General features: G+C 39.6%; 9 protein-coding genes across 15 annotated transcripts in view; 3 read left to right on the plus strand and 6 right to left on the minus strand.

Moving 5' to 3' along the window:
- The window catches only part of dgkzb (diacylglycerol kinase, zeta b), a 40877-nt gene extending 28967 nt beyond the window's left edge, over window positions 1-11910 (plus strand). For all 3 annotated transcript variants that reach the window (XM_083546181.1, XM_083546182.1, XM_083546180.1), the window contains 15 exons: window positions 110-183; window positions 1637-1748; window positions 2044-2243; window positions 2529-2629; window positions 3297-3376; window positions 4528-4594; window positions 4682-4722; window positions 4825-5015; window positions 7676-7783; window positions 8260-8297; window positions 8466-8515; window positions 9615-9735; window positions 9832-9868; window positions 10104-10203; window positions 10286-11910. In XM_083546181.1, the coding sequence (XP_083402307.1) occupies window positions 110-183; window positions 1637-1748; window positions 2044-2243; window positions 2529-2629; window positions 3297-3376; window positions 4528-4594; window positions 4682-4722; window positions 4825-5015; window positions 7676-7783; window positions 8260-8297; window positions 8466-8515; window positions 9615-9735; window positions 9832-9868; window positions 10104-10203; window positions 10286-10402 (1437 nt within the window). In that variant the 3' untranslated portion in view covers window positions 10403-11910. The remainder of the gene's footprint in view (window positions 1-109; window positions 184-1636; window positions 1749-2043; window positions 2244-2528; window positions 2630-3296; window positions 3377-4527; window positions 4595-4681; window positions 4723-4824; window positions 5016-7675; window positions 7784-8259; window positions 8298-8465; window positions 8516-9614; window positions 9736-9831; window positions 9869-10103; window positions 10204-10285) is intronic.
- Window positions 11911-32447: 20537 nt separating this feature from the next.
- mdkb (midkine b) lies at window positions 32448-39271 on the plus strand. The gene is made up of 4 exons (XM_083545776.1): window positions 32448-32622; window positions 37789-37865; window positions 37945-38112; window positions 38189-39271. Exons 2-4 carry the CDS (start codon window positions 37790-37792, stop codon window positions 38377-38379), a joined length of 435 nt encoding a protein of 144 aa, XP_083401902.1. The 5' UTR covers window positions 32448-32622; window position 37789; the 3' UTR covers window positions 38380-39271.
- A 2506-nt stretch (window positions 39272-41777) lies between these two features.
- On the minus strand, window positions 41778-57658 carry ambra1b (autophagy/beclin-1 regulator 1b). Of its 4 annotated transcripts, none has more exons than XM_083547392.1 (19): window positions 57588-57658; window positions 55036-55273; window positions 54791-54849; window positions 54508-54691; window positions 52114-52286; window positions 51955-52021; window positions 50378-51750; window positions 49772-49858; window positions 49508-49687; window positions 48779-48859; window positions 48548-48648; window positions 48321-48431; window positions 47875-48063; window positions 47581-47735; window positions 47345-47484; window positions 46185-46277; window positions 45879-46078; window positions 45440-45571; window positions 41778-44901 (listed from the first exon to the last, which is right to left on the minus strand). In XM_083547392.1, the coding sequence occupies exons 2-19, from the start codon at window positions 55165-55167 to the stop codon at window positions 44372-44374; spliced, it is 3987 nt and encodes a 1328-aa protein (XP_083403518.1). In that variant the 5' UTR covers window positions 55168-55273; window positions 57588-57658; the 3' UTR covers window positions 41778-44371. The 4 variants fall into 4 exon arrangements, with proteins under 4 accessions (XP_083403518.1, XP_083403519.1, XP_083403517.1 ...); XM_083547393.1 differs by having other exon boundaries at window positions 49772-49855; window positions 57325-57634; XM_083547391.1 differs by having other exon boundaries at window positions 57325-57634.
- A 1354-nt stretch (window positions 57659-59012) lies between these two features.
- On the minus strand, window positions 59013-64696 carry glcea (glucuronic acid epimerase a). Of its 2 annotated transcripts, none has more exons than XM_083545752.1 (4): window positions 64665-64696; window positions 63666-64235; window positions 62352-62591; window positions 59013-61278 (listed from the first exon to the last, which is right to left on the minus strand). In XM_083545752.1, the coding sequence occupies exons 2-4, from the start codon at window positions 64153-64155 to the stop codon at window positions 60254-60256; spliced, it is 1755 nt and encodes a 584-aa protein (XP_083401878.1). In that variant the 5' UTR covers window positions 64156-64235; window positions 64665-64696; the 3' UTR covers window positions 59013-60253. The 2 variants fall into 2 exon arrangements, with proteins under 2 accessions (XP_083401878.1, XP_083401879.1); XM_083545753.1 differs by having other exon boundaries at window positions 64552-64676.
- A 1173-nt stretch (window positions 64697-65869) lies between these two features.
- Window positions 65870-85908, minus strand: nox5 (NADPH oxidase, EF-hand calcium binding domain 5). The gene is made up of 16 exons (XM_083547404.1): window positions 85770-85908; window positions 81146-81296; window positions 80576-80786; window positions 80240-80477; window positions 80007-80160; window positions 79534-79709; window positions 74609-74791; window positions 74204-74336; window positions 73900-74042; window positions 73559-73732; window positions 73373-73417; window positions 71523-71647; window positions 71254-71338; window positions 71068-71167; window positions 66617-66783; window positions 65870-66422 (listed from the first exon to the last, which is right to left on the minus strand). Exons 1-16 carry the CDS (start codon window positions 85887-85889, stop codon window positions 66291-66293), a joined length of 2337 nt encoding a protein of 778 aa, XP_083403530.1. The 5' UTR covers window positions 85890-85908; the 3' UTR covers window positions 65870-66290.
- A 2402-nt stretch (window positions 85909-88310) lies between these two features.
- Window positions 88311-100936, minus strand: hal (histidine ammonia-lyase). Its single transcript, XM_083545726.1, has 20 exons — window positions 100627-100936; window positions 100463-100523; window positions 100268-100295; window positions 99680-99754; window positions 99424-99496; window positions 99236-99302; window positions 99075-99112; window positions 98863-98988; window positions 98534-98673; window positions 98350-98397; window positions 97869-98016; window positions 92695-92790; window positions 92532-92590; window positions 92362-92442; window positions 92191-92256; window positions 91936-92101; window positions 91068-91202; window positions 89811-89919; window positions 89623-89692; window positions 88311-88735 (listed from the first exon to the last, which is right to left on the minus strand). Exons 1-20 carry the CDS (start codon window positions 100871-100873, stop codon window positions 88604-88606), a joined length of 1965 nt encoding a protein of 654 aa, XP_083401852.1. The 5' UTR covers window positions 100874-100936; the 3' UTR covers window positions 88311-88603.
- Window positions 100937-105532: 4596 nt separating this feature from the next.
- On the plus strand, window positions 105533-109318 carry ucmab (upper zone of growth plate and cartilage matrix associated b). Its single transcript, XM_083546552.1, has 5 exons — window positions 105533-105685; window positions 105843-105911; window positions 106068-106163; window positions 107749-107847; window positions 108287-109318. The coding sequence occupies exons 1-5, from the start codon at window positions 105628-105630 to the stop codon at window positions 108382-108384; spliced, it is 420 nt and encodes a 139-aa protein (XP_083402678.1). The 5' UTR covers window positions 105533-105627; the 3' UTR covers window positions 108385-109318.
- A 43-nt stretch (window positions 109319-109361) lies between these two features.
- On the minus strand, window positions 109362-125823 carry camk1db (calcium/calmodulin-dependent protein kinase 1Db). Its single transcript, XM_083546498.1, has 12 exons — window positions 125746-125823; window positions 125491-125715; window positions 119840-119971; window positions 115295-115369; window positions 114857-114995; window positions 114633-114762; window positions 114358-114433; window positions 114159-114271; window positions 113928-114006; window positions 111756-111843; window positions 111509-111671; window positions 109362-110503 (listed from the first exon to the last, which is right to left on the minus strand). Exons 2-12 carry the CDS (start codon window positions 125583-125585, stop codon window positions 110412-110414), a joined length of 1182 nt encoding a protein of 393 aa, XP_083402624.1. The 5' UTR covers window positions 125586-125715; window positions 125746-125823; the 3' UTR covers window positions 109362-110411.
- A 3305-nt stretch (window positions 125824-129128) lies between these two features.
- dhtkd1 (dehydrogenase E1 and transketolase domain containing 1) overlaps window positions 129129-143138 on the minus strand; it is a 20122-nt gene continuing 6112 nt past the window's right edge. The window contains exons 5-17 of the mRNA XM_083545741.1: window positions 142259-142528; window positions 138540-138711; window positions 135474-135672; window positions 135079-135391; window positions 134809-134893; window positions 132700-132839; window positions 132409-132559; window positions 132112-132218; window positions 131840-132004; window positions 131638-131720; window positions 131361-131530; window positions 130428-130513; window positions 129129-130313 (exon numbers count right to left, since the gene is read on the minus strand). Of these exons, the coding sequence (XP_083401867.1) occupies window positions 130212-130313; window positions 130428-130513; window positions 131361-131530; window positions 131638-131720; window positions 131840-132004; window positions 132112-132218; window positions 132409-132559; window positions 132700-132839; window positions 134809-134893; window positions 135079-135391; window positions 135474-135672; window positions 138540-138711; window positions 142259-142528 (2043 nt within the window). The 3' untranslated portion in view covers window positions 129129-130211. The remainder of the gene's footprint in view (window positions 130314-130427; window positions 130514-131360; window positions 131531-131637; window positions 131721-131839; window positions 132005-132111; window positions 132219-132408; window positions 132560-132699; window positions 132840-134808; window positions 134894-135078; window positions 135392-135473; window positions 135673-138539; window positions 138712-142258; window positions 142529-143138) is intronic.

Below are 143138 nucleotides of genomic sequence, written 5' to 3' on the forward strand. Positions count from 1 at the left end.
AGTTTTTGTGCTCGGTATTTAATGTTAGATAGCATTATATCAGCATAAATATAATGTTTAAACATCTGTATTTCTCTGTTTTATTTGTGACTTTTGTGGACATATCCAGTGTGATGGCACAGACCTCACTTGTAAAGTTCAGGAGATGAAGCTACAGTGTTTGCTCTTCCTCAACATACCCAGGTAACATCTCCACATTCTGTATTTTGCTTTGACTAGTAAACAACATGTAGCATGGTTTGTTTTGTAGTTTATATACAGTATCTCACAAAAATGAGTACACCCCTCACAGCTGTATTTCGCTTAACCATGCAAAGCCACATGTTCTATTCATCATGTTCATGTTTTCGTCTGCTCGATAGGTCCATACAAATTTGTGTATCTTGTATTTAAGCAGTTAAAATTTGGTAATTTGTGTACAATTCTCTCATACTGACCACTGGATGTTCAACATGGCACCTCATGGCAAAGACTCTCTAAAGATTTGAGAATTACAATTGTTGCTCTCTTACAAAGATGGCCGAGGCTATAAGAAGATCGGTAACGCCCTGAGTTACAGTACAATGGCCAGGGTCATACAGAGGTTTTCCAGGACGGGTTCCACTCGAAACAGGCCTTGCATGGGTCCATCAAAGAAGTTGAGTCTTTGTGCTGTGCATCAGGTACAGAGAACTGGCTTCAAAAAACAGACGCATTAATGCTGCAGCATTGCTTTTGAGGTTGCAGAAGTGGAAGGTCCCCTTGTCAGTGCTCAGACCAAACGCCGCACACTGCAACTAATAGGTTTGCATGGCAGTCGTCATAGAAGGAAGCCTCTTCTGAAACTGGTTTACAATAAAACCCCAAACAGTTTGCTGAAGACAACCTGTCCAAGAGCTCAAATGGCTCTTGGCTCAGATGGTGTCCAGCATGTGTGGTGACGCACTGGTGAGGAGTACCAAGAAAATTGTGTCTTGCCTACTGTCAAGCATGGTGGTGGTAGCATCATGGTCTGGGGCTGCATGAGCGCTGCACATACTGGGGACTTCATTGAGTTCATTGAGGGAAACTTGGATTTCAACATGTACTGTGACATTCTGAAGCAGAACATGATGCCTTTTATTCAGAACCTGGGACGAACGGCAGTTTCTCAACATAATAATAACCCCAAACACACCACCAAGAGGACAACTGCCTTGCTGAAGAAGCTGAAGGTGAAGGTGATGAAGTGGCCAAGTATGTCTTCAGAGCAGAAGGTAGAGAAGCGGCAATGTCTCTAACATCCAGCAGCTCCGTGATGTCATTATGGAGGAGTGGAAGAGGATCCCAGCAACAACCTGTGCAGCTCTGGTGAATTCCATGCTCAGGAGGATTAAGGCAGAACTAGATAACAATGGCGCACAGTTTTGTTGCCATTTATTTTTACAATAATGACAGTATGTTGAGTTATTTTTAGAGGACTGTAAATCTATACTACAATACAAGCTGCACACCAACTACTCTAAAATATATCCAAGTAAAATTTTTATAGTATTGTCCCTTAAGAAGATCTACAAAAATAGTGGCTGAAATGTGAGTGGTGTACTCTCTTTTGTGAGATATTGTACATCTAATGCTGTGGGGAGTATAAAATGTTGATTGTTGTTGTGTTTTTAAGATATTGTGCAGGTACAACGCCATGGGGCAACCCTAGTGACCACCATGACTTTGAGCCTCAAAGGCATGATGACGGCTACATAGAGGTTATTGGATTCACCATGACGTCTTTGGTAAATGAATCAATGTATCCCTAAAATGAATGTCTAATATATTTATGATGAGTTAATTGTATTATGTGATATTTGGAATAAAATATTGTTCAAGAATGACAACAAATCATTATTGGTTGCAGACTTCAGTTTATGCTCAAGTTTTTGATCTAGTAAAACGCAGAAAATAATATAAATCTAAGTTTAATACCCTTTTTAATTCTACAAGCGCACTGCAAAAGAAAATGCCGAAGCAAAAACAACTGGATATCTTCGGCCTGCTTTTTAAGACTTTGTATTGTGGATGGTCTCGTAGGCCACGCTGCAGGTAGGAGGCCACGGCGAAAGGCTGCATCAGTGTCAGGAGGTGACTCTCACCACCTTCAAGCCGATTCCTGTGCAGGTCGATGGGGAGCCGTGCAAACTGGCTCCATCTGTTATCCACATAACTCTCAGGAACCAGGCCAACATGCTGCAGAAGACCAAGAGGAGAATCTCCCTCCCACAGCTCAATGAGTGAGTCACACACAAACACCAGCCTTCTCCTTTATTATTTCAATTGTTGAAGGGGGAAACCAGAGATGTTTTCAAAATTTCCTTACAAATGGATTTTTATATTATTGTTGAAGTGCTGAATTGAGATATGAGACTTACTGTTAAAATTGTTTTGTATTTTATATCGTTAATGTACACAATAAACGAATATGATAATAATTTCTATATACTGTACAAATAAAGCTAAGAATTAAAATTGTGTGTGTGTGTGTGTGTGTGTGTGTGTGTGTGTGTGTGTGTTGTTAGTCAGCAGCCCATCTCTGAGCAGCTGCATATCCAAGTGAGCCGAATCAGCATGCGTGACTATGAGGCTTTACACTATGACAAAGATCAGCTCAAAAAAGCCTGTGAGTGAAACCTTTGTTTTTTAAGCACTGCATGTTTACTAAGAGATACTGTACACACAATTCACCGACCAGGCATAACATTATGACATTATAACATTGTGAGTGGTGAAGTGAATAACACTGATTATCTCTTCATCATGGCACCTGTTAGTGGGTGGGATATTATTAGGCAGCAAGTGAACATGTTGTCCTCATAGTTGGTGTGTTAGAAGCAGGAAAAAAGGGCAAGCGTAAGGATTTGAGTGAGTTTGACGAGGACCAAATTGCGATGGATAGATGACCGGATCAGAGCATCTCCAAAACTGCAGCTCTTGTGGGGTTTCCTGGTGGTCAGTATGTATTAAAAGTGGTCCAAGGTAGGAACAGTGGTGAACTGGTGACAGGGTCATGGACGACCGAGGCTCATTGATGCACGTGAGGAGCGAAAGTTGGTCCGTGTGATCCGATCCAACAGACGAGCTCTTGTAGCTCACATTGCTGAAGAAGTTAATGCTGTAAATGCTTGATGGGTCAGAACCAATATTAGGCAGGTGGTCCGAATGTTATGCCTGGTCTGTGTATTTATGATGCTTCCTTGCATGCATACAGTCAATCTTTTTAACAGAAGACACTACTATTTCTTTTTTATTGAGAAGGCATTCACATCAGACCTTTCTTATTTCCTCAGCTATTCCTCTGGGAATCATTACTATCCAAGCAGACAGCGATTTGGAGACGTGTCGTCTCCACATCGAGAGGATTCACGAGGTACACTTGGATCCTGAAATGTCTGCTGTCTGTCTGCTCTTTCAACAGGTTTTACAGGTGCAAAGCTACCAAAGGTGCAAACAATACACTAGTTGCCTTTTTTTCAGTAAAGAGGAAATGTGTTAAAAAGGACGTAAGTTGAGCCTTAAATGTTAATCCAATTTTCGTTGATTACTTACAAACTCTATTAAAGCAGTGTTGGAACAGATTGTTCCTACACTTATATTTGGACAATATTATGATTGGACACTATTATACTGCAGGAAGTAGTACATTGCTCTCATAATGGCAAGAAAAAGGCAGACAATTATAAGACATAAGTAAGTCTTTTTTGTTTGAGAAATTCAAAGAAAGCCAAGGTGTCAGTGAGTAAAGTGGAAACTGGACAAAACTCTGACAAGTAGAGGTTTGGCAGACCCAAAACCACAACAGAATCATAAGATGATTTTCTGAGAATCAACAGCTTGCGTGATAGTCAGCACAGCTTAACACTGTTGAAAATAATAAATCATAAATTTTGAAATCTTTGGTTCATCACACAGAGATTTTGTATGCTGTCAAGTAGGCGAAAGGATGTTTTATTTTTGTGTGTGACACCAACTGTCAAACATTGAGAAGGAAGTACGATGGTTTGGGGCTCTTTTGCTGGATCCAGGACCCTCTGATATATGCCTCGCTGGTCAGGGAGTCATAATAATGATCCAAAACACTTCCAGGCTGTGTCAGAACTATCTTAGATAAAAAGAACAAGACGACTGAATGGCCAGCACAGTCTCCAGACTTTACCCCCATCAAGATGGTTTCAGATGAACTTGTGAGAAAGGTGAAAGCAAAGCAACCTACAAGCGCAATTCATTCATGGGAACTTCTGCAAAAGCGTTGGGAAGAACTTTATACAACAGAAATCAAATATTGTTTGGAAAGACTTCCATGAGTGTGTTTATCTGTTAGATTAACCTCCACTCTTCTAGGAAGAGGTGACACCTCTATATTTTGGTGTATGCTTGTGGAAATTTGTGCTCATTCAACCACAAGGATGTAAGTAAAGTCAGTTACTGATGTAGGACGGGAAGGTCTGGGGTGCAGTCAGGTGTCCAAATACTTTTATTCATAAAGTGTGTGTATACAATTTATTATAATTTTTTTTACAGGATGAGGAGAATTCGGACCATACAGCGACCATACCCAAGCTCTCACCAAAATGGTGCTTTCTAGACTGTAAGTGAAATTATGTGCTAGAAAATCAGCAGTTGCCTTCAAATTTATTTATTTATTTTTTGATGCCCTCTGCATTTTCTTTCATAGCCACAACTGCAGATCGATTCTACAGAATAGACCGTGCTCAGGTATGTTGATGTTGAGGGTTCGGAAATATTTACAGTATGTAGATATGTTTGAATTTTGCCCTTTCACCCAACATATTTCTTTTATATGTTGTTGTGTTCCAGGAGCATCTGAACTATGTGACCGAGATCTCGCAGAATGAGCTTTTTATCCTGGACCCTGAGCTGATCACTAAGGAAACGGTGGGCACATCTACTGGAATGCCAGAAATGGTAGACACACTGGGAGAGAACTCGAATAGCTCTGACCAGATTGCCTTCCCAGCATGCCCTGCCACATCTTCACCATTTTATAGGTAACATTTTGTTGTTTTGCTTGTGAGTGCATCTCCATTGCTGTATTATAAGTACCTGAAATAAGGTACCCTAGAACTTAAGAACTTGAGGACTATTCTGAAAAAAAAAGAAAAGAAATTCAATTATGGTGCCTGTTTTTTTAACCATATGCGTAACACATACCTTTTGAGGCATATCTTGGTAATTATCTCAAAAAAGGATGCAAACCTACTGTTAGTTTCAGCATGGTGGAGGATTTCATTTGCCCTTTGAACTAAAAAATGATAATTCTTAAACCACTATTTTGACTATTTTGTGTTTTAAATACAGATAAAAATAAATGTACAGTATGTACATATTATATACTTTTTTCTGAACCGACTTTTATCGAAGTGGACGGAATCATGACAAGCTACAAAATACCAGTTAATTATAGTGTAAAACCTTCAGATTGAAAAAAAAAAGGAATTTCAGCACAAAAATGGCCTAAAGCGTACATCCAAATCAACTAATGAACCAGATTTGTTGAACGACTGAGTCAGAGCCCAGAGCTGAATCCAATTAAAGTGGGTTGTGCACAATTTAAAGGAGCCAAATGTTTTGAGCAAGAAATAGTGGGAAGTACAGAGTATTTTACTCGCACTGAATGTAAACTCAAACACTATGCACTATTCTTTGAACCAAGACAAAAGTGAAAAGCAAAAAAACTGTTGATTTGTGAGGTTTCATTTCGTAAAACACAAATGAAATTGTACGCCTCAACACTGCATTAACCATCACAAGAGCCTCTTCGACATGGCAGAATGAAACAAAGATCGAAGAAAACGACGTAGTAAAGCAATCTTTAAAAAATGTTTTTTCAATTAACAAGTAATATTACAACATCATGTCACAAAGTAAAGGAACCATTAGTGTTCAATGGACCAAATATTCAGAGCTGACTGTTTGATAAAATAATGGTGATTGGTAACACTCGTTGTCTATTAAAATATAGTGAAGTAAAAAGTAAATATTCTGAATTCTAAATGTAGTAGAGAGTAAAAGTTGCTTATGTCTTTAATATGCGGTAAAACTAGAAAGTAGGCAAAAATGACTTAAGTACAGTAAAGTACTTATACTGAAATACTTTACACTACTGTTTCCAAGTCAATATGTCCACACTGATGGACTCTAACTGTTGACTAATTTGGTGTAATAACAAAGTAATCGTTTAGGGCAGTGGTCCCCAACCCCCGGGTCAATTGGTACCGGGCCGCACAGAAAGAATACATACCGTATTTTTCGGACTATAAGCCGCTACTTCATTCCCACGTTTCGAACCCCGCGGCTTAAACAATGAAGCGGCTTATTTATGAATTTTTTTCCAGGTTTCACAAACTTCAAGCCAAAAAACTGAACCCCATAACATTAGACCAATGAAATTTCCGAACGGAAACGAAAAAACGCACCTCACCTGTGTTCTGAGCTGCACGGCATCGGGAGAAAAAACTTTCTCCCGAACTTTTTTTTTTAAACGCACGATGATGCCAAAAGATAAACTCCCGAGAGAAATAGTTGTGAAAGGAAGGAGGAAGACAGTGAACAATGACTTTCTTGGTAGGCTACTGTTTAGATACAAGCCGTTGTAACGCGTTGAGTCTGGGTGAAGGGAGAGCTCGCTAACTCCAGTTACAACAGAAATCATATAAGCACAGACAGGTTTCCAAAACTTGTGCTTAGTTTATTTTTCTTGGCGACAGAGTTACGGGTTAGTCAAAGAAACTTAGAAATGAGCATCAGAAAATAATAAGGACATATTCCTCGGTCTTGAACACACGCAGTAATACCGGAAAAATGCAGCAACAGGCAATTCCCAAAATACCGCTATGCTCTTAAAGGAAGCGCAACATATTTCACCCGTTACACCGTGTAACAGACACTGTCTTTCGTTAAAGTTGGTGTAAAGTACATTAGTTTTAAAGATTATAGACAGGTGCGGCTTATTTATGTTCAAAATAAAAATCTTTGTCAAATTCAGTGGGTGCGGCTTATATATGGGTGCGCTTTATAGTCCGGAAATTACGGTAACTTACATTATTTCTGTTTTATTTATTATCTGATTCTGAATGGTTTTATTTTGGAAAATTACCAGGTTCTCTCCACCACATCTGTCTATGACTCACCCTTAATGCATGTCATGATGCCTCGGTCACATGTCTTACCTCCATTCGCTACCTTCTTAAAGGGGCTGCTCTGGCCGCTAACACATAATACATTACCGCTAAATTCAAACCCCCAAGCGAGCAAAATGAACAAAAAACAACACAGTGGATTCACGTTTATTATTATATTTATATTTATTTTGTTGCATTTATCCGCCACACCTTAAAGGCCGGTCCGTGAAAATAGTTTCCGACATTAAACCGGTCCGTGGCGCAAAAAAGGTTGGGAACTGTTGGGGACCCCCCCCCCCCCCCCCAAAAAAAAAAAAAAAAAAAAAAAAAAAAAACATTTATAAAAAATGTAATTTGCTTTTCAACTTCATTTTTATACATCGTTATGTCACGTTGAGGATGGAAAAAAATTTAGCTTTTTATTTTAAATCATTAAAACCTGCCAGTTCATGAGTATGTTGAATTTTAACCTTCATTGTACAGCACAGCATTCATTAAAGTCTGTTTTTGACATGTTTTATTTGCAGAGTGAATGAAGATCCATCTGCAGCTCTAAAACCTCACACGTCCTGCGATGTCGCCGGTGCAGAGGAACAGGCTGATGTGCTGGAATCCACACACAAAGACATTTGCAAGTGAGAGTTTGGCATAAAAGGGTGTAAATTACTAGTCTGTGTAGCGACTGAAAAATGGTCAGTTTTGCAGTTTGTAAAAAGCGAGCTGCTCTTGGTTGCTTCCCAAAGAGGAATTTAATCTTGTACCACAACTCCATGACTTAAGAGCTACTTTCAGAGCTAAAATTGCAGTGTGTAATTCGCTGACTTGAAAAAGTTAGAACGTTCTCAAACATAAATGCTGAGGGGAAAAAAGGTTTGTGCTGAAATGAATGGTACTTCTGCTTCTTATGTAGTCTTATGTGCATTTTAATGGAAATAGTTGAGATTGTAGTTGCTTGCTATTACAAATAATTGATACACACACACACACACACACACACACACACACACACACACACACACACACACACTGTATGCTAAATAGCCTTCAAACAGTAACAGTATTTTACATCATTTGTTCACTGGTGATTTTTTTCTCTTCCTTGTACTCACAGATCAGATATGAAAAAGTCCAGAAATGAAAATGATAAAGGTAAATCACACCTTTTTGGACATCCAGGTTTAGACATGTGGCACACACTTTTTTTTAACAAAAAAATTTTTGGTGTAGGTTTTGATAATGAAAACATTGCTATTAATTATTTTACAACTGGTGATAAATAATCTTTTTTTTTTTTTTTTTTTTTTTTTTTAAATACAGAGACTATGAAAATGCTAATCACAAGTGTGAAGTCACATGATTTCAAAAAGGTGAGGAAACCTTTTATATGCATGGGTTTTATTTCTGATGATGAATGTGACACATTGACCAACTGGTATAAATAATGAGATATAAATGAATGAATTAATAATTATGATTTTCCACTTCCAATCTGTTACTGTTCCAAATACAGTTTTGAACTACAGTAATAAAGCTTCGAATACAATTCCAATCTGCTACAGTTCTAAATCTAATTCAAGTCTCATAAAGATTCAAATCCAATTTAAATCCTTTACAGTTCCAAATCCCAATTAATCACAGCTCCAAATCACATTATTGTAAAATCTAAACCCAGGTTCAGTCTGTTTACAGTTTCAAATTCAATACCAGACTTTTACAATCCCAAATCCAATTTCAACTGGTTTCAATTCCAAATCCAATTCCAATCTCTTTCGCTTATAATTCCAATTCCAATCTAAGTTCCATTCCATTTAAATCTTATTCCAAAACTCTTTGGTGCACAATCATTTTGCACAGGGACATAACAGTACATGCACATTGGTATTCTTGTGCATCTCTCAGTCAGCTTTAATAACAAAAGGTTTACAAGATATTTACACGAAATAAAATACATAGACTTCCTAATTAAAATGTTGAAACATAATGAAAAGTAAAAATAAATCAATAATATTGCACATTATATAAATACAAAACATTGCACTTAATTGACTATGCATAAATAATATTGCACATAACTGTGAGTGGTATTGACTCAATACTCAAACAAACTACAGCAGTATAAATCAGCACAATAAGAAACAAAGCTACTGTTAGTTTCAGCTGGTGTATGGTTCATTTTCCATCAATCCCCCCTGAACTCACTATTATGTCTGCTTTAAAACATTCAATGTTTTACAGATATAAAATATACAAATATACAGTAGGTACATATTATGTACTTTAAATCTTTCTCAGTCTTTTAAATGGTTTTGCTTTTCTCATAGTCTATTTTATTAGTCTCAGTTTCATAGTCTAATTTATTATTGATGTTTACTCAGCACCCGAAAAAGCTATTGGATTAGTGCCATCGCTATTTTTCTTGGTTTCATCCAAATCATCTCCAATGATTTATTTATTTATTTTTTGCAGCTTGTAGAGTTACACAAAGAAGGAGCCAATCTCGCAGTATCTGATGCACTGGGCTGTACTCTGCTGCACTATGCTGTAGATAATGGCAACAAGGAAATGGTCAGATACATCCTAGATAATGGTACAGTAACAAAACAGTTATTTAGCCGTCACTAGTGCTGACTCGCATTTCTTTCTTTGTGATGTGATTTTTATTTATTTTTATTTTTATAACCAGCTCCTGGTAGTATCCTGGATGTTTCAGAAAGAGATACGTGAGTAAATCTGCAAGAGAACAGTGGAATGATTACATTCATTCATTTGAACTATAATTAGAGGGTACATATAGAACCTCTACTAAACCTTTTTTTATCCAATTTGTTTCATAATCCATGTTACCGAGCGATGATTCAATATTTATGCAGTTATGATATATATATCATGCAATGTTGCATTGGAGTACAGCAACTGTAAAAAAGTGTTGGATCTGTGTGTGTGCACGCAATCTAGAGGTAAGACAGCACTACACAAAGCAGCAGCATTATCCCAGAGGACGATCTGTGGCTACTTGGTGGACGCAGGAGCTTCCCTCGCAAAGACCGACCTACAGGTGAGTGCATACCAGCAAACCAACCACCTTCAGCTCTTCTCACAGACTTAAAAGGTTCAATCGAACTCTGTGCTCTATTCAGGGTGATACTGCAAAGGCCCATGCTGAGAGAGCTCAAGACTGGAAGCTGGCTGAGTATTTGGAAAACCAACAGCATCACCAGATGATTCAGAGGGACGACCATGAGACGGCGGTATAGCCAACCACGCGTACTGTTCTTATAATCCACTGAGAAAATGCACACGCTTTTTTTTTTTTTCTTTAACGACACCAGGCCAGCATGCCGGTCTAAATGAAAACGGTTCATTTCTTTCTTGACTTTATAGCCAAAACGAAATGGAAAAAAAAAACGTTATGTCCTGTTGTAGCTGCATGAATTTGCTTTTCTTGTACTATGGGTAATTTTATAGATAATTAACAGAATTATTTTTTTTTTTTACGACAGGGTTAGATGAACTAAACTAAATCTGACTGTGGCTTTAGCCTTTTATTAAGCAAACCACTTAAACCTCAAAACAGACCATTGTGGACTTTTTTGTTGCTGTATTTAAAGGATCTATTTTACTTTTAACTAGATATTTACTGGCCAGATAATTACAGGGCCTGTATAAACTTTGGAAACACCTAGTTTTTTAAGGTTTTTAGGAGACACATAATTTTATATATATATCAAATTTTACACGTTAAACTTTTTTTATTATTAAATAATCCCTTTACACACACACATAGCTTCAGAAAAGTTTCTTTTCCCAAACGTTCAGCTGAAACCTGCCTCTTATAAAATTTGCCAAAGGTCTTATTGACTAGATGAAGATTTCTTTCTGACCTTGTGATCCAGTTCATCCCAGAGCAGTTGAATAGGATTCAGGAAGTATGCTTCGGATCATTGTATGGTGAAGTTGGTTCCAGTTAGGCACAGCCCAGACAGAATTGCATGGTGTTGTAGTAGGGGACGGTAGCCATGTTGTTTCAGTATGTTTGACTGTGGGGGTGGGGCAGTCTGCTAACATTTTCTCTCCTGTCATATTCGGATTCCTTAGTGCACAGAACTTTCTTTCAAATTCTTGCGTTTTGTTACGTCTCAAAAACGATAAACGACTAGGTGTTTCCAAACTTTAGACAGGCACTATAGGTACTTATGCTAGTCTAGTTTTTACCTAGTTGCATTAACGCTTTATTAATATTAAACTTGCTTTTGTCATTCAGACTGAATCGCCATCTGCATTTAAAATCTCTTCCCTGCCTATTAGGTGTTTCTGCATTTTTTTGGTAAACACTTGTATATTGATCCAAAAGCATATTCGCATGATTCTGTATATTGTTTTAAATAACAGCGTTAAGGTGCTGCTTCATTTATTTTTTTCGGATATTCTTGGAATCTTACACTGAACTACTTTCAGCCGATTTCGATTTCTGTAGATGATGAACACTGCACTGATTGTTTTAAGGACCTTTATAGTAATGTGATGCTCTTTCAAGGAATACTATATTTGGGTCATTAGGTCATGATGCTTTTTAGGAATAAGTTGGCACGTATTATTACATTTGGAATTATTCGATGAGGAGGTCTTTGATTTAAATCATTTATATGTGATTTTACGGACTGGTAATTGCACCAGGAACGTTTCAGATGCTTGCCTTTGCTTTATTGCCACAGTGGACACACTGAATGCTGCATTGTTGCATTAAAACATGGTGTAGGGATTTCTATGAAGAAAAAAAAAACATGGGTGGGTAACTACATGTTTACACATCATGAGTTAAGACATTGCATCCTTCGGTTAGTGTGTTTTGTGCTTACATGGTTGTTAGTGGCATATCCTCAGGTACTGAATGGTTTGTTTTATATTTTGAATGCAGTCTGCCATCATTGCCTTAGCATATTATTATTATTATTATTATTATTATTATTATTATTACCTTTTTAATGTATTGTCATGAATTATGAGTTAAACCGCATTGTCAATGCTCTGTACCGAGTTGCTGTGCAATTCACTGTTAAACATTGTGTGTACATATCTATCAGACATTTTAAAAATGTGAGTAACGATGCCATTCCGAAATCCTCTCTCAGCATTTGTACTACTTTATGACATGAAATTAAATCATAGGCCATGGTTTAATCTAATACTAATACAAAATATACTTTGTTAGATTATAGATTTTAGTATTTACTGTATATTTGCTGCTTTGTTATTGTCTACCTGTATAAAATAAATAAAGTTTGAAATATCTTTTCCTTTTTTATTCTATTATGTCATCCTAATAATGTAAAGACTTCATGCAGTTCATGGAAAAGCAGGTCCTGTCTGTATCTAAGAGAGAGTATAATAAGTGCTGGTAGGTGGATTGACCTTTTCCACTAGATCATTACTACTCAAATCAGTTCTTGTTTCCTATGTGTGTGTTCTACCAAACAGTCCAAACATCTCATTTTATTGTGCTGAAAGTAGAATTTCATACTAGATAGATAGATAGATAGATAGATAGATAGATAGATAGATAGATAGATAGATAGATAGATAGATAGATAGATAGATAGATAGATAGATAGATAGATAAAAAAAGATGGATGTTTTTTGTGCTTAAGAATGAATGGATGGATGGATGCTTGGATGGATGGATGGATGGATGGATGGATGGATAGAGAGGCAGACCTTGTTTTCTACCTCTGATTCATAAGACATACAAACTATTATGGGATAGAGACATAGAGACATAGAGAGATGCAGGTGAAGCTGAACCAGGACAAGAACAGAAAGACCTACATGTTATTATGCATAAAGCATGACATAAAGAGAAAGATAGAAAAAAAAGAAAGAAAGACTTGAGGATGAAGCCGAGGTTTTCAGTCTCTGTACTCAAAGGCTTGTTTACTTTCATCCTTCAATACAATGTACTTGTCCTGGTTCAGCAAATATTTTAGTATATCTCCTCAAGGTACAATACTGTAGGAATGAATCTTGGATATATTTTAGAGTAGTCAGTGTGCAGCTTGTATACAGCACAGATTTACAGTCCTCTGAAAAATACCTTAACATACAGCCATTAATGGCTCAAATAGCTGGCAACAAAAGTGAGAATGTAACCGACCTCAGACCCAGGGGTATATCTGGGCTGGCAACAAAGTTCATACAGGCACAGTATCACACACACTGTGCATCTGTGAAATAAAGGAAGAAACAGCGAGACTGATGAATGTCATTCCCTTGGCGCATCAGGAAACTTCTAAAATCGTGCCATTTTTTTCAAATGAATTTGACAATTTTCCATTCAAGGGATTTAAAAAAAATTGAAAACACTTCACACTTCCTTTTAGCCTTCCTAGAGTCATATAAACAGACAGCATGTACAAACAGTATATTTATTTACCTGTGAAATAATTAAAAACATGTTCACAGAAAAAAAAACATTAATCTCTATATGTTTCACAGGAAGGCTAATGCGCCATCTGCAGGTGTGGAGGAGAACTGACATAATTCTATTGGAATTCGTAATAAAAAACAAATTGGAGGGGAAGTCTGTTTTGAACTTATGAAATAAACATTGTTTTCTTTACCATTTACAAGTACACCCTAAGTGTACATGTCAAAATTGTGTTCAAAGTGTCAATATTTTTTGTCAATATTTTGTTGTCTAGCACCGCTTTAATCCTCCTGTGCATGGAATTCACCAGAGCTGTGCAGGTTGTTGCTGGGATCCTCTTCCACTCCTCTATAATGACATCATGGAGCTGCTGGATGTTAGACACATTGTGCTTCTTTACATTTTGCTTGAGGATTCTTATAGATGATCAATAGGGTTCAGGTCTGGAGACATACTTGGCAACTCCATCACTTTAATCTTCAGCAAGGCAGTTGTCATCTTGGCGGTGTGTTTGGTGTCGTTAGTATGTTGGAGAACTGTTGTTCAGACTAGTTTCTGAACGGAGGGCATCATGTTCTACTTCAAAATGTCACAGTATATGTTGAAATCTATATTTTCCTCAATTAATCGAGTCCAGGACCAGCAGCATTTATGCAGCCCCAGACCATGCTGCTACCACCACCATGCTTGACTGTAGACAAGACATAATTTTCTTGATACTTCTCACCAGGGCGTCACCACACATGTTGGACGCCATCTAAACCAAACAAGTTTATCTGGTAATTCATGCTCTTGCACAGGTTGTCTTCAGCAAACTGTTTGAGGGCTTTCTTTTGAGCCAGCTTCAGAAGAGGCTTTTTTTTTTAAATATAAGGTCATGCAAACCAACGTTTTATGGTCTGAGCTCTGACAAACGACCCTTCCGCTTTTGCAATCTCAAAAGCAATGCTGCAGCACTCATGGATCTGTTTCTTGAAGCCAGCTTTTGCACCTGACGCACAGCACGAAGAATAAACTTCTTTGATGGACCCTTGCAAGGCCTGTTTAGAGTTTGACACATCTTGGAAAACCTCTGTATGACCCTGGTAAATGTACTGTAACTCAGTATCAGGGTTTTACTGATCTTCTTATAGTCTAGGCCATGTTTGTGGAGAGCAACCAGAGGTTGCAAAAGTACACACATCCTTTACTTAAGTAGAAGTACAGATACCTCATGTTTTAAAATACTTGGGTAAAAGTTGAAGTACTGATTATACTTTTTTACTCAAGTGAAAGTAAAGAAGTTTTGGCTCTGAAATGTACTTAAGTAAAAAGTAGTTATTACTTCTACCTGTTTTAGCTGTTAACTGGACCTCACATCATATTAGATAGATAGATAGATAGATAGATAGATAGATAGATAGATAGATAGATAGATAGATAGATAGATAGATAGATAGATAGATAGATAGATGGATAGATGGATGGATGGATGGATGGATGTGCATGATAGCCTAGTGGGTTAATGTCAGGGTCCCCACGAGGATGAGTTTGAGAGTTTGATTCCTGGTCGAGCTGGTTGTTGTGTTGGTAAATAAAACTTCTGGACCTTGTCCACTCTGAAAACATTTTAATTCTGTGTTGGATTAGATTCTTGATTTCCTGGTCTTTAATGAAAGATAACTCCACCAAAAAAAAAAAGGCACTTCTGTGGTAGCTCAGTGGGTTACGGCTTGTGCCTGAACATGGTCCTTAATATAGTCCACGCTGGTGATAAGGATTCAAAGCCAGTCCTACATGCCTTCTTTCTTACTGCGCTGGCATGAAATAAAGTACCCTCTAAAAAGCACACATGCTTTTCAGCAGTGGTCGCTCAGTGGTTTAAGGCTTGTGCCTCATCTAAACATGCTTCCCAGTCTGATCTCTTCCATGGTTCAGTGGGTTAAGGCTGGTGCCTTGCTGAAGTCCTAGACTTAACACTCGACACACACTCATTACTCATCTCAGCCCATTCCACCATTATTCATTTATTATTATTTATACTCTACCGTACTACACTGTTTACATGCTGTTTTTTGCACCTTTACTGTTTCTTATTACACTATACTGTTATTATACTATACTGTTTACATGCTGTCTTTCGCACCTCTACACTACATTGTGTCTGTTTATATTCACTCCCGGGTATAGTTTTTACAGATTCCTCATACAGTACTGTATATTCAGAGTATACAGTAGGTGTACTAGTTGGCGCTATCTCAGGTTTTGTGTCTTGTCTTGTGTTGTCTTGTGTTTTCTGTCTGCACTGTCTGTCTGTACTGTTTTTTGTCTGCACTGTTTGCATTAGGTTGCACTCGATGCACTTTATGTAGCTTGTTGTTGTTTAGTGTAGCACCATTGTTCCGGAGGAACGGTGTCTCGTTTTTACTGTGTAATGTGTACCACTGTGTAGAGTAGAAATGACAATAAAAGCCTCTTGACTTGACTTGATGGTGAGGATCAGGGTTTGAATCCTGCTTTCTTCCTGCCATTTACAATGTGGGTTCAACTTGTGCTACTTACATCTGTATTCGCTTCCTACATCTTTCTTTAGCGTTAAATTCTTGCGTCGATGGTTTGAAAAGAAAGATAGACCGGCTTTAATCAAGCTTCCCATCCTGTTTTTTTTCTGATGGCTTAGTGGGTTAAGGCTGGTACTTTGCTAATGTTGGTGGTCAGGGTTCAAACCTGGCTTTCTGTCTGCTAGTCATGAGGTAGGTTAAATTCCTGATTCCTACATCTTCATATTCTTGTTTTAATGGGTTAAAAAGAAAGATAGACCTGCTCTAAACAAGCTTTCCAGCTTGTCCTTCCTGATGGTTCAGTGGGTTAATGCTGGTACAATGCGAATAGTGTGACTCAGGGTTTGAATCCTGCTTTGTCCCTGCTAGTCATGATATAGGTTTACTTCCTACGTCTGTATTTAGCATTATATTCTTGTGTTGATTGTTTGAAAGAAAAGATAGACCTGCTCTAAACAATCGTCGCAGCCGGTCCTGCCCGATGGTTTAGTGGGTTAAGACTGGTATTTCGCTGTTGGTGGGGTTTAGGGTTCGAATCCTGCTTTCTGTGTTTCTGTCTGGTCTAAATTTCTTGTTTTGAAGAATAAAACGAAGGATAAACCCCCCAAAAAAAGAAGGTGTGTTGTGGGAGTTGATGGCTTTGTTATAAAAGCCTTGCCTCTGAGCTCAGAGGTTGCTGGTTCAAATCTGGCTTGTGCCCATACTGGCTAAGCTGTGTGGAAAGCAGTCTGTGGTGAGCAATGGAGTGGTTGACTGTGAACAAAGGCTGTGAAGACCTGCTGCTTCATAGCCTCAGAAAAAGTGAGGGTGATAGGTTTTTGGCAGAATTTTTCCCTATATATGCAAAACTAAGTCGACACTTTTTTGGACGTTTTTGCTTCATAACCCCGTGTTGTCAGCTTCTCAGATACTGGGGGGGGCAGATGCCCGGATATTGCCCCCCTGCTTCAGGATACACCCTCCGAAACCATCCACATCCAACGCAGCCATTCCGGACACCTTCCACACTCTTAACTTCAAGCCCTGGCCAGGGTTTGAACCGGCAACCTCTCAACCCAGAGGCAAAGCTCATGAAGATTATGGACCTTTGAAGAAGTAGATGCCGAACTCGCAAACATCCCGAACCATCTAGAGACGTACCAGTGCCAATTGGATCCCGTACATGTGTGGTTTTGACATTGGACCTCCTGGAGTGTTTAAAGGCTCTGGTGTGGAGAAGCTGATGCTGTATCTGTAATGATCACAAATGTTGAGCTCATAAAACTAGGAGCGACTAACCATATAGACTGTACAAGACTGTAGAAAGAACATTACTTATAATCTTATACTTCAGTACTCATGTTAGTTCTCACTCTCCAGTGTTCAGTATTGTTGAAAGATTTATGATTAAACTCTTGATGTCACCCTAATGAGGATGGGTTCCCCTTTTGAGTCTGGTTCCTCTCAAGGGTTCTTCCTCATTACATCTAAGGGAGTTTTTCCTTTCCACAGTCACCACGGCTGCTCATCAGGGATAAATGCACACCATTCACCTTGACTGTTGATTTCTGTAAAGCTGCTTTGAGCCAATGTCTGTTGTGAAAAGCGCTATAGAAATAAACTTGACTTGATTTGACTTGACTTGATATGTAAGCATGGCTTAGTGGGTTAAGGCTGGTACTTTGCTAATGTTGGTGGTCAGGGTTCAAAACTGGCTTTCTGTCTGCGAGTCATGAGGTGGGTTAAATTCCTGATTCCTACATCTTCATATTCTTGTTTTGATGGGTTAAAAAGAAAGATAGACCTGCTCTAAACAAGCTTTCCAGCTTGTCCTTCCTGATGGTTCAGTGGGTTAATGCTGGTACGTTGCGAATAGTGTGACTCAGGATTTGAATCCTGCTTTTTCCTTGCTAGTCACCATATAGGTTTACTTCCTACGTCTGTCTTTAGCATTATATTCTTGTGTTGATTGTTTGAAAGAAAAGATAGACCTGCTCTAAACAATTGCCGCAGCCGGTCCTGCCCGATGGTTCAGTGGGTTAAGACTGGTATTTCGCTGTTGGTGGGGTTCAGGGTTCGAATCCTGCTTTCTGTGTTTCTGTCTGGTCTAAATTTCTTGTTTTGAAGAATAAAACGAAGGATAAACCAATTAAAAAAAGAATGTGTGTTGTGGGACTTGATGGCTTTGTGATAAAAGCCTTGCCTCTAAGCTCAGAGGTTGCTGGTTCGAATCTGGCTTGTGCCAATACTGCCTAAGCTGTGTGGAAAACAGTCTGTGGTGAGCAAGGGAGTGGTTGACTGTGAACAAAGGCTGTGAAGACCTGCTGCTTCATAGCCTCAGAAAAAGTGAGGGTGATAGGTTTTTGGCAGAATTTTTCCCTATATATGCAAAACTAAGTCAACACTTTTTTGGACGTTTTTGCTTCATAACCCCCTGTTTTCAGCTTCTCAGATACTGGGGGGGGCAGATGCCCGGATATTGCCCCCCTGCTTCAGGATACACCCTCCGAAACCATCCACATCCAACCTTCAACGCAGCCATTCCGGACACCTTCCACACTCTTAACTTCGAGCCCTGGCCGGGGTTTGAACCGGCAACCTCTCAACCCAGAGGCAAAGCTCATGAAGATTATGGACCTTTGAAGAAGTAGATGCCGAACTCGCAAACATCCCGAACCATCTAGAGACGTACCAGTGCCAATTGGATCCCGTACATGTGTGGTTTTGACATTGGACCTCCTGGAGTGTTTAAAGGCTCTGGTGTGGAGAAGCTGATGCTGTATCTGTAATGATCACAAATGTTGAGCTCATAAAACTAGGAGCTACTAACCATATAGACTGTACAAGACTGTAGAAAGAACATTACTTATAATCTTATACTTCAGTACTCATGTTAGTTCTCACTCTCCAGTGTTCAGTATTGTTGAAAGATTTATGATCAAACTCTTGATGTCACCCAAATGAGGATGGGTTCCCCTTTTAAATCTGGTTCCTCTCAAGGGTTCTTCCTCATTACATCTAAGGGAGTTTTTCCTTTCCACAGTCACCACGGCTGCTCATCAGGGATAAATGCACACCATTCACCTTGACTGTTGATTTCTGTAAAGCTGCTTTGAGCCAATGTCTGTTGTGAAAAGCGCTATAGAAATAAACTTGACTTGATTTGACTTGATATGTAAGCATGGCTTAGTGGGTTAAGGCTGGTACTTTGCTAATGTTGGTGGTCAGGGTTCAAACCTGGCTTTCTGTCTGCGAGTCATGAGGTGGGTTAAATTCCTGATTCCTACATCTTCATATTCTTGTTTTGATGGGTTAAAAAGAAAGATAGACCTGCTCTAAACAAGCGTTCCAGCTTGTCCTTCCTGATGGTTCAGTGGGTTAATGCTGGTACGTTGCGAATAGTGTGACTCAGGGTTTGAATCCTGCTTTGTCCCTGCTAGTCACGATATAGGTTTACTTCCTACGTCTGTCTTTAGCTTTATATTCTTGTGTTGATTGTTTGAAAGAAAAGATAGACCTGCTCTAAACAATTGCCGCAGCCGGTCCTGCCCGATGGTTCAGTGGGTTAAGACTGGTATTTCGCTGTTGGTGGGGTTCAGGGTTCGAATCCTGCTTTCTGTGTTTCTGTCTGGTCTAAATTTCTTGTTTTGAAGAATAAAACGAAGGATAAACCCCCAAAAAAAAGAAGGTGTGTTGTGGGACTTGATGGCTTTGTGATAAAAGCCTTGCCTCTAAGCTCAGAGGTTGCTGGTTCGAATCTGGCTTGTGCCCATACTGCCTAAGCTGTGTGGAACGCAGTCTGTGGTGAGCAAGGGAGTGGTTGACTGTGAACAAAGGCTGTGAAGACCTGCTGCTTCATAGCCTCAGAAAAAGTGAGGGTGATAGGTTTTTGGCAGAATTTTTCCCTATATATGCAAAACTAAGTCGACACTTTTTTGGACGTTTTTGCTTCATAACCCCCTGTTTTCAGCTTCTCAGATACTGGGGGGGGCAGATGCCCGGATATTGCCCCCCTGCTTCAGGATACACCCTCAGAAACCATCCACATCCAACCTTCAACGCAGCCATTCCGGACACCTTCCACACTTTTAACTTCGAGCCCTGGCCGGGGTTTGAACCGGCAACCTCCCAACCCAGAGGCAAAGCTCTTCCAATTGAGCCACAGGATCTCCTGCAAGAACCTGATTTTTAGGACCTTTTATAGTTCTTTATTAAAACTTTTTAAACAATTTAAAGGAAAGCTAAGCAGTAGGAATCGAACCGGGTGAGTCAGACAGCAGAGACCGTATCACTAACCACTACACTACCATAGAGGTGGCAAACAAGGCTTTGCTTATTGGACTCTTGGTTTTCTATAGTTAAGAGACCACTGTTTTATCTTAGATCATGATGGTAGAGGGTCAAAGTCAAAGTCTATGAGAAGTGACTCAGGTACAAGAACCACATCTCCAACAGTTGCACCACTGATATACCATGATTTGCCAGCAACCAATTTTAATGACCTTTCATTGTTCTGTTTTTAAAAACTTCTTATAATGTTCAATATGAAACTAGAGGTAAGAATCGAACCAGGAAAGTCTTTAATCATAGATCACTAATGGCATTACTTCAAAACTTAAAACTTTGCTAGACATGTAAATAAGCAGGAAAGACAGAGACAAAGACAAAGAGACACAGACACAGCTTTAGAAAGAGTGAGAAACAAATAGAGAGACAGCAAGAGAGAGAGAGACATATACAGTGAGACAGAGACATTTACTAAAAGAGACCCAGAGACAATTAGACAGAGAAAATAGAGAGACAAAGATAGCAAGATATAGCCACTTCCTGTTGGAAGTGTCTATCCCGAGCGACACTTAATGATCTCATTTACTAAATGAGCAGTAGTGAGTTAAGGGCTTGCTCAGGTGCCCAAAACTGGCAGCTTGGAAGTGTTAAACATGTATCATATTTACAGCATGTGATATATATGTACTTATAAAGCACTAAATGGTTTGGCTCCCATGTATCTCTACAGTCTTTTAACACGCTACAATCCGCCACGCTCGCTGAGATCTCAAAACTCTGGGCTTCTAGTAGTTCCTAGAATACCAAAGTCCACTAAAGGCAGTAGATCATGTTCACATTTAGCTCCTACACTCTGGAATAGTCTTCCTGACAGTGTTCGGGGCTCAGACACACTGTCCCAGTTTAAGTCCAGATTAAAAACATATCTTTTTAGCAAAGCCTACACATAACATACGTCTCACATCATAACCTTGTGCTCCAGAACATCTGATTACATGCACATTATCAACTTGTGCTGTTAATATCATGAACAGCAGCTACGCTAATTCCTCTCCACTGCTTCTCTTTCTCTCCCCATCCCGAGGCATCCTGAGGTTGGCCAGCTCCAGTCACGTCCCACCTCATGAAGATTATGGACCTTTGAAGAAGTAGATGCCGAACTCGCAAACATGCCGAACCATCTAGAGACGTACCAGTGCCAATTGAATCCCACTTCATGTGTGGTTTTGACATTGGACCTCCTGGAGTGTTTAAAGGCTCTGGTGTGGAGAAGCTGATGCTGTATCTGTAATGATCACAAATGTTGAGCTCATAAAACTAGGAGCTACTAACCATATAGACTGTACAAGACTGTAGAAAGAACATTACTTATAATCTTATACTTCAGTACTCATGTTAGTTCTCACTCTCCAGTGTTCAGTATTGTTGAAAGATTTATGATCAAACTCTTGATGTCACCCAAATGAGGATGGGTTCCCCTTTTAAATCTGGTTCCTCTCAAGGGTTCTTCCTCATTACATCTAAGGGAGTTTTTCCTTTCCACAGTCACCACGGCTGCTCATCAGGGATAAATGCACACCATTCACCTTGACTGTTGATTTCTGTAAAGCTGCTTTGAGCCAATGTCTGTTGTGAAAAGCGCTATAGAAATAAACTTGACTTGATTTGACTTGATATGTAAGCATGGCTTAGTGGGTTAAGGCTGGTACTTTGCTAATGTTGGTGGTCAGGGTTTAAACCTGGCTTTCTGTCTGCGAGTCATGAGGTGGGTTAAATTCCTGATTCCTACATCTTCATATTCTTGTTTTGATGGGTTAAAAAGAAAGATAGACCTGCTCTAAACAAGCGTTCCAGCTTGTCCTTCCTGATGGTTCAGTGGGTTAATGCTGGTACGTTGCGAATAGTGTGACTCAGGGTTTGAATCCTGCTTTGTCCCTGCTAGTCACGATATAGGTTTACTTCCTACGTCTGTCTTTAGCATTATATTCTTGTGTTGATTGTTTGAAAGAAAAGATAGACCTGCTCTAAACAATTGCCGCAGCCGGTCCTGCCCGATGGTTCAGTGGGTTAAGACTGGTATTTCGCTGTTGGTGGGGTTCAGGGTTCGAATCCTGCTTTCTGTGTTTCTGTCTGGTCTAAATTTCTTGTTTTGAAGAATAAAACGAAGCATAAACCCCCAAAAAAAAAGAAGGTGTGTTGTGGGACTTGATGGCTTTGTGATAAAAGCCTTGCCTCTAAGCTCAGAGGTTGCTGGTTCGAATCTGGCTTGTGCCCATACTGCCTAAGCTGTGTGGAAAACAGTCTGTGGTGAGCAAGGGAGTGGTTGACTGTGAACAAAGGCTGTGAAGACCTGCTGCTTCATAGCCTCAGAAAAAGTGAGGGTGATAGGTTTTTGGCAGAATTTTTCCCTATATATGCAAAACTAAGTCGACACTTTTTTGGACGTTTTTGCTTCATAACCCCCTGTTTTCAGCTTCTCAGATACTGGGGGGGGCAGATGCCCGGATATTGCCCCCCTGCTTCGGGATACACCCTCCGAAACCATCCACATCCAACCATCCACATCCAACCTTCAACGCAGCCATTCCGGACACCTTCCACACTTTTAACTTCGAGCCCTGGCCGGGGTTTGAACCAGCAACCTCCCAACCCAGAGGCAAAGCTCTTCCAATTGAGCCACAGGATCTCCTGCAAGAACCTGATTTTTAGGACCTTTTATAGTTCTTTATTAAAACTTTTTAAACAATTTAAAGGAAAGCTAAGCAGTAGGAATCGAACCGGGTGAGTCAGACAGCAGAGACCGTATCACTAACCACTACACTACCATAGAGGTGGCAAACAAGGCTTTGCTTATTGGACTCTTGGTTTTCTATAGTTAAGAGACCACTGTTTTAACTTAGATCATGATGGTAGAGGGTCAAAGTCAAAGTCTATGAGAAGTGACTCAGGTACAAGAACCACATCTCCAACAGTTGCACCACTGATATACCATGATTTGCCAGCAACCAATTTTAATGACCTTTCATTGTTCTGTTTTTAAAAACTTCTTATAATGTTCAATATGAAACTAGAGGTAAGAATCGAACCAGGAAAGTCTTTAATCATAGATCACTAATGGCATTACTTCAAAACTTAAAACTTTGCTAGACATGTAAATAAGCAGGAAAGACAGAGACAAAGACAAAGAGACACAGACACAGCTTTAGAAAGAGTGAGAAACAAATAGAGAGACAGCAAGAGAGAGAGAGACATATACAGTGAGACAGAGACATTTACTAAAAGAGACCCAGAGACAATTAGACAGAGAAAATAGAGAGACAAAGATAGCAAGATATAGCCACTTCCTGTTGGAAGTGTCTATCCCGAGCGACACTTAATGATCTCATTTACTAAATGAGCAGTAGTGAGTTAAGGGCTTGCTCAGGTGCCCAAAACTGGCAGCTTGGAAGTGTTAAACATGTATCATATTTACAGCATGTGATATATATGTACTTATAAAGCACTAAATGGTTTGGCTCCCATGTATCTCTACAGTCTTTTAACACGCTACAATCCGCCACGCTCGCTGAGATCTCAAAACTCTGGGCTTCTAGTAGTTCCTAGAATACCAAAGTCCACTAAAGGCAGTAGATCATGTTCACATTTAGCTCCTACACTCTGGAATAGTCTTCCTGACAGTGTTCGGGGCTCAGACACACTGTCCCAGTTTAAGTCCAGATTAAAAACATATCTTTTTAGCAAAGCCTACACATAACATACGTCTCACATCATAACCTTGTGCTCCAGAACATCTGATTACATGCACATTATCAACTTGTGCTGTTAATATCATGAACAGCAGCTACGCTAATTCCTCTCCACTGCTTCTCTTTCTCTCCCCATCCCGAGGCATCCTGAGGTTGGCCAGCTCCAGTCACGTCCCACCTCATGAAGATTATGGACCTTTGAAGAAGTAGATGCCGAACTCGCAAACATGCCGAACCATCTAGAGACGTACCAGTGCCAATTGAATCCCACTTCATGTGTGGTTTTGACATTGGACCTCCTGGAGTGTTTAAAGGCTCTGGTGTGGAGAAGCTGATGCTGTATCTGTAATGATCACAAATGTTGAGCTCATAAAACTAGGAGCTACTAACCATATAGACTGTACAAGACTGTAGAAAGAACATTACTTATAATCTTATACCTCAGTACTCATGTTAGTTCTCACTCTCCAGTGTTCAGTATTGTTGAAAGATTTATGATCAAACTCTTGATGTCACCCTAATGAGGATGGGTTCCCCTTTTGAGTCTGGTTCCTCTCAAGGGTTCTTCCTCATTACATCTAAGGGAGTTTTTCCTTTCCACAGTCACCACGGCTGCTCATCAGGGATAAAAAGAAAGATAGACCTGCTCTAAACAAGCTTTCCAGCTTGTCCTTCCTGATGGTTCAGTGGGTTAATGCTGGTATGTTGCGAATAGTGTGACTCAGGGTTTGAATCCTGCTTTGTCCCTGCTAGTCACGATATAGGTTTACTTCCTACGTCTGTCTTTAGCATTATATTCTTGTGTTGATTGTTTGAAAGAAAAGATAGACCTGCTCTAAACAATTGCCGCAGCCGGTCCTGCCCGATGGTTCAGTGGGTTAAGACTGGTATTTCGCTGTTGGTGGGGTTCAGGGTTCGAATCCTGCTTTCTGTGTTTCTGTCTGGTCTAAAATTTCTTGTTTTGAAGAATAAAACGAAGGATTAAACCCCCCAAAAAAAGAAGGTGTGTTGTGGGACTTGATGGCTTTGTGATAAAAGCCTTGCCTCTGAGCTCAGAGATTGTTGGTTCGAATCTGGCTTGTGCCCATACTGCCTTAGCTGTGTGGAAAGCAGTCTGTGGTGAGCAAGGGAGTGGTTGGCTGTGAAGACCTGCTGCTTCATAGCCTCAGAAAAAGTGAGGATGATAGGTTTTTGGCAGAATTTTTCCCTATATATGCAAAACTAAGTCGACACTTTTTTGGACGTTTTTGCTTCATAACCCCATGTTGTCAGCTTCTCAGATACTGGGGGGGGCAGATGCCCGGATATTGCCCCCCTGCTTCAGGATACACCCTCCGAAACCATCCACATCCAACCTTCAACGCAGCCATTCCGGACACCTTCCACACTCTTAACTTCGAGCCCTGGCCGGGGTTTGAACCGGCAACCTCTCAACCCAGAGGCAAAGCTCATGAAGATTATGGACCTTTGAAGAAGTAGATGCCGAACTCGCAAACATCCCAAACCATCTAGAGACGTACCAGTGCCAATTGGATCCCGTACATGTGTGGTTTTGACATTGGACCTCCTGGAGTGTTTAAAGGCTCTGGTGTGGAGAAGCTGATGCTGTATCTGTAATGATCACAAATGTTGAGCTCATAAAACTAGGAGCTACTAACCATATAGACTGTACAAGACTGTAGAAAGAACATTACTTATAATCTTATACTTCAGTACTCATGTTAGTTCTCACTCTCCAGTGTTCAGTATTGTTGAAAGATTTATGATCAAACTCTTGATGTCACCCAAATGAGGATGGGTTCCCCTTTTAAATCTGGTTCCTCTCAAGGGTTCTTCCTCATTACATCTAAGGGAGTTTTTCCTTTCCACAGTCACCACGGCTGCTCATCAGGGATAAATGCACACCATTCACCTTGACTGTTGATTTCTGTAAAGCTGCTTTGAGCCAATGTCTGTTGTGAAAAGCGCTATAGAAATAAACTTGACTTGATTTGACTTGATATGTAAGCATGGCTTAGTGGGTTAAGGCTGGTACTTTGCTAATGTTGGTGGTCAGGGTTCAAACCTGGCTTTCTGTCTGCGAGTCATGAGGTGGGTTAAATTCCTGATTCCTACATCTTCATATTCTTGTTTTGATGGGTTAAAAAGAAAGATAGACCTGCTCTAAACAAGCGTTCCAGCTTGTCCTTCCTGATGGTTCAGTGGGTTAATGCTGGTACGTTGCGAATAGTGTGATTCAGGGTTTGAATCCTGCTTTGTCCCTGCTAGTCACGATATAGGTTTACTTCCTACGTCTGTCTTTAGCATTATATTCTTGTGTTGATTGTTTGAAAGAAAAGATAGACCTGCTCTAAACAATTGCCGCAGCCGGTCCTGCCCGATGGTTCAGTGGGTTAAGACTGGTATTTCGCTGTTGGTGGGGTTCAGGGTTCGAATCCTGCTTTCTGTGTTTCTGTCTGGTCTAAATTTCTTGTTTTGATAATAAAACGAAGGATAAACCCCCCAAAAAAAGAAGGTGTGTTGTGGGACTTGATGGCTTTGTGATAAAAGCCTTGCCTCTGAGCTCAGAGGTTGCTGGTTCGAATCTGGCTTGTGCCCATACTGCCTAAGCTGTGAGGAAAACAGTCTGTGGTGAGCAAGGGAGTGGTTGACTGTGAACAAAGGCTGTGAAGACCTGCTGCTTCATAGCCTCAGAAAAAGTGAGGGTGATAGGTTTTTGGCAGAATTTTTCCCTATATATGCAAAACTAAGTCGACACTTTTTTGGACGTTTTTGCTTCATAACCTCCTGTTTTCAGCTTCTCAGATACTGGGGGGGGCAGATGCCCGGATATTGCCCCCCTGCTTCAGGATACACCCTCCGAAACCTTCCACATCCAACCTTCAACGCAGCCATTCCGGACACCTTCCACACTTTTAACTTCGAGCCCTGGCCGGGGTTTGAACCGGCAACCTCCCAACCCAGAGGCAAAGCTCTTCCAATTGAGCCACAGGATCTCCTGCAAGAACCTGATTTTTAGGACCTTTTATAGTTCTTTATTAAAACTTTTTAAACAATTTAAAGGAAAGCTTAGCAGTAGGAATCGAACCGGGTGAGTCAGACAGCAGAGACCGTATCACTAACCACTACACTACCATAGAGGTGGCAAACAAGGCTTTGCTTATTGGACTCTTGGTTTTCTATAGTTAAGAGACCACTGTTTTATCTTAGATCATGATCGTAGAGGGTCAAAGTCAAAGTCTATGAGAAGTGACTCAGGTACAAGAACCACATCTCCAACAGTTGCACCACTGATATACCATGATTTGCCAGCAACCAATTTTAATGACCTTTCATTGTTCTGTTTTTAAAAACTTCTTATAATGTTCAATATGAAACTAGAGGTAAGAATCGAACCAGGAAAGTCTTTCATCATAGATCACTAATGGCATTACTTCAAAACTTAAAACTTTGCTAGACATGTAAATAAGCAGGAAAGACAGAGACAAAGACAAAGAGACACAGACACAGCTTTAGAAAGAGTGAGAAACAAATAGAGAGACAGCAAGAGAGAGAGAGACATATACAGTGAGACAGAGACATTTACTAAAAGAGACCCAGAGACAATTAGACAGAGAAAATAGAGAGACAAAGATAGCAAGATATAGCCACTTCCTGTTGGAAGTGTCTATCCCGAGCGACACTTAATGATCTCATTTACTAAATGAGCAGTAGTGAGTTAAGGGCTTGCTCAGGTGCCCAAAACTGGCAGCTTGGAAGTGTTAAACATGTATCATATTTACAGCATGTGATATATATGTACTTATAAAGCACTAAATGGTTTGGCTCCCATGTATCTCTACAGTCTTTTAACACGCTACAATCCGCCACGCTCGCTGAGATCTCAAAACTCTGGGCTTCTAGTAGTTCCTAGAATACCAAAGTCCACTAAAGGCAGTAGATCATGTTCACATTTAGCTCCTACACTCTGGAATAGTCTTCCTGACAGTGTTCGGGGCTCAGACACACTGTCCCAGTTTAAGTCCAGATTAAAAACATATCTTTTTAGCAAAGCCTACACATAACATACGTCTCACATCATAACCTTGTGCTCCAGAACATCTGATTACATGCACATTATCAACTTGTGCTGTTAATATCATGAACAGCAGCTACGCTAATTCCTCTCCACTGCTTCTCTTTCTCTCCCCATCCCGAGGCATCCTGAGGTTGGCCAGCTCCAGTCACGTCCCACCTCATGAAGATTATGGACCTTTGAAGAAGTAGATGCCGAACTCGCAAACATGCCGAACCATCTAGAGACGTACCAGTGCCAATTGAATCCCACTTCATGTGTGGTTTTGACATTGGACCTCCTGGAGTGTTTAAAGGCTCTGGTGTGGAGAAGCTGATGCTGTATCTGTAATGATCACAAATGTTGAGCTCATAAAACTAGGAGCTACTAACCATATAGACTGTACAAGACTGTAGAAAGAACATTACTTATAATCTTATACCTCAGTACTCATGTTAGTTCTCACTCTCCAGTGTTCAGTATTGTTGAAAGATTTATGATCAAACTCCTGATGTCACCCAAATGAGGATGGGTTCCCCTTTTGAGTCTGGTTCCTCTCAAAGGTTCTTCCTCATTACATCTAAGGGAGTTTTTCCTTTCCACAGTTGCCACGGCTGCTCATCAGGGATAAATGCACACCATTCACCTTGACTGTTGATTTCTGTAAAGCTGCTTTGAGACAATGGCTGTTGTGAAAAGCGCTATAGAAATAAACTTGACTTGATTTGACTTGATATGTAAGCATGGCTTAGTGGGTTAGGGCTGGTACTTTGCTAATGTTGGTGGTCAGGGTTCAAACCTGGCTTTCTGTCTGCTAGTCATGAGGTAGGTTAAATTCCTGATTCCTACATCTTCATATTCTTGTTTTGATGGGTTAAAAAGAAAGATAGACCTGCTCTAAACAAGCTTTCCAGCTTGTCCTTCCTGATGGTTCAGTGGGTTAATGCTGGTACGTTGCGAATAGTGTGACTCAGGGTTTGAATCCTGCTTTGTCCCTGCTAGTCACAATATAGGTTTACTTCCTACGTCTGTCTTTAGCATTATATTCTTGTGTTGATTGTTTGAAAGAAAAGATAGACCTGCTCTAAACAATCGTCGCAGCCGGTCCTGCCCGATGGTTTAGTGGGTTAAGACTGGTATTTCGCTGTTGGTGGGGTTCAGGGTTCGAATCCTGCTTTCTGTGTTTCTGTCTGGTCAAAATTTCTTGTTTTGAAGAATAAAACGAAGGATAAACCCCCCAAAAAAAGAAGGTGTGTTGTGGGACTTGATGGCTTTGTGATAAAAGCCTTGCCTTTGAGCTCAGAGGTTGCTGGTTCGAATCTGGCTTGTGCCCATACTGGCTAAGCTGTGTGGAACGCAGTCTGTGGTGAGCAATGGAGTGGTTGACTGTGAACAAAGGCTGTGAAGACCTGCTGCTTCATAGCCTCAGAAAAAGTGAGGGTGATAGGTTTTTGGCAGAATTTTTCCCCTATATATGCAAAACTAAGTCGACAGTTTTTCGGACATTTTTGCTTCATAACCCCCTGTTGTCAGCTTCTCAGATACTGGGGGGGGGCCAGATGCCCGGATATTGCCCCCCTGCTTCAGGATACACCCTCCGAAACCATCCACATCCAACCTTCAACGCAGCCATTCCGGACACCTTCCACACCCTTAACTTCGAGCCCTGGCCGGGGTTTGAACCGGCAACCTCTCAACCCAGAGGCAAAGCTCTTCCAATTGAGCCACAGGATCTCCTGCAAGAACCTGATTTTTAGGACCTTTTATAGTTCTTTATTAAAACTTTTTAAACAATTTAAAGGAAAGCTAAGCGGTCGGAATCGAACCGGGAGAGTCAGATAGCAGAGACCGTATCACTAACCACTACACTACCATAGAGGTGGCGAACAAGGCTTTGGTTATTGGACTCTTGGTTTTCTATAGTTAAGAGACCACTGTTTTAACTTAGATCATGATGGTAGAGGGTCAAAGTCAAAGTCTATGAGAAGTGACTCAGGTACAAGAACCACATCTCCAACAGTTGCACCACTGATATACCATGATTTGCCAGCAACCAATTTTAATGACCTTTCATTGTTCTGTTTTTAAAAACTTCTTATAATGTTCAATATGAAACTAAAGGGTAAGAATCGAACCAGGAAAGTCTTTCATCATAGATCACTAATGGCATTACTTCAAAACTTAAAACTTTGCTAGACATGTAAATAAGCAGGAAAGACAGAGACAAAGACAAAGAGACACAGACACAGCTTTAGAAAGAGTGAGAAACAAATAGAGAGACAGCAAGAGAGAGAGAGACATATACAGTGAGACAGAGACATTTACTAAAAGAGACCCAGAGACAATTAGACAGAGAAAATAGAGAGACAAAGATAGCAAGATATAGCCACTTCCTGTTGGAAGTGTCTATCCCGAGCGACACTTAATGATCTCATTTACTAAATGAGCAGTAGTGAGTTAAGGGCTTGCTCAGGTGCCCAAAACTGGCAGCTTGGAGGTGTTAAACATGTATCATATTTACAGCATGTGATATATATGTACTTATAAAGCACTAAATGGATTGGCTCCCATGTATCTCTACAGTCTTGTAACACGCTACAATCCGCCACGCTCCCTGAGATCTCAAAACTCTGGGCTTCTAGTAGTTCCTAGAACATCCCAAACCATCTAAAAACGTACCAGTGCCAATTGGATCCCGTACATGTGTGGTTTTGACATTGGACCTCCTGGAGTGTTTAAAGGCTCTGGCATGGAGAAGCTGATGCTGTATCTGTAATGATCACAAAAGTTGAGCTCATAAAACTAGGAGCTACTAACCATATAGACTGTACAAGACTGTAGAAAGAACATTACTTATAATCTTATACTTCAGTACTCATGTTAGTTCTCACTCTCCAGTGTTCAGTATTGTTGAAAGATTTATGATCAAACTCTTGATGTCACCCAAATGAGGATGGGTTCCCCTTTTGAGTCTGGTTCCTCTCAAGGGTTCTTCCTCATTACATCTAAGGGAGTTTTTCCTTTCCACAGTCGCCACGGCTGCTCATCAGGGATAAATGCACACCATTCACCTTGACTGTTGATTTCTGTAAAGCTGCTTTGAGACAATGTCTGTTGTGAAAAGCGCTATAGAAATAAACTTGACTTGATTTGACTTGACTTGATATGTAAGCATATGTACAGTGATTAAATATAAAGGCTATATCAGTGCAGAGACGTGTGGACATAATTAAGAGCCTTTGCTATGTTTCCACACAGACAGTTAATGAGGTGATACCGGAGAGACTGCACCTCTTCAAGTCAAGTCAGGAAGCTTTCATATAGAAAATTATAGACATTTTACAGATTTGAATGATGTATTGTTTTTATCGGTACGATCAATAAAGACAGTAATTTTGTGTCGCCATTATGAGGGAAAACCCCACAAAACGCCACCTAGAGGATTAATTGTGTAAAACATGGCGGATTTTGGTGTTTGATTTAATACTTGGCGCATATTTAATTTAATTGTGGCTTTGCATGGTTAAGTGACATACAGCTGTTATCACTTGGGGTTTATTCACTTTCATTTCTATTGTATCATCCCTTGACAAGATATATTAAAAAGGTTGCTGAAATGTAAGGGGTGCACTCACTTTCATGAGATTCTGTACATGTTACTATGCATAAAGCATTACATAGAAAGAAAGATAGAAAAAAAGAAACAAAGAGTAGGAGTTGAGAGTGAAGCTGAGGTTGTGTGTCTCGGTACTCCGAAGCTTGTTTTTTATCCTTCAACACTGTCCTGGTAAGACATGCATATTTTATGTAGTTTACATATAATCGATGAACAGAATAAGCATTACTTGTTTTTTTATCTCTGGTTTTACATTTAATGTGCATTGATGGATGGATGGATGGATGGATGGATGGATGGATGGATGGATGGATGGATGGATGGATGGATAGATAGATAGATAGATAGATAGATAGATAGATAGATAGATAGATAGATAGATAGATAGATAGATGAAAGAAAGAAAGAAAGAAAGAAAGAAAGAAAGAAAGAAAGAAAGAAAGAAAGAAAGAAAGAAAGAATGAAGCTGAGGTTGTGTGTCTCTGACATGTTAATGTGCATGCATCATGATAGATAGATAGATAGATAGATAGATAGATAGATAGATAGATAGATAGATAGATAGATAGATAGATAGATAGATAGATAGATAGATAGATAGATAGATAGATAGATAGATAGATAGATAGATAGATCACGTCACATGTCTCTGTACTCAGGAGGCTGGATGTAAAGGCGCTGCAGCGACCAGCTCAAACTAGATTTTCAAAACAAAGAGTAGCGGAGGAGGAGCTGCACTTGCCAAAGGAAAGCAGGAGAGTTTACACACACACACACACACACACACGCGCAAGCTCTCTGGTGGTGAAGGACCTCTCCCACAGCAACAAGGCAAGTAGCATTATTCTTTCACTATCATATGTGTATTTCTAATGCAGTGGAATATGCATGTGTATAGCAGTAATAGTGTGTGATAGTGTGTCTATATATAAATATGGAGTTTACTCTGATGCAGACACACCTTAATATAATATATATATATATATATATTATATATATTATATATATATATATCATATATATTTATATTATATATATGAATTTTTAGAATTTTACAAGGAAAATCTTATTAAATATTAAATAGTCATCTGAATAGGCTTGTGATGATGCTGTGCTCTTAATGATTCATTTCTGTGAGTGAAAATTATTACTGGAGAGAAATGGACAGATCATTGATTGGGTAATAAAGCCCTCGCAGTGGGCATTTAAACCTGACACTCTTATCAGCTGTCCTGCTTGATGCCACCATACAGGCTTTTTTTTTTAACTGTTCAGAAGGTGAACCGAGGCACCAGTGCTTGCTGTATTATTTCACTGGCTAATGGAGACGTTGCCCTCCGGAGTGCCAGTGCAGTTTTGGGTGCCAGCTTCACTGACCCACTTTTCGAAGTCATTACAAACAGGTTTGCTTGCCTGGGCTTTTTTTCCCCCTTCAGTTATGATTGTACAACATTACAGATGATGGATAGAAAACAAACCCACAACACACCAAATGAAGTTTTTTTTTTAATTATGCATCATATAAGCAAATGTTTGTGGACACCTGTAACGATTCATTTCTGCGGCTGAAATTTATTAATGGAAAGGAACTGTAATGCTTTTTTTCTGTTCATGCATCAATCTATCAATCCATCCATTTATTGTTATCACAGCTGTATAGTCTTTGTGTGCCATAGCATTTTAATTATAATTTACCTTCACTGAAACTTAAGAGTCCAAAACTTGTTCCAGCATGTCAGTGTTCCGTGCCCGGAATGAGCTCCATGAAGATATGGTTTGCCAAGATTGGTGGTGACACAATTAATGATCTTGTGATTGAAAATCGAGACTAAAGACTTCCCAGACGAGTGTAGTAAATTGCAAAGAGAGCACAAAATCTAGAATGCGATGTTCAATAAGGACATATATATGTAATATTCGGGTGTCCACAAACATTTGGCCCTACCGTGTAACAGATTGGACCGTTTCCCAGATTTGATATGCATTTTAAATCCTAAATTAGATGAGGCTGGTTTACATTGGATATAATTGAGTTACATTCAGGCTGGTGTTCAACACTGATGGGGGCTAGAAACAATCAAATCCAATCTGGCAACCTGCGAATCCCAAAGCCTCAGGCCCACAGTTCTCCGCAGGCGGCTAGCGTCCCGTCATTCCACCAAAGAGCTGTTTTTGTCCTCCGATGCAAATAAGCTTACATTCAGAGTGCTTGCCGAGAGACACTGCATGGGATCTGTGCTCTGGCTCTATTGGAAGGAAGGGGAAAAAAAAAAAGAAGAGGGGAAGAAAAACAGGCGAGAGCCGGCTTTTGTTTCGAGGCACTGAATTGGGCTGCTCTCCCTCAATCTGGCATGGAGGCCTTTAAGAGCACCCCTCTGTTTCCCACAAAAAAAAAAAAGCTCCCTTACATTTATGAAGCCGGGGGAAAATGGCAGTGAAAGAAGGGCTGCATTAATGGAGGGATGGGGTAATGAAAAGGACAAGTGATTTTTGTGCTTTCCGGGAGGAGAGAGGAGAAAAATATAGAAAGGCACTTAAATAGACTCATGCACACTGGAGGCTTGGTATGATGTTATTAGCTACTGGCACTCTAAGTTGGATGCTTTGTTAAAAAAAAGAAAAAAAAAAAGAAACATTCACCATGAGGTCTATTTATTGCAATGGCTTGCTTGAATTCCTTTATTTTCTTGCTTTTGCATGTTTAACGTGAAAGGCCCTTGGATTTCCTCAATGATGGATGTGTACATTGAGAGTGTTTTTCTTGTCATGCCAAATGGATCAGTGCTTTGTGGTCCCTGTCTTGATTAGTGCTTTATTAGCTGTGTGGTCATCATTAATCTTCTTAAAGAAAAAAAAAAAAAGAAAGACTCACACAAAACACAGATTTTTCATATTTTATTGTCTTCAAACAGTCGTTTTTCCTCTAAGATGCTTACAAATAAGATGACCGTAGGGTGAAAAAAGATCTCGGAAAATGCAAAGAGACATTTACAGCATTAATCTCTATTATCTAAGTTATATTTTGCATTTCTTCTCAGAAGAACGATAAACCGCATAATGCAAACATATCATATCGTTTTTCCTCGCAGGTACTGAAAGTCTGACCTTCAATCACTGTTATTCACTAATGTGTCCAGAAGCTCATTTCGAGCTCAATCCCTGCTGAAACCGTATCTCCTCCATCTTCACGTTCATTTACACAGCACGTTTACCACTTTGCCAAATAGGCAAATAATGCTAATGATGTAGATGCTAATGATCGCACAAAACTTTCCACTAGCCTCACCAGCTTTACCTCTTTTTGTTGGGTTGTTTAATATGGAAAGAATGTTACAGAGGAAAATTAAACCAGTAATTTAGAATTACTCTTAATATAGAGCAGATGTTGCTGGCAAATGGGGACGCTATCACTACATCAGCCGTTCAGGAGTGGTTGGAACTAAACGAACAGAAACTGACTATCAATGAAGCAGGATAGTATCAATTTCACTACAGGGCTTCTTTCGGCTCGGAAATAGCCGCGGTTTTCATTCCAGTTTTAGAAAATAGAAAATAAAATATTCACTGAGCTGAAACATACCGTTAAATATTTATAGGCCAATATTCAGAACATAAACCGTGAAATATACGTTCACTGTATCCTGGAAACATATGGTAATTCGTAATACTTTCACCGCAGTGCTAATAAATCATTTTCTCAATGTTATACAGTATTTTATTAGCCTTCCTTATGAGCCAAAGAAGCAGTATTCCAAGCTTTTTCGACTTGTAGCCAATTCTGCTGTCTGGGTCTCCCTTATAGCATGAAGCGTGCCATTTGAGAGTGTGAAAGCTTACACAAAGACAGCACTGGATATTTCTAAAAGAAATGTTGCAGTACCATATTTTCTAGAGAAAAACACCTTGAAACCGTGTATCCATATAACAAGTCAAGCAAGATGGATCAACCTACTGAAGAAAATACTCAGAAAAATAGCATATTGACTCAGCTAGCAATTATCCTGAGCTAGTAACGATTTGTCAGTGGTCTTCAGCATTATGCCCATGGGGACCTGCTAGCATTCATGGAGTGTGTGAGTCACCCATCAAGCACATTCTATAAATAGCCTTAGTTTTACTCCTTAATTTCCTTACATTTATTTTTTTATGTCATTTTTTTAAAAGTGAACTTTGTAAGCATTTCATATCGTATAGTATAGAATAGTATATATATATATATATTTATTTATTTATATGTTCATACATTTTTAAGAAAGTAAGTATAGTATAAAGAAAAGTAAATAAATAAAAAGCTAGGATATTAAGATATTTTATATACATTATATAATATTAACGCATTAATAAGTTATGGCAAATTCGTTTCAAAGGCACAAATTTAGTTTATTGTGCATTTAATGCAGCGAGCATTTCCGTTTGTCCATTTAAAAAATATATATAAATAAATAAATGTATGAGGTGAAATTAAAACATTCAACGCAACACATTTATTATTCTATACTCAGATATAAAAAAATAAAAAATATTAAAGTGAATTACATTCTTTTTTAATCACTACATTTGATCAACACATTTGTTTTACTGATGGGAAAAGTCTAAAATCAGCACCAAAATCCTCCATGATGAACACATCCGGCAATTAAAACCGTCCGTGTGGAAACGTAGCAAATGTTTCGCTCGGTGTCCTGATGATTGACATAATTGAAAACACATAATTGCTTTAAAACATTTACAATAATTTTGTTTTTATGCTCTATTGTGTTAAGTTTGTTTTAACTAATAATAAACATACATTTGCATAAAACATTCACATTTGTCTATGTTGATTAGAATATTAAAATCTTGAAAAGTATTAATTTGTGGTACATTTTGAACAGATAAAAATGCGCGATTAAGTTGCGATTAATCACAAGTTAACTCATGACAACCATGCGATTAATCACGATTAAACATTTTAATCGATTGACAGCCCTAATATACTTTATATAACATATATGTGTGTTTGTATATGTATATGTATGTGACATATATATGAGTGTGTGTGTGTGTGTGTGTGTGTGTGTGTGTGTGTGTGTGTGTGTGTGTGTGTGTGTGTGTGTGTGTGTATATATATATATATATGGGACAGGGAGCCCTCGGTCACAAAAGGTTGGAGACCCCTGGCACAGATCTTCCACAGTTATCTGTTCATGAGCATATGTACAGTATAAGTACATATTATAACTGCAAACTAAAGAATTTTCATAATTCTGGGTCAGTCAAAAAACAGCAAATCCCCACAGCAAAGAAGGAACTCATTGCTGCTTTGTGCCTGTTTTCATGTCTGAACGAATAACAAGAAAACAAAGCTTCAGCTCTAATAAAATACAGTGTCTAATAATTTAAAATCGGTTTGTCTATTACACATTCACTGTCCCACTCCCACAGCAAAACATTCCAACAAGAGAACAGATTCATGCCACAAATCATTTAAACTTACTATGGAAAAGTAATGGCAGTCGATATCGTCGTCCAGAGATTTCTTACTGCGCAACCACATTATAACATTTTACAATACTATTAAAAGTAATATGTAATTGTATTTAATGGTTTATTCTGAAGACTAATTGTCAGTAAAAACTTTTAGCCAGTCCTAATAAAGGTGGCAAAAATTGGTCAGGGTACAAAAAGACACTTTATTTTAACTAGGTGCTAGATGTGTACTCGAATAAGATACAGATGTTGTTTTCCACACACCAATAATTCCCATTGGAGAGAATTTGCTGCCTTTAGATATTTGAGTTGTGCTTTGGGGTAACTTAGTGATTAAGGCTCTGGGTTACTGATCGGACGGTCGAGCCCTGGTATCGCCAAGCTGCCACACATGGGGCCCTTGAGCAAGGCCCTCAAATAAAGCAATGAAGTTGTAAAAAAAAAAGGGAAAGCTCAGTAACTTGTGATGCATCTTTATGACTGTGTACAAGCAGATTGATTTAACCTGTTGCCATTTTCTGTGCACAGGATGAGGGGTATATTCTCAGTATCGATCATGCTGCTTGTGGCTTTGGCCCTTGCTGTGGAAGCCGTAAAGACGAAAGGTGAGCATTTAATCACATTAATGTTAATAATACGTGTATGTTATACGTAATATATTTGTTAATATGTATTTTCCCGCAGAGAAAGCGAAGGAAGTGAAAGCAGACGTCGATTGCTCTGAGTGGCAATATGGGAAATGTGTGCCCAGCAGCGGTGACTGTGGCGCGGGTGTCCGCGAGGCCACGTGCAACGAGCAGACCAAGAAACATAAGTGCAAAGTGCCATGCAACTGGAAGAAGGACTTTGGAGGTACATGCTTTCGGAAATGCTTCCAGTACTAACAGTTTTCTAATACAATCCACTGACCTTTTTTTTTTCCATGTAGCCGATTGCAAGTACAAATTCGGCCGCTGGGGGGAGTGTGAGGCAGGCACTCGAAGCAGGTCTGGAGTACTGAGGAAAATTCTGTTCAACGCTGACTGCCAGGAGACCATCAAGGTGAACAAACCTTGCAGTCCAAAAACACCCAAACCCAAGGGCGGCGAAAAGAAAGCAAAGAAAGGAAAGGAAAATTAAGTCATCGAGAGTGTGTATGTGTGTGTGCGTGTATGCGTGTGTCTTTCCTCCAACATATAAGTGGAATGGCGCTTAATCTGCAATGAGGGGGGATAAATTGTAACCCTATCTATATTTGATTGTCTTTTGTTGATACAGTTGTGATCGTTTCCTTTGTCATATTTTGAAATCATTTTTTGTAGGAAGCTGATAACTGTAATTCACATGACATTTATTGAAAAAAAGATTATTTACTAAAGAAGCATGGATATTTTCTTTTTTGGCCTCTTGATCTTTGATCAAAATACTGCAGCTGTAGATTTTACGAAACAATTTTAACACCCAGCGATCAACATGGATCCTTACTTGTATTATGTCAGTTAAAAGAAACCCCTTGAATTTGTAATACGCTTGCAATGGTAAGACGAACCGCTCAGCTACGCTTATAAATGTTTCTAGATTTGTAATCAGTGTACAATCAGCATCACTAACAGATACTTCTTCAGGTCTGTGAATAAATTAGGTTTTTTTTTTCTCTCTCCAATGCTATTCTTTTTTGCATTCTCCCCCCCGCCCCCCCCCCCCCCCCTCACCCACTCACCACTAACATCCACAAGAGGTTTTGGGGACACTTTTATTTTATTTTTAAACTAATAGTATCAGTTTTTGACTTTGGAAATTGACACCAAACTCCTGACTTTACTCTGAGGAGCTACAGATGAAGAAGAACGTTCATGGTTGCAATATAACTTTTACCGCAAGTAGACAACCAGCTCAAAACTGCAAACACAAAAAAGATTTTGTGTTGTTTTTTTTCTCCTTATATAAGCAACACGAGTGGAATGATCGGAATCCTATGTGAAAATAAGCAAACTTATTAGTCAATATCAATAAAAGGTACTTTGAGCTTCAACATTCGGAGTCAATTCATTGTTTCATGTTTATTCGAAGCACAATACTTTTTTTATTACTTTATTTGATCGGCGATTCATACGATTAATTACATGCCGACTGAGTGCTCCCCAGAGTTTCATCCTGTGATGTCATACAACATCGTGGACACTTGGAGAAAGAGCTTTAACTAAATCTGCATGAAGAACATTTCAAGTTCTTTTTGATGCTTAGGTTGGACCTCTGGATTTCAGACCATAGATTTTCCAAATCCAGAGGTGGAGAAAGCCACTGCAAGACACTTGATCAAAGTCAGTCAGGTTTTGATCATCTATGTTTGTGTTGTATCCTGAAATATACTTGTGCATCTCAGAATTCAAGTCATCAAACTTTGCAAAAGCTGATGAGCAAAAAAACCCGATTTTTTTTCAGGTGAATGCAGTTTTTTTAACACCAAATTCTTGCGTAAGATTTTCTTTCTTTGACCCGCAACCCAAGTCCACCCATTTCAGTGTTTCAGTGTTTCAGCATTTTGCCCACAGCAATCGTTTCTTTCGAACAACCACTTCCACCAAGGTCCTGCTTTTTACCTGGAGTAAATTAGTTGTTCGATTATTATTATGAACAAACAAACTTAATTCTTGAAGAGGTTTTCCATGTGATCTACGATGCCCGTGGTGGCTTTTCTAATCAGGGAAGAATCACACAGCATGGCGCATATGTTCTTCTACAGTTTAATGCAGATAACAGAAAAGTATATATATATATATATATACACACTGGAAAAACCCTAACCTAAAGCTGTTTCCTGTTTGGGTAAGAAAACATAATAGCCGTAGATGTGTGAGCCCAGATAAAGACTTCCTGTATACCTTATATACACACATCAGACAGACCCTATAGACACCGAACAGACAACAAAGAAACGTGTTTAGAGAACTAGTGTGAGAACCATCTCAACACTAACATTAGATAATTATGATTAGTTTTTTTACTGCATGGTTGGAAGTTCGAGCCTCAGCACTGCCATGCTGCCACTGTTAGGCCTTTAGCAAATCCCATAACCCTCTCTGCTCCAGTGGCGCTGCATCGTGGGCCAACCTCTGACCCTAGCGCCCTAACAAGCTGGGATAAGCAAAGAAATAATCACTGTGCTGTAATATAGAAATAAAATCAAAGCATCTTACTTTCTATAAAATGAAAACTGTAATGCTTGGATTCTTCTTTGCTGATCTCATCGTTCTCCTAAGTGTGGGTGGGCACAGTACGCTATTAAGGGAACGCTGTTTGTTAGATAACAGATACTGTTTCTCCATAGATTTGAGCGAAAAAAAACCAAACATAATAATGTATTTGTGATGTTCATACACTATATGGACATAAGGATTAGTTCTTTGGATGCAGAAGCATTACATTTTCCATTCACTCCAACTACAAGACCCAAAATTGTTCCAACGAAGCCCCTGTGCACGACTTGAGCTCCATCAAGATCTGCTTGCCAAAGGTTGAAGGGAAATGTCTGCTCCAGAGCTCTGCTCTCAACACTGCTGAAGATCTTCGGGATGAATCGGAACGCGAACATCAGCACAAATCTCTACAAAATCTAGTGGATTGTTATTGCAGCGAATCGTCGACTAAACGCAAAATGAGATGTTCAAAAAGCACATACAAATATTATAGTCCACAAACCTGTCAAAATCTGGTTTTCCACCGTCATCCTAAAGCTTCTCCATGTCAGATTTACCCCACTTATGCCTCATTAGGGTACATGGAAGGTATTTATCAAGGCCCTTCTTTGTTCTGGCGCTCAGGTATTAGAAAACCACTCCACAGAAAACCTGAATTTGGTGTTGAAATGATAATTTAAGCTCCATCACTCTTTTCATACCAAACTATTTTGAAAAGATTTTCTAGAGACTCCTAGTGAACCAGTATCAGGGTGAACTCCGCGATAGAGTCATCAACATGCATCTACAAATCGATAAGTGTGTTGTAAAGCTCTAGTGGGTGAACGTGAACAAAATCTAGGGGAAAGAAGAGAGGAGGTTGTATCAAGAAAAAGACAGAATCTGGAATGTTTAACAAACATGTGGGGGTTATTTTTGCCCATAGAGGGCATGTTATTATAATGATATGACAGCGTGACAGTTTCAGGGCCTTAAATACCTCAAAATGAAACCGGCACTTTAACGTTAATCAAAATAGCGGATCATATGGTGCTTTTTTTTTATATATATATATATATATATTACAGGATTTCTTCAGTTTGTCTCGAAGCTGATTTCCTTACTTTGTGCAAGCTTCCTGTCGGACTGCAAAACAAGCAAAAACAAAAACAGGAACATTGTGCCTCCATGTTTAAGCCAAATAATTTGCATTTAGTGAGCACAGGTGTGCATCCAGGCTTTTTTCCACAGCTTAGATTACATTTAGATAATGCTGACTTAATGAACCAGAACTCTGTGTGTGTGTGTGTGTGTGTGTGTGTGTGTGTGAAGGTCAGAAAATATTGAATAAATTCAACACGATTCACACTTTTCAATATTCCCATTTTATTAAACCTCTTTTAACCGACGTAACACTGGATCTTTGGCGTCCAACAGCACTTTTTGTTCAACGAACACCTAACCCCTATTTAACTAATCACTTTACTTCACACTTCTTTACTTGATAAAAGATGCTTCTCACATAAGCGGATAAGGGGATTTTTGCACATCCCTGCTTTGCCCATACCTTTGATTTCTTCAGCACTGACCCAGCAGTGAGATCACCAAAAAAACTGGCACAGAGTCACTAATGTACGTTTTTATCCGTCACCTTACACTCTGGTAGCTTCTTGAATTTCATATGCTTCAGTTCACCAAAGCGTCTTAAGACAACCTAAAATGCTAATAAAATACTAGAGAGATGTGTTTCTCAGACGTCTACTGCATCGTAATGGACGTGGGCGGGCAAAAAACAACAACAACAAAAAAAAAAAAAAAGAAGAAGGCAATGGGGGAAAAGATTAAAAAACAAACAAAACCAGGCATCTATGAGCAAAATCAGACCACCGGATATACAGTGACATCAAAGAAAAGCAGATGTCATTCTCTCCCTTATCATAACCATGGCCCTTTTTTTTTTTTTCCCTCTCCCATAAATTGCCTCATTTACATTTTTATATCAGTAACAGTGTTCTGGGGAAAACAAAAAATACATTTCATTTTCAATCCGATTCGAAAATCGGTGTCTTCGAGGACTAACCAGGGTTAATCGTACAAAGTGTAAAATAATAATAATAATAATAATAATAATCATAAAAAAAAAAAAATACATAAACAGCACCAGAGGTGAGATTTTAGTTCGTGTTTGAAACGACGGCAATCGAAACCACGCCGAGCGCGAAATGGATACCATTATTTTTTGTCAAGAATTCGCTCCTTTTTTTGTTCTACATGAAAAGCAGTCCGACACTTGAGCGAGTCTCGAAATGACTCGGTAGAAAGAAGAAAACGAGAAGGTGCTTCAGCAGTTGGTTTGTCGAAAAACAAGGGATAAATATTATATCAGACAGCTAAAAGCGGGGAGATTCTGCAAAGGGGGGCAAATTTGACCCCGGATTGTTAAAAGAGACGCCGTTTTCGCCACCGAATAAAAACAAACTAGGTTCTGTGCTTTTGCGTTTTTATTATTTTTTTTGCCTCAAGCACTGAAGAGCCTAGAAAAAGCCCACATGAAGGTTCTTTCATTACGCCTGCGAGTCGTCGAGCACGACACCTGCGTGAAGCAGGGATGGATGACTGGGAAGTACTCGGAGCTTCAGGAACAGACAGCAAACTTATCTAGCTTTAAAAACAAAAAAAAACAAAAAAAAAAACAGCACGCTTAGCTTTTCAAGTCATTTTCTCGAATTGGAAATGCTACACTTACCGATGAGACGACCTCATGCACAGTAGTACACGCACGCACGCGCAAGCACATGCCCTCTGTTCCGTGATTAAGCAGCGTATATACCTTTCAATGCGAGTTCGATTTGCTGGTTCGAGGCGGTTCCTTTTTTTATTTTCTTTAAAAACCGCCTGCCAGCTGCTTACAGATATCCTACTGTAGGTAATTCAAGTAATATTCTTCAGCGTGGCTTGTTTTCGATGTTTGAGATATGTCTCGACAGTCGTTCCCCATATCGAAAGACTGCAGAGAAACCAAGGTGTTTAGTGCAATCAGACACTAGCTGCCAGCATGAGCATGCTGTGACTGGTAGCTTCGAAATGAACCGGTAGCATCCTCGGCTGAACACAGGTGAGCACGAGCAGCATGTTTCATTAAAAGGGGGTGGGGGGCTCTGACTGATCTCTGAGTGATGAAACTTTTTGTTGTTGTAAAAATTACATTTTTCAGGTAACAAATAAAATGCGTTTGCCAATATGCCGATGATTGAAACCTAAACGTCATTTAAAAAAAAAAAAAAAAAAAAAAAAAAAAAAGGTTTTAAAGTGCACCTGGGCTACTTCACGCTTACGTTTGGGTGGAATCTACTGCTGCGATTTTAATCATCTTCTGCAAACCAAAAAAAACTGTGAACAAATAGTGAATCTGATTCCTCCTGGATTAACAGACAGCAGTGAAATGTTCTCCAGGTCCTTAAACTACATTAAAATCCATCGGGCCTATTAAAGCAAGCACGTATTTCTGCAGCCATGCCTGGAACTTGACCGGTGACGACGATGGCTCCTAAAGGAGAGGTAAACCGAACTGCATTAGAGTTCTGTACCGCAGTACGAGGACGACTCAAGTAGAAGCCCTTTCTGGTGATGGAATGCTCGAAAGTCTGAGACACGTTTCGAAGGAAGCAAAACTACTACAAGTGCAAAGACCAAGTGCAACAGCGATGGCTTTCCATGAAGACATTCCCCGTGAAATATGCTCTGTAGAGAGGCTGCTGTCTCCTCCGAAGAGAGACGGAGTGGAAATTTGGCACTCTTACTTCTGCACATAAGGCCAAAGCAGAAGGAGACAAAACTCAGGCACACAGGTCCACCTCAGGGGCTCAATTCTGTCAGGTTCTGACAAAAGAACCTTTCACGTCTTGCCAAATCCAACCTGCTCTGCCGGCGTACGTGTAGGACAGTGGGAGGAAGCACTATCTGCTGTACAGGTCGTCTGGATAACTTCTGCTGCTACTCTCATTGTTGTTGCTGTTGTTGTTGTTACTGATGCTGGCCGAGTACCCACTCCTAGAGGTTGGATCGGGCTCTTCGTTCGGACCGTCCTCCACCAGGACCTCCACAGCCGGGGCCTCGAACACTACCGCACTAGGGCCTGAAGAGTGAACAGCAGATGACCTAAAGGGGATTTCTGATAAAGGAGTGCTGCCACGAGACACAGAAGGTGCAGGATTGTCTGAAGTGTTGGAGGGGAGTGTGTTTGGTCTGGTGTTGAGGCTGTTTTCTCCTGAAGGTGTCGGGTTACTCGCCTGCGCTGCTCCTGCCGGTGTCTGTGAGCCGCGGTGAATGCGGTGGCTCACCACTATGTTGTTGCCGAAGCCTCCCATAGAGGCCATGGTGGTGCTGCGCTCTCTCTGGACCACCGCCGTCATCCCGCCTTCAGCCATCAGACGCCGGATCCGCGAAAGAGCGTCTTCACCTGGTCCAGGATCCGACTGGGACTCAGCTGAAATGCCAAAAGAGGAAATATAGTGTTTCAGTACTGCTTTACATTTATATTTATTTTTAAAGTTCAGTACTTTAGCACTGTCCATTTTACATGGAGTGCTTTGTTTGCATTTAAATTTTTTTTGTTTTTATGAATAATGAGTTATCGGCAAGAACGACCCAACTGTAAAATCCGCTATCGGTCGACCTCTACTCCAAACGATCCCCCCCACCTCCAGTCAATCAGTTTGACTCTATTCAATCATGGGCATCTGTGAACTCATGTATGCATAAGATGGTAAATCAAGGCTTCTGGTGATGAGGCTTGAACAGCAGTTTAAAAAAAATTAAATAAACATGGTAGGCTGCCTTCACATGTCTCAAAGCGAGCATGTTCGGCTTTCACCTTCTGTGATTAGTCGAACTATGCGAGATCACTTGCGGGTGAACAACTTGGGTTGAGGGGGGGAGGGGGGGGATGGGTTGGGAGAAGAATAATAAGATATAGAAAATATATAAATACAAGATAGAACAAACGCATATAGGCATAAAGGTACCGTGGTTGGTGTTGGATGAGTCAGTGTGAGTACTGGGATCGTGGGAAGCAGCTCCATGAGCCAGTGTGTCTGCTGGCTCACTGTGTGGGAGTGTCTCTGCACTGGCAGTCTGCACTTCACTACTCTCTGCCACTGAGAGAAAGACGCTACATTACATCTTGCATTGCATCGAAGCCTGAGACAAACACTAATTCTATGATATAAGCGTCTTAAAATGTTTACGATGATCCAACATAATTGTAAAGTCATCTATAGACCGTGTCACTGCTGCTGCGTACTTCATTATTTCTTCGTTAAAAGGAATACAACAAAACAAGACTATAAACATTCCAAGATTCTAAAAGGTGCTGTTCAGACAACACATTGAACAAGGAGACATTTATATTTCATGAATGTAAAATTGAGATGATGAAGCAGTGGGTATGCGCATGTCTCTTACGGTGCTGTGGTGTGTGTGCGGTCCGAAACGCGCTTGTCGAGGGCAGCTCTCTCTCAGTCTGCGTCTCTGCGTTCTGCAGACGCACCACGGGTGTCTGCGTGCCCTGAGAGGTCACTGATGGGGCGGGTTGACGAGGTTGCAGCCCTATAGCGCTCATAAGTCCCATGTCTCGGTCCAGCCGCCAGCCAGACCTGCTTGTCCTTCAGAAAATGATCATATTGATGCAAATACAAACTCATTATACAAATCGGTAAAGGTTTGACGATTCATATCAAAAGTAAGGCTTTTATACGGCTTTCCACTTACCGTTCCACTCCGCGTGTCCGACTGCTACTGCTGGCGGTGAATAAGGGATCTGAGGTCTGATCGGTGCTGCTGTCTGCCTCGTTGCGGTAATCGCTAAAAAAAATAAAAGGTCGTGTTGAATGCAATACGCTTAAACCGCAAACTGTATAACGGTTCTTTCTTTCACAGACTTAAATATGCAGACTTTCTGTAATTGTTTTGATCGTATTGAACATCTGAAATAATGATCCTAACGTGTTACGTTACAATCTGTGATGCATGTCAGAATCATGTTTTCCATGTGTTTAGGTGCACGGTTAGGGGGTTCTGTACAGTGGCGGCAAAGGCTGCCTCGAGACGCAACAACCAATCACAGCTGTGCAGATCGAGTCTAGCACCGATCTTTTGGCAGTGCTGAGAGTCTGCTCCAACACAACTTTTGGCCATGTCGACACGAATACGTTTTCAGTTCGACGAAAATGTAGTTACAATCCAAAGTGGATACATTTGAAAGGTGCCTCAGTGTGCACAGTGAAAACGGAGGCTTTAGAAAATAACAGCTCGACGTTTCATAGAGGCGGTAAGTTAATGAACGCTGAGGGAAATGACGCAGGACAAATCGTCTTGCGTTTTCAGACGTTACGGTGTGGATGACCGACTTCTGGGAAACGTTTTAAAAAATGTGGACGCAAATCTTTTTTTTTTGGACGAAAACACCGTTTTAAAACGTATCCGGATTAGTGTGGACGTGGACTCGGTTTAATGAAAAATATTTTTTACAAATACTTAAATTTTATATTTCGGAAAACCGAATAGGGCGATAGCAGGGAAATCCAAATATTTTTCAATACTCCATACTAATCCAAGCCTAGAAATCACATGAATGAAAGTCCATACTTTTTCATACTTTTCCAAAATGCATAGGAACCCTGTACATTGTAGAATCAATTAATCATAAAAAACAAAAAATAAACAAACAGGATTTAACAATGAATTAATGTCAACTTTCAGGCTTGTTCTGAATAAAGCAACTCCAATGTCCTAAAGACACACAGTTTCCTGCCCATAATCATGACAGCAACCTGATATACAGTGCCTGCATCAGAGACGGCATAGGAGCAGCTAGAAGATAATCAATCTTCCTTTCCCTTGAAGTCACTTCAAAACATCCAGACACTTACACAGGTCTGCAGATGACCAAGTCTCCTTTGCTGGTCCCGTAGGCCAGACCCATGCCAGGCTCGGGCAGCCATCGTGCGGAGTTAATGCTCACGTGTCTGCGCTGGTCTGGAGCCATGGGGTACACCACATTATACACCATCTACCCAAAACAGAAGCGATAATTATATAACTCAGAGCATGCAAATAAAAATGTACAGTTCACACAATTGGTTTCGGTACTCATATAGACCCGCACCCTTATGGAAGTTTCTCCTCCGTGTGGCTGCTGCAGACGGAACACTTGTGCCACCATGTGGTCGGTGGTAGGATGAAGCAGGATCCTTCGCGAGGCCAGGCCCACCATGACGTAGCAACCCATTGGAGACAAGCTCACAGAGATAGCATTGGGTCCTGAGTATATCGCAATGAACCAATCAGAAACATCAGACCTGATTTACTTTCCAAAATAATTTTTTTTTTAGCAGTATTGTCACCATCGCCCTGAACAAAAAAAAAATCTGCATACATGACATTTCAGATGCTCACTTACCGAATCGCTTGGTATAGAGCATCTCTCCCAAATTGTGAGGAGCAAGAGAGTAGACAGCAAGGATGCCCTCGTCTGGAAAGCCCCGCTGGCTGCTTGGTATAAAGACCGCCAGAAGCTGTCCGTCCGCCGATATATCGCAGCTAGCATCGTTATAGATCTTACAGTGTGGAACCAGCACGTTCACAGAAGCTTGAGAAGTCAGGAGGCCAGCGAAATAAAATGTTTCATGTCAGAAAAACAAAATCGCTTGCGGTGCAACGAATCACGAAACTCACGGATCGTTATTCGCATTAGCAAAAGTGGGGAGACGAAAATAAAATGAAAATGTTCATATCTAAGCAATAACATTATGCTTCACCCAACAAGATCTTCATACTGGTGCTGGTTTCAGAGCAGCATTTATACGCTCTGCTTCCACCTTTTGATTTACTAGGGATAAAAATTACCGTTGCTGATCTCAGGCAGATCAAACTTGGTGAAATCCCACCACTGCAGTCTGTAGGTAGTGTTGGCGATGTTACTGGCGACCGCAGACTGTCCATCACCGATTGAAGCACCTGGAATAAATAAATAAATAAATAAATAAATTATATAAAAAATACACAAAATTCACTTTGTTTATTCTTTTGCCACATTTGTTTGCAAAAACTTGTGTCTTGTAGAAAATATGTACCTGCTAATACTCTGTTAATTGAGGAGTGGGTTGCCAGGCCTGACTGACCTCTCTCATGGAAAATACCAGCATAAGGAAGATACTCCGGCAAGAGGAACCTTCTTTTATGTGGGAGGGGGGAAAAAAAACGATTTAGAGAAAAACTTTTTATTTCCTCTAAAAACTCAACGAGTAAATAGACGAGGCTGCTAAAGAAAGAAAAGAGACCAAACCCAGTGCATATTTACTGACCGCGGCACAAAGCGACCGAGGGAGGGGGCAGACATTCGTGCATTGCGGGGCATTCTGTGCCTTGTGCGGTCTCCAGGCTCCCTGCAAATAGAGAAAAGTAAATGATTTAAAAGTGTACATCGGATACAAATTGGAGTTTTTAACATATTTGCATCGGTGAGAATCGATTTATTTGTAAATGCACTTATAAAGTGACCAATAATTCGTGACCAATATATTATATGTAGATAGCACCACTGCTGCTACGTAAATATGATGTATCGCGACAACGCAAAGACTGAGGCGTGTCCTGAGAGTCACGCAGAATACAATATTGACATGCCAGAGGTAAGGCTGCATCTTCCTTTAGACACAACAGGAAAAGAACGTCTGGTGTTATCTAATCTTTTTTGCCCTACAATGACCTGTTTGTGAAAGGGCCATTAGGAGTCATTTAAGTAAATCTGTCTGATCCAAAGAAATAAAAGCAAAAAGCTATTTGTTCCATATTGAATTGCATAGCATCATATTGAATCGTATCTTACCGGTAGCTGCTTTAAATGTATTTCTAATGTAACATAACGTAAAGCAATATTATAACAATTTCAATAAGAAAACAAATAATCCCCATTTTTTGTTTCATTTTAAATGACAAATTGCTCAGTCACAATTTGCGTTCACCAAATGGAGGGTGTGGCCATGATCGCGTCGATATTAATCGCGGCCAGCAAAGCTGACAGTTACACTTACTCTATATCCTCGTAGTCGGCGTCACTGCCCTCTGCAGGTGTGGCGGAATGATTGCCGGCCTGGTTGTCGGAGGACGTGGATAAAGTGCGCAGTCGGTTCTGTAAGGAGCGCTGACGAATGCTTTCTCTTCTAGACAGATACTGAATCATCCTCTGGGCGTAATATGCCGCTGGAGACAACCTGCCGAACACAAGGCGGTATGTGAAGTGAAAAAGTAGTTGATTTTAAGTCACCAGAGCTTAAACCACACAAATATGCCCATACCTGGCAGGATCTGGGTAGATTGGATGATCGCGGGAACCGGACATGTCGTACCGGGAGAAAGGAAAGAGTGATGACTCCAGAAGCCTTCTGAAAAATTAGAAAGTATATAACAAATCTTGATTTTTCCCTACACGTTTTTTTTAATACTGAACATTCAACTAACGAGTAGTAAAAGAAACAATTAAACGTCCTCTTATGACTTATAAATCCCAGTAATAAATACAAGTTATAAGATTACACCCCACCCAGGAGTCTAGGGTCAAGGTTATGTTTAGCTGCATTAACTGGTACTAACTGGTACCGAAATTTAACCGAACCATAGCTTAAAAACAGGTACGTACCAAACTGTGAATTTTTTGTACTGTTACACCCATATTAAGGGATTGGAAATGTAAGGCAATTAACAACATCAGAATGAAACTAGTTCATACGACATCATACAATGTTTAGAAGGAGAAGTACTGAAGTTTTAATATAATAATAATAATAATAAAATAAGTACATGTAAGATTTCAGTGAATTAAAAAAAAAAAAAAAAAAAAAAAAAGATTAATCTTTGGAAATGACATTTGGAGGATAAAACTCATGCATGCTATGATAACAAACCTTCTGAGGGAGTCTTCGTCAGTGTTATCCACAGGCACGTCTGGGTTTAAGGCTTCTTGTGCTGCTTCAGTGGAGGGAGTGGCTGTGGCCTGCTGATAGACTCTCTCCCATTGGCCTGTGTCCTGATTATATACCAGGCCCATAGGCTGTTGGCTCTGCATAGGCTGTTGGCCTTCTTCTGTAGTATGCGCTTCTTCTAGCGAACTCTGTGCAGGCATCTGCCAGTGAGGCCCATCTTGAGTTGAGGCAGAGGAAGCTTGGCTTGAACGCTCCCACCGCTGGGTGTCATGGTTAAAAGTGAGCAGATTGTGGCAAGAGCGGCAGCGGTTAGGCTGGTTGTGGGGTACGCCGGAACTGCTGGTGCTGTCCGCGGTATATGCGGGGTTTCGATGCGAAGGCCCTGCTCTTTCTGAGTCTACGTTGCTGGAGAGCATGTCCTGCATGGGACCCTGTGTGCCTGCTTCCCGGCTAGAGCCTGCCCTCTCCAGGTCCTGCATGCGCTCATATTCCATGAAGTAGCGGCTAAGGTTGCACTGGAGGACGTTGCGGATGGAGGCTGGGTTGTTCCGTTGAGAACTGTCATAAAAGGGGTGGTGACCACTATTGGTTCCGTCGCTGACTCTGCCTTGCCTGGGGTCAGTGCCAGACAGTCCGAGGCCACGGCCCTCGGTGGCCGATGTATATATGGGTGAAGAGGAAGAGGATGAAGAACTGTCCGTATACCTGTGCAAAGAATGTAGGCCCACAGAAGAGGAGCTGGTTCTGGGAGGGGGTATGATCCCCCTTCCCACAAAGCCCACTGCCGCCTCACCCAGAGTAGCTCCAGTACCGGTGCCCAGCAAGCTATTGGACCATTCGCCACCTGGCAACCGAGCTGAGGGCTCTGTAGTGCCACCCAAAGCCATGCTAGCTCTGAGAGATGACAGGCTTCGGTGCACCGAGCTCCCTGTAGTGCCGCTATGCACGCTGCTGAAAGCTGAGGGCCTGTCTGAGGAAGGACGTGATGGGTTGGGAGGCTGCGAGTGTACGTGAGGCTGAGAGTGGGCGGAGTCTGTAGACTGCAGAGCAGTAGGGTTCTGAACATTTCGAGACGTGGCAGCACAGCGACTGCACAGGCAACCAAGCCCCAGGTGCTGAGTGCAGTTCTGCTGAGGAGGTCGATCTCCTAACTCACTCCGCCCTGGATACTGAAACAGAGGCATGCTGGAAGGAGGGTCGCGGGGTTCCGTTCCTCCAGAGGAGCGAGACGACAGAATGTGCAGGAAGTTGTGCAAAATCGGAGTGCGGCGAACAGGAGGGGAGCGTAGAACAGAGCGCTGGCGGAACAAGGCCATTTCCATGCTGTCCATGGGAACATCGGCGTCTTCCTCGTTCTACAAAATAAAGTTTGGGGGACGTCGAGAGCAGAAATATTTGTGTTTACTATGTTTGCACTGATTACAGAAATACACTGTAGAACATGAAAACCAGACTGGTGCTTGTGCATGGGAGAAAGAGAGCTCAGACAAAAACATTATGGACTCAACTGTGAACAGTACAAAAAGCAAATCAAATCAGGAAAATGTAAGTGTTTGCACCTGTTGGTTGGTCGGGTTCACGATAGCCGTCAGAAGATTATGGCCAAGAGGATCAAATCGTACAAGCCTGCAATGAGATATATATGTGTACAAATGATTAACAAAGGACAAATTACAAGTTGAAGCTTAACCTGGAGGATCCTAAAGTAATCATCCTACCTGACACGCTCGGTCTCGCTTCCGGTCTTGACTACAGCGAAGGGCTCGGGCCGACTCCAGTCCCAGAAGTGCAACTCGTTGTTGGTAGCAATAAGTAGCAGCTGGGCGGTGGGGTGGAAGGCCAGGGACGCGATGGCTATGTTCCCTTCTGTGAACCAGCTCTCACTCCCGCCCTGCATAACCAGGACAATTATATTTCTGTGGAAGTTTAGAATTTTTCTGCCTACCTACTCCTATTTAGAGTTGCAAAGGGGTGGAAAATTGGGAACTTCATCTTGGGAATTTTGGAAATATTCCAAGTTACAAACTTGCTAAGAATTTATGGGAATTATTTAAAGATCTGGGGAAAGTCATAAAACTGTATCAAACATAAATATAAACCTTTTGCTTGGTCATAAGCTGACATGCATGCAAACCAATACACACATACAGGTGAAACTATATTAAATAGATTCATCACACACAGAGTGTTTATTTCTTTTCATCTTGATTATTATGGCTTACAGCTAATAAAAGCCCAAAAATCAGTATCTCAGAAAATTTTAATATTACTTAAGACCAAAAAAAAAAAAAAAAAAAAAAAAAAAAAAAAAAAAAAAGATTTAACACAAATGTTGGACTACTAAAAACATGAACATATACAAACTCAATAGTCGGTCGGGGCTCCCTTTGCATGAATTACTGCAGCGGCAAGCAAGGCGATCGCTCTGTGACGTGTTATGGAAACCCAGGTTGCTCTGATAGCGGCCTTCAGCTCTTTTACGTTGTTGGGTCTGGTGTCTCATATCTTCCTCTTTACAATACCCCATAGATTCTCCATGTGGTTTAAGTCGGGTGAGTTCACTGGCCAATCAAGCAGAGATACCATGGTCCTTAAACCAGGCATTAGTACTTTTGGCAGTGTAGGCTGGTGCCAAGTCCTGTTGGAAATTAAATAAGCATCTCCATAAAGCTGGTCAGCAGATGGAAGCATGAAGTGCTTTAAAACTTCCTGGTAGACGGCTGTGCTGAACTTGGACTTGATAAAACACAGTGAACCAATACCAGCAGATGACATGACTCCCCAATCCACCACTGACTGTGCAAACTTTACACTGGACCTCAAGCAACTTGGATTCTCTGCCTCTCCTCTCTTCTTCCAGACTCTGGGACCTTGATTTCCAAAATTTCCTTTTCTTTCATCTGAAAAGACGACTTTGGCAACAATCCATTCTGCCTCATCCAGTCCTTTTTGTCCTTTGCCCAAAAAAGACACCTCTGACATTGTCTCTGGTTCAGGAGTGGCTTGACACAAGGAATGCGTGCGTCAGTTGTAGCCCATGCATACGTCTGTGCATGGTGGCTCTTGAAGCCCCTACTCCAGCTGCAGTCCACTCTTTGTGAAACTCTTGAATGGGCTTCGTTTCACCTTTTTCTACCACATCTTTTCCTTCCATTCAACTTTCCATTAATGTGTTTGAATACAGCACTCTGTGAACAGCAGCTTCTTTAGAGATGACCTCCATGTGCAGGGTGTCAATAATCATCTTCTGAACTGTCAAGTCATCAGTCTTCCCCTATGATTGTGTAGCCTGAACCAGACTGACACACCATTTAAAGGCTCAGGAAACCTTTGTGTGATTACAGTGTGACACCACCGAGTCTCCAATATTGAACTTTTTCCACGATATTAAAATTTTCTGAGATACTGAATTTTGTGTTTTCATTAGCTGTAAGCAATAATCATTAAAAATTCAAAGAAATAAACAATTGAAATATATCAGTTTGTGTGTGCTGAATCTATATAATATACGAGTTTCACGTTTTGTATTGAATTACTAAAATAAATCAACTTTTTAATGATATTCTAATTTATTAACATAATTAATTTTTTTATGACATTTATATATTTTATTATTTCTTAAATTTAAATATAATGTTGCAAAGTTTTAAACTTAAATGTATGTAATATTTATGTAATTTATGTAAATGTTATGAAGGAATGCACAGTGCATTTAGAGGGCGTGGCCTCAGCAGCCCTGCAGTACGTGTGCTGTGTGCATGTGATTGATAAATGTGCAGGTCAGAAATTCACCTGAAATTGCATCGAAACTGTTTGTTTTAAACGAGATAACCCATTAATTCCATTAATACCCATATATTCCTATTAATTCCCATTGAAAGTTTCCAGTCTTGAAAATTCCTGGGGACAAAATTAACATAAGTGACTGAACTAATCATCTAACTAACAGTCCATACAGGGTTGAAGTGAGTGTGCTGGAGCTGGGAAACAATGGGTTGGGGTCCTGTGCTCTAAACAGGAGAGTGGCTGCCAGTTTCTTCCCTTTAATCTGTAGTCCTTCTCGATATTTACTATTTGATTTCTTTTTCGCACAAAAAAGTGTAGGTACGTACATGCAGGTCCCAAATGCGCACTTCTCCATCAAGGCACCCTGAAGCCACCAAGCCTGGAATTGTTGGATGGAAAGTCAAACACCATGGGGTTCGGCGGTGACCCACTAAAGAGTGCAGGCACTTTCCCGTTTTCACGTCGGTGATGTAAATGTTATGGTTGACATGAGTGGAAGCCATAAGATTCCTAAAAGAGGAAAATCATTACGAGAGGTATTGAGTATTTTTTCCTAGTCACTTTATCAATAGAACCCAGAACCCATACCCTGAGTACTCTACTACCTACCTGTCTGGGCTGAAGGCCAGCAAAAAGGTTGAGCGAGGATTATCGGGCAGTTCCACTTTCTGCAGAAACACAGTCAGAATCTACTCAAACCAGTACGATGTAACATTTTTTGGCAACACGTAAGTGCATTTCTTCGCCTTTTTTATTTTGGTTAAATTTGGTGTACGTTAATTAACGCAACACTATTGCATCTATCGATCGTGGGTTGAAAAGACTGAAAGGTGCTCCTGATGTATAACCAATACCTGACTCTGCAGTTTCATCCATCGTGTCCTGTCCTCCACGAGCTGCTGCAGGAGCCGCTGGGATCCCAAAATTCGAGCTCCGCGCTCTCGTCCCGACAGGACCAGCACCGCATTCCTGTTCTGCACAGCCATCTTTCAGTCTCGGTCTCTTGCACTCTCTCTATAGCAGACTGAGGGCAGCTCAGGCCTTCCTCATGCACGGATCAGTTGTTAATAAGCCGCATATAGGCCATGCATACTACAAAGAGAGGAGGGATTTTTAAACATATAATGACCAGTAAAATGCAATCCAACTCGAACTTCAAAAATAAAAGACATTCATTTTAATAAAATCCTAACAAACGACACCTGAACCTTATTTCATCTTTCATCAAATGCCATTCACCTAGAGGATTTAAACCACTTTTCCATTAAATATGAAATTCTGTTCGGTGTGTTAATTGTCTTGTTCTATTTCCCCGCTGCAAACTGCATAGAAAGTAAAGTTTCACAAGAAAACCAAGTTCTAAAACCAAAATAACACCTGACCATCAAAACAAATTGCGTGACTTTTCCTAGACAGTTCAGATGCTTCACAGTTAATGCAGAAACAACATTTGAGGCCCGAAACCCTGACAACATTCCAGCATGACAATGCAGCTGTACACAAACCTTACTCCATAAAGCCATACTTTGCCCAAGACTGGGGTTTACAAACCCTTGTATCCTCACAACAAAACCCCAACCTCGATTTAAACCACATTAAACACTTTTGGGATGAACTGGCTCACTGACTGAACCCCAGACGTCATCATGTAAAAGAAACAAACACAAGCATCGAAACGGCAAAAACGAAAGCAAAGCTCTTCCTAAAAGAGTGGAGATATGAAACTCTTCACTGGTTTGCATTATTATGTATTTTTATGGTACTTAATCAAATCAGTATATTCAAAGCAGTTCATGTGAATCAGCATATTTGAAGCATATGTGAGCGCAATGTACTATTTTTTTTGGTTTAGCTTCTGAAAGAGGTGATTTGTTCAAAGTAATAAATGTGTCAGAAGAACGAGTGGTCATGAATGGGCCAAAGTCTGGACCATGAATAAATTATGTCAAAAAATAGAGATGTATGGGTTCTGCCTAATCTAGTTATTCGTAGATTTTGGCAGCGGATGAGGTAATAGTTGGAAAATAAAGAAGTCGAAGAGGACAAATAAAAAGATTGCGCTTTGTTTTTTGAGTGCTTCCATGGAACTGTCTGACTTTGTTTCTGCTAAATAAAGTCTCTCATCTGTCAAACCAACCAGGGATCCTGAACTTTGTTTATTTTGGTTAGCATTTTAACTTTTATTTTATTGATTATTTCATAATTTTGATATTAAGGGGCCATGACTGAGGTCCTAACACCAGCAAAACGAGGACTAAAGAGAGGACCAAAACTCAAAAATGCTCAGTGTGACGCTCAGGTGTATGGTTTTACACCACAGAGAGAAAGGCTTTGATTGGTCACATATACAATACAGCACATTGTAACTCTTTCTTTGAGATCCCAGCAATGTTAGAAACCTGGGGTCAGAGTCCATGATCCCCTCGCCCCTGGAGCACAGAGGTTTAAGGGCTTTGCTCAAGGGCCCCAAGAGTGGAAATACTGGGGATTGAACCCCTGACCTCCTGAACAGTACCCCAGAGCCTTAACCACTGAGCTTTCAATCTGACCTTAACCACTACCAATCAACCAAGATCAAGAGCTTGTGGTTCCAGACCCAAATTCAATCCAATTCCCAATCTAATGGATTGATAGATGAAACATGTGGCAGCACTGAAACCTCCAAACTATTTACTTAAACCTCTCATCCCTGCTCCTGTTCTATGGCTGACCATGTGTTCAGCTATATTTATATAAACTGGTCTGAATGGTTCATACACACACACACACACACACACACACACACACACACACACAGAGGCTCCACAGACTGTCTGGAAACTGCGTCAAATCCCTTTTCACACTATTTAAAGGGCTGACTCCTGAAAGATTCAGATGAATAAATAAAAATATTATCAAATATTCTCCTGTCTGATTCTGGCTCGCAATCTTTTGATAGTGATAGACATTAGCGTGCCCGCCCAAATATGGAAACTGGTCGGCAGCTAGCTAGCTAGCAAAAAAAAGAGGAGCTAGCAACAATCAAGCTACGGGGCGAAGACGCTAGTTTAAATAAATACAATTAAATATAACGTCATGTCGACGTCTTAGTATTAATATGTAATATGTTGTTTGATAATATAATATAGAAACCGGTCGAATACCTGTTTTCTCGTCTTTCGAGTGAAAAGTGTCATCGAAGGCGCAGCTCCGAACTCGCTAGCTGCCTAGCTAACAAACCAAGCCGACCTGGCAACTGCGCTTCTCTCTAAACAAATAACGACGATGTCACACCACATCCCACACAGACACCGGCTCCCATTCATCTCCTTTAGAGAATGTCACAATCAGACCGGGTGTTTTTTGTTGAAGAAATTCACATTTTTCTACTGGATCCGAATGAAAAATAAGAATAAAAAAACGTTACTAGCTTATGGGTTTGTGGACATCTTGACGTCGCCAGGCATTGTAGTCGAGCTCAGATGCTGTACATAGCTGTGCCAGGCAGACTAATGGAACACAGAGGGCATGGATTCAAACAAACACAAATAAACGAACACAAAAACAGATATACATTTATTTATAATAACTACGATGAGTGGTGTATATTTAACACTTTTAAAGGTGTAAATCAATTAACCACTCAACCCATCTATCTATCTATCTATCTATCTATCTATCTATCTATCTATCTATCTATCTATCTATCTATCTATCTATCTATCTATCTGTCTGTCTGTCTGTCTGTCTGTCTGTCTGTCTGTCTATCCGTCTATCCGTCTGTCTGTCTGTCTGTCTATCAGATATAAATGTATTCTTATATTTATAATAACTATGATGAGTGGTGTATATTCAACACTTTTAAAGGTGTAAATCAATTAACCACTCAACCTATCTATCTATCTATCTATCTATCTATCTATCTATCTATCTATCTATCTATCTATCTATCTATCTATCTATCTATCTATCTATCTATCTATCTATCTATCTATCTATCTATCTATCTATCCGTCGGTCGGTCTGTCTGTCTGTCTGTCTGTCTGTCTGTCTGTCTGTCAGATATAAATGTATTCTTATATTTATAATAACTATGATGAGTGGTGTATATTTAACACTTTTAAAGGTGTAAATCAATTAACCAATCTATCTATCTATCTATCTATCTATCTATCTATCTATCTATCTATCTATCTATCTATCTATCTATCTATCTATCTATCAGATATAAATTTATTCTTATATTTATAATAACTATGATGAGTGGTGTATTATGTGTGGGTTAATATAAAAATGATAAAATAAAAAATAATTACATCTACTTTCTCTCATATTTAATACACTTTCTCTCTGTGTTATGTAGCTGGAAAAAGCCCACATTGGAAACCTGACTTTCAGTGTGAATGCACGTTTGTAATTCGATTGACCTTCTGTCAGTCATTCAACAGACACAATGCCCCCTGGCATCCTCACTACAAAGGTATGAGTTGTGCGGTTCATTAATTATTCAGCAGCATATAGGTCATACATACTACAATGGAAAAGTGATTTTCTATTACCATACAATGATCATCAAAATGCAAACTGGTACCAGAACTAAAGAAAAAAGTAGTAAATAAAAATCTAAACTGAACCTATTTCATGTTTCCTCAAATGTGGTTCATGTTACAGACACAATGCCTCTTTACATGTTCACTACACGGGTATCAGTTGTAATTGGATGTCTCAGTGAGCCTGAAAGCGATGTAATGACAGTATTTGGGACCAGGATCAGCAAGCATAAAGAACAATAAATAAATCATTCCACTCTTACGCATGTTGATTTCATGTCGCTCTGAAAACGAGAATGTTCGAAAGGTGAAATGTCAAGAGGGCATTTTCTTTTACTTTTATTGATTAGCAGTGGGAAAATACATAGTTATGGCCATATGCAACATTTGAGTGTGAAAACTAAAAGTTTTGGCAGAGATAAAACATATTGTAGGTTACAATAAACTAGAATATATTATATACATACTGATTAAAGTTTTCATATTTTATTTGCTGGTCATTAAGAATGTATTTGGTGTTCTTTACTTCTGCTTTGTTTTATCCATCCATCCATCCATCCATCCATCCATCCATCCATCCATCCATCCATCCATCCATCAATCCATCCATCCATCCATCCATCCATCCATCCATCCATCCATCCATTCTTTAATTCTGCCATTCACCCATGTTTGGTAAATCCATTAACCTGTCCAGCCTTAGAGTATATCAGCACCCTCCTGGGAACATTTAGCTCATGGCAAAAATACACCCTGAATGGGACACGCTGGAAGGGACATGTTAGAATGTTGAAACAACCTCCCATCAAAGTCATTCCAAATACTGGAAATGCTTATGAGTAAGTTAATGGCATGGTGACTGACATAAATAAACATTCCTGGCCAAAAACATTTATTTTTCCTTCGAAGCTGCTAATAATATAAAACCACAGACGCTAGAACATCTGTATTCAGAAAAGGTGGATAACATGAGCATTAGAACAGTATGCAATCTTCAATATATTTTTATACAAAGAAACCTCACATTGACTGTCATTTTACTATAGTTACATAATAAATAAATACAAAAAAATAAAATACGTAATTAATTATGCGTTGTAAGTTACACCACTTACCTATAAGATATAAATAAGACATACAAGCAACATGAAATTATTGCACAAAACTTTGAAAAATGCCCCAGCATAATGAAGGAACATAAAGTATTAGTTTGATAATACATCACCAGTTACAATATTGGTTTCTGTCACTGACCGACAATATTTTAACAAATCAACATTGAATGTGCTTAAAGTGCATGTTAATATCTGCATTGTTTTCACTATTTTGGAAGTATGAAGTAACATTGCTGCTCAAATGATCTTCACAATGTGTGACGGTATGTTTGAGAAGAACAACGCTTAAATAATGGAGAATGTTTCTCAGGTAAAATATATACGTTCTTCATTTGGATCAGTGCATACTGCTTTGATGTGCACAATGATTCAGCCTTTGAAAGCAAATTAGCAGGTTCCTTCCTCTCAAAAGTCTTTTTGGTGTGTCTTTAGTTGTGCTTGGCCCGGCCTCCTTTAAGGTAGCTTTTCCAGCGTTTTGCGTACTCTCTAAAAATGGGACTGCTGTCTATTGAGGACAGCAGCTGCAGTTGGTTTATGTGAGTGGTGTGGTAGTCCCAGCGTGCCAGATTTGGTGCCACACCCAATGTGAAATGCCTCAGGTCATATACAGTTCCAGAACCTGTATCAAACAGTGGCAGCATGGACTTAAGAGACTCTAATCCTCGGCTGAACAGTACGCCGGCCTCTCGGCCGAGCTTGTCCCCTGCTATTTCAGCCACGTCGTACAGTCCGATCAGCGAGTATATGAAGCCGTTGAGAACGAAAGAGCTGGGTGTTGTGGGGTACTCTTCATACCAGTCGTATTTGTTCATGAACAGAGCTTTCACACCATGCTGCTCCGACATGCGCTTGAAAGGCGCAGTTGCGCGCATGGCCGCGCTGAGGTACACAAGGTCGTGTGTTACGAGGTACGCCCTCACCAGCGTGGACATGGCTTGTCCCTGTGCCATTGCAGAGTACCAGCCAGACTCCAGTGTCCTAAAACCTTCCCCTAACTTGCGGGCCACTCTGATGGGCCATCCACCTCGCTCGTCCTGGTTGCGTAGGAGCCAATCGCTAGCAGCAAAGAAGGCAGCCATGTGAGCTGTGGAGGAGATGGTGATGTTGCTGATGAAGCCTGAGCCACGCAGAACCAGCTGGACCAAACGTCGAGGTATGATCCGTGTCGCCTTCACCACTTTAGTGTTAGACAAACCAACTCCCTTACGTAGGTCAGTCACCAAGTCTCGGCTCAGGGTATTCCACACTGCCTGGGGTCCAATGCCGTAAGTGACCTCCCTGTCCTTGAAGGCAATGAGAAGGGAGCTGGTGATATAGTGAATGGTATACGGAGGTCCCTTCTCTGTCGTCTCCAACACCACTGACACGCTACCATTTGAAGTGAACTTCACATCAAAGGACAGGACAAAATCCTTGGCGTTGTCCAAAAGCAGAGACACACCTTCTGAATTTTCTATAAATGAAAGAAGCAAAAAGACGTAGATAGGAGTATATCAAATAAATCATGTTACATTATAGTTTAACTTGAATTCCTTTCATATTTAGACAGTTCCTTTCTCAGTTGCTTTTATAGCATTTTTCAGATCAGAAACGAAATTCGCAAAACTACTTCCACATCATGGAGTCACTTGTTCACATCATAAAAGCATTTTTTTGCTGCTTCGAACAAATTGCGAATGCTTGGGTCCATTCATTTGATTGTTGGTGTACAATTGACTGCTGTTTCCTACATTATCAATTGTTTATGTCATGTGGATCAAAATAATTTATACTTGTTCTTACCTGAATAGTCTTAACCCCTAAAACATCTTGGCATCAGTTCAGTCACTGAATGTAAAATGTCTAAACCAGTTGTCATATATCAAGCTAAAATTTAAACTTGTGTGTCTTAAATTGATAGATTTATTTAATGATCACGAGTGCGACATCAGCTCGACCAATGATCAAGTAATTCTCTAAAATAGGTCAAAGGTGAATCTTGTAAAGGTGAACCTTTATTTGCTGATCAAATACAGACGGAGTAAAGCGCAGAATTACAATTTCTGAAAATGGCTGAACCACCAGGAAACGAACTAACACTAGTACAGTACAGTAAAAGTGAGAATCCTGTCCGATCTCATGCAATCAATATCCCACATACAATAATGTGTACATTTGTACTGTTGTAATTCATAAATGCAGTACAGAAGAAATTCAGCCTTGCGCCTTTTCACTCAGGAATTACTGAAACCGTGTGCCGTCATACTGACAACATGACTAAACATTTTGACTGATGTTGTTTGCTAACAATGACAAGATGACGTGTCATTCTGATGGCAATGAGATGTTCTCTGACACAAATAAATACTTTTCTGAGATTACTAAGGATTTTGAGAAAAGTACAGGCTTTTGCAAGTAATCGAATTTATTGTGCTGTTTGTACAAATTGGTAAAAAAAAAAAAAAAAAATGCACTTACTGGTTTGAAAATATTAAGAATGATTCAAGGCCCCAAAGCAACTGAGAAAAACTGTAATAGAGCATTTACCGGGTGTGGTGAACTGGTAAATAGTGGATGCATGTCCTGGATCATGGAGCTTGGCAATCAAACAACCTTTAGGGACTGTCCAGGGACTGGGGCTGCTCTCTCGTTCTTCCATGAAGCCATAGGTCTTTATGGTAGGTGGCTTCTCTGTAAGATTCTTACTGTAGTGACTTAGTCCATACTGGGCAATCTGGATTGGGTAAAAGTAGCCCTGTGGACCCCATTGTGTGGAAATGGGCACACCTAATTTGAACGAAAAGAAACAGAATTCAAGACAAGCAAAATATAATTTATCGTCATAGATGAACCCCTAAATATCCCCCAATGCTTGAGCAAATAAAATAAAAAAAATGTAGTTACTACTATTACAGTTTTTCTTAGTTGCTTTGGAGTATTTTGCAAATTGACATTCTTTATATTTGCAAACCAGTAAAGTGCATTTCTCAAAACAATTAGTGCAAACAGCACAACACATTGAATTTCTTGCAAAAGCTTGTAGCGTTCTCAAACTCCTTAATTCATCTTTTTTGTTTCAATGAACATCTCATTGCAATTAGAATGACAAGTCCTTTGGTCATTGTTCACAAACGAGAGTCTCAATGTTTGGTCATGTTTTCAGTATGATTGCACACATTAATGTATTTGGGATATTGATTGAAGGAGACCGCACAGAATTTGCATTTTTACTGTTAATTTCCTGGTTATTCACTCATTTTCAGAAATTGTAATTCTGTGTTTTGCTCTGTCTGTATCTGCTCGCTAATTGAAGAATCACGAGATTCACCTTTGACCTATTTCAGAGTACTAGTCGATCATTGGTTGATCTGACGCCGTACTCGCCCTCATTAGTGACATTTAAGATTCATCTCACAATTCTTCAATTCAAGAGACATTTACAAAAAAAAAAAACCCCGGGTCTGATGGAAATTTAAGCTTGACAGATTCTGACAACCGATTAAACAATTTTGCATTCAATGACTTATGCAATGAACTGATGCCGAGATGTTTTGGGGGTTAAGGTGAAAACCGGTATGAAATATTTTGATCAACATGACATAAACAAATGATAATGTAGAAAACAGAAGACAATTGTTTGTCGATTAAATGAATGTACAAAACAAGAAATTGCTTTTATGATATGCACAAGTGACCTCATGATGTGGAGGTTGTTCAAGTAGTTTTGAGAATTTCATTTCTGATCTGAGAAATGCTCCAAAGCAACTGAGAACATCTGTAATAAAGCATTACGACGGTTATAAAGGTTAGTACTTTTCCATGTAATGTCTAAGACTAAGATCTGTGAGATCTCTCACATACCTTCTACTCCACTGACGCACTTCACGCGGTCTCTCACCTCCACATTGTAGACCTCGAATGACATGAAGACCCCATCAGGATGATAGGGTTCTCTCTGGGCATATACGCGTGAGTAGCTGTGAGAGAACTCAAACCTTTCCGTTCCTTCGTACTGTACCAGACGCCCATAGACATTGAAGTATTTCTCAACCCAGCTGAAGGGAAGGTACACCTCGTTTCCTTCTCGCCGGCCTTTGATCGTCACGTCCTCATTTATGAGGCAGTCGATCTGCTCGTACTGAACCGCTTTGCCAACCAGGGGCACTTCAGCGAGCTGCCTGTGGTCCTCGTCTTCCTCTATGGTGGGCGCAGGCTCAGGTTGGGGCCTGGTTGGAGGATGCACAGCCACATCACTGGAGCACTTGTTCCACAGCACAACTGTGATTAGAGCAAAGACTGCACAAAGGACGATCAACGGTTTGTGGTTGACTCTCGCCACCAGGCAGCGCATCCTCACATCAGAGCCATGCACAGGTGTGGGATGAGACACGAAGAATCATCTTACATGACACCGAGCTGTCTCGAGGATTCCTTTAGGATGCATGACATTTTATTAGGCATGTGGTAATCAAAAAATTTGAGAATGTGACAATTCAAACATGTTAGATAAAAAGTAGGAGTACAATCTTTTTTATTATTTCAGGGTCAGTAAAAGGCTACAGTCTGCACAATATACATGCATAATATACCAAAGATGAAACCATACAGGATTGTATTGACTCAGGCACCGTTATATTAATAATTGGGAGGATCTAAGATTGTATTTGTTCACGTGATTTGGACTGCAATAGAAAGACAGTTGAAATGCACCATAAAAAAAATTATCCTAGAATAAAGTAGCACCTACCTGCATATGTAGTCTCAGACACAATACATAAAACATTTACTTATAATTCGTATCTATTTTCCAATAAACCGGCAAAAAAACATGGGAGCAAACAAAGCTCTTATAGCCCTTACCTGCGCCACTGTACATCCAGAGTGACACCGCGCTCAGCCAATGAAAACGCATAAAGCAATCACACCAGCCAATCAGAGAAAATCACGAGGTAGGCGTGGCTTAAACCAGCTTTATTATAAGGGAAAAGCCCGGATTCATACTTTCAGGCTCAATGATATATTATCAATTAAGAGTTTGAATAGGTTGGATTTTCCAATTAGATTTTGCATCAAAATTTTTTTTAAATATATAAAATAAAATATTCAAGAAATGTGTGCAATTCCAAACTACGTCACCAGAGAGCACTATTTTTTGGCTATACTCATGCACAGGGTGGAGATTCCTGGAGATGTTATTGAGATTTTATTAAAACACCCTGCAACTCATTACAAAATGTTTTAATTTAATTCATTAATTAATTAGTGGTGTTGAAAGCAGGAAAAACAATCAACTACCAAGGACATGGTGTACTCAGGTGTCCATCCTGATCTTCTGTTCTCAGGTTTCCTCCATGTCATCAAGTTCCCTTAACCCAAGCATGCTGATTGGTGTCTCTAAATCACCTCTGGTGACAAATAAGTGTGTAATTATGTATGAATGGTGTCCTCCATTGAGGGTGTACTGCATGTACCCATGCACAATGTTCTCATTATAGGCTCCTATACTGTAAATGTCTAATATTGTGCATAGATGAAGTGGAGACAATAGACTGGTATACTTTTTCTTTATCTGATCAAACAAAAGATTAACATTCTTACAATGTCACAAATGAGTATTTTAGGAGATGAAGCGTACAAAACGGTAAACATCTTCAATACGCTTTTACAAGTACAATATACTGAGTTTTACTAGTTTTAACAAACAAGAATAGTGAGATATACAACATGGCTATTTGCTATAAGATATAGAACATGGCACAAAGTCATTATTACACCATTATTACCTGTATATATGCTGAAGGTTTAAGTGTTTAATCACACGACCTTACTACAAAATAAGAACCAATCTATAATCCTGTTTCAGCTATGATGCTATATAATATCTACTTAATCTATTATTTCTTAAATGACTTACTAAATTTGTGCAGAAGCAGTGACACCATTTTATATATATATATATATATATATATATATATATATATATATATATATATATATATATATATATATATCAGTATTTTTACATTATAACATTATGACTGGTATGTCTGATTATGTCTTCATCTGTTAGAAGGTGGGATATTATTAGGCAGCAAGTGAACATTTTATCCTTAAAGTTGATGTGTTAGAAGCAGGAAAAATAGGCAAGCGTAAGCATTTAAGCGATTTTGACAAGTTTGTCTAGACGACTGGGTCAGAGCATCTCCAAAACTGCATCTCTTGTGGGGTTTCCCAGTCTGCAGTTGTCAGTATCTATCAAAAGTGGTCCAAGGAAGGAACAGTGGTGAACCAGCGACAGGGTCATAGGCAGCGAAGGTTCACTAAGTTGTATTCCAAAGGAGTCTGAAAGTGCCAGGGTAAACGGGAGACAACAGCACAAAATACGAAATTCCACCCAGACTAAACCCAGACTGATACACAATGGATGTAAGTACAAAAATTAAAATAAAGGCAAGTTTGACCATAGAGGGGTAAAACAAATAGATCTCAAAAGTGTTCTTTGTAAAAATGAAATCCAAATGCTTCACATTGAGCCTTGATGTCTTTGGCAAGTGCCGGGGAGCCACAGTAGAAAACGTAAACCTTGCCTTTCTTTTCTTCAGACACCTTCTGGAACACCTGATCAAACAAACCACATCTTAGACTAGTCTAGTGAAACACACACAGGCAAGTGAAACAATTATGGAATGAATAGGAAGAAAGTAAACTTTATTTTGTGGGTTGTAGCTCTATGTTGTTTATTGTAGTTTCAAATGCATAAGATCTGTGACTTGTGAATTTGTACAGTATTTCATGTTGATGTAGAAACCCACCTTGCCCCACTCTGGTCTGCCTGGCTGTGTGCGGGTTCGCAGGCCAGTGATGGAGTCTTTCTTCTCTTTCTTTGCCAACAGGTCCAATGCCATCTGCAGCCCAATAGCCTTCATGTCATTTTTGCTCAAAGCTGATGTCATGTACATGTGCATCTCCAGAAAGCGACCTGAAAACACACAGACACACACAAACCCACAGACAAAGATATAGTAAGTATAACATATACATAATATATCATATGAACAAACGTTTGTCGATAGCATAAGATTTGTATGAGCTTATACCACATTTAGTCCCCAGTGGCTGTTATAATAACCTCCACTCTTCTGGGAAGATGTTCCACTAGATTTTGGCCTGTGCTTGTGAAAATTTGTGGTCATTCAACCTTAACAGTGTTTTTAATTTCAGGTACTTATGTAGGTAAGGTGAAGAGGCCTGAGGTGCACTCAGAATTCCAGTTCATCCCAAAGGTGATCAATAGGGTTGAGGTCAGAGCTATAGCAGGCCATTGAAGATATTCTACCCCAACCAATGTAAACCAAATCTTTGTCATGCTGGAATAGGTTTGGCTCTTCTTGTTCAAGTAAAGGGAAAATTTAACGCTGCTGCCTCAAAAGACACAAAAAATTGTGTGCTTTCAATTTTGTGGTAAAAGTCTTCAAAGTTTTGTGGAAAACGTCACATGTGACTGGAAAAGTCAGGCGTCCCAATACCTTTGTCTATCAGGAAAGAGGTATAGAATAGTACCATTAATGAATACTACTTTAAGGACACTTATTCATTTCTCCTTTCATTCTTTCATTTACTTATAGGTTTAAACAGTTTTAAAAAAGCTTCTTGCACTTAAATGTTACTTTAAAAATAGTATATAAAAAAAGCAATTCAGTTATAAATAAAAGAATGAATTGCAAGCATTTAAGTGCTGGTGATATTGCAAGGGTTTGGGCAGCAATGTTATGAAAGTGTGAATGGCAGATTTGGTAAAAGAAGTAATGTCTCAAATGAAAGCATAGAGTCAAAAAGAATCAAGGATTCAAAGAAACTGTGTAGATTTTCCACACACATCATCAATATCAGTGGATTTTCACCAACATTTAAGACAGACATAGCCATTTTAAGACCTGAGAGAACAGAAGTAAAACAGACTTGTACTTTTCTAATGAGCAACTGGAGAGAGATGACAGACTCATAAGATTTCTGAATGAGGTGACAAAATCTAGATTCAGTAATGATATAGCATCTACAACAGAAAGGTTTACAAAAGCCAGTAAAGGTGTTTGGTTTGGGAAGAGCTGAGAGATATAGTAATAAAATACTGTATCGAATCTTGTTAACATTTTAAAATACACTTTTCTGAGCTATTTCTGAAATACAAAAAAATAAAAACTCATTTGATCACATCTAGCAACAATTGTGTATGTTTGTGAGCAGTTTGCATGCTGTAATGTAATATAGTGTATACTGTGTATTGCAGTGGTGGGCCATCAGGACCAGCAAGGGGTCCTTTGCCTAAACTCTACAAGAATCACTTATGCACTTACAAAACACTTATGCTTTAATATATTTTTGTCCATGAATATGAAAGACATTATTCCCAAAAGTCTATTCTCTTCATTGCATAGCATTTCTCTTGGGTGTGGTGCTGCTGCTGAGTGAAAGTTTTAGTTGGAGTTTCTATCCAATCAGATTTCAACCATCCCATCACTGTGTGCAATGCTTCTCTTTTACCATAAACTCTATGTTGCTTTAAGTGTTGTTTTACAAATCAGACCATCGTTTTGGCCTTAGCAAGTGTCAGAACACGTCAGCATTTTCACAACCTTTTAATCGGCTGGCCAGAGAGCGCGCTAGTAACCCAGCCATTGGGGTTGCACAAGCCAGTGCACTCTTAGTGCCAGTCCCAAGCCCGGATAAACAGGAAGGGTTGTAAAATTTAGTTAGATTGAGTGGTAGGTGTACCTAGGAATGAACAATCGGTGATTGGGGCAGACTTTAATGGGCATGTAGGTGAAGGTAACAGAGGTGATGAGGACATGATGGGTAGGTATGGTCTTATGGAGAAAAATGTGGAAGGGCAGATGGTGGTAGATTTTGCTAAAAGGATGGAAAAGGCAGTGGTAAATACTTATTTTAAGATGAAGGATGATCATAGAATTATGTATAAAAGTGGAGGAATGTGCACACAGGTGGACTGTGTTCTATGTAAGAGATGCAACCTGAAGGAGATTGGAGACTGTAAGGTGTTGACAGAGGACAGTGTAGACAGACAGCATCGGATGGTGGTCTGTAGGATGGTTTTGGAGGTGAAGAAGAAGAGAAGGAGAGTGAGGACTGAAAAAAGAATAAGATGGTGGAAATTGAAGGAGGACGACTGTAGTATGAGATTCAGGGAAGAGGTCAGACAGGGGCTCGGTGGAGGTGAAGAAGTGTTGGGTGATTGGGCAACTACTGCAGAATGTGATTAGGAAGACAGCTAGAAAGGTATGTGGTGTGACATCTGGAAATAGAAAGAAAGACAATGAGATGTGGTGGTGGAATGAGGAAGTGCAGGAGAGCATAAGGAGAAAGAGGTTGGCAAAACAGAATTGGGATTGACAGAGTGATGAGAAAAGTAGGTAGGAGTACAAGGAGATGTGGCAGCAGGTAAAGAGGGATGTGGCAAAAGCCAAGGAAAAGGCATATGAGGATCTGTATAAGCGGTTGGAAACTAAGGAAGAAGAAAAGGATTTGTAGCGATTGGCCAGGCAGAGGGACCGAGCTGGGAAGGATGTGCTGCAAGTTAAAGCAATAAAGGATGGAGATGGAAATGTGTTGACCAGTGAGGAGAGTGTGTTGAGAAGATGGAGGGAGTATTTTGAGCAGCTGATGAATGAGGAAAATGAGAGAGAGAAGTTTGGATGGTGTGAAGATGGTGAAGCAGGAAGTGGATAGGATTAGTAAGATGGAAGTGAGAGCAGAGATTGAGAGGATGAAAAGTGGGAAGTTGGTTGGACCAGATGACATACCGGTAGAAGCATGGAGATGTTTAGGAGAGATGGCAGTGGAGTTTTTAACCAGCGTGTTTAACAAGATTTTGGAAGGTGAGAAGATGCCTGAGGAATTGGGAGAATAATGGAGATGTGCAGACCTGCAGTAACAACAGGGGAATTAAGTTGATCAGTCACACCATGAAGTTATGGGAAAGAGTAGTGGAAGCCAGGCTGAGAGAAGAGGTGACCATCTGTGAGCAGCAGTATGGTTTCATGCTATGGAAAAGCACTACAGATGCAATTATGCTTTGACAATGTTAATGGAGAAGTATAGAGAAGGTCAGAAGGAGTTGCATTGTGTGTTTGTGGATTTAGAAAAAGTACGACAGGGTGCCAAGAGAGGAGTTGTGGTATTGTATAAGGAAGTCAGGTGTGTCACAGAAGTATGTGAGGGTGGTGCAGGACATGTATGAGGACAGTGTGACAGCAGTGAAGTGTGCGGTAGGAACCACAGACTGGTTTAAGGTGGAGGTTGGACTGCATCGAAGGATCCTTTCCTGTTTGCAGTGGTAATGGACAGGTTGACGGACAAGGTTAGACAGGAGTCTCCGTGGACTATGATGTTTGCGGATGATATTGTGATTTGTGGTGAAAAGGAGGAAAAGAGGAAGACTAAGGAGGAGGTTTATGGATGTGGTGAAGGAAGACATGCAGGTAGTTGGTTTGAAACGCTGTGGTGACCCCTAACGGGAGCGAACGAAAGAGGAAGAAAATGAAGAGGTCAGAGAACGCACTGCATAAGATCAAATATATTTGTGTGGATGTAATAGCTGTTTTTTTCATTCCACAATGGCTCACAGTGGAGAAGAAATTGATTTGGTCACAGATACACTTACAATGACATTTACAAAATGTACTTTTCAAGAAAAACTGGACATCATGAGGAAAAGTCAGCCAAAGCAGTTCAAAACAGTTGTTAAGCTTTTTTATGAGCCATTTATACTTTTGCAGTTTTTTTCTCTAGAATGTCCAAAAAAAATGCACAATTTACCTTTATTTCAAATCCCCAGGAAAACCGTAATGGACAGAAAATGCATGGTTTCTATATCAATAGTGTCATAATGATTCTATTTCTTAGACAAAATTTTATTAAGAATTAAACTTTTCCCCTTCGGAATAGTTTCTCTTTCTATAAGGAATATGGCACTGGACTACAATTGCCATCAGCCAATGAACCATCACATGACCTGTTCTTTGTCAACACTGATTAGCACATGTCTCATGCTGGTATTGCATGTTTGTAGCCTTCTCTCATTGTCTTCAGCTTCTTGTTTAATTTATGCTTTTCATGTTCAGGTGTTACATGGGGTTTTGTATTTTTCGGATTAGCTCCTTTATGTTTGTACTATAAATGAAAAAAAAAAAAAAAATCTGCACTTGCATCCGCTACTGTGACCTACATGACACACTCTCGCGCTCACCTTCAGGTTCCTCATCCGCCTGGTCCAACTCCAGTTTAGTCAACAAGCTCACAAACCACTCAAAGGACTTCTGATCTCTGTTTATCCAAATGAAATCCACCTGCAGAAGGTTCAAAGCTTTAATATCACTCAAGCAAAATGGCTGCCATCACATCTTTTACAGTTTGCTTGCAAAAAGAGTTTTACCTTCCTCAGCATCATCTCATTATCTTTGATTGTCTCACACCAGGAGTAGTTGCAGTTCGGGCAGTTCTGCTTCCTCATCCGATAACTGGAGAGTAAAAGAAGAAGAAGGTAGATAAATAGAAGCTAATTTTTTTGTTTAAAAATTGGATTTTTTCTTCTACTGAAAAGAAAATGTTACTACATGGAACATTTATGGTCAGTAGATGTGTTAAAAGCTTAATACAAGACAATACTGTTTAAAAGTCTATGTCTATGTGTAAGGATCTCACCGGTACATGATGCTCTGCAAGATAGATGCAAAAGGTGTGATTCCAATGCCAGCTCCTATCAGCACTGCATGCTCTGAGGCAAAGATCTGCCTGGTCGGGGTGCCATATGGCCCATCTACATAAGACTGTGGCAATTTATCAGTCAGATGTTCATTTTAGCATGGATAAAAGCCCATTGAACAGAACACCTTATACAAGCAATTCAATTGAAGAGAACATACTTTTGGCCTTCAATACATCTAAGCATTTTATATGTGTAAATATAAATATAGTGGAGGATTTATACAAATAATGCCCTCACATGAAATAGAGGATAAACACAACTTGGTATTGACTGTTTATAACTTTTATGTATCTAACCCTTTCATGAAAGCTATTATTATTATTTGTTTGCTATTAAGACATCTATGGATTGTGTCTCCTGTGTTATTTGTCCTTTGGGGAGGTATATTTATACTGTGCCAATATCATACACTTGCTGAGCTCTTTAGTAGGAACACTGTACTAATAAATTTGGAAACATTCCTTTAACATTCTGGTCCATATTGAGATTGACTGCATAATTAGCAGACACAAAACATTCCCCACACCATTACATTACCTCCACCAGGCTGGATACAATTGCATCTGTGTGCATTGGCAATGACCCAGATTTATTACACCAGGCTACATTTTTTGTGTGTTTAAACTTCCAGTTTTGGTGATTCTGTGTCTCCTGAAGCCTGAGGTTTCTCTCACAGAAGTGGAACGTTAACAGCCTAAAGATCCATTAAATAACTAAACAACACTAGAACTTTGAGGATGGATTTGGTCTGTAATGAATATCAACAGTCTACTACAATGACTCAAGACCACAGGTTGAATTTATCCCTCTATCACTGCACACCTTAACAATGATGGAAAAGTAACGTATGGAAATTCGGTGCCACCCAGATGAGGATTGGTACCCTTTTGAGTCTCGTTCTTCTCAAGCTTTTTTGCTCATACCATCTCAGAAAGTTTTTCCTTGCCACAGTTGCCACTGGCTTGCTCATTAAGGACAAACATACAATTATAAAAAACAAACCTATACATTATTTTATTACCACGTTATCTGTGTACAGCTGCTTTGAGACCATGTCCATTGTTAAAAGCACTATACAAATAAAAATGTATTCAACTGAACCAGATTTTGCTCTCTGCTCTGGTATTTTAATTGCTTCAGGGTTGAACAAGTTATGACACTCTGGAATGCATTTCTGCATACAACAGAGTGGTTTCTGAGGTACTATAGCGTTTCTGTCAGCTCCAACCAGTCTGGCCCTTCTCTACCGACCTCTCTCATCAGCTAGGCAGTTCCATCAACAAAACTACCACTCAATGGATGTATTTCTCTTTATTGCATCATTCTCAGTAAATCCTAGAGGTGCATGGAAAACCCAGGACATCAGTTTAAAAAATACTCAAACCAGACCAGTACACTGAGTTACTAAAGACACATTTATTAGCCATGCTAATAATTGAAAAATCTGCTGACCTGTCTTTTCTTGATTGTATGCATTGCACTGCTGCCTTATGATTGGCTGACTAGATAATTTTATGGCAGTGTAGGTGTAAGTATTCCTTGCAAAGTGCTCATTGAGTGTATAAAAAAAATTCATTTTTTTCCAAAGAAGTGCTTGTGTGCCAGCTGCATTGAAATCTATTATAAATACAACTTGTATATATATTATACATCGGAAATGTGAGGTTACTGACCTCACATTATAATTTGTATTCAAAATAAAAATGGATTAGTATTGAGAAAATGTTAATACTTCATACTACAAATGTTATTTTAATAAATTTAATATTATCTAATAATTTCTCACCTTGATATTACAATATCTGTGATTCTCACTCAGCTTAGCAGTGATCTGTAAAATGTTACAATTTCAATATCAGAAACATCTACAACATCTGCACACAACAGTCCAGAAAAAAAAAACCAAAGCAAAACATTGAGTGGTATGCACTCTATAGTTACATGTGGAATAAATATTTATAAATGAAATTACCTCTCTAGTAACTGGAGGCAACTCTCCGAGATCCACCTCTACTCTGAGGTCTGGGTTTGGTTTTTGAGAACCGGGCTGTACTCCATTCTTGCGATACGAAGTTAGCTCAATGGCATTATCCTCATTTGATGCTACAGTTTCACCACTGCTCACAGATTTAAACAGCTCCTCTTGCTATCAGCATGAGTTTGCAAGAGACAGATCAGCACTGTGTAGTACTGATGGCTCAAATGCAAATAAAATACAATCAACCAACTAAAAGTCCATAAAACAGCATAGATTTGCATAGTTAACTAAGTGATAAAATTTTGATTGAAAAAAAAAAGAGGTTATGTGCTTACCTGGGTTCTTGCATGGTGCCTTCGGTTCCTCAGGCTGGCTGTAAGTCTCTTGTTGCTCACGGCTTGGCTCTCAGACTGTCTAAAATATTCAAACAGCCGATTTGTCCATTGGCCCATTGAGCGCACATGGAGCCAGATGGTATCTATTAAAATAAATAGGCAACTTGAGCAATTTCGCAATGAGTGAATTAAATGTCTACATAATATGTTCCTGAACACAAAAAGAACCCTTGATCAATATGAAATAGTAAACTTGCTCACTTGAATTTGACTACAAAATGTAGACGTGAGCAGTTTTTCGTACCTTGTTGCTCTGGTGCGCTGCTGATGGTGAATGGGTGCCACTCGTACTTGGCTATGACGGGGATGTTGATGTAGATATAGTCACCAGGTTTAAAATGGAAGAACGGTGGCCGCTTGAGCACCAGATGTGTTACCTTTAATATCCAACAGAATAATGAAAGCCAAATGGTTTATGTCAATACGCAAGGCACATTATGAATAAAAAAAAAAATCAATACAGTCTATAAATGGTTTCCTAAAGTATTAGGACTATGGGTAAGAAAATTTAATGTTTCACCACTGGGATTATACACCTTATTTTTAGCTAAAAATAAAAATGAAGGTAAAATTATTATTTCTAATCATGAAAGAACTTTAAACTACACAAAAAACCCCAAAACAACCTAGCTTGCATTTTTAATAGTACCTTTGATGGCAGCAAGTTGACTTCAGCAATATACAGAGCTGCCATGCGAGACACTGCAATGCCAACTAACTTCTCCACGACAAAGATCACACCGGGTACCACAAACCACTTCCAGAAATTAGCGCAGTGGATTATGAGCAGGGCCCAAAACCAAACATAAAACAGATGAGACCAGTAGAACACCTACATATACACACAAAGAATGTCGTGGTTGTGTCAGTTTTTAAATTTGAAAAAACAAAACAAAACAGGAATACAGGTTTGTTCGTGTACTATTTTGGAAAAGAGTTGCTAACATTAGCGTCTTACAGTTCATGACAGATCAAATCATTTATTTAAGGCTAATCATGGATTTTTTTCTAAGTTTTATTTGAATTTTAGACTCCTTCATCTCCCTTGTTTACATTGGGTCACTAATGGTTTTAAATATCCCCTGGTCTGGTTCATAGACAACAAACTGATTCAAACTGGCCTTAGACTGAAGTCCAGGAACCAAACCACAAGGTTACATAAAGGCCACTTTAGACAAGCTTATCACTAGAGCATGCAGTTTTTAAGAGACATGCTTTTCAGGTCAGCGTTTTTTGATGTCATCAGCTGTTTTGGAATTTCTCTCTCTCTCTCTCTCTCTCTCTCTCTCTCTCTCTCTCTCTCTCTCTCCCTCTCTCTCCCTCTCTCTCTCCCTCTCTCTCCCTCTCTCTCCCTCTCTCTCTCTCTCTCTCTCTCTCTCTCTCTCTCTCTATTTGGCTATCTGGCCCATAGACAGTTGAGAAAAAAAATGCTTTTCTACAGTTTTATGTTAAATTGTACTGAAAATAAAAGGCTGGACCTTTGTCTAAAGTTCTTTCAGCCAGGATGACATGATGTATCTGAAATCAGTTTCCAGGATTCCCAGGGTGACCCCAGAAGCTCAGAATTTAGAGTTGACCCTGGCAAAATTGGCAGTTTACTGTTAGGGCATAAAGCTACATCGCCACTATATATCTGTGGAATAAGAAATGCTCAGAGGTGATCATTCCGGTGGAGAGTAATAAGTATGTCCCTAATTTACAAAGACAACATAGCAAGGGGTTTGATGGCTAATAGACACTTGCATTGCTAAGAAGAAAAAACTGGCATAAAATTTATACAAATATAAAGTTAAAACCCAAAACTACAGACTATTATAAGACTAAGCACTAATGTACTCTGTACATTCTATATAATTTCTGGACCCTTACCCTTAACTGCGCATTGGAATATATAATATAAATAATGTAAGTCCCTCTGGATAATAGTATTTGTTTAATGCTGTAACCATACATCTGTGAGTAGCTCAATGATTAAGATGTTGTACTTTAGAACAGAAGGTTGTGAGTTCGAATCCCACCACTGCTAAACGGCCACTGTTGGGCCCTTGAGCAAGGCCCTTAAATCTCAACTGCTTTGGGTAAACACAATCAAAAGACTCAAGTCACATGTATAAATCAAATTTACCATCATTAAAATATTTTTTTATTAAAAGACTTCTGAATGCATGCACACACCAAATACAATAATTATTACTTGTGCCCCTAGTGGACAGGTAGGATAAACCTACAAGGTTCATATATAAACTATTATACATTATATTAAACTATAAAAAAATTTTTATAGTTGCTTTGGATCGTTCGTCAGATCAGAAATGAAATTCTCAAAACGACTAGTTTAACCTCATCTACGTCTCTTGTGCACATCATAAAAGCATTTCTCTTGCAGGAACTTGAGCTGCGTCAAAACTCTTTGGGAACATGCTTGCGAGTTGTCTCTCCCGGTATCGCCTCTTCCCTCAAGACCCTGACATTACACACGAAAACCCTGCATAATATGTTGCCGCTCTCGGGTAAGGCTTATGCCTCGGCAGGTCAAGCCGCGCACACCATGGCGGTAAGGCATATCAGGCTAAACTGCTGCATTAACTGGATGTGGGAGTTGCCCCGGGCGGGCAGTTAACGAGCCGTACAGAAACGGAGCATTGTGTCTCGCAATCCCCCTGTCAGGGATCCTGCGCGGCGCTCTGCATTGAAGACCCATTAATTGAAAGATCTGAGGACTGTCATCTTCAATAAGAGGGCTATAGCAAAAAAGTCCTGACATAGGACTTTCTGGGGATTGAGCCATGAAGAGCCAAGTTACACCGCAGTTCCTGGTGCCCGCCCTGCCCCGGCCCCCTCAGGGACCTGGTCCGTTAACCCTGCCACTGAATGTGCTTCAGGGCATGGCCAGCTCCAGCAAGCATCCTCCTCTGTCTCCACTTGGTCTCGTAGTGGTCCAGGAGAACTTGCCGCCTCCTAGAGTCGCTTCAGGGCACTCCCCCGGCTCTAGGCACACCTCGAGGTCAGTCTTGAGAGACCAATACCCCAAAGAGACTTCCTGGCAGCCTGGAAAGCTCTTCCAGACGTGTCTCTGCCCACTGTAGAGCGAGGCTACTTGATTCATTTCAAGTCTCGTCCACCCTATTTCCCACTTTGGTGGGAAACAAGCAGGCTCTGGTCATGAAACGAGAAGTAAACACTCTCCTGAGGAATCCTGAGGAGGCCATTGAGGTGGTCCCTCCTTCAGAACGAGAGTCCGGGTTCTACAGCTGGTACTTCTTAGTTCTTAGAAAGGACGGTGGATTGCGTCCGTTCAGGATGCTGACCTTCAAACAGATCGTGCTTCAATTTAGATCAGAGGACTGGTTTGTCAGGGTAGATCTAAAGGATGTGTACTGTCATCTATCCATCCTACCTTCTCACAGGAAGTTCCTGACGTTTGCTTTTGGGGCCCAAGCTTACCAATACCGGGTTCTTCTTTTTGATTATGACCTTTCACCCCGTACCTTCACAAAATGTGTGTATGTGGCTTTGGTTCCCCTTTCAGGGCATCCATATCCTCAACTACATCGAGGATTAGTAGATCCTAGCTCAATCAGAGCAGTTGTCAGTCCAGCATCGAAATGTCGTTCTTCCCCACATGAAGGCATTTGGGTTTCGGCTAAACGCCGGGAAGAGTGTGCTTTCTCCATTACAGAGAACCACCTATCTCGGTGTCGTATGGGATTCAACTACTTTGCGCGTGCAGCTTTCTCCTTGTGGCCATCCTTACGGCCATCAGGAAGGTTGGAGAAGGGCAACCTCTCACTGTCAAATAGTTCCAGAAACTGCTAGGGCTTATAGCAGCTGGTTCCAGTGTGATTTTACTTAGTCTGCTGTACATGAGACCCCTTCAGTGGTGGTTCAGGACCCGTGGGTTCTCACAGAGGGGCAACTCCCTCTGCACCAAGGTCACGCGGCGATGCCTATGTGCCTTAGATGTTTGGAAAGATCCCCAGTTCCTATCTCTAGGCCCCGTGATGGTCGTTCCTCCAAGCTATTGACGGGTGCATCCCTCACAGAGTGGGGAGCGATCATGAGTGGTTGCTCCGCCCGAGGTCTGTGGTAAGGGCCCTATCTACACTACACATTAACTGCTTAGAGATGCTGGTCGTGCTTCTAGCACGTGTTGATCCATACGGACAATAATGTGGTGGTCTCCTACATCAACCATCAAGAAGGTCTGCGCCTGTGCCCCCTGTGCAGGCTGGTGCACTAGACTCTCCTTTTAACCCGGGCCGGTTAAACAAGGCAGCAGACACCCTGTCGAGGCAGGGGTTGAGACCCGGGGAATGGCAGCAGGTTTGGGGGAAATTCGGAAGAGCCTAGGTTGATCTGTTCGCATCATGTGAGACGTCGCACTGCCCCCTCTGGTTCTCCCTCTGGTGTTTTATACAGAAGCTGGCGCTGCCTCACTCCATATGCGTTTTATACTTTCTGTTCTTGACATCACTCAGCCGGTGACAGCCAGCATCTAATTTTTGACTGACCACATACATTATTTTAGAGTGTGAACCCTCTGGGCGCATTCCCAAAGTATTTCGATGGAGCGTCTCCTTCCCTCAGGGAACTAGGGTTACATATGTAACCTAGAGACATTCTTGTTGCTTTGATCAAATTGTGAATGCTTTGGTAGATTCAAATAATTGATTGTGTACAATTGTCTGCTTTTTCTACATTATCAGTTGTTTATGTTAATGTTGGTCAAAATATATTATACTAGTTTTACCTGTCTTAACCACCAAAACATCTCGGCATCAGTTCATTGTATAAGTCATCAAATGCGAAATCTGTCAAGCCTAAATTTCTATTACTTTTTTTGTAAATGTGTCTTGAATTGATGAATTGTGCAGATATTTTTTTTATTTTTATAATGAACTGCATCAGATCAACCAATAATCTAGTTAATAAACTTGTTCTCTAAACCTGGTCGAAGGTGAATCTTGTGAACCTTTATTTGGCAACAGAGCAAAACACAGAATTACAATTTCTGAAAATGTATGAACAACCAAAAAAACAGTACAGTAAAAGTGTGAATCCTGTCTGGTTTCATGCAATTAATATAAATCAAATATGCAATCAAATAAGTACATTTGTGCTGCTGAATTTAATAGATGCCAACCAGAAGAAATTCAGCCTTGTGCATGTTCAGTTATTGTAATCCAAACTGTAGTTTATATCAAATACTGAAATTATGCGTCATCATATTGACAGCATAACATTTTGATGATTTTGTTAATAAACAATGACAAAAGGACTTGGTATTCTGATGGCAATGAGATGTTTATTGACACAAATACTTACTCTTGAGAGATTAACTAAGGATTTTGAGAAAAGTACAGGCTATTGCAAGAAATCAAATGTGTTCTGGTGTTTGTACAAATTGTTTTGAGAAAACATTTGAGGATAATTTTAGAAATGCTTCAAAGCAGCTGAAAAAATTTGTAATTCCAGGTTATAATGAACTGTTTCACCCTAAAGGAATTCCAGTGCAGTTTTCACAAGCACATGACAAGGCATATTTGGGAGAAAATCCCTTAAAGGACAACTTACCTCAAAGTGACCACTACGTCTGACAAATGTGCTGGAACAAACCACCATGAGACAGATGATGACCAGCAACAAAAACCCAGTGATAGAGGCTGTGCCCTGAACCCATCCAATCCCCGGGCGTGTGGTGAACAGGTATTCCCACATGTTATATGTTGTATCTGCATGGGTTATCAACACTAGGGAAAGGTAAGAAGAAATTACATACAGCCTACTGGAGGAAATATAACCAAAAATAAAATTAATTCTCATACTGACGATTTTAAATGTTGATGCTGCATATTAAAGTACACATTTATTTCCAAAGAAGTTTCTGCAGAGATAACATCATGTATTTTTATATTGTGAGCATTCACAGTTCTAAACATGCAGGACACTCAGTGGAGTTCTATGTATGATGAATATGTGTGTAATTTTGCTCCTAGATCTACAGAACATTAATATTGTTTGATAGAAACTCAAGGAAATGAGGTTACCAAAGTTCATGACATGCGCCAGTGTATGCAGGAGACTGAAGATTAAGATAGCATAACCCACTATCTGATGCAGAAGGATGTTCTGGTCCAAAGGTAAAACCTTCACGACCCAGGTGGCACGCAGCCATGTGAGGCAACGGCGTAGCATTAGCACCTGCAAGAGGCATCATTTTCCGATTTATTGATGAATTTATTATCAATACATATACATATACTGAATAGGTGAAGCTCACCAAAATAAAAGTGCAGTTAAGGTTAAGGCATATTCCGCATCCCCTCGCCAACATGAGCCAGGGTCCACCAGTAGCATACCGCAGCACAGCTATGACAAAGAGGAGGATGTTGAGCAAGGTGTACAAGCAGAGGAAGAACAGCTTGCGGCTGTTGTTGAGCCAGTATGCTCGAGTCAAATAGCGAGGTGTCTTCCTCTTCTTTTGATCTATGTCTGGAGGTTTTAACCAGTTAGCAGCACTGTGGCAGAAACCCAGACAGCAACACAAATAAAACTTCAGTTAGAAAAATCATTTTTAATAAGAACCTCTACATATTTCTTAATATTTTGCTTTTACCTGATGGTGAGGTTCTCCATGACCTCAGGGAAGTTCTCAAGCTCTGCTTTTAGCTCCTCGAATGTAATGGAGCCACTGTTATCTTTATCAGCTGACTCAAACAGGGCCAGTGTCAGGTCATCCAGTTTCTCCTCTGGCAGGGAGATGGCACTTTCCCTTAGGCAGGATTTCAGCACGGTTCTCAACTCATCAGGGTCTATAGAGCCACTTCCTGTGAGTTTAGGGGGTTTTGGTACGGTTAGACACAACTTTGGATTGTAACAGTTTAGAGTGTGAACGAGAATACACACACACACACACACACACACACACACACACACACACACACACACACACACACACACACACACACACACACACACTGGTGAACCAGTGCCAGAGTCATTAGTGGCCACGTTTAATTGATGCACGTGGGGAGCGAAAACAAGAGACGAGCGCCTGTAGCTCAAATCGCTAAAAAAGTTAATGCTGGTTCTGATAGAATGGTGTCAGGACTGTTTTGGCAGCAAAGGGGTGACCGACACAATATTAGGCAGCTGGTTATAATGTGTGCATGTGTATGTAACTCACCGTCCACATCATAAACCTGGAATAGAAAGCGCAGCTTGTCAGTCTCATTGCCATGAATTAGGAGGTTCAGGGCCTTCAGCAGCTCATCAAGAGTAATAGAGCCGCTGCCATCCGAATCAAACAGTGCAAAGAACCTCTCTGCAAAAAATGACTGCAGAAGCAGAAAAGACAAAGAGGAAAAATTTTTTTAGTGTTGTTTGATTTCAAATAAATGGAAATCCATGATTGCTGACTCATGTACAAATAAGTAAGACAACTTACTTGTCATGTCAAATAAAATATCTACTTCATTTTTACACTATGTTTTTAAATCCATTTATGGACAACATTGTAAAGTATAGTTTTTTGCACTAAACTCAATTTTAATTTAATTTTGTTCACTTCAAAATTCTATTCAATACAAAATACTTTAATAGAGAACTTTAATTGTGTTTAATTATCAGAAATGTTGCTTATAGTGAACTTTATCTGTACTGAAACTGAAATAAATATACACTCTATTGACAAAAGTATTGGGACAGCTGATAAGTATAGCCATAATGTATGTAGTCCTTTTCGCAACTGTTACATAAAAAAAAAATTAAGTTGGAGGCACACAATTGTATAGAATGTCCTTGGATGCTATAGCGGTAAATTAGCTTTTTACCTAAATGAGGAGACCCAAACCTGTTTCAGCATGACATTGCCCCTGTGCACAAATGGAGCTCCATTAAAATATGGTTTTCATGGTTTAGAGTGGAAAAACTTGTGTATCGAGCTCCGACCTCAACCCTACTAAACAACCTTGGGATAAATTGAAATGCTGACTGTACCTCAAATGGGACTAAACATGGATGGGATGTTTACAAAGCACATACGAATCTTTGATCCACATTTAAAACGTTTGACTAAATAGTGCAGCTCTATTGGCCTGAACCTATTTTCCATTCACACGAGTAGTATTGGCAAAGCAATTATTCTATAAGTCAATATATAAAACTGTTAAAATTTAATAAACTATACCCTTGCCATCGACTTCATTGGAAACACATGTTAAACTGCACATTTATACATGTATCTAACTGGCTAATCATGTGGCAGAAGGGCAATGCATAGAATCATGCAAAAACTGGTCAAGAGCATCAAGTAACATTCATATCTAACGTCTGAATAAATATGTTCTATGGGTGGAATGCCTTGGTAAATGGACAAATCAGAGGAAAATTGCCAGTGTTTGATCTGCCAGGAAAAATAATAACATACATGATAGCATCAGAATCAGATTGTATTTGGCCCAAAAAGGTTTGATATGTTTTGTGTTCTGAGCTGCTCTTCTGCTCATCATGATTTTAAAAAGGGACTATTATATAAATATATGAATTACTATACACTCCCTGTCCATTCAGACCAGTCTGCTATACTCTTCACTAATACACTGTTCCAGCCTGCAGACCCTCTTTACACAGGATGTTGTTTTTTTGTGCACCATTCCGGATCTTTCTGGGCCCGGGTTACCAACGACCGCCACAGGTTTTGTTAGCCAACAAGGTACCAGTGGGAATTGGGCTACTGTTGGCTGAAGGAGGAGAAGGGGAGAATGAAGACATCTAAAAAGACAGCAGGGAAAAGAGGTTTAGAAGTGGAGGAGAGTGGAGGGTCAGACTTCTGGAAGGAAAAAAGAAAGACAAAGAGATGTGGTGGTGGAATGAGGAAGTGCAGGAGAGCATAAGAAAAAAGAGGTTGGCAAAACAGAATTGGGATCGACAGAGTGATGAGAAAAGTAGGAAGGAGTACAAGGAGATGTGGCAGCAGGTAAAGAAAGATGTGGCAAAAGCAAAGGAAAAAGCATATGAGAAGCTGTATGTGAAGTTAAACAGTAAGGAAGGAGAAAATGATTTGTAGCGATTGGCCAGGCAGAGGCACCAAACTGGGAAGGATATGTTGCAAGTTCGAGCAATGAAGGATCCAGATGGAAATGTGTTGGCTAGTGAGGAGAGGGTGTTGAGAAGATGGAGGGAGTATTTTGAGCAGCTGATAAACAAGGAAAATGAGAGAGAGAGAAGGTTGGATGGTGTGAAGATGGTGAAGCAGGAAGTGGATTGGATTAGTAAGGAGGAAGTGAGAGCAGTGATTAAGAGGATGAAGAGTGGGAAGTCGGTTGGTCCAGATGACATATCGGTAGAAGCATGGAGATGTTTAGGAGAGATGGCAGTGGAGTTTTTAACAAGAGTGTTCAACAAGATTTTTGATGGTAAGGGGATGCCTGAGGAATGGAGAAGGAGTGTGCTGTTACCGGTCTTTAAAAATGAGAAAGATGTGCAGACCTGCAGTACCTACAGGGGAATAAAGTTGATCAGTCACACCATGAAGTTATGGGAAAGAGAAGTGGAAGCCAGGCTGAGAGAAGAGGTGACCATCTGTGAGCAACAGTATGGTTTCATGAAAAGGAAGAGCACCACAGACACATGATTTGCTTTGAGAATGTTGATGGAGAAGTATAGAGAAGGTCAGAAGGAGTTACATTGTGTGTTTGTGGATTTAGAGAAAGCGTACCACAGGGTCCTGAAAGAGGAGTTGTGGTATTGTATGAGGAAGTCAGGTGTGGCAGAGACGCATGGGAGGGTGGTGCAGGACATGTATGAAGACAGTGTGACAGCAGTGAAGTGTGCAGTAGGACCGACAGACTGGTTCAATGTGGAGGTTGGACTGCATCAAGGATCGGCTCTGAGCCCTTTCCTGTTTGCAGTGGTGATGGACAGGTTGATGGACGAGTTCAGACAGGAGTCTCTATAGACTATGATGTTTGGATGATATTGTGATTTGTGGTGAGTGTAGGAAGCAGGTTGCTGATAAGAGCTGATAAAAACATCACGGACTATAAAAACGCCATCTTCCAGATTGGGGAATGCGGATGCTTCTCTGGCCGACGAGCTAGACATATTTTACACTCGCTTCGAGGCTGCAGCTAACCACTCTAGCGGCACTAGCAGAACAAACAGCATGCACGCTGAGAGAGCCGGAGAGCTAAACATGTTCACCATCTTGGAGCATGACGTGAGGAGTGAATACCAGGAAAGCAGCAGGATCAGATGGCATCACATGTCGGGTTCTAAAAGCTTACTAACTAGCACTGGTGTTCACAGAGATATTCAACCATTCCCTGGAAGAGTCTATTGTCCCCTTTCTTGAATGCTTCAAACAGTCCACCATTGTTCCTGTCCCGAAGAAGCCCCAGCCTGCCTGCCTCAACGAATCCCGCCCTGTTGCCCTGACCTCAGTAGTGATGAAGTGCTTTGAAAGACTGGTCAGAGACTTTATTACTGCATCACTACCAGACACACTGGATCCTCTACAGTTCGCATACCGCCAGAACCGCTCTACTGAGGATGCCATTGCTCATCTTCTTCACACAACGATGAGCCAACTAGACTACAGAAAAGGGACTAATGCAAAAATGCTGTTTGTGGACCACAGTTCAGCGTACAACCATAATTCCCTTCACACTCACCTCTAAGTTGGAGTTCCGCTGAGGAGGAGCTTCTTCCTGCAGGCCATTCGGAGTTTAAACCAGGAAACACCCAGGAACTAGTACTGGACCTCTCTCTCCATCTTCACTATTTCCGCATTACTTTTTTGCACTATTACATGACGCTGTAACTCTGGACTGTCACTTCAACTCTGAACTTGCACAGCACAGTGTCACTTTACACCACCTTACTACAAATGGACACTTTATGGACAATCACACTAAAAGGTGGAGGAGTTCAGGTACCTGGGGTCAACAGTGCACAGTAATAGACAGTGTGTTAGAGAAGTGAAGAAAAGAGTGCAGGCAGGGTGGAGTGGGTGGAGAAGAGTGACGGGAGTGATTTGTGATAGAAGGGTATTCATACGAGTGAAAGGGAAAGTGTATAGGACTGTGGTGAGACCTGCGATGTTGTATGATTTAGAGACAGTGGCATTGAGTAAAAGACAGGAGGTGGAGCTGGAGGTAGCAGAGCTAAAGATGTTGAGGTTTTCCGTTGGGAATGACAAGGATGGACAGTATTAAAAATTAGTGGACAGCGCATGTAGGACGATTTGGAGACAAAGTAAGAGAGGCCCGATTAAGATCGTTTGGACATGTGCAAAAGAGGTACATGGGGTTATTGGTCGGAGAATGCTGAGGATGAAGCCGCCAAAAAGGAGGAAAAGAGGAAGACCAAGGAGGAGGTTTATGGATGTGGTGAGGGAAGACATGCAGGTAGTTGGTTTGAAAGAGGCAGATGTAGAGGACAGGGGGTTTGGAAACAGATGGTCTGCTGTGGTGAACCCTAGTGGGAGCAGCGGAAAGAAAAAGAGTAAGATTCTGTGGAATTCTAAATTGTTTGTGAAAACCACAGGGGATCAGATATTTGAGTTACTTAAACCAGCACATCTGGCACCAACATGCATGCCACAGTCCATAGAGAGTTTCCCCCCTTATGCTGATATTTTATATGAATTATTCATTTTTTGAACTGTATCTGCTGGTGTTATCACAGGCAAATCCATAACCAATAAATGTTTTGAGCATAGACAACACAGAAACAACCTAGCAACAAAATGACCAGTTGTCGTTGGTTGCGGATGTGTTGAAAGGTCTTTTTTTGCATTTAGCTCTCACCTCTTTCACCTTAAGGGCTGTTTTAAACTCATCCAAGTCAATCTCCTTGTCTTCTCCTGCGATGGTCTCAAACTGCTTGGTGACCCATTCAAGCCAGCGTGTGTCCTCGTCCACACTCATTCCTGTGAAGCGGACAGGATTTTTCTGTTAACTGTTAACACAGTGTAAAAGCAAATGGTAGAACAACAATGCCTTTGGATTTATTTATACTATTAGGCACCTGAAAGGAAGAAAAGCAAAAATGGGTGGAGAGTGTGACAGAAAACACTACATTGTTCAGTAAACCAGTTCCTTTTCATAGTCAATGTAATTTAAAGCATTTACTTTTTCCTCTCAGCAATTGAAAAAAAAGCACATTTTCCATAATAAATATAGTATGCAAATAAGTAAAGTAAATAAGTCTGAACTTACTTGACTATGAATTTTTCAATATCCTCGAAGTACTGTTTTTCTCAATTTCTTCAAATGACTCCGTTTCAGTTTCTCATGATCTGTGCTTTGAAGAAAAATGTAATTGTGCACAGAGTAAAAGAAAGGGCGGTCGGCTACAGTGATACACAGCAGAGAAGGCATGTCAGACACAGCTGCTCTGTTCTCAGGGATGAACTTTAGTGCTTTAGTGCTGATCACCATCCCTGAGAACAGAGCAGCTGTGTCTGACATGCCTTCTCTGCTGTGTATCACTGTAGCCGACCGCCCTTTCTTTTACTCTGTGCACAACATCACTGCTAATTATTGGAGCCAACTCAATAAAGACCAACTAAATGAATGTCCCTTTACAATTTGCATAAATAAACCAAGCGTTCATACATTTCTAGGAAATAAAAATTAAAAAAATGTGTGACTTCATTTAAATTCAATGTAGAAATCATTGAAATGTAAAATAATAAATAAATAAATAAATAAATAAATAAATAAATGAATGAATAAATAAATGAATATATATATATATATATATATATATATATATATATATATATATATATATATATATATATATATATATATATACATACAGTACAGTACAGTATACATACAACCCAATCGAGATGGTTTAGGGGTGAGAGCTGGACCGCAGAGTGAAGGCAAAAGGGCCAACAAGTGCCAAGCATCTCTCGGGGAACTCCTTCAAGACTGTTGGAAGACCATTTCAGGTGACTCTATCTTGAAGCTCATCAAAAGAATGCCAAACGTGTGCAAAGCATTAATCAAAGCAAAAGGTGGCTACTTTGAAGAACCTAGAATATGACATTTTTCAGTTGTTTCACACTTTTTAGTTATGTATATAATTCCATTTTTAATTCCACATGTGTTAATTCATAGTTTTGATCCCTTAAGTGTGAATCTACAATTTTCATAGTCATGAAAATAAAGAAAACTCTTTGATTGAGAAGGTGTGTCCAAACTTTTGGTCTGCACTGTATATATATATATATATATATATATATATATATATATATATATATATATATATATATATATATATATATATATATATATATATATATATTTTTTTTTTCAATATACAGATATTCTTAAATAAGTCTGCCTCAGTTAGAAGCCAGTAAGGAGAAAAGCAGACGTGGGAAATTGTGGCTGCAGCAAATTCAGTGAGTAAAAACAGGAAACATTTGTAAGAAGTGTATATTGTTTTAATGGCCAAACCCAGATATTTACTCTGCCCAAAAAAATAAATCTCAACATGGCCAAAAAAAATAGTCTTACTACAGAAGTTCTAAAAGGTCATGCATTATAATCTGTTTTTTTTCTTAATTTTTTCGAGATGTCTACATAATTTATAAATATTGACTGTGACGATAAAGTTGCAGACTTTTGCCAGACTTTTTCTCAAATGTCAGACCCTTATGTGTTAGTTGTCAATCACTGAGAGACACAGAGCTGTTTTAGTCCCTGATCAAAATACAAGTGAATGTGATCATTAATAATGCGATGACATGATATGTCGAATGCACAGATAAAGGTCTGATCATGAGGAAACAATGTTTGAATCATAATTATACAGCTTCCTTTTTTGTAAATAGCACACTTCATGTCTGTTTCTTTGAACCCACACTATATGGACAGATTTTTGTGGATACCTGGATGTTCCACTAGATTTTGGAGTGGGATTGAGGAGATTTGTGCTCATTCAGCCACAGGGGCGTTAGTAAAGTCCCTACTGATGTAGGTGAGGTGAGAAGGTCTGGGGTGTAGTCAGCATTCTAGCTCATCCCAGGGTTGTTTTATAGGGTTGAGGTCAGAGCTCGAGTAGTCCACTCAAGATCTTCCGCTCCAACTTATTTAAAGCAGATCTTCGCGGAGGTTTGGGTTAGCTAGTTCAAGTGAAAGTGAATGCAATGCTACCATATCCAAAGACATCCTATGCAGCTCTGTGGTAACAGTTTGGTAAAAAAATCACATATGGCTGGAAAAAGAGGTGTCGAAAATATTTTGGTCCATGTAGTGTACTCTTGCATGATGATGATGATGCTTTCTTCCAAATGGTTTTGCATCCTAATATATTTCAATAAAAGGAAATAGTTGATGTTACTTTTTATTACATTTGTTTTCAGAGCTTTTGTTTTTTTCATAAGGTCAAATGATGATAAGCAAATTATTTCACACAGTACATAAAGACAAAATCGATGTACAATTAATGCATTGTTTACAGAGCAGGAAAACAACAACAACATTTACATTTATGACCTAGTAACATATACAATGAGTTATACGCAGCACATTGGTAGGTTTAAAGACCTTTCTCAGCACTGTGTAAATAACTATGGCTTATATAAAATCTTTTCTCAGTGTGTCTCTGCGTCTCAGCATCTCTGTCACTCAAGCCGGACTCGTTTCTGCGGAGATGGTGGTGACTCGAGAGAGAATGCAGTCGGAGAGGATGGACGTGATTCAGGGAAATGCTCTGTACAGTACTTATCGATGTATGGCTTAGCAACATTCCAAACCTGAGCCAAGAAAAGGATGAAAGCATCAAACAAATGTTTTTCTTATATGAATTAAAATGTCTGCGGGGCAACATATAGCTGGTGTGAGAAAGCAATTCTGTGCTACATGGACAAACTTTGGTGGACACCTGACCACATTCCACATTTAGCCTCTATGTACTGTTATAGAAACCTCCACTCTTCTGGGATGATGTTCAACTAGATTTTGGAGTGTGCGAAAAGGGTGGTAGTAATGTTAGGTACTGATGAAGGTGAGGTGAAGGAGGTCTGGGGTGCAGTCAGCATGAAAAATTGGGTTGAGGGTTGAGGTCAGAGCTTTATAGAAGGAGATCTTCCACTCCAACCCATGTAAACCATATCTTCATGAAGCAGGATTTGTGCACAGGGGCATTGTCATGCTGGAACAGGTTTGGGCCTTCTAGTTCAAGACAATTGTGTGTATAGGATGTTTATACATTTGTATGTATATTTTGTAGTAGCATTTTGGAAAAACACCACATAAACCTGTCTCAATACTTTTTTTCATATTGTGTATGTTCACAATAAGCATAATATAAGATCAGTAAACTATTTCTAGATATTCAAGCTTAAAATAAATGTATATAGCGAAGATAATTTTGCATATTTTAGGTTTATGATTTAAATCTTCTATGAATTATTATTATTAGGAAATACTTGATGAATATGGCAACTGTTTTAAAACTTTACATTTTTTACAGTGTTATTCACATTAGTGTGAATGGTAATGGTTTAATTTGTTCAAGTTCCATGTAAAATATTTATACAGGTGTGTAAATCGTGATAACCTGGCTTCTGCAGTGTATAAAAAAAAACCAAAGCATGACAAAGAACAATGAAGCTCAATGGAAGCATAAAATGAGGTTTACCTTCTGCTCTATGAGAAGCCGATGAGCAGTCTCAATATCTGCAGCCATAAACCTGTCTTTTATCCAGGGCCTGTGTGTTCCAAAAAGAGTAAACGTCACATGGTAAAATGAAGATATAGAAATAGAAGTAAAACAACAGAACAAGCTATTTAAGAGTGGCAGGTTTTGGATAGAGCAGCGTAACTTACTTGACCACTGAACGAACAAGGTCATACACCTTCTCCAGAGGTGTTGTGGTGTGAAGTGGCCGGAGGAACTCAATACCCTGACAAGCGGCTAACATTTCGATAGCCAGCACTGAGAAAATACAAACTCTTAAATGTAAACATCTTTGTTGGAAAAATCCACTTAGGAGCAAGCAAATATGTGCATAAGTGTTTGGTGGCTCTATTAACTGATTGCAGCCACTTTTACACAATTTGGTTTGTACATTGTAAAATACATTCATATGGTACTTGCAAATTAGGTTGCCATAATGTAACTCATAATCCAGTTCATTCGGATGTAACTAAGCTGAAATATAAGGGTTTTGTTAAAATTTTACAGCATTTGGTGGACAACAAATGGGATTAACAATTTTAGCAGTGGCAGGCTGGTGGTGCAAGGATTTGAACTCACAACTTCCAATCGGAAGTCACTTCCTTGTTCATCAACCCAACCAAAGTAATTGGGCAGATTTAAACACACAACCTACAGATTTGTAACTCAAAACCACTGAGCCACAACAACTAGCATGAGTGTAAATCAACTTGCAGAAGTGTGTGGTCCAGTGGTTAAAGCTTTGTGTCACAGATCAATAGTTTGTGTGCTCGAATTGCAGCATCAGCCAGATTTGTTAAAAACTTTACAATAGCATTGCGTTGTAAAATTGACATTAGACAATCGTAAAATAAATGTACAGTAAACTTTTGGTGATTAGATTACATTCAACTTAGATTAGACTTACTGTTCATTGTTTCCCTTAATGCCTCTTACTGTTACTGCCTATTACTGTTGCATGAATTACAACATTCTACCTCACATTGCATTTTTGCACTGTAATAGTCACCTTTTAAATAATACTCTTCTGTGTTTATCTTCACATTTGCACCTTATACTTTATTGTTTGTAATATAACGCATCTTTGCACTCCTGCAATAAGTTTATTGAATATAAATACGTACATCTGGTTAGATGCTAACTACATTTCATTGGCCCTGTACTTGTACTCTGCACAATTAATTAAATCTAATCTAATCTAATCTAATCTAATCTAATGACGAAAAATTTTAATGTACATTTATTTTGCAGTTGTCTATTGTCAAATTTACAATACAGCACTACTGTAAAGTTGTCATTATTATCCAGATTTGACTGTCAAATATAGTTTCCAGTATATAACTGCAAAATTGCACAAATCTTTACAGCATATTTATGTAGATAAAAGTCTAAATTTCTGTTTATACCTTGCTCCACATGTTCGATCACTCTTAGAGCCTTTCTGGCAGCCCATCCTCCCATGGACACGTGATCTTCTGTGGCTGCACTTGTGGATAGTGAATCCACTGAGGACGGGTGGCACAACACCTTATTTTCAGAAACTGCAAAGAAAGAATGGTCTTTAGTAGAGATCGACTGATTTATTGCTTTTGCTGATTAATCAGCTCCAATATTTGATTGCTGGAACTATCGGCTTTCAGTAAAAATCCATCCTGATAGTTTTTCCGGGTTGTGTTAAACAGTACGAGAGCGGCCACTAATGGTGGATCACTGATGCCATGTGTCTTTTTAATTCATTGGGATGTAATTGTTTTCATTTATTTGGAGTGTAACTTTTTGTTTCTGTTTAAATGCATGTCTTTTTTTTCCTCAATATTTGTTAATACAATATTATAATATACAGTATATATATATATAATTATTTTTTTGTTTTATATTTCATTTTCAAGGTTCAGTACTGTTTTATAATTTTTAGAATAAGAAATAATATAATAATAATAATAAAGTACAGTAATATTTTACATGGAGTGTTATGTTTCTTTTTTTTTTTTTACCTATTTTAAAACTATTGGTTGACTGATCATTTATCGGCACGTACAATCTAACCTAGATATTGGTATTTGTAAAATCCATTATTATTCGACCTCTAGTCTTCAGCATATAATCATGTAATAACACACCATTGCGGCCTCTCAAAAGAACACGTTCTCTGACTTGATTTGCATTTGATTCAGCCTAACCATATAATTCCACATAGTAGAGAAGTCATCTGTTTGATTGATCGGCCCCATGGTGTGATTCGAATGTGTGTGAGGTGGAAAGTGGAGAACTGACCGAGAGCTGCCGCAGTGCAGTGTGCAATCATAAAGCCGGAGTTCAGCCCCCCTTCATTAACCAGGAATGCAGGTAGCTCACTGAGAGATGGGTTACACAGACGCTCAATACGACGTTCGCTGATGGAAGCCAGTTCGTGAACTCCTATGGACAAATAATCAAGCGCCTGGCAAAAGAAAGAAAGACAAAATGTCTGCTATTGATTTTTGTGTATTCACAGACCTTAAAAACGTGATGGGTGTAGAAAAACAATACCTTTGCCGGATATTCTCCATGAAAATTTCCTCCTGAAATGGTTTCTCCCCTTTCTGCAAAAACCATCTGTTTAATTTATCAGGGATAAACAGTTTTGTTTTTTAGAAAGTTAAAAAAGCCCATAGGACTGATCAATTTGACAGGAAACCTTCTTATATACGGAAAGGATACAGGGTTATCTGTAGCACTGTTAATTTCTGTATTTATGATATTTTTCACGAAAGCAATTGTGTCATTAACGATGCCATGGACCTGCAATGATATAAAGGATGGAATTGATCAGGCTGAGAAATCACAAATGATATAAATTATCATAAAGATTAGAAGGGCTGTGAGTTGACCTGGGGACAGCAACGCATGGTGTAGGCATCCTGGACACGGTCACAAAACCTGTGGCTTTCTAAAAATATAAACATCCAAAATAATTATCTAGATGTAAGCAGTTTATGTTTTAGCTACATACAATTTGTTATTAGGCTTCGTAGCATTTGTCTTTGTTTTCACCTGCAATCTCAGAGGGGTGGTGATCAGAGTCCAGAAGAGCCCGGAAACGCAATGCCACCTCTTTCTGTCCTGGGTGTGGCCGCAGCTCATGGATGTCTGCAAGAGATTTTCAATTCAAGTCAAGTCAAGTAGGCTTTATTTTCATTTTAACCATATACAGTGCAGTACACAGTGAAAAGAAACAACGTTTCCCCAGGACCAAGGTTCTGTGGAAAACAACATAAATTAACAAAAGAAACACAGAAATATACAAAACTCTGAACCCCGTGCTTGGACCCCTGTCTCAACAAGGTGTTTGCTACCTCATTCAAGCGGCCCAGGATATAAGCTGCTCTGAAGGAGAAGAACTTCCCCTAGGCCCACAGGAGGATCTGGCATGCCAGCCTGTACTGGGGCGTAAACGCAGACCCCCCTGGCGGTTGATTTATGAGACCACTGAGGTGTTGTCCGAGCAGACCAATATGTTGTGGCCTCTGACATTGGGGAGGAATAACTTCAAAGCCAAAAACACAGCTAGCATTTCTAGGCAATTTATGTGCCACCTCAGATGGACACTGTCCCATAGACCTTGTGCAGAGTGGCCACTCATGCCCGCTCCCTATCCTGTGAGGGATGCATCCGTCATAAGCACAATGCGATTACCGGGAACTCCCAACACGGGGCCTTGGAGTAGGAACCCGGGATCTCTCTACGCATCTAAGTCACATAGGCCTCGCCGTGTGACTATGTGGGCAGTGGAAAGCTGCATGCGCATAGTCGCCGAATCCCAAATAATGCAGAGATAAGTGCTTCTCTGTATGGAGAGAGCACACTCTTCCCGGGATTCAGCTGAGATGTGAGCGGGAACGACATCTCAATGCTGGACCGCTACATGCTCTGATTGAGCTAATATCAACCAATCGTTGATATAATTGAGGATACGGATGCCCAGAGCCACATCAACCATTCGTGAAGGTGCAGGGTAACAGGGCAAGGCCAAATGAAAGGACCTGATATTGGAATGCTTTGACCCTGAAAGCAAACCTCAGAAACTTCCTGTGAGAAGGGAGGATGAGTATGTGAAAGTATGCATCCTTTAAATCTACTGTGACAAACCAATCCTCGGATCTGATTTGAGACACGACCTGCTTGAAGGGCAGCATCCTGAACTGGAGCTTTATCAAAGAGCGGTTTAGCTGAAATAGATCTAGGACAGGACGCAACCCACCGTCTTTTTTGGGAATTATGATGTACCAGTTGTAGAACCCGGACTCTCCGACTGAGGGACCACCTTGATGGCCTCCTTCCTCAGGAGGGTATCTACTTCTCGTTCCAGGACCAGAGCCTGCTCGCTCACCAGAGTGAGAGAGAGCCTTTTGAACTGATGTGGGCGTGACATCAAAAAGAATCGCATAGCCTTGCTCTACAGTTTGCAGGACCTACTGGGACATGTCTGGGAAAGCCATCCAGGCTGCTAGGTTTTCCCTTAAGGGTATCAGCTTCTTGAGACTGACCTCTGTGGACCCAGATGCAGAGTGCCCAGATGCAGTCCTAGAAACAAGACCTCCTGGTCCGCAATGATGCCGGGCGGAACCGAGGGAGGGAGCTCAGTGGAGCTTGCCAGGCTCTGATGCACATTCATGGCAGGGTTAACGAACCAGGTCCCAGAAGGGGCGGGGGGAAACGGGCAACAAGAAAAGTGGTGCTACACGCCCCCTGGTCATCCCTCCACAGGTTGGGTCAGGACCTTTTTGGTTGTTGCCCTCTACTTCGAGATGACAGTCCTTAGATCTGTCAACTCACAGGGCTTGACCCAGGGCACCGCGCAGGATCCTGCACAGGTAGAGAACTCTCTGTTGGTGCACTTAGCAGTATGAAGTGCTGGGTTGGGGTTGGGGCTGTGCCCGCCGAGCAGCCCCATGAGAGCGGCGTGGGAGATACCACTGGAACACCACCGATTGTCTCTTGGACTTCTGGAACCTGTTAACTACCGAATCAATGGCGTCGCCTAACAGGCACTAAGGAGAGAGTCGGGCGTGCAGCAGCACGACCCTGTGCCTGTCCAGTATTTCAGACATGGTAAGCTAGAGATCTCTCAATAGCTATTAGGGCAGCTATAGACCGGCCGATGGCCTTAGCGGTCTTCTGTGTGGCCCGTAGGTGGATCTCAGAAAACAAGCCGCTCAAGGGATCTCCCAGATCCAGCTCCCGCAGCAGGTCGCTTGTTATGCCTGCAGTACCGACATGGTGTGCAAACATCCAGTGGCCTGACCTGCTGAGGTGAAAGCCTTACCCACCAGTGCCGAGGTAGTGCGCAGGGGCTTGGTGGGTAATGTTGGGGGTTTTAGGGAAGATGCCACACCCAGGGAGAGATAGCGTTCTAGCGTCTCTTCAACACATGGAATGACACTATAGGAATAATCCCTAATCCAAGAGACGTTAGAATACACTGCGGTCTTGGGGCTGAAGGGGCGGGACGAGAAAGGCCGCACCCAGGACTTGTACACCTCAGTGTGCAGGTCAGGGAAAAATGGCAAGGCCGACGTGGATGCTGTGATGCCAGGAGCAAAAAACGCTCATCGAGCTTGCCCGAAAGGGGGGGCTTATGCTCACCGGCCGGCCAAGCTATATTGAACTTCTGAACGGCACGTATCACAACCCCCAGAAGCTCCTCGCTATCGGGTTTGTAAGAGCAAGAGTCAGACCAAGCAGAGGAGGAAGAAGAAAGGGACAAGCCTGTCTCCAAACCTACAAAATCAATAAGCGAACCCCGGGAAGCTTCTCAAAGAGCGCGCGCCGGGAGAATGAAACAAGGACAGGGAGAAGCACACGACCGGAATATATATATATATATATATATATATATATATATATATATATATATATATATATATATATATATATATATATATATATACTGTATATACTGTATGTGTATATATATATATATATATATATATATATATATATATATATATATATATATATATACAGTGAGGAAAATAAGTATTTGAACACCCTGCTATTTTGCAAGTTCTCCCACTTACAAATCATGGAGAGGTCTGAAATTGTCATCGTAGGTGCATGTCCACTGTGAGAGACATAATCTAAAAAAAAAAAATCCAGAAATCACAATATATGATTTTTAAACAATTTATTTGTATGATACAGCTGCAAATAAGTATTTGAACACCTGTCTATCAGCTAGAATTCTGACTCTCAAAGACCTGTTAGTCTGCCTTTAAAATGTCCACCTCCACTATATTTATTATCCTAAATTAGATGCACCCGTTTAAGGTCGTTAGCTGCATAAAGACACCTGTCCACCCCATACAATCAGTAAGAATCCAACTACTAACATGGCCAAGACCAAAGAGCTTTCCAAAGACACTAGAGACAAAATTGTACACCTCCACAAGGCTGGAAAGGGCTACGGGGAAATTGCCAAGCAGCTTGGTGAAAAAAGGTCCACTGTTGGAGCAATCTTTAGAAAATGGAAGAAGCTAAACATGACTGTCAATCTCCCTCGGACTGGGGCTCCATGCAAGATCTCAGCTCGTGGGGTCTCAATGATCCTAAGGAAGGTGAGAAATCAGCCCAGAACTACACGGGAGGAGCTGGTCAATGACCTGAAAAGAGCTGGGACCACCGTTTCCGAGGTTACTGTTGGTAATACACTAAGACGTCATGGTTTGAAATCATGCATGGCACAGAAGGTTCCCCTGCTTAAACCAGCACATGTCCAGGCACTTCTTAAGTTTGCCAGTGACCATTTGGATGATCCAGAGGAGTCATGGGAGAAAGTCATGTGGTCAGATGAGACCAAAATAGAACTTTTGGGTCATAATTCCACTAAACGTGTTTGGAGGAAGAAGAATGATGAGTACCATCCCAAGAACACCATCCCTACTGTGAAGCATGGGGGTGGTAGCATCATGCTTTGGGGGTGTTTTCCTGCACATGGGACAGGGCGACTGCACTGTATTAAGGAGAGAATGACCGGGGCCATGTATTGCGAGATTTTGGGGACCAAACCTCCTTCCCTCAGTTAGAGCATTGAAGATGGGTCGAGGCTGGGTCTTCCAACATGACAATGACCCGAAGCACACAGCCAGGATAACCAAGGAGTGGCTCTGTAAGAAGCATATCAAGGTTCTGGCGTGGCCTAGCCAGTCTCCAGACCTAAACCCAATAGAGAATCTTTGGAGGGAGCTCAAACTCTGTGTTTCTCAGCGACAGGCCAGAAACCTGACTGGTCTAGAGAAAATCTGTGTGGAGGAGTGGGCCAAAATCCCTCCTGCAGTGTGTGCAAACCTGGTGAAAAACTACAGGAAACGTTTGACCTCTGTAAATGCAAACAAAGGCTACTGTACCAAATATTAACATTGACTTTCTCAGGTGTTCAAATACTTATTTGCAGCTGTATCTTACTAATAAATAGTTTAAAAATCATACATTGTGATTTCTGGATTTTTTTTTTTTTAGATTATGTCTCTCACAGTGGACATGCACCTACGATGACAATTTCAGACCCCTCCATGATTTCTAAGTGGGAGAACTTGCAAAATAGCAGGGTGTTCAAATACTTATTTTCCTCACTGTATATATATATATATATATATATATATATATATATATATAATTTTTTAAATTATTTTTTTTATTATTATTATTATTAATTATTAGTTTATTTATTTATTTATTTATTATTTATTTATTTTTTTTCTGGCCACTATTTGCTCATTTAGTTTTTCTGCAGTAAACTGTTTATATAAAAGAAAGAAAACAGAGGAAATTCACTTATATAGTGTTTTGAACTCCAAGATGAGTAAATTGTGATAATGATTTGACTTAAAATCTAACTTTTTCTTTAACTCATCAGCTGTTCAACAGAAATAAGAAGCTGTTGGCAAGTTTTCAAATAATTCTTTGATATTTCATGAAAAAAAGGGCTCTATAGGGAAATCTCATACTACATTACATAAAGCATCCTGCAGTCTGCTTTCTCTCAGAATATGTAGGTAGCAGGCAACTCTGTGCTTCTGAAGGTCAGACATTGGAGATCGGTTTTATTCAGGTATACGATTCTACACAGAGTTGTGCAACCCTTATCTAACTCATATAAAAATAGACTATATGCCTTACAAATTATATACATCTGAGAAAAAAAGAAACGGAAAGTTTTTTTTTCTCACCACTGTCAAATGCTTTGGTGGTTCCCTTCAGGACCTCCAGGGTGAGTGCAGCAATGATATCAGCCTGTCTGGCAATGGACTCTGCCCTCTCTACAGCCTCTGCACCCATGGAGGTGATCATCTGTGTCCCGTTAATCAGAGCCAGACCCTGCATATCAGGACAGGTGGAATGTTAAAGCAATAATGTACTTAAAAAATCAAACCTTTTAAATTATAGAAAAACCTTCTTTTAAGCTTTCACCCATACATACAGTATCATGTTTCTAGCATCTAGAACAAGCAGTAATTATAGATTTTATTTTTCTGTTTCAGTACCCTGCCATCCCCCTCCATAGTTTTCTATAATCCTATGCTGTTACAAAATCCAAGCTTTAGATGGGTCAAGGCCTTTTTTTTTTTTTTGTGCTGAGGCCACCACACTGTGTCAACACAAAGACAGATAAACATGGTTAAAGCCTGACAGAAATGATTAGAGTAATACCTCTTTTGGTTTCAGTGATATAGGCTTCAGGCCATGCGCTTCCAAAACCTGTGTGCAATGCAAAGGTCAGACTTAAAGGGATTGCTGTAGAAAGCACAAATTGACTTCTAAGTCATTTTTATCATTAGGCTTCGTAAACAAAGGGACACTGAATGGATGACGTCGGAGTACTGTAGGATCGTACATATTTCGCATCAGCCCACCCACTCTTAGGCGACCACATTTTGCCCTCTCCCATTAGCCCCAGAGCTAAGTGTGAGAGAGGAGCGAGGTCTCCACTGGCACCCACTGTTCCCTTCTCTGGAACGAAAGACAAACAGGATGCTGTGGAGACAAGAGGAAATGGAATGGTATTTAAAATGCTGCTTGACTTCCAAAGCATAATAGAAGAAACATATAATGAAGAGGTCTGTAACAGAGGTCTTAGTGTCTCTTGTGTTTCTTGGCAGAGGATAACAAATTGTTATCAATGAATGTTTTCCAAGTATAACAATGCATAAAGCTTTCATGTACCGTTGAATGCCTGCATCATACTGTGCAGGGTTTCCAGAGAGATCCCGCTGTATCCCTTAGCCAGCACATTTATTCGGAGGGCTAGCAACATTCGAGTCCTCTCAGGGTTCAGTGGGCTGCCCACGCCTACACACACAATACAGCAATACAACTCAGATTAATTACTGGTAAATCTAGTTAAATATCTAGCTAGATTTTAAAAATCTTTTTACCTGCTGAGTGGGAGCGAATGAGATTCTCCTGTAGTTCCCTTAAAAAAGAAAAACAGCTTAAACACCTTAAACTTATGCAGTCTTTTTTGCATTTAACACTGTTTAGCTGCATTTTTTTACACTCATATACAGTACTCAAACTATCAAAAGTGTGATCGTACTTGAGTTTGCTGATCGGGATGACGGTTCGAGCGAACTTCCCGAATCCAGTGGTGATTCCATACACAACTGGAGGGTACAGCAAGCATTCAGATATGAACCGATATAGACTCGTTTAGTTCATTATAGGTACTAAATAATATTGAAGTCTTTTCTAGTAGAAGGACTTTGGTATAGGTGACCTGATTACCTTTTTTTTCTTTCACTATGGTGTCCAGGAGTTCTCTGGACTGCTCTACGTTTCTTTCAGCCTCAGGGGTCAACTGGTTTATAACAAATCATTATTATCACATCAATATATATCATGAAGCATGCAAAAAGTGGCATAGTATGAGTTACTAAGACTGTTGTAAATAATACTGTGAAATGAAGGTGATTTCAATTGACACATTGATGCAAATGACATTTTGGTCATGTTTCATGTAATATATGTCAAATTTCTATACCTTAATCTTGTAGTGGCCTCTTCCTAGGTTGACTAGATCGGTTGAATTTAGACTGTTGCCATCTAGGTACAGGTACTTTACACAGACAAACACATCACTCAGCAAATAGTATAACATTTGTGCTATCTCTTTTTACATTTATGACATTTGGCAAACACCTCTGAGAGTTGAGGGTTGAGGGCCTCGCTTAAGGGAGAGATTGGAACTCATGACCTTCAAAGCAGGAGGCAAACACCTTAACCACTGAGATACCACTACCCTCTAGGTCAGGGGTGTCCAATCTTTTCTACAGAGGGCATGTGAGGGGGGCAGGTTTTTATTTCAACCGATCAAGGGCCACAACTGAAAATAAAAATCATTAGATTTAAACAGGTAGAATTTAGTGTGGACTTGCTTGGTTGGAATGAAAACCTGCATCCACATCCACATTTCCACATTTGTGAAAAAGATTGGATACCCACGCTCTAGGTGTTTATGATCAGAAGTCCCACATTGCAGTCAAGTCAAGTCAAACTCCATTCTTCTGAAATTTTTTGTCCCCCAATAGATAATTTAAAGATTAAAATTTTAATTTTTGTCAGTTCTCACCTCCTCTGGCTCTCTGTAGGCTCTTGTTCTATTATGTTTGTTAAGGTGGACAGCTGTTCCAGTAGTTGACTGTATAAAAATAAAACTCACTCCACACTTTACATGGTCATGCTCTGCATGTATGATCTGCTTTATATTTTGTGAATACAAGAAGAGCACACGGAGATAACAATACAATATGTTTCATAAGGATACAGATATGACATTCCAGGTTGGCTAGGAATGAAGTCGGAAGACATGGTGTCTCCTTTAATTTCTAGACAAAGGAAAATAAGACAAGGACACATTGCTGAATGGTCATTATAAAAAACTAAATTAGTTGTTGTAAGGTGCAATGAAAAAAAGAGGCTGAACCTTACCAAGCTCAACAAAGTCATTGTCCTCCAAGACTTCATCTATCGTATCATCAGCGTCTAACAGTCCCTGTCCCTGGCACCTCCTGGCCACAAAGCAAACATCTTTGACATGCGAGAACCCTCCATTATCAGGCTTGTTCTTGACATAACGCTTGAGAGCCTCCACTCCTAACCACTGTATAGTGCAGGATGAATCCTTACAGGGAACAGTAAGCCACTCATCTCTGACATGCACAGTAAAACGGGGCATTGTGCCACTTCTGTCTACCAGCTTTGATGTCTACTCAGGTTTTGAATTGAATCTGGGAAGATAAGTGAGGAGACCACCAGGCTTAACAGACCAATCAAATGGCAGCTAATGAACCCCTCCTCAATGCAGGGCGGTTGAACCCTAGGTTGTGTTTGAGCAACTTATCTCTAGCCTTGTTAGATTTATCATTCAAAACACACACACACACACACACACACACACACACACACACACACACACACACACACACACACACACACACACACACACACACACAACATTCAACTTCACCAAAACAGTACATAAATGCACAAATATAAATGATAATAAAACATTTTGAAGCCTATACATACATTTATATGTAGGAATTATATGTTTAAAAAAATTTATGATTTAAACAAATGACTCCAAATTTAATCTCAAAATACTGCACCTGTAGTATATATTTAAAATCTTGTTTTAACTATTTAGATTTGGCGCTGAGGACACAGGGGCCAAATAGCAGGCGTACAGAAGCGTCTGCATTTCCACGCCCTTTTATTGGATGGTCAGAGAGACCACCAATCAGAGCTCATAAACCACACCTGTAGCAAACTGCACAAGCTCAAATATGTTTGTGTAGATTTACTAGCTTTTTTTTTTAATTCCACCAGAGACAGAGGAGAAGACATTGATTTGGTCACAGATGCACTTTCAAGAACATTTACGAGATAGATTTATCAAGAAAATCTGGACGTTATCAGAAAGGTTTAGACAAAACAGTTAATTTTTTTTAAGAACCATTTATGCTTTAAAATAGGGTTCCCTCTCACCACTGCGCTCCGGGTTTGATCCCCGGCCAACCCGGTTCCCGGGTTGGTTCCCCGGGAACCAACCCCAGCCTTTAGGGTTGCACAATCCAGTGCACTCTTATGGGGAGGGTTGCATTAGGAAGGGCATCCAGCATAAAAACATGTGCCAAATCAAACATGCGGATGATCCGCTGTGGCGACCCCTAACAGGAGAAGCAGAAAAAAGGTTTTTTTTTTAATGCTTTGAAATGTTTCTTTCCTGTAGAATATGTCAGTTTTGAATCCCCAGAAAAATGGTATTATACAAAAATGAACAGAAAACCAGGGTCAGTTCATAAAGCAAAATATTGATGCTTCTGCTAGAGATGATATATGGTAGTGGTGCAGATGTGGCTGCAGTAAAAGGAGACTTGTTGAATTGTGTTCATTGGTTTTCCTGCTTTAGTAATTCCATTTATTCTTGCTGCATGATATACCTGTCTGTGACCCGACTCTCTGTTATACCTCATTTCTATATAGTATTGATGGTTTCTATAGTGATGGCATCATAAAGAAGGTATTTAGAGGTGGACTAATTCAGCTGATTCAGCTTATTTTGAAGAGCTCAAGAGAATTCATATGATACCTGCTGGTGTCTCAGGCTTCAGAGCTGCTAAGAAAGAACGGATCTACGAACAGATACAAATATTAAAGTCAGAAAACTCCTCTGCCCCCTGACTGAGGTGTATCACGCTGTTTATTTTTCATCTTCAATAGCAGTGTTATACTAGTCATGGTGGTGCTGAAACCAGCACTTATCGTGGGAATATTAGAGGCAAGGTGTTAATACTCCCTACATGGGTTGTAAGGCAACACACCTATACACACACACACACACACACACACACACACACACACACACACACACACACACACACACACACACACACACACATTTGCACCTGGGAGGATTTTTGGAGTAGACTCCATGCTACTAGGTGTAAAGTAAACTTTCTTCACTTGTTTTACTTAATTTAAGATATTTCGAATATTAACGTACATTAAAATTTGCATGCAGTGTTAACTAATAACAGACTATTATAGAATTATGCATTAACTTTCAATTCTCATGATCCTTAGCCTGCACCCTCATCACTGGTTGACTTCTTGCCTGGTTCCATCTAACTTCAATTCTAGAGTAGGATAACTCTATTTGAACTCATTACTATTTTTGTGTATGTACTGCAATCCAATACTGTATGTACTGCAATCCAATACGGCAACAATTAAATGAATTTTTGTGTACTAATGTTTACACATCTTGCTTTTATATCTGTTGCCAGTTTTAAATATTACTACAACATCCATTTTGCCTCTTTAAGGAGGAAATGATTCCGTATATGCAAACTTTCTCCTGAGATTCCTTTAATGCTTTTGCTATATAAATTGCCAAACCTCCAAACCATTTCAGTGGGAATGAGTGCTGTCCTCCCAGCAAAAACTCTGTAGGTTTCAGCAAATCTGTATTGTTTTTCTCACTTTGCTTTCTTCATTTGTCAAAAAAAAATCTATAAATCCAGCATAAATCAGAAATTTAGATCATCATTTAAGTGATTTTTTCATAAAAAATTAATATTTCATATGCAAGCTTATGGTGTAGTTGAGGAATTGTGTGGTAAATAGGTACAAAAGTACTTCATATCTCCCAAAACACAGCATTAATGAATAGATGAGAAGTAAACAAAAAAATATATATATTATTTGTATAATTAAAAATTTATAATTTTTGTATAATTTCTCTATCAATTGTTGGGGTCATATAGACCCCAAAGACCAGATTTGTAAACAGGAAACGAAGACCTTATGAGGGTTAAATAGCTTTATTGCATTTATCTATATAAAAACAATTCTCTTAATAGAGCTTGATGTTTATTTTTATGAATAAAAAATTACTAGGTTTACTCAAGGTCAAGAAATAAAGAGTGCACAAATTCTATACTGAATTCTTTGCTTTATCACATTAAACACAAAACTGAAAATCCTACTGGTGTATACATCAACTCTTTTTTTTTTTCTTCCACAAAACAACGTGTGTAGGTGTGCTAAAGACAATTGCTAATTTACCAAGAAAGTGATTGCTCAAGGATAGTAATAAGTATAGCTTCTTCCTGCAGCATCATTTCAATATATCCACATTTCCAATAAATGCTTACAGTTTAGTTTTACAGCATTTAAAAAAGTTTTTAACGACACATTTGTCAATTTGTGACTTGGATTTCCCTATCCACATTACCTAGAGTGATCCTTAGCTTTTTCATTAGGAACAACAAACATATACATTTTTCTTCTTACCCCAGCAGAGCTGTGCTGCAGTGCTTCCAGTGTTATTACTTCATAACAAGCCAACACAGAGCATAATGTAACCTGGAAATAAATAAACACTTTATGTAAGTATATTGGCTTGGTTATGAGAAACTATATACTGTACAAGCGGCGTTCAAGTCAAACCGAGACATTTAATTTTAAGCGTATAAAAAAGAATGCTAGCATGGCAGTAATACACACAGTATTAAGTGGCTATTGTGTCCTATTACTGATAGGTGGCACACATGTCGAGAGCCAGTCCAGAGACTGTTAATAAAGATGGCAGCAGCAGTGTTAGTGCGTGAATAGAACAGCGTGTGGTGATAGAGTTTCAAGCACAGTACAGTGATGAAACACTCAGCTGCTCAAAAAAACATTTGAATGGGGTTAACATTTCAAAAATGGCCGTACATCCATCAGTGACAATTTCGGTTGTGGTGGTTCCACAGCAGTCATTCCTGTGAACATTCAGCACGTGGAACGCCTGATCCTGGACAACATGACTGGAAGACGACAAGAGATCAGAAAGACCTACAACGAGTTCAACCTCAAATATTGCGAAACCATTCGGTAGCTTGTGCATGATGATCGTTGGTGAACAATCTACATGATCTCACTTCCGCACTCTATTCGCCAGATTTGGCTCCTGCGGACTTGACCCTCTTCTCAAAGATGAAGATCCAGCTGAAAGGTCACCGTTTTGACACCACTTTTGGAGATCCAGTGCGAACTGCGAATTGTGCTTGACACGCTTTGAAAAGAAGACTTCCAGGACACATTCCAGAATTGGCAGGAACAGTGGGAGCGCTGTTTCGCTGTGCAAGGGGATTATTTTAAAGGTGATAGTGTATAAACATAGATATAGGGTTCCCTGGTGGTCTAGTGGTTAGGCTTCAGCGCTCTCACCGCCGTGGCCCGGGTTCGATTCCTGGTCAGGGAACCAAATCCAGCCATTAGAGTTGCACAAGGCCCAAGCCCGGATAAATGGGGAGGGTTGCGTTAGGAAGGGCATTCAGTGTAAAACGTGCCAAATCAAACATACGAATACTGATGATCTGCTGTGGCGACCCCGAATGGGAAAAGCCGAAAGAAAGTTTAGTGTATGAACGTAGATAAATAAAGTACTATCTTGTAAACAGAGCTACTCTCAAAACTTTTTGGTACCACCTCGTTTTTGGACCCTTAATAGTGTTTCTTAGTGGTCAGCATTTCAGCAGTGATGATGAAGTGATGCAGGCTGTCCTAGGATGCTTCAGAAGTAATGACAAAACTTTCTATGCCAAATTTCTTTAGGCATTACTTAAACACTCGGATAAATGTATAAATGTGGTAGGGGAGTATTGGGGGGGAAAAAATGCAGTCCTTCAACATTTTATCAACTCAAAAGTCCCAGTTTGACTTAAGCGACCCTCGTACAAAATGTACTGAATGGAATAATTATACAGATCCTGTTTAATGTTGTAATTGCCATGATGGCCTACCCTCCGAAAGACAAAAGTCCAATACTCCTCCCATGACTGCTCTCCTGGCAATCTACCCTCAGTAACAAATTCCACCTCACAACAGAGCTTCTTGTATTGCTGTGTGCTTTCCTTCTGTAGCTTGGACACAGGTCTAAAAATGTCTTGGATGCGCCCTGCCTCACTCGCCTGTCTGGCTCTGCTGTTCGTCCTCACCTGTGAGTATGATAATTGTATTTTAGCCGACACTTCATATGCAGTTCAATTTTTTTTACTTTCTGGATTTTGGATTTTAAAAACCCGACAGCATCAGTATGGAATGATGGTTTATTCTGTAATATAAAGGAATTCTTTGCTTGTGCCATTCTTTTACAGTGTTTTTCGAGGTCGATGGTGCAAGTGTGCCCGATGGCATATCGCATAAGAGAGCAGAGGGTCTTCCAGGTGACGAACACAATATAAGCTCCATTCAACACTACTATAAGCTCCTCAGAATAAATGTGTAAATATGGGAATTTTTGCTCATGGTTTACTCGTTGCTCACATGGATGACGTGATGTGTTGTCCGTGTTCCTCATTAATGTGTTTATTGATCTTAAGATTGGCTACCAAGGATTTTCATGGACGAAAGCGATGCCAGTAACTTTTTTAAGCGTCGTGGCAGAAGAGCATTGAAATCACAAGATGAACTCGACGGTGAGCTTGTTTATGTCACTCCAGAGAAAAGTTTTGTGCATTTGATCGCTTTATGAGATGATGTCTAAGTCATAGTTGCTATGTATGACAAAAAGACAGAGATGGCAAAAGTACAAACATCCTTCACTCATGTAGAAGTACAGATACTTATATTTTAAAAGACTCTGGTAAAAGCTGAAGTTCTGACTACACTTTTTTTTATTCAAGTTGAAGTAAAGAAGTTCGGGCTCTGACATGTACTTTAATGAAAAGTAGTCATTATTAATACCTGTTTTAGTGTCACGCTGGTAACTGAACCTCACGTCATATTAATATATTAATACAAACGAATTAAAAATGTTGTTATCTAATAAATGTATCTAAGCTGAACAACCACCATATAGAACACAAGCGGAGAAAATATGATGATGATCAGGTGATCAGAAATGTCTCTGTTCTCAGTCATGTTTTCATCACTGACTCCTTCTTTCTCATTCATTCTAAATCCTAAATTCATTCAATGCCTTCTGCCTTGCTTGTTGTCAGCTTTGTAGGCTAACCTACATCTGTAGTACACCATAGAGAGGAAATGATACACCTGTGGTAGATTGAAAAAGCGGTGCAATGCAAGAAATAAGCTGATTAACTGAAAACAATGTGCAATGAGAAGAAAAAAGATCAATCATGTCACCAAATAGATTAAAACTAAAGTAACGAGTCTGGTTTGAAAATGTAAGAGGTAGAAAGTACAGATATTTGTGTAAAAATTGTAATGAGCGAAAGTAAAAAGTTACAGTACAGTAACAAAATATTTGTACTTCATTACTTCCATTTCTGCAAATAGAAGCAGTACTCTCAATGGCATTAACAAAATAATTTACTATAAATGCAACCTACATGCTATGGCAATAATAAAAAATATACTCTTAATGCTTTATTGGACAAATATTGCTGCTTTAAACCATCAAATATTACATATTAATTGAAATAAAGAGAAATGGACCTGAGCACTTTTTTTTTTTATACAAAAACACAAATGTAAAGAAAAGCAAGGTTTATACTTTTTAGGTTCCCCAGGTGCTGGTGTGGCTGGAATCAGTAAAATGAATGCAGCTTTGGCTAAACACAGAGCTGCGCAGGATCCACCGGCCATCATGGAGAAGAAACCAGCTTTTTCATCATCCGCTTTTAGCTGCACATTGTGTTTTTGTGTGTGGCCTTATATAACTATTTATGGGGGTTCAAGTTTAATACAGGGAGTAAATGTGGGAGACCACTGGGATGACTGGTTTAATCAGAGGTCATGTGTGTAATGAACTGGAAGGAATTGTGTGTCATCATGCAAAGTATGAGCAATGTGATGGTCACTGGACATCATTTGGCAGTATGTTGGAATGTATGTGATGTCTGTGAGTTGTTATTTTGTCTGCTTAAGTATTACAGCTTTGAAGTTAAGAACTGAATGTTATTTATGTAATTCTAACTTTAACTGCAATAAAAAAATCTATGCGGTTTTGGGTTCTGGGTTTTAAGCAGAACCCTGATATCATATTTCCACTGACTGCCTTTAAGTCAACACCTCTTCTTTTATATATGTGGCTTTAAGCTGAGCAGCGACAGAGACTGGCAGCGGATGAAAGAAAGAGAGAATATAACGAGGAGCAGAGAAATGAGTTCGAAAATTATGCAGAGGAAGAAAATAATGGTGAATATTACATTCCTCTAAAAATCTATATCACTTTTAACTTCTCTCTCTCTCTCTCTCTCTCTCTCTCTCTCTATCTATCTATCTATCTATCTATCTATCTATCTATCTATCTATCTATCTATCTATCTATCTATCTATCTATCTATCTATCTATCTATCAAAGAAAAAATAACAAGGATTTGGCTCCTATCTATCTATCTATCTATCTATCTATCTATCTATCTATCTATCTATCTATCTATCTATCTATCTATCTATCTATCTATCTATCTATCTATCTATCTATCTATCTGTCTGTCTGTCTGTCTGTCTGTCTGTCTGTCTGTCTGTCTGTCTGTCTGTCTGTCTGTCTGTCTGTCTGTCTTTGTCTATGTCTGCTAGACATTTCTCTTCAGTCTACCTCTGTCTATCTCACTTATCCTCCTTTTCTTCACAGAGCAGGATGAGAGAACTCATGAGAGTACAGAGCAGTGGAGAGAGTTCCACCATGACGGCCTCGACCCTTCCTATGAGTACAACCGGCATGCAGTGTAAAAAGTCAGGGTCAGAAGGAGCATTCTTACTGCAAAATGTGTTAAAAACAACATCACCAGCATGGACTCCATGTTATTGGACAAAAGCTCAGCAGTCCACTTTAAAGCAGATGTTACATATGGTGTGGCTGCAGGTAGAAGAAAAGTAGAAGAAGGTTATAACATGACCTAGAAGGCCCAAGTATTTAAAGCTATGCATCCATTCTTAGCTAAAACAAATGTGATTGGACATTATTATAAATGTCTTTTACAAACATAGATAAAAGTACCATATATAGTACATTACCTCAATTTTTCAGAGATATTATGAAGATTTAAAAGTATTTAACAATGCATGGGGTTATGCATGCATGCTACATCATTAGAACATTGATAACTATTATAATCAATAAGCTAATAATAACATTATTCTTATATTACATAATTTCATTATACAGCAGATCTGTTTCTATATATGAGCTGTACACAAATAATATGTGACATTAAGGTGAAGTGATCGTTATTCTTTCAAGCTACATCAGTTAAATAAAAGCAAAAGCAAATTTCTAAAGCCCGATTTTTTGCCAGAAAAATATCGACCCGAAAACTGCGCATGGAATGAAGAAAAACAGGGCCTCGGCATGACACCGAGAAAAGTTGCACTTAGCTGCGAAAATTCAAAGCACTTCTATAAAGACTGTGAAGAAACACCTGGCAAAGGAGCATGAGCCTTGTGTTTTCATGTTCCACAGCAAGCAATTGCTGGAATCAAATCACATTTTGGTTATAGATAAAAGCAAAGCAAATATAAAGCACCATATATATTTTTATTTTTATTGTAGATGAAACGCTTATTTAAGCAAATGTACTTTTTCTTCACTGTGCTAAGTGAAGATTTACATTGAGGGACAACATTTTTCTTTTTTTAATATCATGATTCATTATAATAATAATAATAATAATAATAATAATAATAATAATAATAATAATAATAATAATAATAATAAAAAAAAAGAATAACAAAACATAATAAAAATGGCGTACAACAAGCCCGAAAACGTTCATACATTAAGGAAAAAAAAAACAAAAAAAAACATTGTTATAAATAAATACATTCGGTGTCATTTATATTTAAAATATACACCCTCTCTGATACTATTTCATAGCAATTATTACTGGAAAATGTCAAATGTTCAAACAAATCACATTAATATACTGTTCATCACTACCCATACGTACTGAAGAAAGAAAACTGTTACAAGCTGTGATTTAAGTGCAAATAAAAAAAAAAACATTGTGTTCTTTTCATGTAGCACAATGCAACACTGCTGAGCAAGTATCAGTTCAAACACGTGACAGGCTGTACAGTAAAACGCTCTGGGAAACTGGGGCTTAGCCATATAAGACGGATTATCCATAATCTAATCGTTTGAGTCAAATTTATTGAAAGATTTCGGACTAAAATACTTACCAAAAAAAAAAAATCATTATTGGCATTTGATTATCTGCACACTCACGAACTCCAAACACAATTAAACCTTAAAATGCAGGTAAAACCAAGAGAGTTGTTGCTATATACACTCACCTAACTTGACATTTAAACTGAGTGGAAATGGTGCGTCATTTCATTTATAACGATACGAACCGAGGACCGGCTAAAATGAACTACGGACCACAGTAAAGCGACTCTATACAATTGCTGCGTGTTTGAACGCTTCTAAAAGCAGCTTCAAACCGTCATTCAAATTCGAATCGCTTCATGAACGAATCCGCCAAGCAAACGCAGTCATGAAATCAGGAACACGTTGCATACGCGGGTTGTCCGGCTGCAGTGCTGATCGAATGAGTGTCTTCCCTCACATCACTGACTTGATTAAACTTCTCAAGGAGGACTCGCACCTTCTGTTACTCTGTTACCGTCATGCAGAACAGTGTGCTACCGACTGGCACAACAAGGATTGAACAAGGTGCACGAAGGTGTTGAGAAGTGACCAAAGAATTGTGAAAACAACAGTAGCCTTCCGTCGGGCTTTTATAGGAAAATCGGCTTTACTTGGACCCGGTGATGATGGTGGTGACGGTCGAAGGTCGCGTGCATCGCTTTTCAGTCGGCCCCGAGTTCGAGACTCTACGGGACGCATCTGCACCAGAATAACATCGTTTATAAACCATATCATCATCATTGCAACAAGTGAGAAAGTACAAGGTGGCGCAGGAAATTTCGGAACTAGGACTTGGCAACCCTGGGATGTCGGGAATTGTTTGGAACCAGTGCAAGCTCGTTTAGAACCCTTTTGTCATTCGTTTTAATGGAGCAGAGGTGGGGAGTGACGAAGTACTTTACTTCACTATTTATTTTTCAGACAACTTTTTAACTTTCACTCATTAAATTTTATACACAAATTTCTGTCTACTTCTTACATTTTCAAAACCGTCTCGTTACTTTAGTTGAACTCTACTTGGTGAATGTCAATATTCTTTCTTCTTATTAGACTCATCAACCTGTTTCCTGTCATTACACGGCTTTTTAAATCTAGCACTTGTGTATCATTTCCTGCCTCTCACACACCACAGATGAACGCTAGTTTATGAAGAATAACAATGAGCAGGGCAGAAGGTAACAAGAAGTCTGGGGTTCACATGGATGAGACAGAGGGAGTCAGTGATGTAAACATGACTGAAAACAGAGACATTCCTGATCAACTGATCATCATCATCTTTTCTCTGCTTGTGTTCTATATGGTGGTTGTTCAGTCTGGATAGATTCATTAGAAAACTAAATTTGAAACTGGCTGTAAGAGCCCTCACACATGCACACACACTTTCAACGTTCTTTCACCCAAATGAGGATGGGTTCCCCTTTTGAGTCTGGTTCCTCTTAAGGTTTCTTCCTCATAACATCTAAGGAAGTTTTTCCTTGCCACAGTCACCACGGCTGCTCATCAGGGATAAATACACACCATTCACCTTGACTGTTGATTTCTGTAAAGCTGCTTTGAGACAATGTCTGTTGTGAAAAGCGCTAACTAATGGTTCTAAACGAGGTCACATTGGTTCCAAACATTTCCCACCACCCCAGAGTCACTCCTAGTTAAAAAATTTCCTGTTTCCCTGCAACACACTGTACCACCTGGATGTTAACTTACAGTCCTTGTGGTTGATGGAGGACACATCAATAGACTGGCTTTTGACAGGCATGGGTGCTTGGTTCTCGGTCTTGTGCATGGTGTTGTCCATGCTGCTGCCAAGACTGCTGCCCAGCTGCAAGCGCTTCATATGTCGGATCACCGCTGTAGCATTGAACGCTTGCTGTGAAAGAAACGCTGCATATTGTACAGGTTTACAGTAAATGGCCTCGGTCGCTTATAATGAAAGAAAAGAAAAATGACTCACCCTCCATTTGGCTTTCGCAAAGTTCTTTTTCATCTGCCGGCTGACTGACTCATGAATGTTCTTACAAAGAGCCGTGTCTTCAGCTATCCTAAAGGGAAGAAATACAAAAACATCGGCCTTGTGTGCAATATTTCTTTGACACCTATTTTTGCCAGTGACTGAGAACTTCTGAGTAAATCTGTTGTCCATACAATATATTAACAAAAGTATTGGGACGCCTGACTTTTCCAGCCATATTTGTGCATCTCTTAAATGTAATGCAAACTGTTACCACAAATCTCGAGGCACACAGTTGTATGCTGTAGCTGTACATTTTTCCTTCACTTAAAGACCCAAACCTGTTCCTTTACATGGGCTAGAGTAGAAGATCTTCAATGGTCTGCTGTAGAGTTCTGACCTCATCCCTAGTTAACACCTTTGGGATGAATTGGAACACTAACTTCACCCCAGGCCTCCTCCCCTCACCTACATCAGTACTTGACTTTACTAACACCTATGTGGCTGAATGAGCACAAGTCTCCATAACCACACTCTAAAATCAAGAACATCTTCCCAGAAGAGTGAAGGCTATTTAAACAGCAAAGAGCGTTTCTATGAATGTAACAGACATTTTGAACCTTTAATATGCCTTCATTGAGGCATTTGCATAATCTCCTGCCCTTCAGCAGCTCCTAGATAATAATATTTGCAATCATTTGCATTTAAATGAAAAAAGTGAACATCTAGTAAATGTTGTATGCCCTACTCCTTAAAATATAACCATCATACCACAGCTGATTGCTTTTCAATCATTTCAATCATTTCTTTTTCAAGGTTTCATTCCAAAACCTCTATAGTAGATATGCCCAAACTAGGGCCCAAAGGGGGAAAAATTGACCCATGGTGGCCTTTCATTTGGCCACCATACCATATATGAGAAGAGGCGAAACAATTTCAAACTATAAAATCAGACTTTTGGAAAAACTTCGGGAAAATTAAGGTCCAACTTCATGTCTAATATTAGGTGTCACTGAATATTGCACTAAAAGTTCCACTAAACTAGAACTTTAAAAAAAAAAAATTGCAAAAGCAGATTACAAAGCAATGTTTTTTTATGTATTTTTTATTTATTTGAATATTAAATCATACGGTGCATCCGGAAAATATTCACAGTGCGTTTTTTTGTTAACAAATTTTGTTGTTACAGCCTTATTACACAGTGGATTATTTTCATTATTTCCCTCAAAATTTCCTACAAACAATACCCCATTATAACAAGGTGAAATATGTTTACTTAGTCAGGAAGGTGACCAAGAACCCAATGGTAACTCTGAAAGAGCTCCAGCATTTCTCTGTGGAGAGAGGAGAAGCTTCCAGAATAAATACCATCTTTGCAGCATTCCACCAATCAGGCCTGTATGGTCAAGGGGCCAGACGGAAGCCACTACTCAGTAAAAGGCACATGACAGCCTTCCTGAAGTTTGCCAAAAGGCACCTGAAACAAAAATTTTACTTTTTGGCCTGAATGCCAAGCATCATGTCTAGAGGAAACCAGGCACCTGGGAGGTGCCATTACCTGGGAGGTGCCACCCCTACAGTGAAGCATGGTGGAGGCAGCATCATGCTGTGGGGATGTTTAGTCAGAATTGAGGGAAAGATGAATGCAGCAATGAACAGAGACGACTACAGGAAAACTATATATATATATATTAATGTTCTTGAGTGGCTCAGCAGGAGCCCTGACTTGAACTTGATTGGAGAGGTCTGTGCACTGACACTTCCCACAATACTTTTGTACATACAATTTATTTATTTATTTTTTTTAACAAATGTACAAAGATTTAAATTTCAATCCATATTGGAATCAGGCTGTAACATAAAGAAGCTGTGTGAATACTTTTTCCGGAATTATTGGGGCGCTCAGTGGATAAGGCTCTGAGTTACTGATTGAAAGGTCAAGCCCTGGTATCTCCAAGCCGCCACTCCTGGGCCTTTGAGCAAGGCCCTTAACCCTCTGTGCTCCACGGGGACTGGCTGACTCTACGCTCTGACCCCAGCTTTTTAACATCGCTGGGATATCCAAAGAAAGAATCTCACTATGCTGTAAAAGTACATGTGACAAGTAAATGTATCTATTCCATTTTAGTCTAAATACACCTACAACATATTGTCGTGTTGCTGCTGTGCACTAACCAGGGATGCCGGAGAGCCTCGTCACACGTGAACCTCTTCTCCGGATCCTTCTGCATCAGATTACTGATGAAATCTTTAGCTGCTTGACAACAGGACACTTTATAATGGATACTTACACACACACACACACACACACACACACACACACACACACACACACACACACACACACACACACACACACAAATAAGAATTTGTAATGATATACAAAGTTTACAAACTACACCTCACCTGAGTCTGAGATATCATCCCAATAAGGTGAATCGAATTCATACTCAGCTTTAAGGATCTGCTCGAATAGTTTGGAATCATTCTCATCGTAAAAAGGAGGATAGCCACATAACCTGTAACACAAAAAACACCAAGCTGCCAGTGTTCTGAGGTTAGTCCATTTTTCGATAAAAAAGGAGGCTTTAATGGATATACTTACAATATGTAAGAAATAACTCCGATAGACCAACAGTCTACGGCTTTGCTGTAGGGCTTCTGCGCCAGGACCTCTGGAGCTAGTAAGAGTGATGAAGAAGAAACAATATTCAACATCCAAATGCCAGTGAACACGTACAGTGCGAGTGACTACTGAAATATCTGGCTGCATACTGCCACCTAGTGGCATTTTCTTTTTTTCTTTCTTATCTTCAAGAAGAAAAACAGCATTTATGAGCAGAATGGGTAGAAGCTAGAACTAAGTTTTAGAAATCTCACCAACATATCCCGGAGTCCCACAGGCGGTGGACATGATGTCATTTGCAGCTCCCTCCATCTTCGACAATCCGAAGTCACTGATCATTATTTTTGACTCATCACGAGGGTTGAAATATAACAGATTCTCGGGCTGACGGAGAGAAAAAAAGAATGATGGACTGATTCAAAATTCTCTTCTGATTTCATCTTCACATATTCTTTCACAAACTAATTTCTTTACGAACCTTCAGGTCTCTGTGGACGATGCCCAGTGAGTGCAGGTAGTTAACAGCATCCAGAACTTGTTTGATCAAGGCGCTGGCATCTTTCTCAGTGTAGAAGCCCTTCTCCACAATCCGATCAAACAGTTCTCCTCCAGACACACTTGGAAAAAAAAGACAAAGAAAGCAGATTTTTTTCCTTCTACTATAATTACAACAGAGCTCAATACAATCTTCTTTTCAGTGTTTAGTTGTAAAGTACTGCATGAACTACTTTCAAATATATTTTGTGTAGGAAGTGACCCCTTTTATGCTCTTTAGTATAAAGTAATCAGTATTCTGATTGGTTTCGCAATTTATTCTTCAAGAGTAAAGAGTAAAGCTGGTCTTATTTTGTCCTGTGAGAGGTACGCTTCTTTCTCTTAAGACTGAGCAATAAATGGCCACTTTCATGATGCTCACAGCTGCATGATGAGATACAGATGGTCTGTGCTTTCATAGATGTCCTCAAGTGCAACAATGTTCTCATGCTTGATCCTGAGGAAAGAAAAACAAACAATCAGCTTATGTTATTTTATATGTATGATTAATATGCATATACTGTACGTATTAGGGATGTACATCGCCATAACTTAGGCCGATGCGATAGTTACGCCAACAAAACGATACATTAAAGATACATATGTAGCAGCTACCGACGCGATGCGATTCACCCCATCATGATGCAGTGTGATCAGATTTAGATTCGATTCAACACAATGCGATTCAATGAAATACAAAGAAATAAATAAAATCTGATGCTGCAATTCAGTGTAGTACCGCTTTTATTTCTTTGATTCAGACAGAGGCACAAATTATCTTAAGTGCCTTTTGACTTCAAACGGATTTCACAAACAGGCCTTTGTAGTGCATAATAAAAGAGAAAAAAAGTTGAAATTAAACCACATGTTTTCTGTTCTGTCTAAAGGAAGTTACAGCTCTACCTCTGCCATGTTAATCTGTATTCTATGTGACTCTCAGGACAAACCTTGGTCTCTAGTGTTGTGATATGTCATAATGTAGCAGCAGTGATGCTTGAGAAACAGTTTAAGCGAGGAGAAATCAATCTACCTATAAAATATTGGTCACAAATTACTGGTAATTTCCTAAATAATAAGAGTATAAAGCATCTACTAATAACTATATATAAATAAATCAGTTTTTACCGATGCAAATGTGTTAAAACAGATGCATTGCGATACAAATGTAAACCTTTATAAATCCATGCGTCACATCTTCTTCAACTTTTCTGTGAATCTTACCATCCCTAGTATATGTGCATGCTTTCACAATATCAAGGAAAAGATTTGCAGTGTACTAAAGGATTGCTTCCATACTGATATAAAGACAGAGTCACAAGTCATAAGACAGAAATGACGTAAACGTTTGTTGACATAAGGTTCGTTGGGAAACGTTCTGGACTGTTAACATGTCATGACCAACAAAAGGTCACAGCACCACTATTATGTGCCACTGATGTACCAGGAGCAGACTAAGTTACCAAATCAGCTTTTATAATATAATAACAATCAGCACTATATTGTCAAATGTATTTGGGGACTTCAAGCCATGTGTAAAATGAATGGACATTCGGTGCCACCCAGATAAGAACGGGTTCCTTTTTGAGTTTGATTCCTCTCAAGGTTTCTTCATCATACCATCTCAGAGAGTTATTTCTTGCCAGGGTCTCCACTGGTTTACTCATCAGGGATAAACAATTAGAAAAAACGAACTTATATGCAATAAACGTACACATTCTCTTATATAACCTAATTACCGCTTTATCTGTGTAATGCTGCTTTGAGACAATGTCCATTGTAAAAAAACGCTATACAAATAAAATTCAATAGTTTCAATTCAATTCAAAAGACACACAATTGTATAGGACGTCTTTGGAAGTGGTTGCATAAAATTTTCCCTTAACTTGAACTAGGAGACCCAAACCTGTTCCAGCATGACAATGCCTCCTCACCTCACCTACACCTACTTTACTAACACCCTTGTGGCTGAATGACCAAAATTCTCCACATAGACGCTTGTAGAACTTCTTCCTCAAAAAGTGGAAGTTATTATAACAGCAAATGGGGACTAAATGTGAAATGGGATGTACAAAAAGCACATACCAACCATATGGCCAGGTGTCCAAAAACCTTTCGTTCATATAGTGTATATTTATAATTTAGGTTTTAAGCCAAAAAGGCCACAGAATCACCATTTTTTTAGGTATTTGGTTACAACACGGCACATTCAACACACACATCTCAGACAACATGACACAATTTTTGTTCTAATACCCAAATAATACACTTCAACCATAATGTGTTAGGCTCAGTTGTAATTTACATTACAGTGGAAGAAGAAATAGCAGCTTCAGTAGATGTAGAGCATAATTACATTATAGCAATTATATAAGTTAATGACAGTTTAGAAATGAGTTTATTAAAGGGACTGCACATGTAGGATGTTTTGGAGACAAGGTGAGGGAGGCGAGATTGAGATGGTTTGGACATGTGTAGAGGGACATGGGGTATATCAGGAGGAGAATGCTGAGGATGGAGCCACCAGGAAGGTAAAGTAGAAGACCAAGGAAGCAGAAAGAAGAAGAAGAAGAAGAAGATATAAGTTATTGACAGTATTAATATATAACGTACTTAATAAATAGGAATTAAAATTAACAATTAACAATTAACAATAATAATAATATGGATAGTGAATTTAGCCTTTATAAATGCTGGTTAAAAATGGTTATTTTTTGTTATTAATTGCATATGCAGATGTCATGTAGCTTTATAAACACTACAACACCTTGATTAGATCGCACAGAGTTTCTTTAAAGTGATGATGGCTAATTTAGTAAATGGCTTATGCCAAAACCTGAGGTAACATTAGATCTTTTTTTGTGACTTTGTCTTTACATATAACAGAAAGGAAGATAAAACAGATCTTTGTCGTACAAAATGTTATTATTTAACACATACATGGCACTCAGAAAGCCTATAATAGATGTACCTGGTGCTTCACTAGCGTAAATGCACTTTAGATTTCTACTTCAGCTTGAAGAAGGTCAAATAATTCCTTTGACATTTCATATTATATTTCAAAATAGTTTTTTACCAGCAGCAGGACAGATGACTGGGACACCTCATAGACGTTTTCCCGATACGTTATAAATGTGTTGTTTGTGAAGAGAAAAAAACCTTAATATATTAATGTTCAACACGACAGATGTGATGTGACCTATAATAGCATAATGGAATGATGTTTGTTCTGTCATCTTATTAGATTTGTTTGTAGGTAAATGTTTTGATTTTAATATCAATAAATATGAAAAAAAAAAACGTCATTTCGATTGTAATAATGCGCTTTAAATTGGCGATGTATCTCTTGAAAAGTAATGCTCATTTGTCTGTATGGTGAATAACAAACTAATAAACTAATCTAGCATTAGCAGGCATAACAAATACATTTAAAATCATAATAATAATAATCTAAAATAATAATACTGGTAGCCACTCTGACCCATGTAATTTTTGCAGATTGGCCCCCAATTAAAAAAAGAAAAAATTATGTGGCCCTCACAGAAAATCGTTTGGGGAATCCTGAAATATACTAAAACTTGCACTTTTAGTAGTAGTCTGAGCTACTGTTGAAAAGCACGTATGAGCATGTATTTACAATAAAGGCGAGGTGAAAGGGCAAGCCCTGGGACGTGCAGCAAGGTCGATCGTGGTGATCTGGTCCTACAGTTTAGTTCTCTAAACAAATTGTACGATTGAATAAGTACTGGGATCGATTCAAACATAATCTCTGTGGTAACATCCAAGGTACAATTTTAGAAAATCAAGCTCCAAAGGGGGCTAAAATGCCTGGTGGCTTTTCTTTCTCAGGCACAGTAGATCACACACAGCTGGAGTTGTTTGAAAGTTACCCGAGGAGCTCTTTTACCACACAGCATGTGTTCGTTGTTGTATACAGGCGCTATCAGGCACTTCACAGGTGCGGAGGATTCCCATTTTCGAACTCCTTGACAGGGTGTAATTATGTGCACTCTATCTTGTAACTACGGCTGCAAACGATATGCAACGCACTGATCAAGTCCAGTATATTATTACTATATCAATACAAATTATTACTCGCAAAATATTTCAATCAGATGAAATTTCTGAGAGTTCAAAAATGAAACACACAACGTACCAGTATTGTAAATCCAAAGCGATAAAGTCGAAAGAATAAAATTATTACTCGTAGATAGCCTTACATATACTATCCTTCATGCATAAGCTTTCTCACAAAAAAACTCAACAAAACCAGGTTAGCTTTGATTGCTGATGCATTGTAGCCCTACAGCACTACATGCACCCGGTTTTGAGCAGCTGTCTGCATTAGGCCCCTCGTCTTCATCATAACCAGCCCTGCTTCACTTTTACCATGACAACCATCAGGTTGGACCCGGGCGCAAACGTGTGTGGAATAACGAGGTCTGCAGAGGAGGCAGCATGACTCATTGCTGAGGGAGGGAAATTGGCTGGAGGTTCGCAAAAAAAAGGGAAAGAAACAACATTTACCTTGGTGCGGTGTTGTAAAAATACAGCACTACATGCACACAGTGATGTGCAGCTGATTAAAACACAAAAGCTACCAGCTAGTCGCAGTTTGCTATAAAGTGTACAGTAATTCACATGGTCACTGTTGATAGGAGGTGGAGGTGGGTGTGGGGGATGGCCTGACTCATCTCTCGGTCTTAGAGGAGAATGGAGGCGAGAGAGAGCCAATCCAATTATCTCTTCCATTCTGCTTTTGTTGAATTACATGCTAGGGTTTTTAACTGTTTGGCTTATAAGTATGTTTGGCCGTGTTTTGTTAAATATTGTTCACACGCATCACACCGGGATTTCCCTGTGAATTTCCTTATTCTCCCATGTAGACGTGTTTATACAGTATCTTCAGCAATATCCATAGAATACCTACTTCCTTAGCACGGCGATTTCGTTTTCTATACTGCTCTCTTTCCCTCGTAGAGCTTTCTTCGGGATGCACTTGACCGCATACATCTTCCCCGTGGCCCTCTCCTGAGCAAGAACCACTTCAGAGAAAGCGCCACTGAGAAAAAAAGAAGCAGAGAGACAAAACACACTTTGTGTTTCAAAATAGACAGGCGATGTTGTGACTGATACACACTGTTCAAAGTTATTTTCTGTTCATGTTCTAGCAGTTCAGAAACTTTCGATATGGTCGTTGTTACTGTGTGTGTGTGTGTGTGTGTGTGTGTGTTCAGTTGTTCACATGTTCTTAAGTCATCTGCAGTGTACAGTACTATAGATAAGCCTTCCATGGGGACTGAAAATCCTCAGTAATCCCTCACACCACGCTCAGAAAACATGCGCGCCCGACACACCCGATCAGCGCAAGGTCAAAGAAGGGCAGATCAGACCTCACTAAAGGCCACGGCTCTGTTCAGTCGTGTGCGTTGTAAGTCATGACGCCAGCAAGGCTGTAATTCTTAACGGTTTAAATGCAATTTCCCGGGATTAATTGAGCACCGTTTTATCGACACTGCGTTAAAGGGGCACATGAGACACAGACACGTATGTAGTATAAGTGACCATTGTGATATAAAACTAAAAAATGGGAGAGAAAAAAAACAACTAATTACAACTTAAGATATTGTAAATTGTATATTAAAGAAGGGAGAAATCTTAATGGGGTGTATGCTTATATGAAAAGAATCAACAACTGAACATGCAAACTATTGTGAACTAGTTGCAAACGATGAAACCGGTGTTTTATTCCGCAATACTAAAGCAATTACAATTTTTATCTATTTACAGTTACATTCAGTGTTGTGGACTGTCCACAGAAAGGTGTCCTGTTTTATCATCAATAAACATTCTTTATAGTTTATAGAAAAAAAGAATTAATTTCAGCATGGTAATCCTGATTCGTTTATGATTATCCTATAACAGCAACCTAAAGAACATGTACACATGCTCCTTCTCTGAAGGATTTTAAGAGCTCAGCAGGTCAACAATAGCTGACCTTTTAACCAGTACAGGAGATGCAGTCAGACAGATTAGAGGGGACATTTGGCAGCTTTGCTCAGAAGCCACAAGCTTCGAATCTGACTTTAGTTTACATGGTAGTTGGATATACAGTAGTGTAAGGTACTCTGGATAACTAGTGAGTACAACAGTGTAAGTTTACTAGTAATTTAACTGTCTGAGAAATGATTATATAAAATAAAAGATTATTATAGAAAAATTATTAAAGAAAGAAAATTATTACATTTTATATATATATATATATATATATATATATATATATATATATATATATATATATATATATATATATATATATATATATACACAGTGAGGAAAATAAGTATTTGAACACCCTGCTATTTTGCAAGTTCTCCCACTTAGAAATCATGGAGGGGTCTGAAATTGTCATCGTAGGTGCATGTTCACTGTGAGAGACATAATCTAAAAAAAAAAATCCAGAAATCACAATATATGATTTTTTAACTATTTATTTGTATGATACAGCTGCAAAAAAGTATTTGAACACCTGTCTATCAGCTAGAATTCTGACCCTCAAAGACCTGTTAGTCTGTCCACCTCCACTACATTTATTATCCTAAATTAGATGCACATGTTTGAGGTCATTAGCTGCATAAAGACATCTGTCCACCCCCTACAATCAGTAAGAGTCCAACTACTTACATGGCCAAGACCAAAGAGCTGTCCAAAGACACTAGAGACAAAATTGTACACCTCCAAAAGGCTGGAAAGGGCTACGGGGAAATTGCCAAGCAGCTTGGTGAAAAAAGGTCCACTGTTGGAGCAATCATTAGAAAATGGAAGAAGCTAAACATGTTGCTAGAACAGAAGGTTCTCCTGCTTAAACCAGCACATGTCCAGGCATGTCTTAAGTTTGCCAATGACCATTTGGATGATCCAGATGCCAGACAATGTGTGTTCTAACGTAGTAAATGGTTGCTGATATGTGAGTGGTGTACTCACTTTTGTAAGATACTATAGTTATTTACACTTTTATTAATGATATGGTAATGTACACTATATTGCCAAAAGTTTACAGACATGGTTATATGTTTGGTTCCACATTTAGTCCCAAATTACTATTATAATTTCCTCCACTAATCTGGAAAGATGTTCCACTAGATTTTGGAGTGTGCTTGTGGACATTTGTGTTCAGCCACAAGAGTAAAGACAAATGTCCAAAATGTCAGCCACAGTAGGGATGAGATCAGAGCTCTATAGTAGACCACTCAAGATCTTCCTCACCGAACCATGTAAACTATATCTTCATGGAGCTTTTGTGCACAGGGGCATTGCCATGCTGGAACAGGTTTGGGTTTCCAAGTTCAAAATTGTATTATACCGCATGCTTCAACTGACATAAAGCATACCTTCATGGAGCTGGTTTTGTGCACAGGAAAGTGTCATGTCGAAACAGGTTTGGGTCTCCTAGTTCAAGTAAAGGTCAAATGTAATGCTACCACCATCCAAAGACTTCTTATACAATTGTTTGGCTCCAACTTTGTGGAAAGAGTTTGTGGAAGGACCACATATGGCTGGAAATGTCAGGTGTCCCAATACTTTTGTCCATATAAAGTCACACTGTCTCCGCCTCCTCGGAATGCTACATATGCATCCTCCATATTCTATTGCTATTTTTGTAATTTCATCTAAATTTCATTTGTAAATTATATTTAATTATATGGTCAATTATGTTTTATTCCTTTATTATAGTTTTATTTGCATTGTAAAATTTGATTTAAACAAAAAATTTAACAAAAAGACATTATATCATTACATTATATCAGAGAAAGTGTGCATTGGATTGAGAATAGATTTTTGATGAGTCACCATTGCAGGGAGTGAATCATCTATTTTTGACAACTTAACAACATGCTACCACATTTTAATTTGGAGGAGGGAGATGAATGTTCAGATTCACTTATCGCACAAAAGTATTGGGACACTTGGCTTTTCCAGTTATATTTCATTCTTCCCAAAACTGTTACCACAAAGTTAGAGGCATGCAGTTGTAGAGGATATCGCTGGATGTGGCAGCATTACATTTTCCCTTTACTTGAACTGGGAGATCCAAACTCGCTTCCGCATGACAATGTCACTGTGCACAAAGCCAGCTCAATGAACATATGGTTGAAATGGGTTGCAGAGCAATATCTTGAGTCGAGCAGTGGCCTCAACCCTAATGAACGCCATTGGGATGAACTGGAATGCTAACCTCCTCACAAAACATCAGTACCTGACTTTACAAAGGTCCTTATGGCTAAATAAACACAAATCTCCAAAAGCACACTCCAAAATCTAGTGGAACATCTTCCCAGAAGAGTGTCGGAATGTTCTTATAACATTGATTGGGCACCAAAAAATAGAATGGGATGTTCAAAAATACGATATAGTATATAAGCAAGCAAGCAGTAAATCTTTTGTAACATCAGCAGGTCAGTATTTTGCATTGCTAGTCAATGATCAGACCGGAGCATCTTATGCAGGACGCATTAACGGTGTCTTATATAAGAGACGGGACAGGAAATCCTCAGGGCGTAATCCCGAGTTCAATCCCGAGTACTTTATGTAACTCGGCGCCCAGTTTTACAGAGGCTAATCTGACTTTTTAAACAAAAAGTTATGTATGTGGGTTTTTTAAGGCTCTGAAAGGGAGGAAGAGAACTTTAATTATAGACCTCACAGATATAAAGCCTCTCATGCATCAGCACGATTCTGATCCACACTGGAGGCGGCGGTACTGTAGACGAGAGGGGGTGGTGCAGTCGGACGCCAGTGGGTGAATGGCGCATGGTGATTCATAACTTGAAGACTCAATTAGCAATCAATGAGGTGGTGATTTTCTGAAAAGGTTTTCATTCAAGGCTTTATAACCAGAGCATAAGCAAAGCAAAATGCAAAAAAATACTGTCCATGACTAATTTTGCAAAATAATGCAGGCCAACCTGTCTATTTCAGCCTTGTGTTAATGCATAATCACAACACCTATTCACATAAACGCAAGAGATTTAATGTTTCTACATTAAGAAGCCCACAATTTTTGCCAAAGTGAACCACATTCCTTCTGTGATACCTTTTCAAAGAATTATGCAATAGTCTTATTTTTTTTAAGTATGAGGAGTCTGTATTTGGAATAAAGCCAGAAAAGCTCAGGCTGAAAACCATGTGAATGTGCATTAGAGGGACTGCTAGATACTGGAGAAAATGTCCAGACAACTGAAAAAAATAGAAGTGAGGTGTCAGTTAGGTCACTATCAATAAATGCCTGTTCTCCATTAAACCAAGCAGTGCATTACCTTTCATAACACACTTAGTATTAGCATAGATTCATACCATAGTCTCGGCTCATTACTGTTTTATGTTCAGAGCAGGCCATCTACGAATGCATACATACAGATACAACATGGCCAAATGTTTTCAGACATCTAAGCATGACACCCCGATCTGTCCCTGAACATCCCATTTGCATGGACTTTGATGCTAAAACAGATTGCACTTTTTGAAAGAAAAAGACTTTCCACGTGAGGATTTGTGTTCATTCAGCCACAAGAGAATGATCTCTAAGCAGGCATGGTGTACCTTCTTAATTCCAGATCATTCCAAAAGTATTCACTGGGAATGTGGTGTGTGTAGGACATTCGTATTCATCCATTCCACACTTTAATACACCATGTCTTCATGTACCTCACAAGTCTCAATTCAGTATTATTTGTATAGCGCTTTAAACAATGGAAATATGGTTCATATGGTTATTATGAAGGTGTGGAATGTATATATATATATATATATATATATATATGTGTGTGTGTTCCTTATAAGTTTATCCCTAATTAGTGAGAGACTAATGGTGGCACCGAATGTCCATTCATTATAGGCTATTTCTCATACTTCCATTGACCTGAAATTCTTTTACACCGTACAAATACATTAAAATACAATCATGCGGTTCAAATTCAAAGCAACAATCTGGGAACACACTACAAATCGGTGTGACAATCAGGCGTCCACATGTTTCTAAGTCTGTCCAAACTGGGACCAACCAAAATAAAAGAATGGAGGAATTTTGTCTTTGAAATAAAAGTGATCTCAGGCTTCAATCAAAACCTGATTGTTTGCTGTAGGATGTTCGGTTTCATCTGGATAATGACCAGAATAGCACAAAGGACTTGTGTGCTCAGATTGAGCTCTCAAAGCATTAATTAAGAATGAAGCACCAATTACTTGTGTATAGTGGAAGCCACAAAGAGCATCTTTCAAGAAACAATGTGAATACACCATTGAGAAAGAAAAAAAAAGGGTCCTGGAATGGGATAAGTGCTGGCATTCCTCAAGTGTGCAATCAGCCTCTGTCTATTAACGCATGACGTAATAGTTAGCTCTTCTTGGTATGTGATGCATAATAATAATAATAATAAAAAAAAGAATAATCCTATAGGAAAACAGCTGAACTTGCTTAAAGAATTAGGAATGGAGTGTGTGTGTGTGTGTGTGTGTGTGTGTGTGTGTGTGTGTGTGCATGTGGAAATGGAAGGAGATTGCAGACAGCATTGATCTACTCACGTCCCGAGGATCTCCTTCAACTCGAAGATCTTCTTGATGTCATCGACTTGCTTCTTCCACGAGCCCTTTGCCGAGTCTTCGTTACCTTTGGCCATTGGATCAACCAACCAACCCAACCGTGCGTAAATAAACAACCAGGTTACCAAGTGGAAACGCAGCCGCGGTGTTATTAATGACCCACAAGGACACGATTCTGTCAATGCACGTCTAAGAGTGCGTGCGCGCGCGTGTGTGTGTGTGTGTGTGTGTGTGTGTGTGTGTGTGTCCGTGTCCCCGTGTCCCCGCGTGCTTATGTGCGTCTCAGCTGATTTACGCAGAGCCGCAAACCTTGCACTAATCCACCGGACTGCTGCAGCTCACGCCTGTTTTTTTTTAGTTTTTTTTTTTATTATCCCCCACTCTCTCTAACTGTCTCCATCATCCATCCAGTTCATGTGCACGTGAAAAAAAACCCCACTCACCCCCACCCCCCACACACACTTCATTACCAAGGAACTGCAGTCTATCTGAAGAAGATCAATGAGATCAAAGGCGCACAGAAACGTGCAAGACGCATTATCATGCCTTAATATGCGTCCATACACAAAAGCAGTGCATTGGGGAAACAAACCAAAGCTTAGGACAGGAAAGAAGGAGATGTTGAGAAAATGAGACTAAACACGTTTAATGACAACACAGATTCTTGTGAATGATAGTGTGGAGGATATGGAGGAAAAATTGAGCAGGCAGGAAGGGAGGAGGGGGAAAAGAACTGGAGTGTAAAAGATGATTAAAGCTATGTATAAGTGCATGCAAACACTTTCCCCCATAGGAATTTATGGAAGCTCAACGCCCAAAAACTGCTAAATATTTAGGGTTTAATGGTCTTCAAAACAATCTATTTCCTCAATTACTTTTGCTGCAAGGGTCTTACAAAATACTTCAGAGAATTGATCCTGCTAAGCATGTTTTGGAAATATTTAGGATGAATATTTCATATATCTGAATACTGTGGTGTAAAAAAAAAAAAAATTAGCTTTTTTTTTCCCCCATTGTATTTACTCTATTATTTTGGGAGGACATGGAATTCTATAATAATAGAAAAATGGAATGTGGGATAGAAATGTGTATCTGATGTGCTGTTTTATACACAACAGACATTTGAATTTTGAACTACATATTATATATTTGTTTATTTTATTGGAAAAAATTTCATAGGGGAAAAAAAGGGGGGCTCAATGTAGACTAAACACTTCCCATGTTGTTAATGACTTCAAATTATATTTAAATCTCGTGGAACAAACAAAATAAGCACTGAAAACATGTAATGCTCTGAAAGCATTAAAATTGTAAAAATGTAATTTTCTTGTTTTCTTTTTCTCTGGACGTTACTGGTAATTTGACATGATTATGTAATACATCTTGTTCTTTTGGCATTTAATTAATAAAAATAAAACTTTGGCTGCAGTGAAGTGTTCAGGGAAAAGCGAGAAACTGGGACTTTATAGTTTTCATGTACTCAAAAATCAAACCATTATAATGAATCCAATGTTTGATGTTAAAATCAACACAACTGTGTTCATAACATTTTTTCAACTTTTCATCAGCTGTTCAAAGCTCATCAATGTTAAAAAATTTTATGAAATCTGAGGGAATACTTCAGATACTAATTTCCACATTTTGACTAATGATTTTTCTGTAAAAACACTTCATATTTTACCATTTTTGTCCTTTTTTTTACACCATATTGTCAAATGTTCATGGACTTCTATTAAGTTCCACTTACACATTTTTTCAGACTTTATAAGTATTGCTTTATGCCCAGGAATTATTGCCATGCCATACACCCCTAAATGCCATAAAGTGGTTCACTGGGTGGACAGGAAAGCTAGTGATAGGGTTGCCAGATTGGGCTTATTAAAAATTAAATTCTATGGCAGCAAAATGTCTTACTTTGTACGTACACACACACGCACACACACTTCTTTACTCAGATATTTAATAATAATAATAATAATAATAAAAAAACGCACCAAAATCCACCCTGATGCACACATCCAGCAATTAAATCCGTCCGTGTGGAAACATGGCAAAAGCCTTACCTTACTTTTTTTTCTTTCTTTTTTTTTTTTTTTACATAAATACAAAAATATTTTGTCTTCATGTTCTATGTTAAGTTTGGTTTCAATAATAATGAACCTGCATTTGCATAAAGCATCCATATTTGTCCATGCGCATGTAGATTAGAGTATTAAAAACTTAAAAAAGCATTGAAGGTACATTTGGAACAGATAAAAATGTACGATTAAGTTGCAATTAATCACGAGTTAACACATGACAATCATGCGATTAATCCCGATTAACTATTTTAATCGACTGACAGCCCCAATATAAATATAAATAGCGGAACCCCGATACTCGTGACCTTGACACTCGCGACCTCGATAGTTCACGAGTTTTTATTTGGGACCTGACTAAGAGTAACTCGCGAAAAATCTCGAAAGTTCGGAGTAACATTTCAAAACCGAGTTTGTACTAATAAATTACATAAAAATATTAAATTTTTTATTATTGTATGATTTTTTTAAAAGTAGTAAATAAAACATGACAAGTAATTCACAATTTTTGTTGAGTTTACAGTACATGTACAATTCCCTTTGATCAGTGGTGTCCAATTTTTTCCATAGAGGGCTGGTGTGGGTGTAGGTTTTCATTCCAACCAATCAAGAGAACACCTGATCGTCAATTAAAATAAAAATCATCCGATTAAAAACAGGTAGAAGTTGGTGTTGCTCTTGCTTGGTTGGAATGGAAACCTGCACCCACACTGGCTCTTTGTGGAAAAGATTGGACACCCCTGCCTTTGATAAAGGAACCATCAAAAGGAGAGTCACAACCTTGCCACTCACGAAGGGTCATAGAACGTAATGCCAGTCATCTTGCCATCACAATTTGGCCCTTGTCAAACTCTATCAAAGAAGCAGTAAAATATTGGCAAATTTTGGCAAAAGCCAAATTGTAGGGAATTGTCTGGGACACGAGGGGTGGAATATCTACCCATCAGGATTCCTGATACTTTGCTGCTCAGGAGACAGAGTATCAGGAATATACCACATAGTAGAAATGCATCAAAGAATGCATTTACAAAGTACATGCTTGGAAGATTACCAGAATACAATCTACATACAAGACTCCTGATCTAATGTAATAATATAAACAAGTAAAAAGGGATCTGATCAATGAAATACATGTCCCAAACCTGTACCTCCGTAGAAAGCCTGTGGTTTTCTTAAGACTTTGATATACAACCTGCTCACACTAAGCATGAACACTGACACGCTTATTACTGTGCATTAACAATCCTACTATCCACCCAATGCGGCACCCTGAAAAGGATTCAGATTTCGGTTTCTCTCGAGGTTTCCTCCTGATGTCTTCTCAGAGGGTTTTTCCTTGCCTTGTGGCTTGATCACCAGAGATATAAAAGCTGGATCAAGATTTCTGAAAAGCAACAACGAGTGCAAACTGTAGATATTGGGAACGATGGAACAGAGTAAATGCCGTGAAAGAATAAAAACAAATATGGGCACACATGCACAATAAAAGGCAAAGATAATTTCCCACATCCTATCGTTACCAGGTACACATACAGTGAGGTTCCATAAAATCATTTATTTTCTTCAAATCCTGTAAACATACAACAGTGGTTCCAAAAGAACATTTAAGAGGATGTCATGACTCAAAGAGTAGTCAATTACAGCTGAATTGCAGATTTCCAAAGAAAATTAAAAGCTGTAATTACAGAACGTTTGTTCCCCAATGTACATTTTGAAGTGTTTTGTAAACCCTCCACAAACTAAGTGATAAATCAAGGACTTGATGTCATTTTTAAACGATATCCTACATGTCTCACATGTAAAATAATCCAAAACAAAAATGAGATTGGTGAAAAATTTGAGTGTCGAGTTGCTTCCAATAATCTATAAATATAATCTGCGAAATCCAACCCACATATTACTGTATGGAACAATTTACAGTAGAATTAACCTTAATAATAGCATTCGGCTGAATGTTTGTCTGGGTAACGAACAGTCCGTTCAGTGATCAGTTCGGCACCAACATATATCGTGTGAGGGATAAACAGTTGCAGTGAAAACCTACTTTCATTAAGTTATTCGATGATCTAGCCCTTTCTCCAGTGTTATTCTCTGCAAAACGGAAAACTGGATATAATCAAAAAATGATTACTTACAAACACTTCACAATCTTATGTGAACTATAGGAAGACCATTTCAAAGTTTCTTCAAGTTTGAAATCAGCTATATCTAATGCCATTTGTTTCAAGTACGCAATCGATTGTGGTTTTCTAATTATGACGATCAAAACAACATTTATTCCAAGTATTACAAAGATTACCTTCTGTGATCTGAAACGATCTCTGAGGGATTTAAATACTTTGCTTCTGATCACTTCTGATCGCCCTGTGTACTTCTTTTCTACAGTGTAAAAAAATCAGTGGCAGCTATCAACGTCATCTTAAAATCCTTAAAACGGAAATGGAAAAAAAAAACTAAAATAAACAGTGGGAACATTAATGAATGATATGTTGAAAATTTTTGTTTAAAACAGTTAAAGCACAATAAACGTAGCCCAGATGCTGGTTGGGAGAAGTGACTCTGTGGCTCCATGTACCATACATCAGGTCCTGAAGTGAGTCAACTTGGGTTAGTGGTTTATGTGCATCAAGAGAAGGAGGCTGTAAGAATGGCCTCGTGCTGCTGATGGTGAAGAATACTGATGCCCACAGCAGGGGCAGCCAGAGGAGGCCTACTGACCAACCGCAGCTAAGGAGACAAAAAGCAAAAAGGAAAAAAGAAAAACCCCACCCTAGGCTGTTACACAGAATTATACTGATTATGGTGCAAAATATCAGAAGTCAAACAAACATTTACACTTACCTTACAGCCGAGCTGTTTTTCAAACCGGGGAGACACAAAAAACCAGCTTCCCATGTTCTGCGGCTCTTCTTGGCTCCAGATAAACTCTATTGGTAAAAAGTTTACATAAGGTTTAAAAATAGATTGAGATTCTGCACAAGCCATATACTGGTATTACACCCACATTGTAAATAGAATGTCTTTCTGCCCTGGTATAAGGATTTCTCTTGAATTAAGAGTCTCAACCACGCTCCAACCTGTCAAAGCACCTGGGCACAAAGTCAACTCTCTTTGAGATGAACTGAAACCCTGAACTTCAGACCCAATTCTCACTAACGCTCTTGTGGCTGATGATCACAAAAACTCCACGGTCTCAGTGTAATAGCGTGTTTATGTGTTTTTAGTGTTTCAAAGCCCAATTTTAACTCGTCTCTCGTCGTCATACACGGAAACAGGCCGCGCCTGGCTCAGACCCTCCAGTGGTATAAATTGCTATGCTTTGCAAAAATATGTACTGTAACGTGTTCATTTGATTAAAAAAATTATAATAACAGTACAATACCCCACACTGATCAACATTCTTTAAGACTCCTGGGTAGGCAAGGCCAGGTCTAGACGATATTTTCAAGTTACAATGGGGTCATCGGAACGCATCTCCAAGTTGGGAAACTACCTGTATAGCGAACTCTGTCAAAAATATATAAAATATTCGCTTCATAACTTCATGCTTCAGCGCCGTGATTGGCTGGTCGGCTTTACCATGCGCGTCATGGATACTATAGTTTATCGTGGATGGAAAGAAATTGATTCTTCTCTAAAATAAAGCAAACACAAACAGTAATATTTAAAAAAAAATGTAAAGAAAAATAAACTGAATACAATTTGTAAACCCTGTCATTATTTCTGATTTGGCAAAACAGAAGATGAAAGATGGAGGTCATGGCAACGCCTCACCTTTGGCATTACTGTATTTGCTGAGCTCTTGCTGTAGGGCGTCTGTGGGGAAAGGGCAAAGCTCCTCCACTCTGATCAGCGCTGTGTTCTTACTCGCCTCGGGCAGCGTCTCTCGTTGCTTCAGCAGTGCATAATAGTGCTTACCTGAGCAAAGAAGCACTCGCTGCACACTTGCGACACACGGCATACAAAACGTCAAGATTATTAAAGGTCGAACGGATTATTTTTCGAGCATGACGAACATCGACAAAATGCGTTTCTTCGTCGCACGACTTACCTCTCAGGAATTACTGAGGTGTCGCCTATTACGGGCTTGAAGCACGTTCCAGGTCCCATTTCCTCTAAGCTCGACACTGCCCCCTAGTGTTACATGAAGAAAACGTCATTCAGCTGGCACACTGAGTCACTGGTTGAAATAATAATAAATAAATAAATCTAAAATAGTGCACTGTTGGACAATTATCGAATGTTAAACTCACCGAAAAACGCAGCAGAGTTTTAGGGGATGCCACGATGAGCGGTTTGCGGAAGTTTCGGATCATTTGTCTCCGCAGCAGGTGGAAGTACTGAGCCGGAGTTGTTGGGTTTACCACGGCCATATTTACTACGTCACCATCGATGCCTTCCTCTTTACTGTCACACAGCTGTTTGGGGGGGGGAGGGGGGAGGAAAGGCGATTAATAACACAAGCTGTCAATTACTAAAGCAGGATGAGTTCTGGACTTGAGTTGATAAGACACGAGGTGCTCACTTGTAAGAAACGCTCGATGCGGCAGGACGAGTGCTCCGGTCCAGCTCCATCGTAGCCGTGTGGGAGCAGGATGACCATGCCGCTCTGCAGCAACCACTTAGCCTCACCTGGAAGAATACAAATAAATAAATACATAAACAAATAAGACCTACATAAGGATCCACAGTTAAAAACCTCATTACAGCTTCCGAAATATAAAGTCTAGTGCATTTGTATTTATTGATTTATTGGTTTGATCTACACTCACTTCTCAGGCTTCTACACAATTCTAATATTTATTACAAAGTTTTCTTGTACCTCCAGAGATAAAGGTGTCAAAGATGATTTGTGCTCCATTGAAGAAATCTCCAAACTGAGCTTCCCATATAGGAAGCAATTTCGGCTGTTCGATGCTCATTCCGTACTCGAAACCCAACACTGCCTCTTCAGACAGTGCACTGTTACACACCTGAAACGAAACGCACGTGCAGCTCATACACAATGACCACAACACTGATGCAGAACTGGAAATATGAATTTGTAAAATGAATACAGAATCAACCAGAGTTAAATGTGTATTCGATTCATTCGATCATTACTTGATCTGACCTCCAGATGGCCTTTTTGTTGAGAGTCAATGTGATTGAGAGGAATGTACATGTCGTTGGACTCCTGGCACACAACCATGGCGTGGCGTTGACTGAACGTACCACGACCGACATCCTGGCCACTGATCCGCACGTCGAAGCCTGCAATAAAGCAAGGAGGAAAAAAAACAAAGTGTAAAATGAAAAATGAAGTACGAATGAGTTACGAAGGTTCGACTTACGATTGTTCGATCTTACGATGGTGATAGAGTTACGTCAAAATTGTAAAAAATACAGGTAGTTCCCCGACTTAAGATGGAGACGCGTTTTGTTGACACGGTCGAGACATGGTCCAGCCTAGCTAGAAACTTTAAAAGAATGTATGAGGTACAATACTAGAATTTGTTAATAATTTACAAAGTACATTACATAATTTAGCAAAACAGAGCCATTCACACTACCGTAATGTAGACATGAGACAGTATATATTCATGGGCGCTCACTGTATGCTCTATTTTAGTGTCTGGCGATGCCAATAAAAAGGAGAGACAACTGTTAAAATGGGCTTTAAAACACAAAAAAATAGGGGCTCTACACTGAGAATTAGCGCTACAACAACTAATCGGAAAATCGATTATCGGTTATTGATTAGTTGGGCTGCTCACGTTACGGGTTTGTGTGCTGGCAAGATAAGTCAGAGAGCACAGGGTCAACCGGCAGCAAGAAAAAAAAAAAAAGTGTGTCCCAAGTCATCAAAGTTCCAGCTTGTTTGGGATGGAAGTGCCACAGTGAAGCACGAGCACATGAAAAGAAAACACACTGGTGTGACAGATGAAGGCGAAACATCAGCACGCTGAGCAAAAACCGCAGAATCCTCATCATGTGAACACGATCGAGTTTAACGAAGCGCTACTGCGTAAACTGTTTGTTTGTATCTTCAGGACAGTCGTACTGGATCTGTTCCGTCGTGACTCGCGAGCATCAGGTTGCGCAATCAGCTCGCTCGAGACATCGTGATGGATTTAATTAAACACTCAATTTAAAAGCAGCAAATAACAGCAGCAGTAAACGATCACGTTTTTAGTCACTGTTGTGGTTTTCAGCGAATGATTATGCATTTATTCACCAATGCAATTATTATTATAATTATTTTTTTTAATCAAGCCTGTTAGTTTGCTGCGTTTCTCTTTTTTATTGCGCTTGTCCACTACAACTGTTAATTTATCCGTTTTCAAAGGTGATTTACTGCGGCTTTACTGCGTTCAAACGCTTGTTTTTAATGTTTGTATATTTTATTTATGTATATATCATTTAATTACTATACAAAATTCAATGAATTATATATTCTAGATGTTTATATCTTTACAAGTATACAAAATGTCTGAATAAAAAAAAATTATAAATTGGCCAAAACAATATATTATTTATTTTAAGCACGGTTGTCAATTTGCCATTTGCAACTATCATTAAAACCAATGTTGATTTACACAATTTGTTTCTTCTTCTTTACACAGAAAGAAAAAAGCCAGCATGAGTGTATTTGTTCAAAAGAGAACCCCCCCCCCCCTTCACTCCTCAAAAAGCAGCGACTATAAGCCTTAAAATGTCTTTTACATTATAGTTAAACTCAATATATAGTTTTATATAGTTTTTATATAGTTATAATAAGCAAATGCATCCTATAAGAAGCAAAACCATCCTGTCAGCTTTCCGACATATCGTTTTCCTGTCGCATGAAATTTTAATTATGTCGTATCGCTATAGTTGTCGCAAGATCGAAAAATTCGTACGATACGTTGGGACGCTGCCAGAATGTCCATGTACCCACATACATATATATATATATATATGGGTAAAGTTTATACTGCTAAATTATGTTCTGTAACTTGTTAAATCATTAACTAATGACAGTATACTGTAATACCCCATACTGATCACTATTCTTTAAGACTCCTGGGTAGGCTGGGCCACGTCTCGACATTCGAGTTCTGATGAGGTCATGGCAATGGGAATTCCACAAGTGTGAGAATCCTGGTAATATCTTGTCGATATTTTCAAGTCGGGGAAATACCCGTATTATTAGGATCGACCCAAGCATTTATCAATGAAAGTGGCTTGGAAATCTGCTCACCCTGACTGAGAAGAGTGCCGAATGCCAGCGCCTCGGCAGTAGACCAGTCCAGCGCGGTTCCTACTTCAAGTTTTTGGAGTCTCGACTGCGAAGTTCAGTGAGAAAAGATCAGATGCGATCAATTGCCACAAACACCAGAAACACGAACAACTATAGATATAGGTGTCATGGTCAAGTGTTCACATACTTTTAGAAAGATAATAAAAAGGAAAGGAGAAAATGACATGAACATCGAAGCAGGACACATAGGAGGAAGTGCAAAACCTCTACCTTTATATGCGTCTTCACAAGGTGACTGTGCACCTCGATCTCCTCGGGGATCTCCACCGATTTTGCTCCCACATACTGCAGCAAGGGAACAGTTACACCAGTGTCCCAGGCTGAAACTCTGTTCTGTGGCTCGACCAGATCACCCCAGCGGCCCTGCAGGTTGGTGGGTGGAGGGCTGAAGAAAGTCATGTTCGCCAGACGATCATTGAGGTACGAGTGGTAAGCTGTTTTAATCTGACCGCGTTCTTCATCAGTCATCAGTCCCTCTGAGATCAGCTGCTCGGTGTAGGAATCGGGGATGCTCTTCCTTGTTCTATAAATCATAGAGTAGTTGGTTTATATTAGAATGCATTCATGGACCACGTAATGGAAGTCAGAACAGACCGTGAGCTCACCGGATGATTTTATACATGGCAGGGTTTGTGAAAAATGGCTCGTCCAGCTCGTTGTGACCCCACTGACGGTAGCACAGCAGGTCCACTATGACGTCCTTCCTGAAGCGCCTCTGATACTCGACAGCTAACCGTGTGGCTCTGAGGACCTCTTCAACGTCGTCGCCATTTACATGGATCACAGCACAGTCCACCATCTTACCTGGAAGAAACACCAAAAGTCTGTCACATGACATGCGGGTGTCAGTGTGTAAAAATTAAAAGTTCTTTTCTCCCTCTATTTTCATTCAGTACATTTATTGGCCTGCAGGTGGCAATGTTTCATTTTTAGTAGTTACTAAAATCAAATACAGGTAGTCCCAGAGTTTAGGTCTTCAACCTATATTGCTTGAGGTCCAGTAAATGAACCGCTCCTCGCCAGCTGAGATCCGGACAATTATATACCTAAAAACATTTATTTCATTTCTAACTGCCCAGAAGCTTTAGCACCCTTCCTTTGCTTAGCCATCTAATATTGCAGTGAAGAAGTAGGCATTCGCATCAACTTCTGCTACAAATTCTCAAAGAAGGCGATGCTGATGTGATCAGAATGCCCTTAAAAAGTTGATTAGCTTCATCACGGTATCCATAACTTCTGCACACTCTTCTGACAGACTGGTGGATAATACAGTGATACGAGCAGAGGACTGGATTTTTTCTCGTTCATCCAAGTCAGTGCTCCCTTTTTCTTTTCCTAGCATGGATAGTGCTCCATCAGTTGTGATGGACACGTTTCAGGCTGATCCTTCTTAACATCTCTTTTATTGCCATTATACGTCTTCTCCTTAGTGTGTGTTGTAAGTGCGTTAACACCTAAGATGTCCTCAATGAAATCTTCCCTCACTGCATAGTAAAATATGATGTACACCGCAAGCTGAGCATCGTCATTATTATCACTGCCAAAGCTATGCATCCTGTGCTAATATTTCAGCTCTTCTTGTAGCTGGTGCAGCTGAAAAGGGTGTTTGTTGAATTTTTTTCTCAGTTCATGTCTTTCCTTTCCAGTTAAAAAAGTGTTTCCCACGCACCCTCCATGCACTACTTTACTATTTCCCCCTCTGTAAAGCGCTTTTCTGAAAATCCACTGTATTCTCAGCAGAACACTCTTATTCTGGTTGTTGGGCTGTGAGTGAGTGAGTGAGAGAAAGAGTGAGAGAACCCGTGTAGATCGCTCGCTTTTCCGTTGCCCTTACTTCGGACTGCCGAGGGTACGTTTCTTCCAAGCGTCTATGTTTAGTTTCGTAATGGCGTTTCATGTTTCCACTTTGACAACCGCAACAGACTCGGAGCGAGTGAGACACACTGGCCTCGTACAGCTCGTTGCAGGAAGGATAAATGCGTATCTCTCCACCCATTCCTCTCTGAAAAACTCTGCTTTCAGCATCAACTTTCCTTATTTTTGAGAATGCCTTTGTTTTTCACTCGCTGATCATAGCACCGGTGATCGAAGTAGCGACCCGTGGCGACAGTACGACCCAAACGGCTCTACTGAGCTCACCTTGATGTGTCTGATATCAATGTGATTTTATTAGAAAATAGCGTTTGCCATATATTTATTTCATTACGTTAAAATTCTTCGCAGTCACAGTCGGCTGGACACATCTTGCGGACCGGATTCCGCCAGTGGGCGACTCCTGCACTAAATTATGTACTGTAACGGAACAAATGACAGTACGCTAACTGATACTAATCACTATTCTTTAAGACTCCTGTGTAGGCTAGGCTTTGTTTTTATCTTATGATAGATGAAGTTACAATGGACACTCGACCATGTGCTATTTGAACCTCAAATTCCACATTTAATGCCCATTTGCCGTCATAATAAGTTCCACTCTTCACTCATCTAGATTTTGGAGATTTATACACATTTGGCCACAAGAGTGTTAAGTTACGTCAGGTACTGATGTAAGGTGAAGAGGCCTGGGGTGGAGTCAGTGTTCCAATTCATCCCAGAAGTGTTTAGTATGGTTGAGGTCAATGCACTAAAGTACCGTATTTTCCGGACTAAAAGCCGCTACATTTTTTCCCATGCTTTGAAACCACGTTTTTCCCGGTTTCACGAACTTCAAGCCAAAACACTGAACCCCATAACATTTAACCAATGAAATTGCAGAACGGGTTCAGGTGAACCAATGAAACTCTTTATATTAAATCAGGTGCGCTTCCACTGAATCGGGCCGCACCACATCATAAATATGGATGATGTTCCTCTGACGTTTGACCTGCCGCTCACTCGGACTGTCTACAGGAAATGTGAATCATTCGTCACGCTGAAAACAACCGGGTATGAAAACACACACTTCACCTGTGTTCTGAGCTGCACGGCATCGGGAGAAAAGATTTACCAATGGTGATTTTTAAACGCGCGACGATGCCAAAAGATAAACTCCCGAGAGAAATAGTTGTGAAAGGAAGGAGGAAGACAGTGAACAATGACTTTCTTGGTAGGCTACTGTTTAGATACAAGTCGTGTAACAGACACTGTCTTTCGTTAAAGCCTGTGTAAAGTTTATTAGTTTCAATGTAGACACCTGCGTCTTATAGACAGGTGCGGTGTATTTATGTTTAAAATAAAAATCTTTGTCAAATTCAGTGGGTGCGGCTTATATTTGGTATTTGGTAATTATGGTAGGCCACTTAAGATTGTCCACTTCAGCCCATGTAAAGCATATCTTCACACAGCTGGGCTTTGTGCACAGGGAAACGGTTTGGGTCTCGTAGTTTAAGTGAGAAAAAAAATTAAATGCTTCCGCATCCAAAGGCCGTGTACCTTTGTGATACGAGTTTGGGGAAGAACTACAAAATTTGAAGGAAATGGCAGGTGTCCCAAAGCTTCCGCATAGTGTAGATCTGCATTCTTATCACTGCTTTATTTTATTTATTCATTTTAATCCCAATACTTAAAACACATTCTATTTATTTCTGTAAACAGATTTTTTTTCAAATGCCTTTCATGTCCTCCTTTAAAATGCATACTTCGGTCTGGTTTCTATGTACTGGACTATATATAGAATTAGTCCTGGAACCTACCAATGTCACTGCAGTACAAGGACGAGCGGGCTCTCTCAGAGGGAGTGGTGTAGCCTACTTGGTTGTTCACAATAAGGTGGATGCTTCCACCAACTCTGAAGTGAGGGAGTTTCGACAGTGTGAAGGTTTCTGGTACGATTCCTTGTCCGGAGAACGAGGCATCACCATGGACCTGAAGACATTGCAAGAAAGAATTTCAAAAGCACATTTTTGGTTTCTTAAACCGAAAATAATCATTAGTCAGACAAAGCATCTGTTGTAGAGGAACAAAAATATAGAAATATTAGGGAGATCAAGTCAAAACAAGACTTTTCTTTGGAACCCTCAGTTATTTTTTTCGACATTCTCGCCTGCTATATTTTATGATTCCTGGATTGGTCGGTACGCCTGAACCATCCTAGGATAGCCTGCTTCATTCAGCATCAGGGAACCACTACGACGGGGATCGCCGCTGGCGGGCCTTCTTCAAAACGTTCACACAATTTTGTGGCTGAGCGTCTCATCACTGTACTGTGCTTAAAGTTTTCTCTAGATATCCGCGGGCTTTACGCCTTCATTCACAAAAAACTTCATCACTCTCTCGTCTGCCATCTCGATTGACGGTCTCTGGACTGGTCCGCAACATGTGCGCCACCTATCAGTAATGGGACACATTAACCACTCACTAGTACATGTAGTACCACCATGCTAGCATTCATTTGATCACCTGAAAAACGAAAAGTCCTGGTTTGACTTGCCCCTCGTAGATAAGAAGCATTACATATACTATAAGTGGTATTGTGACTAAAAACACAAAGCTGAGTGAATCATTTCGCTCATACAGCAAAAACCACAAATCTCCAGAAGGTTTATACACACACACACAAGCTAAAATCACAGTATCTGCTTTCTTTATATAATTAGCAGAGGTGGAAAGTAGTGAAGTACAAATACTTTGTTACTGTAATTAAGTGGATTTTTCTAGTATCAGTACTTTACTTCACTGCTTATTTTTTTCGGACAACTTTTTACTTTCACTTATTTTTATTAATTAGGCGTGGAACGGTACACGTATTTGTACGGTAATTTTTCAGTAAAGGGCTTTCGATTTTGATGCACATGTACCGAACGCAACTCGCTTTTATGTGCGGAACAATCGGAGTGCTTCGTTCCACAATAGAAGAAAAGACGATTTACGCTTCTTAATTTATAAGTATTTTCTTCGAATAAATTGTTACATATACAAATTTGAGTATTTTTATCGGCATGGAACGCATTATCCTATTTCACATTAATTTATATGGGAAAAATTGTTTCGCTTAACGAGTGTTTCGCATTACGAGTAAGATTCTGGAACAAATTCTGCTCGTTATGGCGAGGTGCCACTGTATTACCGTATTTTCCGGACTATAAGCCGCTACTTTTTTCCCCACTTTTTGAACCGCGTGGCTTAAACATTGAAGCGGATAATTTATAGATTTTTCCTGGGATTTTTCCGGTTTCACAAGCTTCAAGCTAAAAAACTGAGCCCCATAACATTAGACCAATGAAATTGCCAAACGGGTTCAGGTGAACCAATGAAACTCTTTATATTAAATTAGATGCGCTCCCACTGAATCGGGCCGCACCACAACCGGGCATGAAAAAAACCGCACTTCACCTGTGTTCTGAGCTGCACTGCATCGGGAGAAAAGCTTCACCGATGGTGATTTTTAAACTCAGGACGATGCCAAAAGAAAAACTCGAGAGAAATAGTTGTGAAAGGAAGGAGGAAGACAAGGAACAATGACTTTCTTGGTAGGCTACTGTTTAGATACAAGTTGTGTTACAGACCCTATCTTTCGTTAAAGCCTGTGTAAAGGTTATTAGTTTCAGTGTAGACACCTGCGTCTTATAGACACGTATTTATGTTCAAAATAAAAATCTTTGTCAAATTCAGTGGGGGTTTATATTTGGGTGCGCTTAATAGTCCGGAAATTACAGTAATATATTAACATGATATGAGGTCCATTTACCAGCGTGACACCTATACTGGTAGTTGCAATGCCTAATTTTTACTCAAGTACATTTAGCCCAAACTTCTTTACTGTAGTAAGTGTAATCAGTACTTCGACATGAGCAATTAAATTGAGAAAATATTATGTGGTCATCAGCTGACATACATACTTAAGTTGATGGTCTGGAAGATTTTAGATTATGCAGTTATTTAAAGCAGCCAAGAAAAAAATATATATATAAACTTAAGCTAAAGCCCTAGGAACCATGTCCAAAATTAAATATGATTTGTTTCTGCACAACCACTTGTAAGCAAACACAAATCATCATAAAACCTGATTTCATTCGCATCTAGGATCCGATTCCCCGATAATTGAAAATGTGTTAATTTCAAACTTCAAGTTTTGGAGCAAACAAGCCAAAATGCATTCAGCATCCAAGTGTTTCAGAGTCGACCAATGGATATTGATCTTTGTATTGAATTTAATCATCGATTGTGACCGGTGCTTACTGAAATATATAGTGAGTGACAGATTTTGCATTGTATATTACAAACAGGTTTTAGAATAGACAATGATTTTCTTCTAGATTTTCTTCAAAGCTCTAAAATCTGGATTTCTCTAAAAACACAACCGTTCCTATTGCGTGTTTGCCATTTGTTGCACTTCTTCATCCGAACGGAAGGTCTTTTCACCCAGTGCCTCCCCAAAAACAGGATGTTGCTGATTGCTGATGACTCATGTAAAATTACAGCTGTGTAGATTCTGTTTCCCAAATTTATCTCACGATTTTAAGGTTTTCTTTTGACTCAGTGTTTTAGTTTCAAAAAAGACAAGTGCAGAAAAGCATGATCGCATGACCTATTGTCGGTGTTTGGGACATATTTAGAAAATATACATAGATCTTTAAAAAAAAAAAAAAATTATAATAATAATAATAATAATAATTGTAGTAATAATATTAGATAAGCTAAATAATTAGTTTTATCAGTTAAAAGCGCAGACATTTGTTGCTAAGAATAATGCTGCAATCTAGAGGTTGACCGGTAAATCGGTTTTGCCGATTAATCAGCACCGTTAGTTGATTGCTGTGACTATCGACAATCTGCAAAAACACATAGTTTAACCGGCTACCAGTTCGCTGTCATTAGGAGAGCGGCCTCTAGAGGTGAATCACTGACGCCGCGTGCAATTTCTTTTTACACGCGAGACTGCAAGCTGCACGGAGAGCGCTATATTATATTTATTATATATTCATTAAGAATAATGTATTCATTATATTTATTAATGAATATTTATTTCCTTCAACACTTTCATAATTCAATTGTTTTTTTATTTGGTTTTTTTATGTTTGTAATAAACTTAAATACTATTTTACATGGAGTGTTTGTTATTTTTAACCAGTATCCATTTAAAAAAACTAAACGATTAATCGGTTATCGGCGAGTACGATCCAACAGGGCTATCGATATCGGTAAACTCGACTATCGGTCGACCTCTGCTGCATACCAATAAAACGTTTAGTCTATGAAATGTGACCCGATAGAATGAGTAATGCCACCCGGTTAAAGATCAGCCAGTTTTAAATCCATAAAAATACAGCGATTCCATACCATAACGGCAGATTAAAAATATAAAACCTTTGTACCCGCACCTAAAACTATCTAAGAAACAGATGAACGTAGCTGAAGATGGAAAAAGAAAATGCAACCGTGATGAGCTTTCATGCCGAAATTCCAAAAGTACCTGCAAACAGATGACTTTATCTCCAGGCCGAGCGTGGCTGTCGTTAGAGTAATCCCCATCCTTCCTGATCTGTTGTCGGCCACGCGTTTTGCCCTGGGTAACTGGATTAATGGCCTCTAAATGGGATGGGTTGGGAAGCATAGTCACGTGCAGAGGGTGTTCTGCGCCCACTTCCAAATCCACAGAGGAGGTGAGGTGAGAGAGGACGTCCCCGATGGCGGGCGAGTTCTCGGGAAATTCGCTGAGGCCTCTCATTTTACGAAACATCAACTGGATTTTAAAAGAAAGAAAGAAATGTGAATGGGATGATGTGGAAAGTTACCACAGTCATGTATTATTGATCAAAAGGTCCCCAAAACACATTTATTTATTATTCCATTTAAATGAAACATTTCTGTGATTATAATCCAAAACACATTATCTAATCTATCTATCTATCTATCTATCTATCTATCTATCTATCTATCTATCTATCTATCTATCTATCTATCTATCTATCTATCTATCCCCAAATAGTGCATACATTACTTCAAATTACTTTTCCATTTCTTATGATCTGTGCTTTGAAGAAAAATTGAAATAAGGAAGGATGGGCTTTAGTGCTGATCACCATCCCTGAGATGATCAGAGCAGCTGTGTCTGACATGCCTTCTCTGCTGTGTATCACTGTAGCCGACCGCCCTTTCTTTTACTCTGTGCACAACATCACTGCTAATTATAGAAGCCAACTAAATAAAGACCAACTAAATGAATGTCCTTTTACAATTTGCACAAATAAACCAAGTGTTCATACATTTAAGGCATCCACGTCATTTAAATTTGTGTCTTACATTTAAATTCAATGTAGAAATAATTAAAATGTAAAATAGTACACACACAC

The sequence above is a fragment of the Silurus aristotelis genome (genome assembly GCF_946808225.1).
Source record: "Silurus aristotelis genome assembly, chromosome: 7".
Lineage (NCBI taxonomy): Eukaryota > Metazoa > Chordata > Actinopteri > Siluriformes > Siluridae > Silurus > Silurus aristotelis.

Bases quoted from the DNA above. Each gene is read 5' to 3' on its own strand.
- camk1db (XM_083546498.1), bottom strand. From the start codon at position 125,585: ATGGCCAAAGGTAACGAAGACTCGGCAAAGGGCTCGTGGAAGAAGCAA. The intron at 114,434-114,632 runs GTGAGATTTCTA...CACTCTTACTAG, and splicing joins TGGGACTCCGGGATATGTTG to CTCCAGAGGTCCTGGCGCAG. The intron at 114,007-114,158 runs GTGAGGTGTAGT...GTTGTCAAGCAG, and splicing joins GGATGATATCTCAGACTCAG to CTAAAGATTTCATCAGTAAT.
- mdkb (XM_083545776.1), top strand. From the start codon at position 37,790: ATGAGGGGTATATTCTCAGTATCGATCATGCTGCTTGTGGCTTTGGCC. The intron at 37,866-37,944 runs GTGAGCATTTAA...ATTTTCCCGCAG, and splicing joins GGAAGCCGTAAAGACGAAAG to AGAAAGCGAAGGAAGTGAAA. The intron at 38,113-38,188 runs GTACATGCTTTC...TTTTCCATGTAG, and splicing joins CTGGAAGAAGGACTTTGGAG to CCGATTGCAAGTACAAATTC.
- nox5 (XM_083547404.1), bottom strand. From the start codon at position 85,889: ATGAGTGTGGACGAGGACACACGCTGGCTTGAATGGGTCACCAAGCAG. The intron at 74,337-74,608 runs GTACTATTAAAA...TGGATATTAAAG, and splicing joins TCAACTTGCTGCCATCAAAG to GTAACACATCTGGTGCTCAA. The intron at 66,784-71,067 runs GTGAGCGCGAGA...GTGTGTTTTCAG, and splicing joins GGCGGATGAGGAACCTGAAG to GTCGCTTTCTGGAGATGCAC.
- ambra1b (XM_083547392.1), bottom strand. From the start codon at position 55,167: ATGGCTGTGCAGAACAGGAATGCGGTGCTGGTCCTGTCGGGACGAGAG. The intron at 49,859-50,377 runs GTTTGTTATCAT...CTAATTTTTCAG, and splicing joins GACGAAGACTCCCTCAGAAG to AAGGCTTCTGGAGTCATCAC. The intron at 44,902-45,439 runs GTACCTTTATGC...TTGGCATTTCAG, and splicing joins CTCATCCAACACCAACCACG to CTGAGTCCCAGTCGGATCCT.
- hal (XM_083545726.1), bottom strand. From the start codon at position 100,873: ATGCCCCGTTTTACTGTGCATGTCAGAGATGAGTGGCTTACTGTTCCC. The intron at 99,113-99,235 runs GTACGATCACAC...TTCTTTTTTAAG, and splicing joins ATCCCGATCAGCAAACTCAA to GGAACTACAGGAGAATCTCA. The intron at 89,920-91,067 runs GTATAAACAGAA...GTATTTTCTCAG, and splicing joins GATCGAACATGTGGAGCAAG to TGCTGGCTATCGAAATGTTA.
- glcea (XM_083545752.1), bottom strand. From the start codon at position 64,155: ATGCGCTGCCTGGTGGCGAGAGTCAACCACAAACCGTTGATCGTCCTT. The intron at 62,592-63,665 runs GTATGTGAGAGA...CGTTCAAATTAG, and splicing joins GTGCGTCAGTGGAGTAGAAG to GTGTGCCCATTTCCACACAA. The intron at 61,279-62,351 runs GTAAATGCTCTA...TTTCATTTATAG, and splicing joins TTACCAGTTCACCACACCCG to AAAATTCAGAAGGTGTGTCT.
- ucmab (XM_083546552.1), top strand. From the start codon at position 105,628: ATGTCTTGGATGCGCCCTGCCTCACTCGCCTGTCTGGCTCTGCTGTTC. The intron at 105,912-106,067 runs GTGACGAACACA...ATTGATCTTAAG, and splicing joins GAGAGCAGAGGGTCTTCCAG to ATTGGCTACCAAGGATTTTC. The intron at 107,848-108,286 runs GTGAATATTACA...TTTTCTTCACAG, and splicing joins TGCAGAGGAAGAAAATAATG to AGCAGGATGAGAGAACTCAT.